At 39.5% G+C, this 142,606-nt stretch overlaps 10 protein-coding genes across 16 annotated transcripts; all 10 read right to left on the reverse strand.

The window, feature by feature from the left end:
- Window positions 1–10,867: 10,867 nt before the first annotated feature.
- Window positions 10,868–13,361, reverse strand: LOC120437802. Its single transcript, XM_039608356.1, has 6 exons — window positions 12,842–13,361; window positions 12,343–12,678; window positions 12,080–12,121; window positions 11,881–11,982; window positions 11,686–11,723; window positions 10,868–11,585 (listed from the first exon to the last, which is right to left on the reverse strand). Exons 1-6 carry the CDS (start codon window positions 12,888–12,890, stop codon window positions 11,478–11,480), a joined length of 675 nt encoding a protein of 224 aa, XP_039464290.1. The 5' UTR covers window positions 12,891–13,361; the 3' UTR covers window positions 10,868–11,477.
- A 13,754-nt stretch (window positions 13,362–27,115) lies between these two features.
- Window positions 27,116–33,470, reverse strand: LOC120438918. 2 transcript variants are annotated; one of them, XM_039609522.1, is made up of 6 exons: window positions 33,363–33,470; window positions 28,880–28,986; window positions 28,358–28,699; window positions 27,988–28,098; window positions 27,858–27,892; window positions 27,116–27,655 (listed from the first exon to the last, which is right to left on the reverse strand). In XM_039609522.1, the coding sequence occupies exons 2-6, from the start codon at window positions 28,920–28,922 to the stop codon at window positions 27,554–27,556; spliced, it is 633 nt and encodes a 210-aa protein (XP_039465456.1). In that variant the 5' UTR covers window positions 28,923–28,986; window positions 33,363–33,470; the 3' UTR covers window positions 27,116–27,553. The 2 variants fall into 2 exon arrangements, with proteins under 2 accessions (XP_039465456.1, XP_039465455.1); XM_039609521.1 differs by lacking the exon at window positions 33,363–33,470 and having other exon boundaries at window positions 28,880–29,005.
- Window positions 33,471–37,466: 3,996 nt separating this feature from the next.
- Window positions 37,467–38,982, reverse strand: LOC120438916. The gene is made up of 6 exons (XM_039609519.1): window positions 38,878–38,982; window positions 38,373–38,714; window positions 38,156–38,197; window positions 37,951–38,058; window positions 37,803–37,837; window positions 37,467–37,663 (listed from the first exon to the last, which is right to left on the reverse strand). Exons 1-6 carry the CDS (start codon window positions 38,924–38,926, stop codon window positions 37,544–37,546), a joined length of 696 nt encoding a protein of 231 aa, XP_039465453.1. The 5' UTR covers window positions 38,927–38,982; the 3' UTR covers window positions 37,467–37,543.
- Window positions 38,983–53,354: 14,372 nt separating this feature from the next.
- LOC120438917 lies at window positions 53,355–55,388 on the reverse strand. Its single transcript, XM_039609520.1, has 6 exons — window positions 55,294–55,388; window positions 54,795–55,136; window positions 54,577–54,618; window positions 54,378–54,479; window positions 54,184–54,221; window positions 53,355–54,083 (listed from the first exon to the last, which is right to left on the reverse strand). Exons 1-6 carry the CDS (start codon window positions 55,340–55,342, stop codon window positions 53,967–53,969), a joined length of 690 nt encoding a protein of 229 aa, XP_039465454.1. The 5' UTR covers window positions 55,343–55,388; the 3' UTR covers window positions 53,355–53,966.
- A 12,400-nt stretch (window positions 55,389–67,788) lies between these two features.
- On the reverse strand, window positions 67,789–69,628 carry LOC120435425. 2 transcript variants are annotated; one of them, XM_039605045.1, is made up of 6 exons: window positions 69,547–69,628; window positions 69,048–69,383; window positions 68,831–68,872; window positions 68,626–68,733; window positions 68,488–68,522; window positions 67,789–68,210 (listed from the first exon to the last, which is right to left on the reverse strand). In XM_039605045.1, exons 1-6 carry the CDS (start codon window positions 69,593–69,595, stop codon window positions 68,109–68,111), a joined length of 672 nt encoding a protein of 223 aa, XP_039460979.1. In that variant the 5' UTR covers window positions 69,596–69,628; the 3' UTR covers window positions 67,789–68,108. The 2 variants fall into 2 exon arrangements, with proteins under 2 accessions (XP_039460979.1, XP_039460974.1); XM_039605040.1 differs by lacking the exon at window positions 67,789–68,210 and having other exon boundaries at window positions 68,274–68,522.
- A 5,114-nt stretch (window positions 69,629–74,742) lies between these two features.
- LOC116316455 lies at window positions 74,743–85,302 on the reverse strand. 5 transcript variants are annotated; one of them, XM_039607971.1, is made up of 7 exons: window positions 76,138–76,284; window positions 75,931–75,981; window positions 75,643–75,684; window positions 75,427–75,468; window positions 75,228–75,329; window positions 75,036–75,073; window positions 74,743–74,934 (listed from the first exon to the last, which is right to left on the reverse strand). In XM_039607971.1, the coding sequence occupies exons 1-7, from the start codon at window positions 76,175–76,177 to the stop codon at window positions 74,818–74,820; spliced, it is 432 nt and encodes a 143-aa protein (XP_039463905.1). In that variant the 5' UTR covers window positions 76,178–76,284; the 3' UTR covers window positions 74,743–74,817. The 5 variants fall into 5 exon arrangements, with proteins under 5 accessions (XP_039463905.1, XP_039463906.1, XP_039463907.1 ...); XM_039607972.1 differs by lacking the exon at window positions 76,138–76,284 and adding an exon at window positions 84,653–85,302 and having other exon boundaries at window positions 75,643–75,981; XM_039607973.1 differs by lacking the exon at window positions 76,138–76,284 and adding an exon at window positions 77,764–78,018 and having other exon boundaries at window positions 75,643–75,981.
- A 2,987-nt stretch (window positions 85,303–88,289) lies between these two features.
- LOC116316474 lies at window positions 88,290–107,292 on the reverse strand. The gene is made up of 6 exons (XM_031735028.2): window positions 107,162–107,292; window positions 106,676–107,020; window positions 106,555–106,593; window positions 88,968–89,078; window positions 88,809–88,882; window positions 88,290–88,428 (listed from the first exon to the last, which is right to left on the reverse strand). Exons 1-6 carry the CDS (start codon window positions 107,205–107,207, stop codon window positions 88,309–88,311), a joined length of 735 nt encoding a protein of 244 aa, XP_031590888.1. The 5' UTR covers window positions 107,208–107,292; the 3' UTR covers window positions 88,290–88,308.
- An 8,985-nt stretch (window positions 107,293–116,277) lies between these two features.
- LOC120438902 lies at window positions 116,278–118,154 on the reverse strand. Its single transcript, XM_039609481.1, has 6 exons — window positions 118,099–118,154; window positions 117,564–117,908; window positions 117,437–117,472; window positions 117,207–117,314; window positions 117,103–117,125; window positions 116,278–116,467 (listed from the first exon to the last, which is right to left on the reverse strand). The coding sequence occupies exons 1-6, from the start codon at window positions 118,142–118,144 to the stop codon at window positions 116,345–116,347; spliced, it is 681 nt and encodes a 226-aa protein (XP_039465415.1). The 5' UTR covers window positions 118,145–118,154; the 3' UTR covers window positions 116,278–116,344.
- Window positions 118,155–122,520: 4,366 nt separating this feature from the next.
- Window positions 122,521–124,523, reverse strand: LOC120433311. Its single transcript, XM_039599411.1, has 6 exons — window positions 124,478–124,523; window positions 123,948–124,292; window positions 123,794–123,832; window positions 123,591–123,701; window positions 123,449–123,480; window positions 122,521–122,643 (listed from the first exon to the last, which is right to left on the reverse strand). Exons 1-6 carry the CDS (start codon window positions 124,521–124,523, stop codon window positions 122,521–122,523), a joined length of 696 nt encoding a protein of 231 aa, XP_039455345.1.
- Window positions 124,524–126,552: 2,029 nt separating this feature from the next.
- Window positions 126,553–128,221, reverse strand: LOC116316482. Its single transcript, XM_031735036.2, has 6 exons — window positions 128,170–128,221; window positions 127,700–128,044; window positions 127,540–127,578; window positions 127,310–127,417; window positions 127,169–127,191; window positions 126,553–126,790 (listed from the first exon to the last, which is right to left on the reverse strand). The coding sequence occupies exons 1-6, from the start codon at window positions 128,216–128,218 to the stop codon at window positions 126,668–126,670; spliced, it is 687 nt and encodes a 228-aa protein (XP_031590896.2). The 5' UTR covers window positions 128,219–128,221; the 3' UTR covers window positions 126,553–126,667.
- Window positions 128,222–142,606: the final 14,385 nt, after the last annotated feature.

Here is a 142,606-nt window from a genome sequence, read left to right on the forward strand (position 1 = left end):
AGTTCCTGAATAGCACTGGAGAACTTCTACATTTGAGAATAATTCATGACAAAAAGTTACTGAAGCTTAAGGAGAGTAAAGTTGTTATATAGATGAAACACTATAATGAATGACTGTTGGAAAGCAATGACCACTAATGAACATTTCAGAATTGTGCTGTTATTTTGCAGCATGTTTACAGCAGGAATCAATGTTATGTACAAATGAATATCAAAGCAATATGCAACAAGGGTGATATTGTCACGGTCCTGGGTCGGTGACCCAGAGTTTTTGTTTTTTGTACTTTAACTTTTGATTTTATTATGAATCATGACTGTTGGTGTTTTGGTTTCCCAGTGTTTATTCTGTACTCCCTCTGTTTTGTATCATCCCTGCCTGTGTGTCCCCTCTAGTGTAGTCAGGTCTCTGTGTTTAACCCTTGTCTCTGTGTCTTTGCGTGTGTGTGTTTCCTGTTTTACTTTGAAGGTCCATGTCTGATATCAGTGTGTTACGTCATGTCTGATTACTACCAGCTGTGCCCTCCTTCTGTGTCTCACTCCCTCGTTATCACTCTGTGTATTTAAGCCTTGTGTCTGACTCTGTTAGTTGCTGGTTCATCTGCGTTATCCCCCTCCGTCATCCTGAGTGGTTTCCCTGCATCTGTCTACGTCTCCCTGCATCTCCGTTTGTGTCTCTAGGTTTCAGGTTTGTTTTTTGCGTAGTTTTCCCAGTTTAGGTTTTCTCAGTTCTGTTTTTCGCCACCCTCGCCTTTTTGTATTTTCAACCTCCATAAATAAAGCTCCCTCACATCAGAAGTGCCTGCATCTTGGGTCCTTTAATAATTTCACACGGCTCGCCCTGCGAGCCTAGACAGATATATGAGACCTTACGTTGTATTTTAAATGTCTGGTGAAAGAGTTTCAGATGTATTTATATTAACTGGACTCTATTTTATGTGTTTATTTATATGTTGTGTTTGTTCAAGACATTTAGCATCACGTTTGTTTGGCGACAAAGATTTTAAATGAGCAAGAAAATATTGAGAATTAATAAAACAGCACATACAAATGTACAATTACAGTAGCATTGTTTCTTCACTGCAGAGTTTGAATTGCTGCATCATATCATTAATATGATACAGCATCATTTCCAGTTACATAGTGAGTCCGTCTGGTGGCAGCATAGATCATATGTGACTCGATCGCTCTTCTTTTTGCATTTGGTCGAAATGTCGCTGCAGCATATTTTGGGCCGTCAGAGCCATGAATCTGATTTGAATATTCATAGCCAATGTTCAGTTTTTTATGATTGGTGATGGGTTCAGTTGACTTATTTTAGTTATTGTATTATCAATTTATTGATCTTGAGGCTAATTTTCGGTAAACAAAAATGGAAGCTGCCAGAACTCTTGCTAAGTCACCACCAACAAGGACAAGCTGAGAAAACTTAGCTGATTTTTATCTGCATAGATAGCAAGGTTTCAACCAGAGGAAATGTTTCATATGAATGTGTAGTCAGCAGTAATAAAAAACTGAAGGTCTTTTGCAGGAAGAGGAAGTATAATCTTGTGTTGTTTTGTCTTTTGATCAAGACATATAATAGCATAAGATAATACTGTAACGTTCTCAAGAACCAGACGTTTTGGTCTCAGTTTGTCCGTTTATTCGGTGACATAGGCAAACGGGCCGTTAACTCCGGGGAGAGTGCTCTCATACAACACCTCACTTCAGCCCCGCACAGTCACACACAACAACAAGGACCCCCCTCCCCTTCCTGCACACATTAACTCCCTTTTTCCTGCAGCACAACCAAACATGTATCTTAAAGAAATAACAACAGTGTGCAGAGATAACCAACATGTCACTGTAAAATAACATTTAACCATCGTTACAATACATACAGTATCCAGTCACAGTTATATCCATGTGCCACATGAATGTAGTCTTTATTTTTCAAGAACATTTGTAGTCACCAAGTATCGACTGTTTCTGTTCAGGTTGTGTGCAGATTTTTCCAGATTTACATTTCATTAACAATCACGTTACATGTTTGTTTGGCTAAATAGACTTTGATGGACGAAGTAAGTACTTAGAATTAACAGGAAAACACATACGAAAATTCAGTCAGCATTGGTTCACCAGAGCAAAGTTAATTTTGTTTTCTTAACAAGAGTTTTTCATTTCCCCAATAAGTCATGATAACATCATCAGTCAGTTCAAGTCGCCTGATGATTCTATCTGGTGGAAGCATAGATCACATTCGGCTCGATCTCTCTTCTTTTTGGTTTTGGTCGAACTGTCACTGCAGCATAGTTCACCTCATCAGATCCATGATTCTGTGAAAAGCACATTCAGAGTCAGTGTTCATTTATTGTAATTAGTATATAAATGTTAATTATAATTATAGACAAATATAAGCAATAACAATGAAGTGTTAATCTTACATTTCTAAAGGAAAGAAGACAATTAGTCAACAGCTAATTGCAACATACAAACCAAAAATCTTATTTCTCCCTTTATGCGATAAGTAATTTGCACTGTAATGCTGTACAGGCACATTTTGTTTAAGCGCTGCCAATCAGAGCATAAAAGTACATTTTTAGATTTACTCACCGTGCTGTGGTCCGGATTCTGTTCTTCTTTATTTGCTGATCCACAAAAAAGAACTTAGTGTTATTCTGTTTCATAAACCAATTATACATTTGTGAAGAGTAAAGATTATAAGAGCGATTTTGTAGCTGTAAAAAGTACCCGTCTGAAGTTTCATGTTTTGAACAGCCAGACCAGTGATGACCATTAAGAGGAAAACAGACAGAACACCCAGGGTGACACTCGTCAGCTTTGCTACTTCGTGAGCCTCTAATACAAAAATAAAGGTAAAAAGCGACACGGCTGAAATTTATTTTACATTCATGTGTTTCTAATCATCTGCACAATAAAAGAAATGTTAACTTACGTTGAGAGATGCAGTCCATGTCATCCTGAGGCTCATCGGTGCCTATTCAAAAATAAAGCCTTGATTTTTTTAGTCCTCATTTCTATATTTATCTTAATCTATAACCACCATAGTCTATGTATACAGAGTGTTGACAATAATTACATTGCATATGTAATATAAACTAAAAGAGCAATAACCGAAGAATGAGGAGGCAAAGACTTTACAATAATCTTACCTCCAACCATTAATTGCATGACGCTTAAATTTAGGCGTCCTTCTGAGACAAATCCACAGAAATACAGCCCAGAGTCAGACACATCCACTTGTTTGATTTTGAGGAAGAGAGCAGAGGTGTTTTTTGTCATTTCAAATTTTCCAGGTTGAAATCCAGCATTGTAATTAACACTTGTAGCAGCCATAACAGCGATAGAGTTGACTGTGGTTCCGTTGACCAGTCTGAACCAGAAAGTCGTAACGTCCTTTTTGGAAGTATTGGTGCACTGCAGAGTGACATTTTCACCTGCCTGCACCTCTGAGGTCTGAAACTCAGAACCTGAGACAGCAATCCAGCCTGAAACAGTGGAAACAACGAGATGTTTAATTGCTCCAAAGGAACATGAGGCTAAACCTGTAAAGTTACTAATAAGCAAATGTTTTTAAATTATTACAGGTTAAAAATGTAATAAAAGATTAACTAATGATGTCAAAGAGTAATAGAGCAAACTTACAGAAAAAAGAAAGAGCTAAAGCTGTTATCACGTTCATCATCGTGCACATGACTGCTGCCCTGCAATGTCCGCAGATGGTGTGTTCACCAGGAAGGGTGCTCTCAGTGTGATAAATGTGATAGAGGTGGGAGTTTTGTGTTGCTTTCAAAGCTAAATGCGTTTAGGTCATAGAGTCATGATGCACATGTTTAGTCTTAAAGGGTTTTTTGCAAGGTTATTTTTTGTCTTTACTTTAAAGAATAAGAAGAAGAGTGATGTTTCATTTTTTTCTCAGCTTTAAAAACATGCATTATTAAAAAGCTGGTTGTTGTTAAAATGCTGATATTGTCAGGGTTGGCTGTTTGGCAGGCAGACCCAAAAGAAGGGAGTTTTATTCTGTAAAGTTATAAACCATGGCTAAACACAAAACTCTAAAACTAGAAACTAAGAACTGGAAACAAAAAGCTAGAAACAAGGAGTAGCGATGGAAACAAGGGGAACAAGGAAACACACTGGAACAGGAATGACACGACAATAAGCAGAGGAAAACAGGGAACACAGCTGGAAATAATCAGACTAAGAAGACAGCAGGAAGCAAAACTGAACACAGGATGAGAGCCTGTCAAAATAAAACAGGAAACACGCAAACCAAGACACACAGGCTTGACACTTGGGGAAGAAACAGGCACGGGTGATAGACATGACGGGTTGGGGAGAACACAGATGACACCAAAACAACCAGAGCACAAATGGGAACAGATTAAATGAAGAAGAAACTAAGAACTGGAAAAACAAATGATTAAACTAGGAAAAACAAGCAACCTAAACAAAATATCAAATGAGACCTAAGAAACATTTACTATCTGTCATGGGAACCATGAAAGACAGTAAAAGTCAAAGAGTCCTTGAGTCGACACTTTTATGACAACAAAAGACATACTGTTATATGACAAAGTTGGATTTTAACTTCCATTTGATTTACAACTTCATGGGCCATAGTACTTGTTTTTTTATTTTTTTAAAGAATACATCAAATAATAATCAATTAATGCAACCTACAAAGGACAGAAGGTCACTGAAAAAAATGTTCTCCATCATGGACAACCAATCACACCCACTCCACTGTGGTCTGAAACTTACAACCCAAGACAGAAAATCCAGCCTGAAGCAGTAGAAACAACAAGATGTTAGTTTGCAGCCTGCTGCTTCACTCATCCCCACTCCTTTTGTGCCTGGCAGCGGCCTGCCACGCAGTCACTGGAGGTGGAGGTGGGTGAGTGTCTACACCTGCTGGAGGTGGAGGAGGAGCTGCTCCAGCCGGAGGTAGATGAAGAACTTGACCAGCCGGTGGTGGATGAGGCGTGCGAGGGGCTGCTCCAGCTGAGAGTGGTGGAGGAGCTGTGCGAGGAGATGGAGGTCCACGTGCCACAGAGGGCTGCTTGGCCTGAGCCTGAGGTCAATTCGTCCGGAGGACCTGCGCAGTCCGAGATTGGGGAGATGCAGCATGACACCGGCCGAGCCATCTGGGAGCCCCAGAGCACTTCCACGGCTGCTGCGCTGCCGTTGCCACTGGATACGCGGGTGGTCCCACACCCACAACACTGGATGGATGCGCCTTCGGCCACCAAGAACGACACCTCCCCATTGCTGGGCCAGAAGCTGGGGGCGCCAACGGTCCGGACCAATTCCCTCTCTCGCTTGCAGGGGGAGGGAGTAGGTTCACCTGGATGTTTTTGTCGGCCGCAGTCGGGTGATGGGGGTATGTGGCGGGGCGTGGTCTGCAATGCTGCTGGCAGCTGGAAAGCTGCAGCCGTGTTGTAACAGCAACAGTGAGTGTAAATAAAATGTGTGAGATTCTGAAAAGCATGAACATGTGGACGGGGCTGTCATAGTTTTGTTACACACATCAAAGCTTCTCAAATCACTAGAGCTTGAACACCAACACATAAAGTGTTAACAAAAACCCAGATGAGCCCAGAAACCCCAGGTGGCCCCAACAAAAACAAAGACCAAATCGCAGTGCATGCCATCAGCACGCCAAGCCTGAAACATACAGGAAGACCAGTGCCCAAGCCCCCTGCTGAGAACCAACAATTCCCAACCATGGAAAAGAAAGCTCCTTTATGCCCACTGTATCCAAACAATGGGTATAAAGGAGCTGTTATAATTTTGCTTTTTGGCCAATCCCTGTGATAAGACTGTTCATGCAGTATTGATGTCTTTGCAAAGGCTTCAACAATCGTTCAATAAATATCTGAAAATCAGTTCGGTTTTGGTGCTAAGTTCATTTTTTTCACATCACATGCCTTACCCAGTCTGACACATACTTGCAGTAATCCTCTCTAAATGTGATGATTAACCTTTACAAGCTCATTAAGTATGAGGAACAATTTAAAAGACTCAAAGAGGCCAAACTTAGTTTTCCAATCCAATCCAATTTTATTTATAAAGCACTTTAAAATACCCAGCACAGGACCAAAGTGCTGTACAGGAAATAAGTTAAAAACAATAGAATAACAGAAAACACCAAAAATAAATAAATAAAACACATAATACATAAAAATTAAAACAGCCCTATATTAAAAAAGAAAACAAGATAAAACAGCATAGAATCAACTAAAAACAACTAAAATAAAAATAAAAAATAAAAACCAACATCTCACGTGCTGTCAAAGGCAGAGTAAAGAGGTGGGTTTTCAGGGGTGACTTAAAAACAGGTAGTGAAGTGGCCTGTCTAATCTCTAACGGAAGATCGTTCCACAGTTTTGGAGCTGCTACAGCAAAAGCACGATCTCCTCTAAGTTTACGCCCAGTCCTGGGTACATTCAGGAGCAGCTGATCAGCTGACCTGAGGGAGCGGGTAGGTGTATAAGGCTGTAGCAGCTCAGAGAGATAAGATGGGGCTAGGCCATGGAGAGTTTAAAAAAAAAATACAAGAATTTTAAAATGAATCCTAAAAGAAATGGGCAGCCGGTCAAGTGAAACTAATATAGGGAAAATGTGCTCAAACCTTCGAGTGCCAGTTAAAAGACGAGCTGCGGCATTTTGCACCCTCTGTAGATAAGTAATATATGATGCGCTGACCCCTATATAAAGTGCATTACAGTAATCCAGCCGAGTGCTAACAAAGGCGTGGATCACTGTCTCAAAGTGCTCCTGTGAAAGAATTGGCTTTATTTTTGCCAGCTGCCTGAGCTGAAAGAAGCTTGATTTTACCACTGCCTTAATCTGATTTTCAAACTTAAGATCACAGTCCACTTTGACCCCCAGGTTTGTGACAGTTGGCTTAACATACTGGGCCAAGGAATCTAAATACACATTGGGGGTCTCAGTGGGGATACCAAAAACCATCACCTCGGTCTTTTTATCATTGAATTTTAAAAAGTTAAGAGACATCCAAGCCTTAATGTCATCGAGACACCGAAGTAATGGCTGTGTGGAGTATGTGCCTTTTTTCTTTAGAGGGACATAGATCTGACAGTCATCTGCATAAAAGTGGAATGCAATGCTGTGGTTTCTCAGTACAGAACCAAGAGGAAGCAGATATAAAAAGAAGAGGTGGGGGCCTAGAACGGAGCCCAGTGGGACACCACACAAGAGAGGAGCGGAGGACGACACATGGTCACAGAGTCTGACACAGAAAGTTCGCCCCGCCAAGTAGGACCTGAACCACTGCAGTGCCGTGCCCCTAATGCCCTCCAAGTGCTCCAAACGAGAGAGTAAAATGGCATGATCCACTATATCAAATGCAGCTGTCAAAAAGCACAAGAACAACACAGTCCCCAGCATCAGTAGCTAAAAATATGTCATTAAAAACTTTTTAAAGGGCTGATTCAGTGCTATGAAAGGGTTTAAAACCAGATTGGTAAACCTCTAAAACATTTTGCTTTTCCAGGAAGGCCATTAATTGGCTGTAAACTTTTCAAGAATTTTGGAAAGAAAAGGTAGTTTGGAGATAGGCCTGTAATTTGCAAGAACTGTAGGATCAAGAGGTTTTTAAATCAGGGGTTTGATGTCAGGTGTAGTCCCTAAAGATTTTAAACATGCTGTAGTCAAACTATGGTTTACCAGCTCAAGACCCAAAGGTCCAACTATAGGTAAAACCTCTTTTAAGAGTCGAGGAGGGACAGCATCATTTGGAGACCCTGCAGGCTTAAAATGACCAACAGTCTCCTTTGAAAAGGACAGGGTCACAGGCTCAAACCTGTCAAAGACAGCAGAGCAGGAAGCAGAGACTGAGAGGTCATGAGCACAAGGAGAGATTTGAGCCCTTGTGGAGGAGACCTTCTCAATAAAAAAGTTTAAAAAAAATTTCACAGGCTTCAGACGAGGGCTTGATATAGTCAGTATGTGGTGCACTAAGAACAGAGTTAATAGTTTTAAATAAAACACGCGGGTTGTGACAGTTTGACAGAATAATGTCTGATAAGTGTTTTCTTTTGGCATCTTTTACAGTTTTCTGATATTTACGCCAACAGTTCTTTAGCATCTGGAATGACACTTGTAGTTTGTCCTTTTTCCACTTGCGCTCAGCACGACTACAGTCGCGTCTGACAACTCGGGTCGTGTCGTTCAGCCAGGGCTCAGATTTAGTTTTAGACAGGTGGAATAAAACCATGAGCTTAGTTCCTCAGTCTGGCTGCATAAAAAATCCGGGATCTTACAGATCTGGTTAAAAAATGTTGAAAACTGCTCAGCAGTGGAGGAGTTAAAAACATGACAGCGCTGAGCAGCAGCGCGAGGTTTAACTGAGGTACAAGCAAGAGGAACTTCAAATATCACAGGACTGTGGTCAGAAAGCACAGCATCACAAATCTCTATTTTAAAAACAGAAAAACCATGAGATAAAACAAGATCAAGTGTGTGTCCATGTTCATGTGTGGGACCAGTCACACATTGCACAAGATTAAAAGACTCAGTAAGGTTTAAAAAGCCCTTTGCCATGGGTATATCAGGACAACACACATGAATATTAAAATCCCCAACAGTAAGAACACGATCATATTTTGGCATGAATTCAGCCAAGAAGTTGGCAAAGTCACTCACAAAGTTCTTATTGTATTTTGGAGGCCGATAAACCACTGCACACAACACTGTGTGGGAGCAGCCCAGCTCAAACACAGACAGTTCAAAGCAGGTGAATGACGGGGTTGACAGCTGCTTTCATTTAAAATGACTTTTAAAAATAGTAGACACTCCTCCTCCTCGACCCAACAAACAGCAGCAATCGCCAGGTAGAAGATCTGAGAAGATGCTGCACTCACCGGCGCTCAGCCACAACTCGCACACACAGAGAAAATCCAGTCCTCGGAATGTGAAGAAATCCTTCAGGATAAAAGTTTTGTTCGCTAGGACACTGGGGCGTGCAGCCCGGATCACAGCTGACCCTTCTCACCCTGGACACAGTCTGTTTGACCTGCTCCCCTCAGGCAGGAGGCTCCGGTCCATTCGCACCAGAACCTCTCGCCATAGGAACAGTTTCTTCCACTCTGCTATTGGACTCATGAACAATAACCATATGACTGTTCGCACCACAAACACATGACCCTACACGGTGTTCACTGCATCATTCCATTTTTGCACTGATCACCACCTGCATTCATGTATATATCTATCTACTTAGCACTTTTAATTTTTATTTTTATGTTTATTTAAGCGTTGTCTGACAGTATGTTTTGCACTAAGTACACAGCAATTTCCTAATGCTGTAAACCTGCTCAACATTTGGCAATAAAACCCTTTCTGATTCTGATTCTGACCTAGCATTTACCAGGCCAATCCTGGCAGTAAGCGGCGGATCCCCATCGCTAGCCGTCCTAGAAGCCCAACACAGAGGCCGCAGGTTCCGCAGATTCACACCACGCCGGCGGGAACGAGGAGAGCAGCGTCTTCGGGGCTGGAACATCCCATCCAGGCCGATGATGGGTACCAGCCAGGCACCAACAGGTTCCAACAATCGCCGAGAGAAACAGAAGGTTGGCACTGCTCCGTGTTTTCTGGATAAGGGCTTAAGAGACCACCTTAAGAAGCTTTTAGCTTCACCAGGCAGCCAGCCCGGCGACCCCAGCAACGGCACTTTTGCCGGAGTGGTGGAGCTGGAACATGGCACAGATGAGCTGGGATCTCTGATAGTAGCGGGGGAAATATTTTATGTCCAGCTTGGTTCCACTTTCCCCAATCTTTGGCAGAAGGTCGGAGATCCAGTAGAGTTTGGCGATCATACGCCAAGAAAGAGTTGGTATTTATTACAATAGTCAATAAAATCAATACAAACAAACATAACACTGGCAGTGACAGACGGCAAGCCACACACAGCGGCGCCATCTTGATACTTCTTGTTTTGACGCTTTCTGTCAAATGAAACCAGCCTGGCCTTTCTTCTCTAAACACTTCGCTAACAAGGCATTTTAATTCAGAGTAGAGCCTCTAACTGCATCAGTTTTTTTCCCTCTAAAAGCATGTCACCCTTTTCAAATGCATTAAAGCAGTTGACCTAAACAGCTGAAAGAGAGATGTGAAACTTTTGTGTGAAAGCAGTTCAGCTATTTTTGGGTGTGGTTTTATTGCAACGCTAAAGACCTTTGATAAACAATGTTGCTACAAACTTTCTGTTTGTTCAAATGTCAGGAAAGAAAACTTCCCCCTGTCTCATACAAGATACTAGAAACAGTGAAACAATGAAAAATGTCATTGTATTCAAACTAAAATCACTTTTGTGTTTTATATAAAACTTGATGGAATTAATTTCAGAGAAACATACTGTTAATGGAAAATTGTACTGAGTAGTCAGTATAAGCTTTTAATGATATAAGTTTACTTGTGATAGAATACTGCATGATGACCTTTTACTTGCTTAGAACTGATTGTTCTTTATAAAACGTGTTCTGATATTTCTATCTGAATCTTCCCACAGCGATAGTAAGAAGTCGAACAAGCAGACAAGCAGTTCTGACCTCCCACACACACACACACACACACACACACACACACACACACACAATCACATACGCACATGCTCACGTCACTGAACAAATGTATTCATTTTTCTTGTGTATAAATAAAGACAAGTGCAAGAACAGAGCGCACACTTCACAGGGCCCCCACTCTGATGTGAGCGCTCTGTGACCGCCCTTGCAAGTAAAAACTGCAGCGTGTGTGTCTTCACTCTTAGACTCTCAGCTGAAGAAGTGTCATTTAGAATAAATCTCTTGACACATACCTTATACCATAGCTCCAATGATTTTATTATTTTTGTTTTTTGCGTTACTCATATAAGACCAGCAAGAGGAAAGTTTTGTAAATAACGTCTCTCTTAATCTTTGAATCAATGAAGTCATTTCATATTTGTTGTTAGTGCTGAAATCTTCCTTTGGTGCAGACTTTATCCGTTACCTGCAACATTTGTCTTCAAAGGGTGCATGGCTGCAGTTTTAATCACTTTCATTAAATAATTGTAATTATTCTTCTAAAAATCTGCAATCTTGGACATTATGTAATCAAAACAAGTAGATCAGGTTTCACAGCTTCTTTTAAAACTTTACTATCACGTTACTATCTGCTGACAGCTTATACAACATGAATTTTACTTCTCTCTCAACTGCAGGCTCTCTGTCTCCTGTTGGTTCGAGGTTGAGGTAGACACAACAAAAAATCTAGAATCACATACTGAAAACAGTGTCTGATCATGTCTGCTAAAGGACAGTGCACAGCAGCTTCCTGCATACAGTGGCAGGCAGTCTATGTAGCAAACAAAACAAATAGGGGCTGATGGGATGCAGATGCAGGCGAAAGTATAGAGGAAATAGAAATAAAAACAGGAAGCAGCACTAGCACCAGTCAAACAGGGAAATGAGTTTATCTGTTGGTAGTATAAATAACATGAGTTTCTGGTTGCTTTTGTGTTGCACGTCTTTTTACTGCTGATTGCAGTGCTGGATCCTTCAGGGTGCCAAGGTCCAGATTCTGTAATTAAAAGTACAGATATAAAATAACTGAACTGGCTTAAAGGTGCAAGCATCAGAATATTTAAACATTACAGCATACTGTATAAAAAAGCGCCCACCTCAAATTGTTCTGGATTCGTATTTTCATGTTCTTTAGCTGATAATTCAAAGACATGATCATCAATTAAGTGAACAATACAGTGACATTAAAAGCTAAGACTTTGCTCTTATTGTTTTCGTGGCAACATCTGTATTTTTTCATATGGTTGACGTGTCACCAAATATGAGAAACACAGAGTTCAAGTAAAAAGTACCTGTTTTCCCATGTTGAACAGCCAGACCAGTGATGAGCATTAAGAGGAAACCAGACAGAACACCCAGGGTGACACTCATCAGCTTTGCTACTTCGTGAGCCTCTAATACAAAAATAAAGGTAAAAAGCGACACGGCTGAAATTTATTGTACATTCAAATGTTTCTAATCATCTGCACAATAAAAGAAATGTTAACTTACGTTGGGAGATGCAGTCCATGTCATCCTGAGGCTCATCGATGCCTATTCAAAAATAAAGCCTTGATTTTATTAGTCCTCATTTCTATAACCTTAATCTATAACCACCATAGTCTATGTATACAGAGTGTTGACAATAAGCGGCTCAAACGCTCAAAAGTTTGGTTATACTTTACGAGTGTTGACAATAATTACATTGCATTTGTAATATAAACAGAAAGCAATAACCGAAGAATGAGGAGGCAAAGACTTTACAATAATCTTACCTCCAACCTTTAATTGCATGACGCTTAAATTTAGACGTCCCTCTGAGAGAAATCCACAGAAATACAGCCCAGAGTCAGACACATCCACTTGTTTGATTTTGAGGAAGACATCAGAGGTGTTTTTTGTCATTTCAAATTTTCCAGTTTGCAATTCAGCATTGGACTTAACACTTGTAGCAGCCATAACAGCGATAGAGTTGACTGTGGTTCCGTTGACCAGTCTGAACCAGAAAGTCGTAACGTCATTTTTGGAAGTCTTGGTGCACTGCAGAGTGACATTTTCACCTGCCTGCACCTCTGAGGTCTGAAACTCAGAACCTGAGACAGCAATCCAGCCTGAAACAATGGAAACAATGAGATGTTTAATTGCTTCAAAAGAACATGATGCTAAACATGTTAGTGTAAAGTTACTAATCAGCAATTCTGTTTAAATTATTATAGGTTAAAAATGCAATAATAGATTAGCTAATGATGTCAAAGAGTAATAGAGTAAACTTACAGAAACAAGAAAGAGCTAAAGCTGTTTTCACGTTCATCATCGTGCACATGACTGCTGCCCTGCAATGTCCGCAGATGGTGTGTTCACCAGGAAGGGTGCTCTCGGTGTGATAAATGTGGTAGAGGTGGGAGTTTTGTGTTGCTTTCAAAGCTAAGTAAAGTAAAGTAAAATTTTATTTATATAGCACCTTTCAAGATAAAAATCACAAAGTGCTTTACAGAGGCAGAAAACAGACATTAAAATCCAAAACAAAACAAAATTAACCAAAAGCGAGTTTAAACAGAAAGGATTTTAACTGCTTTTTAAAAGACATGACTGAGTCCACAGATCTCAAACTCAAAGGGAGCGAGTTCCAGAGTCTGGGAGCCACTGATACAAACGCTCTGTCACCTTTTGTTTTTAACCTTGTATACGGGACAACCAGCAACCCCTGGTCACAGGACCTCAGGGACCTGCTGGGGTGATAAGAAAGAAGAAGATCACTTAAGTAAGTTGGAGCTACACTGTGCAGGGCCCTATAAGTCATGATTATGATCTTAAATTGGACCCTGAACTTGACAGGGAGCCAATGCAGCTGAATCAGGAGGGAGTGGAATGGGAGTGTTTGTGATGCTTTGTCAGAAGCCTAGCAGCAGCATTCTGAACGCCCTGCAGCCGTTCAGGAGGCATTACTTAAGCAAGTAAACAAGGAATTACAATAGTCTAAGCGGGATGAAACAAAAGCATGAATAATCATTTCCAATTCGGAACGTGACACAATGGGACTCAGCTTAGCGATATTTCTTAAATGGTAAAAACAAGAGCGAACCAAAGATTTAACATGTGTGTCCAGCGTCAGAGCTGGATCAAATGTAACACCAAGGTTCCTAATGGATGATTTAATATAAGAAGCAAGAGGGCCTAGATTTTTAACCACGTGGGGAACAAATTTCTCAGGAGCAAAGACAATGATTTCCGTTTTATCAGCATTTAGTTGAAGGTAGTTACCAGCCAGCCAATCTCTAACGGAATCTAAGCAGGACTGCAAGATTTGGAGCTTAGAAACATCAGGTGGCCTAAAAGAGATATATAGTTGAATATCATCTGCATAACAATGATATGAAATATCAGAGAAAGAGCTAAGAAGTTGCAGAAGAGGGAGTAAATACAACAAAAACAATAACGGTCCCAAGACAGAGCCCTGAGGCACCCCATAGGCGAGAGAGCTGACAGCGGATCTGAACTTAGAGGTAGCCACAAAGAAAGATCGATTAGACAAATAGGATTTAAACCATTCCAATGCGGTACCCGATACACCCACCCAGTGGTTTAATCTATCTAACAAAATAAGATGATCAACGGTGTCAAAAGCAGAGGTCAGATCCAGCAACATCAAAACAGTGCACTCTCCAGCATCATAATTCATCAAAATATCATTAGACACTCTAAGAAGTGCAGTTTCGGTAGAGTGAGCCTTACGAAAGCCAGATTGAAATTTATCAAGAACGTTGTGTTCATCTAGAAAATCCGTGAGTTGCTTGGCCACAACCTTTTCTAAAATCTTGGCAATAAAAGGCAGTTTTGAGATGGGTCTGTAACTGGAAAGCAAAGAAGGATCAAGTTTAGGTTTTTTTAAAAGTGGGTGAATGACAGCACTTTTACAGTAAACAGGGACTTGACCAGAGAGTAGAGATGCATTAACAATTTTAAGAACACTAGGACCAATAGACTCAGAAACATTTTTAAGTAAAGACCCAGATAAAATATCAAGGGGGCAAGAGGATGATCTCATTGAAGTGACCAGCTTCAACAACTCAGGTAAAGACACTGGTGAAAATCTTTCAAATATGACAGGCTTAAATAAAATCGGAACAGGCAAATGGTACATGGAGGGAGAGATGTTGCTCCTTACATTGCTAACCTTTTCAACAAAGAAGGAAAGAAAATTTTCACAGTCTTCATTCGAAGAAATAGGGACAGCAGCAGAAACCGGAGCAACAATATCCCTAACTGTGTCAAATAGAACCTTAGGGTTACCTCTGCTCCTAGAGACTAGGTTTGAAAAATAAGCAGCCCTTGCATCACGAATTGAAGAGTTAAAAGAAACTAAAAGGTCTTTTAAATGAAAGAGATGAACCTGTAAACGAGTCTTTCTCCACAAACGCTCAGCTTTACGACAGACACGCTTTAAGCTGCGAATGCTGTCATTTATCCAGGGCGAGGGTTTTGTAACGGGGGCTAGTCTAGTTTTAATAGGACAAATATTATCGATAATAGAAAGACAGTAATTATTAAAAAGATTTGTTAATAAATCAACATCATTAGAAGCAGGCAGAACCAAATTAAAAACGTCAGAAAATTTAGCAGCAGTAGAAGAATCTAAGACGCGCGAGCTAAGAGCACGACGCTCAGGAGGAGGCGGCAAATAAAAAGACAAATTAAATATAATACAATGATGGTCCGAAATAAAAATATCCTCAGAACTAATACAGTCCATGGTTAAGCCAATAGTAAAAACAAGGTCCAGAGTGTGCCCTTTGGTGTGAGTGGGGCCAGATACATGCTGTGTGAAATGAAAAGAGTCCATGATGCTAAGAAAACCTCTGGCAAAGAGGTCAGAGTCATCATCAATGTAGGAGTTTTCTTTGCGTTCAGCTGACACCATCACTCACTTTTAGTAAACTGACTTAAAGTAAAATGACCTGGGTAAACTTTCTTTTTATTTTTTAACAGCCCTCTGTATCTTTAGTATCATTATTACATCCATACAATATTGATTGTAAATAAGGTTAGCACGTTGTTAAAGCAGGCCATAGAAAAGGCATCATACTCTATGACCTAAATGCGTTTAGGTCATAGAGTCATGATACACGTGTTTAGTCTTAAAGTGTTATTTCAAGGTTATTTTTTTGTCTTTATTTTAAAGAAGAAGAAGGAGGATGTTTCAGTTTATGCTGGCAGTTTGTTACAATGCTGATAGTGTCAGGGTTGGCTGATTAGCAGGACTCAGAACACAATGGGTTAAAAAATGGGAGGTAGTTTTATTGCTGTAAAGTTAGAAACCATAGCTAAACACAAAACATTGGAACTGGAAACAAAAAGCTAGAAACCACAAGCTACGAACAAGGAGTAGCGATGGAAACAAGGGGAACTAGGAAACACACAGTAACATAAACGGCACGACAATAAGCAGAGGAAAACAGGGAACACAGCTGCAAATAATCAAGCCAACAGGATAGTAGGAAGCAAAACTGAACATAGGATGAGAGCCTGTCAAAATAAAACAGGAAACACACGGAGACGCAGACCAAGACACGCAAGCTATGTCGTAATTCATAGAACTCATCTTTTGGAGGACGCGGCTTTCAGTGTCTACGCGGGCCGAATCCTTCGAAGACCGAGAAGATCGGAAGTGTTAGGCGGTGAAATGGGACGGTCCAGCCTTCAGGTTTCTGAAGCTGTCTCAGTGGAGTTTAATAAAATCAACCGTTTACACAGTTTACACAGTTTACACAGCTACATTCTTAAAATATCTTAAAAGTTTATTTTGTGACCCAGAAAGAGTAATATTACAACTATGCAGCTGCGGCCATTGTTGACAACTTGAACTGGCAGGGCCGTGCTATGAATTCTGGGATAGTTTGGACCATGAATGATACACCCGACCCATCCTTCAAATCTGGGGGAACGAAGGACACATTTATCAGCCGCATTTGGAAGAGTTTACAAATTTTGACAACCTTCGTCACCTGGCTGTGACGTAATCGGCCTTTAAATGCGGCCTCCAAAGGATGTGGCCTATGAATTGGGAAACACGTACAGATTTGACACTTGGGGAAGAAACAGGCATGGGTGATAGACATGACAGGCTGGGGAGAACACAGACGACACCAAAACAACCAGAGCACAAAAGGGAACAGATTAAATGAACAAGACACTAAGAACTAGAAAAACTAATGATTAAAGTAGGAAGAACAAGAAAACTAAACAATACCAAATGAGAACTGGGAAACATAGAAACTCTGGGTCACAGACTGGGAAACATGACAGATAGTCACAGTCAAAGAGTCCTTGACTTAAGTCAACACTTTTATGACAACAAAAGACATGCTGTTATATGATGGAGTTGGGTTTTAACTTCTATTTGATTTACAAATGAAAAAAAAAATGTAATTAAAAAAAAGAATACATGATCAAATAATGCCACCTACAAAGGACAGAAGGTCACTGAAAAAACTGTTCTCCATCATGGACAGCCCATCATACCCACTCCACTGTGGTCTGAAACTTACAACCTAAGACAGAAAATCCAGCCTGAAACAGTGGAAACAACAAGATGTTTACTCGTTTCAAATGAATATGATGTAAAAATCTGTTAGTTTGTTATAAAGTTACTTTACAGCCACCACCTACATGCTTAACAGCTGGTACATAGTTTGAAAGACTCACCAGTCCTCCAAACATACCTGAGTTTTTGTCTTATCTGCCCATAAGACCTTTCTCCTGAGAGCATTTGTTCTTTATTCTTCTGATAACTTGTTAGCCACTAAAAAATATTTTAAAAACTTGTCAAAATGAACATGCTTTCCTCTCCAACAACGCAACTCCAACATCCCACCCCCACCAACCATCTCCCTTTAAAGAGAGCCAAGTCTACCACAGTGAAACCTAAAAACCAAACACTTAGGGACAGAGAAACAGAGTGTGGTGGTCCACATCAAGGCTACACAAATCAATAGAGCTTGAACACCAACAACAAAAACCCACATGAGCCCCAAGTGTTCAGTTTCTGTAATTAATCGTTATTAATCGCAATTACTTGATCAATAACCTGGTTGCAATTACATTTTAACTTTAGATTTGAGCTTGTAACTGACAGTTATGCAATATAATGAAGTAAATGCAGAATAAAAACAGAGAATGTATACTTAAATTCAAAGAGAATTTGAATAGTTTTCTTCAATCTTTTAGCACAGGTTCTCAACTGTGAAAGACAATTTTTTTAAAAACCTGTATACTAATAGGTAAATATACACTGATATATAATAGTTATATATTAGTGCTGTCAAACAATTAAAATGTTTATTCAGATTCATCACAGGGTTACTGTGAATTAATTTTGATTAATCTTACATTCGACTGTGCAATGATCACTGTGCAATAGCTGCTGTTCCAACAGACAACACCACAGAAGATGGCTGATGCCACCACAGAGTCAAAAAAGGTCTTCAGGAGCACCCGCTGCACTCCAAAAGTTTCCTGAACAGGTAGAGTCTGCTCTGACCCTTCCATTAATGAGCATCAGCATCAGAGTCCACTATCCCACTGTCAGTTCCCCGGACGCTCACTGGTGTCGGTGTGGAGGGTGTGCACCTGTGGAAATCCACCATCAGCATCAGCATGATGGTAAGAATTTCCAGCCATGGAAAAGAAAGTTCCTTTATTCCCACTGTATCCACACAATGGATATAAAGGAGCTGTTAAATTTTGCTTTTTGGCCAATCCTTGTGATAAGACTGTCCATTCAGTACTGATGTCTTTGCAAAGGCTTCAACAATCTTTCAATAAATATCTGAAAAACAGTTTTGGTTTTGGTTCTAGGTTTGTTTTTTTCACATCACATGCCTTATCCAGTCTGACATGTACTTGCAGCAATGCTCTCTAAATGTGATGATTAACCTTTACAAGCTCATTGAGTATGAAGAACAATTTAAAAGTAAAACTCTGATCTGACTCAAAGAGACTGTTTGGGAAGAGCAACATCCTGCTTGAGTACTCAGATTATGTACTTGGTATGCTCAGAAAGTCAAGTATGACACTTACTATTTTCAGTTGTAGCTATCTTTATTACAAAAGGAAATGGTAGAAGTATTTTTAGTGGTGAAACTGGTTTCAGTAGAAGGTGTAGCTGTATACAGTCTTAATGTGAGAACTGCATGATAAAAATGGACGTTATAAAAGTCCATGTGCAGTTCAAAACATGTGCAGTGATAACCACACTTAGTTTTTGGTGCTTTGTGTCAAATTAAACCAGCCTGGCCTTTCTTTTCTAAACTCTGTTGCTAACAAGGCATTTTGATTCAGAGTAGAGCCTCTTACTGGATCAGAGTTTATCCTCTAAACGCATGTCACGTTTTTCTAACCGATTTGGATGTTTTCTTTAAACTTGATTGACACTCTTGATCTGAGGCAAATGTATTAAAGCAGTTGACCTAAACAGCTGAAAATGAGATGTGTAAAACTTTTGTGTGAAAGAAGTTCAGCTATTTTTCTGTGTGGTTTTATTGTAACGCTAAAGGCCTTTCAGTGGCTTTCAATTTATTGATACACAGCGTTGCTACACACTTTCTGTTTGTTCAAATGTCAGGAAAGAAAACGTCCGCTTTTCTCATACAAGTTACTAGAAACTGTGAAACAATTACTAATGCCAGTGTATTCAAACTAAAATCAATTTTTGTGTTTTATATAAAACTTGATGGAATGAATTTCGGAGAATCATACCTTATACCATACCTCCAATGATTTAATTATTTTTGTTTTTTGCATTGCTCATATAAGATCAGCAAGTAGAGAGTTTTGTAAATAACGTCTCTCTTATTCTTTGAGTCAATAAAGTCATTTCATATTTGTTGTTAGTGTTGAAATCTTCCTGTAGTGCAGACTTTATTTGTTACCTGCAACATGTGTCTTCAAAGGGTGCATGGCTGAAGTTTCAATCACTTTCATTAAACAATTATTTAATTATTCTAATAGGTCTGCAAAGTCTGACATTATGTAATCAAAACAAGTAGATCAGGTTTCACAGCTTCTATTTAAACTTTGCTGTAAAAGTTACTATCTGCTGGCAGCTTAAACAACATGAATTTTACTTCTCTTTCAACTGCAGGCTCTCTGTCTCCTGCTGGTTCGAGGTTGAGGTAAACACAACAAAAAAATCTAGAATCACATACTGAAAAAAGTTTCTGATCATGTCTGTTAAAGGACAGTGCACAGCAGCTTCCTGCATACAGTGGCAGTCAGTCTATGTAGCAAACAAAACAAACAGGGGCTGATGGGATGCAGATGCAGCCGAAAGTATAGAGGAAATAGAAATAAAAACAGGACTGTGGTATAAGTGTCACACTGTGCTAAATAATTCGTAGAAGAAGTGCTGAGATAAAGTTTAAAAACTAGCTGAGGACCTGCTTGCTATATTAACTCTCTCTTGTCAGGTGAGGAACATAGGTACTGCAGAAAATGGACAAGAAACAGAAACATAAGCAGAAATTAGTATTAGCTACAACAAAACATGGCAATGAATTTTAAAATAAAAAAGGGAATGATGAGACACGGACATTATGCACAGTCATAAAAGGATTCTAGACTCCCATCCTGAAAAAAAGTGAAGATTATTCTTTCTTCACGGAGGCAGAGTCTAAATTCCATAAAAGAATGTACACATCAAACTGGACTAATACTACAAGCATCAAAATATTTAAACATTAAAACCAGTATAAAATGGACCCCAACTGTTGTTTCAGATACTTGTCTTCTTCTTCTTTAGTTGCTAATCTAAAGAGAAAGTATAACTGATCAGTTAACAAAGTCATGTGGTGACATTAAAAGCTAAAACTTTGGTCTGTTTTTGCAGCAACATTCATATTTTTTCCATTTGTAGGTTCTAGATCTAAAAAATGTCTGTCTGAATGTTCTTTGTTTAAACAACCAAACCAGCACAGATCGTTAAGAGGAAAATAGTCAGACCACCCAGCTTAACACTCATCAGCTTTGAGTGAGTAAATAAAAATTGTGAGATCCCTTAAACTTCTGGGTAAGAAGGAATTTCAAGATGCCTAACCTGAAAGTTTAAGATATCCATCCATCCATTCTTTTCTGTTTCGCAAGGGAGCTGGAGCCTATCCCAGCTAACATAGGGCGAGAGGCAATGTATACTCTGAACAGGTTGTCACAGGACTAACACATGTAGACAGATAAACAACACTAACATACATTCACCAATTAACCTAACCCCACTAACTGTCTTTGGTCTGTGAGAGGAAGCCCGAGGACCCAGAGAAAACCCACGCAAACACGGAGAGAACATGCTACCCTCCCAGGTGGTGGCATCGAACTCAGGACCTTTTTGCTGTGAGGCAATAACTAAACCACTGTACAGCCAAGTTTGAGATAATTATCAAAATTTATGAAATGATTGCCTGAAATTTAACCTAAGGATGGAAAAAATACTGTTCAAAGTGCTAATATTGGAAAAAATAAATACATGAAAAGTTATCATTGAATTAATTCAGTTCAGTTAAATTCAATTACATTTTTTCATTGTTTGTTTATAGGACTAATTACAGTATTTATATCACTAAACTGTATACATGAAACCTGCAAGTTAGACTATGGAGCTGTCGACTGAGTGGTGGAGTCTTTTTCGATTATCAAGTGGGCGCCCTCCTTCCTTGATGTTTCCCTGATAAGCCCACCACGTCTCTGGAAGGTTTAGCGGTCAATCCCAGTGTCCCAGGCTCACCCCCAAAACACCATCTACCCAGTTGAAGCCTGGCTGAAGTCCGGCAAGTGTTTATGTTCCTTACTAGGGCTGGGACAACGCATCGATGTAATCAATTACGTCGACGAGTAAAATACATCGATGTAAAAAAATGTCGATGCGTCGTCACTTTCAAAACAGACATGGCGGCAGCGAGTAGCGGCAACATGAGTGAGGCAGCCGCAGTCGACTTAAATTACTCCACCCGAACACGCAGTTCTACAGTATGGGGATATTTTAACAGAAAAGGAAGTGATTCAGTCATTTGCTTTGTAAGGTGGAAATGGCCTATCATAAAAGCACGACGACTATGCACTAGCACCTCAAACGACGGCATCCAGGAGCAGCTTCTGAAAAGGACAAACCACCGTAAGTTTTCAACTTTTTTACTAACGCTGGTTTTTACCCTTTAATTCATCCAGACACCCCCCCCCACGTAGACATACACTCACTCATAGACACAGAGATAAACACCCAACCTCCGTAAATGCAAAACTCATTTAAGCTGCTTAGCAGTAACATATAGCAGCTGCTGTTTAGTTGGTTTTTATTTGTGGCCCATGCTGGCAAAATGAGTCGGAATGCGCGCAGGCTGATTATGAGAATCGGCAAAAGACGAAAATGTGAGACAGCGAATTGGCCGCAGGAAAAATGTTAACAAGGATAATGCACCACCTGCTAAACGTAGCCGTCGTGCACACTATTACAACATTGTTAATGTGCTTGCAAAAGCAAAATGACAACGAACTCTTGATTTGTCAAGTTTAATGTCTTTCATCCTATTTGAACACTGTTTTTATACATAATGCTTCTCTAGCTTGATCTTATAGGTCAAAGTTATGCCATCTAATGACTAGAAAGCATTGCACCAGTAAAAGTGACATCAGCTATGGCTGTTTAAACGTTATTTTTTGTAAATATTTTTCCATAAGAGCCAGAGCAATAGAAAGGTCCAACGGGTTAGTGCTGCTTAGTCCTGTACTATTTTGATTTGCTTTTTTGTAATGTAATAACACGATGGCTGCATATCATAGAATGTTCAACATTGGTGATTATCATTAATCTCTTACTGTTATGCTATGAAGGCACATGGCATAACAGTAAGGCACATACATGGTTTATATTTTTATATATATATAACAACCAGATCCTTATCAAATTATTTTGATATTATGCTTTCCATATAATTATTTTGTAATTATTCGAATTTATCTGTGTGCTGTGTGTGATTTATGATTTCAGGAACAAACAGAAAAGTCTGGAGGACTACTGTCAGAGAAGAAATACACCATGCACCCCCCAGGAGGTGGCTGTACTTACCGAGAGCATCTTATCTATGATTTTAAAAGACATGAGACCACTTGCTGTGGTTGACGGTGAGGGATTCAAAGAAATACTGACCACTTTCCAACCAGGTTACACTCTGCTGTCTAGGTGTCATTTTAAAAGCATGATGGAGAGAAAGTATGAAACTTCAGTGGAGAAACTAAGGAATGTACTAAAAAAGGCCACATCCAAAATCTCCCTTACCACTGATGCTTGGACAAGTCTGGTCACAGAGTCCTACTTAGGGGTAACTTGTCATTTCATTAATGACAATTGGGACCTTCTCTCCTTCACTTTAGCAACACTGAAGAGCGCCACACTGCAGAAAACCTTGCCTCCTGGGTGGAGAAGGTGGCAGAAAAATTCCACATTTCCTTGCATAATGTCCTTGCCATTGTACATGATAATGCAAGTAACATAGTTGCAGCTCTCCACATCCTGAAAGAGAAGTTTGGAGTGGTGTCCTATCGGTGTGCCGGGCATACACTGCAACTGGTTGTAAACCATGCACTGAAAGACCCCAAGATTAATAAGGCACTATCAGCTGCACGGGGCCTTGTAAAGCACATCAGGAAAAGTGAGCCAGCTAGCACCAAACCTAAGCAGAAGCAAAAACAGATGGGTACAGCTGAGCATAAACTAATCCAGGATGTCGCTGTCAGATGGAACAGTTCATACTACATGATTGAATGTCTGTTGGAACAGAGATGGCCAGTGGTTGCGACGCTTTCGGCTCCAGAAGTCACACAGCGTGGGAAACAGCACCTAGATCTGAAAAGTGATCACTGGATTCTTCTGGATGAATTGAAGGAGGTGCTCAAGCCTTATGAGCAAGCCACTAATGTTCTTAGTGGACAGTCCTATGTCACAGTCTCTGTTCTCCCCCCCCCTGCTGAAAGTTCTCCTGAAATCCACCCAAAACAAATCATTTGATTCTGCTGCAGTGAACTCTTTCCAGAACAGTGCAGAAGAGGAAATCTTGTATAGGTGGCAGCCAGAGGTATCTGCATTTCAAGCAGATGGGAAAAATGTGTCACTCATTGCTGCTGCCCTCGATCCATGTTTTCATAAACTGAAATTCCTTTCTCCAGAAGATGCTCTGAAACTGCAAGTAAGAGTACAGAGGGAGGCACTTGATCTCAAAAGGGAGCAGAAATCACAGCTACAGCAGGAAAATGTGGGACAGGAAGCCTCAGCAAGTCCCCCAACAAAGAAGAGATCTGTGTTGGACACTTTGTTGGGTACAGATTCTGAGGAGGAAGATTGTAATGAAAACACTGACCAGGGTGGGGATGGAGAAAATGGGCGGTGAGGAAAGAAGTACTGTTGTATTTTGGGGAAGCCCCTATTCCAAGGGATAATGACCCCCTTACATGGTGGAAGAATAATGCAACAAGATTCCCCACACTGGCTACTTTAGCCAAATCATATCTGGCTGTACCTGCCACATCAACACCATCTAAAAGGCTTTTTTCAGTTGCTGGAAACATTGTCACCAAAAAAAGGGCAAGCCTGACTGCTGAGCATATAGAAATGCTAACATTCCTCCACTCCAATGCATAACTACTTCATGTGATGAACGTGATTGAACACACACACAGAAATAGGAGAGAAGGCAGCAAAATGGATATTTTGTTAACGAAGAGCACTTTTTTTGCAGAGAGCAAAGTAAATGTTACGTTTTATTTCTTCAAAGACGCCATTGCTGCTGTTTATATTTTATTAATTATTTGTTATGATTTCCTTTATTCATATTTGTTTTGCACAACATTAAATTTTTTGTTAAAAACAGAAGATTGTACTACAATTTTATTGTGGATTTCGTTTTTGTTAAATCAGCTCATTGTGAAACCTGGCCCCACCCTATCATGTGATTTCCTGAGGTCAGATGGCCCAGGATGTGAGTGGGCGTCAAGGCGTCTGGGAAGGGATCTCAAAACTGGATTTTAGATGGCAGACAGTTGGTGTCGTAAGCCACCGCCTCTGTTCAAAGATGGTCGCTCACAATGGACATAAATGGCTTCCTTTACTCCTCTTTCAAACCATCTGTCCTCTCTGTCCAAAATGTGAACACTGGCATCCTCGAAAGAGTGACCTTTATCCTTTAGATGCAGATGGACCGCCCAGTCTTGTCCCATGGAGGTGGCTCGTCTATGTTGTGCCATGCGCTTGTGAAGTGGCTGTTTGGTCTCTCCAATGTAGAGGTCTGGGCATTCCTCGCTACACTGTACAGCATACACCACATTGTTAAGTTTGTGTTTAGGGGTTTTGTCTTTGGGATGAACCAGTTTCTGTCTGAGTGTGTTGCTGGGTCTGAAATGCACTGGGATGTCGTGCTTGGAGAAAACTCTCCTGATTTTCTCTGATACACCGGCTACACAGGGGATGACAATGTTGTTGCGTCTGTCTTTCTTATCCTTGCACCACTTGTGGGGAACACCCCCGCATCACTGTGATTATGGCCACTTAGACAACCAAAGAAAGTGTTGAAAGTGCTGTATGTGTGAATAGTTTGTGTTTTCATTTAAGTTCATTTCAGACAACACACCTGTTAACATGTAATGTGTACCTTACTCAGTGTTGATACCTTCATTATAACTTAATAGATAACTTGTCAATGATTAGATCAGAGCTACATTTCTCAAATCTTAAACTGTTGAGTTGAACCTCTTAGCCGTCACTCACTCTAGCCTTAAATTTCTAATTTCTAAGCTGACAGCAGAGGGACTGGATATGATCCCTAGCAACAGTCACAGCCATAGAGGTTTTTATTTTGGGGGCAGAGTAAATCATTTGCTATTCAGAAGGTTGGTGACTCCTCCAGTCTTAATGCTGTCGGGTGCACATGTTTGTTCTTAGATGCAAAAATTAAAATATTGAATGTAGTGTGAGTGTGGCTTGTTATAAAATGTGTTTAGAGTAGAAAAGTGCTTTTATGTTTTCAGGTATTTTGAGGCTGAGTTTCCCTTTTTGTAAGCTCAAAATAAATAAAAGAAAACTCTCAGAGTGTTGATGTATTTGGTTGATGTTTAAGTTTTGCAGTAGTTAGTATGTTTTTTTAATCATTTCAAAAGTTTAAACATGTCTTTCTTGAAAAAGCTAAAGGCAACATTGATAAAATTATCAGAGTAATTCTCACGTCAACCAATACCTTTCAAATCTGAGCAAAACATTCCCAAGTTTATTTGCAACATATCCTGCTGTGAATTCTTTATCTTGTGACAAGTGCATGGTGCATTCAGTCTGTCTAAGGATTTAAGAGTTGAACATGCATGCATTTCTCCTGTTGTTTAGAGATATTTACACCAGAAGTCTCAATAGGAATAAAGAGAAACCAAAAAATGGAATAGATGGGAGTTAGACCTAAAAAGTCCTGCTTGTGAATTCATACTGCAGTGTGCTGCTCTCTGCTAATAGAAGTTAGTGGAATACACCCAGATGTCTCATTCTTTCTCTTTCTCGACATGACATCAATTATTTGACAGTATATAACAATATTTATTTAATTACCTTTTGAATCTCAAGGTTTAAATAATTTGATCGTCTATATTGTTTTCAGAGTCTACAGTAAAAATAGTGAGAGATTGGGTAGTTTTTTTTTTTATATACATGTGCATGTGTCCACTGCACATGTGTGCACAAAACTGAATCCTTGCTCCTCACCAGCTGTCGAAAGTGTTGAAATATCAGCACCAAGCATGCTGATTCTCTATAGTAGTTTGTTCACTTAGTGCTTGAGTCTGATAACATTAGATCCTCTCCAAAGAAAGTTTCACTAAAGTTCAGCAAATCCTCAACAACTCACCTCAGTGTCACTGTTATCAGACAGAAGTGAGCTTCACTGACTCATCGACCTGTTTTACAAATAAATAGACGTGCACACCCGTCATATAGACAGCTAAGGTAAACAGTGGTCTGACAGGCTGTCTTCACTACTGATGAACACTGGCCAGAGTGTTTCACGTGACTCTGGGGTAAAAACGCAAAATATTGCAAAATATTACATTGACACAGAACTGTTTTTTATTCCTGATTTATTGCCAAGTGTAGATATTATTCAAGTAAAAATATAGTGTGGGCAAGAATGTTTTTTCTTGTACTGTCAAGGCGCACAAAGACAAATTAGGATCTCCAGTGGAAAATGAAAAGCAAAAGTAACAACTCCACCCACAGTGGTCTCACAAACAGCAGGGGGAAAACGTCATTCGTTCCACTCTGAGCAGCAATTCACTTCCCTCCTGAACCTATGTGGTGGCAGCATACACATCAGTTATGGTCCTCTTTGTGGTTTTTGATAAAAAGTCACTGTAGAGTTATTAATATATATATTATGTTTAAGGTATGTTAGTTATGTTTAACTAAGTTCTATGTTTAAAATATAAATAAAAGACAGTATGCAATAACTTGCAAATATCATAAAACTGCATTTTATTTGCAACAGAACAAAGAAACATAGCATGTTTAAACTTTTTAAGTAAAAAAAAAAAGGTAATTTAGGTATAAACAAACTAAGTGTATGAGTCAAACTATAAAAGAAAGCATAAAATCTTTCCAGTCATGAAGACAGATATATATCTAACTCAAACACAGCACTGTCTGCTACCACATCGGTTCACATGTATTTGTATTAATTGGTATCTTTGATTCAGACTTTTACCATATGGTTGCACATGTAGTATGCACAATATACAACTCAAAGTTTGATCCAGGTTCCACAACGAAATACTCCATGTTGTTCAGAAATATAGGTGATATTTACTGTTTCATTAGAGATTCTGTAACAAAAAAGATGCAACTTAACAGGTGTCAGGATTTTCATCTCAGTTGTGTTTAAACCATGCACCAAAAAAGGGCCACTATGAAAGTTGAGGCTATCTGGTAGCAGCATAGATCACGTTTGACCCCATTTGGTTTCTTTTTGCTTTCGGCTGAAACGTTACTGTAGCATAGTTCAAGTCATCATTGTCTCGACTCTGTGAAAAGAACATTCATAATGAATATTAATTCCTTATAAAGTAATTATTTGCTTAGTAGATCATATTTGCAATACAACATACAGACAATGCAAATATATTTACAATAATACATATAGCAACACATCAAATGTTAGTGGTATATGGGCTAGTTTTGTTTGGGCCTTGTCAAACTACAAAAGTACATTTTAAATTTAGTCACCTCACTTTGGTCCAGATTTTGTTGTTCTTTAAAAGCTAGGAGGCAAAACAACACAGTTACTCTGTCTGTTCAGTAGAGCGCATTATGAAGATTAAATACAAGAAAAGCTGTTGTAGGTTTTAAAAAGTACCTTGCTGAAGTTTCCTGTTTTGAACAACCAGCCCAATGATGACCATTAGGAGGAAAATAGACAGAACACCCAAGGTGATGCTCGTCAGCTTAGCTACAACGTCAGACTCTTCTATAAGAAAAATGCAGAAAAAACACATTTTAGGAACATCTTTTGTTTACATTTTCTGTCCATGTCATCTGCAGGCTCATCGGTGTCTTTTTAAAACAAGACACTGAATTAGGTTTTTTATTGATTCAATAATAATAAAACTATAGAACATCCACATTGTTGTATATGCAATGCAAAAAGCGTAGTGTAATTAGAGAAAAAATATTCAAACAATGGGAACCAAATCAAAACAAAGACTACAATAATACAATAATCTTACCACCAACGTTTAAACGCGTCACACTGAAAAGCAGATGTCCATTTGAGTGATATCCACAGAAATACAGCCCAGAGTCAGATTGATCCACTTGCTTGATTTTGAGGAAAACAGTGGAGATGTTGGTTGTCATTTCAAATTTTCCATTTTGAAATCCATCACTGTATTTAACCTCACGTTTAGAAGTTAACAAACGAGAGATACAGCTGACTGTGGTACTGTTGACCAATCTGAACCAGAAAGTCAAAGAGTCCCATTTGGAGTTGTTAGTGCACTGCAAAATGACATCTTCACCTGGGTGGACCTTTGTGGTCTGAAAATCAGAAGCTGAAATGGAAATCCCCCCTGAAACAATGGAAAAAAACAAACAAACAAATGTTCTTTAGAGACTTACTGTAAGATAAGATGATGGGGAATTAGATTTCTCTAAATAGTAAAGTTAGTAATAAACAAATGTAGTTGATGATGGGTTAAACAAACAATAATAGGTTAATAATGAAGTTAAGAGTAATAAACTATACTTACAGAAGCCACAGAGACTTAAAGCTGTTATAAAGATAAAGTTCATCGTTGTGTGTCTGACGCTCAACTCCGCAGTTGGTGTGTTCACTAGAAAGGTTGCTCTCAGTTTCCTACTGTGAATGCGAAAGAGGTGGAGTGTCACCTGTTGCTTAAAACATTTCAAACTGGCTCTCTCAAGACCCTGTTTATTCTTGTTCAGCCATTTTGAAGATAGTACCATCGACCCACACATTACTGTTAACAAGTTACAGCAAATTTAATTTAATCTTCATTTAATTTCACTTAATTTCCCAAGATGAATATCTATTTAATTTACCACTTTCTAAACAGCACAAAACAAGAATATATTAAATGTAAGCACAAAGATCAGTTATTGCACCCTCATTTAATTAGACTTGCTAAAACTGATAATGCTGACTAGTGTTGGAGCTCTAGTGCTTCCTGCTGGAAGAGCAGGAAAACATGAGGGAAAGAAATGGATTTAACTTTAATTAAGACTGATAGAGAAACGTAGAAACAAAAGGCAATGGCGAAACTAAACTATAACCTAAACTAGGGAAGCTTGGATTAACTATGAAAACAGTGACATGAAACATAAACATGAACATGAATCTGAACCCAAATAATGACTTGAAGTACGTGATGCTAGAAAAACAGACGACCTGACACTTAACAGAGTAAGATAGAGGACTTAAATACACAAGGGTAATGAGGGAAGTGGAAACACCTGGGGAAAAACAGCTGACACAAATGACCCTGACTCCACTGGGAAAGCAAAACTAAACACACTGAACAGGGAAACACAAGACTTTCTAAATAAAATAGGAAAGATAATGGAACGTAGATATGACAACACAAGCTCGACAAGCTCGACACCTCAGTCAACCACTGCATTTCTGTACTGAAAAATCAAGTGGTGTGAGAACTGCGGAAGGAGTATTTTTCATTTTTTAATTTCATTTATTTATAAAGCACATTTAAAAACAACAAAGAGTAGACCAAAGTGCTGTACAAGGTAATAATTAAACAATGACATTAACATCATCAAACAAGTATGAAAATTCAAATTAAAAAATTGGTAACTCTCATGCAGTATAGAAAGCCAAAGAGAAAAAATATGTGTTAAGATGGGATTTAAAAAGAGTGACAGTTGGGGCCTTTCTAATGTGGAGAGGTAGATCGTTCCACATTTTCAGCGCCACAACCGCAAATGCCCAATCCCTTCTATGAACCATTCTAGACTTGTGTAAGGTAAGGAGCGAATGATCACTTGATTGAAGGGCTCTAGAGAGTGTATAAAGCTGCAAAAGGTCAGACAAATAGTCTGGTGCTTGGCCATCTAGCACTTTATAAGTCAAAAGTAAAATTTTAAATTTAATTCTAAAACGCACTGGAAGCCAGTGAAGAAAGGCAAGTACCGGGGTAATATGTTGGTGTCTCTTCACACGGGTCAATAGGCGGGCTGCGGCATTTTGTACGAGTTGGAGCCGTGCCAGACTGGCTGACACCAACATATAGTGAATTACAGTACTCCAGTTGAGAAAGGATGAATGCATGGATTGCTCGTTCCAGGTTTTTAAAGGATAAAAACCGATCTCACCTTGGATAGGAGCCTTAGTTTAAAAAAGGACCACTGAACAACTGAATTAATTTGTTTCTTAAATGTAAGTTTGTTATCCAAGAAAACCCCCAGGTTTTCTATGTGTGTTTTAACAACAGATGCTAAGTTACATAAATCTAAATCTGGGGCATTAAAGTTACAGCTTGGTCCAAAAATAATTACTTCAGTTTTGTCTTCATTAAAGGTAAGGAAATTTGAGACCATCTAGGTTTTAACTTCATCAAGGCATTTGAATAATGATTCCATGGGAGTGGAGGTGTTTCTATTAAGCCGAAGATAAATCTGGGTGTCGTCAGCATAAGAGTGAAAGCAGATGTTATGATCCCTAAAAATTAGGCCTAGGGGTAGCATATAGATTGAAAAGAGAAGAGGGCCTAATACGGAACCCTGTGGGACACCACAAGTAAATGGAGCTCTGGAGGAAGTAAAATCATCAAGGCAAAAGTCCTCTCGGAGAGGTAGGACCTAAACCATTCCAAAGGGATACCTTTGATACCACATTGCTCCAATTGCGAGATCAGAATACTATGGTCAACAGTATCAAAGGCTGCAGTTAAGTCGCAGGAGCACAGCTGAGTCACCTGAATCGGTAATTAATAAAATGTCATTAAGAATTTTTAGGAGGGCAGTTTCTGTGCTGTGGTAGGTTTTGAAGCCTGACTGGAATTTCTCAAAAATATTATGACTATTTTGAAAGGATTGTAGCTGCTCAAATACAATCCTTTCCAAAACTTTTGACAGAAAGGGAAGCTTGGAAATAGATTTGAAATTAGCAAGAACAGAGGAGTCAAGGTTAGATTTTTTAAGTACTGGCTGTACTACGGCTTCTTTGAAACCAGTTGGTACCACTCCAGAGCTAAGACTACTGTTAAAAACAGTTAAAATGTCGGAGCTGACTACCTTAATAATCTTCATAAAAAAAAATGTGTTGGGATTCCACCTGTGGGGCAGGATGATGTATTTATACTATTGCAAAGATCTTTCACTTGGTTAAAACATGCAGGCTCAAACTGGTCAAAAGCAGTAGAGCAGATATATGTTAGTCAGACATTGTACGGAGACAGGGTAGGCATGGGTCGAAGCATTTCTATCCAATTAATAAAAAACTGCAAGAATCTATCACAAGTTTCAGCAGAGCTATATATATGATTTATTTATTTAATTTAGAAGAGAGTTTGGGGATTATTAAAGTTGTTCTCAATAATGTTTGCAAGAAACTTAGATTTTTAAGCTTTTACAAAGTCCTGATATTTATATAGAATCTCTCTTAGCAGCAGCAAAGAAACTTGTAGCTTGTCTTTTTTCCATTTTCGTTAAGCCTTCCTGCACTGTCGTCTAGCTTATCGGGTCGTCTCGTTTATTCACGGGTCAGATTGAGTTGTCGGTCACACTAGTTTAAATGGGACGATCCCATCAAGTAAAGCCGTGCATTTACTAGTAAAGTTCGATTCGATCTGCTCAGTGCCATCACCAAGGGAAGAACCCGACCATTTTTTAAAGGCAATGGAGAACTGTTCTATAGCCGATGGTTTAAAAACGCGATAACGGCGTGTTGGGATTGTTGATTTAAAATGACAGTGAGATAAAAGTATATTAAACACTAATGGACAATGGTCAGAGAAAATCGCATCACATATTTCCAAATTAGAAACTGGTAATCCAGAAGACAACACAAGGTCCAATGTGTGGCCCTGTACATTTGTTGGATCCAATACATGCTGGGTTAGGCTGTAAGATTCTATCACATTTAAAAAGTCTTTAGCCAGTAGGTTGAAGAAGCAGCATACATGGATATTAAAATCCCCTACGATTAATATTTGATCATAACTTGGGATGATTCCTGCTAAGAAAGTAGAAAAATCACGGATAAAATCTTCATTATATTTTGGGGGTCTGTATATTACTCCAAGGAGAGATGGGCATGGGTTCCCCAGTTGAAAAGGTAGGATCTCAAAGCTTGAATAGAAGTCAGTTGATAGTTGTTTATATGTAAGCTTCTTCTTAAAAACAGCTGAACGCCCCCACGTTTACCCCTCCGTTTGCCCGTAAATAATCACAGTCGGAAGGTAAGAGTTCAGTAAAACAATTAAGCTCACCGGCTCTCAGCCAAGTTTCCGTTAGGAGCATAAGGTCCAAGTCCTGGTTAGTAAAAAAGTCCTTTAAAATAAAGGTTTTGTTAGCTAACGAGTGAATGTTAGCAAGGCTTATCCTTAATGAGGTTGAGGACTTAGCATTGGAAATAGGGACCCGTTGGAGCATCAGCAGGTTCTGAAAGTTTGGCGGTCATAGACATGCAGAGAGTTAGCAAGTTTTAGGACAATTAAAACAAACAGTACTGCTAGTAGGGACAGAGTTAGACAGCTGGCCACGAACACTGGTGCCATCTTTGTGCACATTTGTATAACCAGCTTCTGTCTTCAAGTAACTGGGCCTCGTGCTGCACTGGGACGTGATGTCCTCAGCATATTGGAGACTACCCGAGTAACAGTCTTTGCAGCTGGTGGCAGCTCTCCCGCATATGCTGGCAGAGCTAGCATATGTCTCCATGTGTGCAGAACAGGCTTCTATTAATCATCCGGGGTGCAAGGACGAACAAGGGATATTGGAGGGAGAGGCCTCTATATGCGTACCTCTCTGTATCCCTGGCTTTTGTCCAGCTTCTATCCTGAATGCTATCTGGTTAACCCAGCAGCCATTCCAAAACCAGTTTGGCACCCACTGCCACTGATAGAAGTTCCATTTGAACATATAGTATGGCCATTACTGGGCCAATTTCCCCAAGTGCACTGGAATATTTACTTATTTCGGCTTTAATGTCCACACAATTTCTAGAAACAGTAACTCTTTACAAAATATTTCTCACACAAGTTTCAGTTCCTCTCCTCCTCCTCTCTCCTGAGTTGGAATCCCGACAGAAACTTTGACTGGCCAGGTCATATCTTGTGGATTAAAGAAATGATTCTTTATTCTGATTAGTATTATACAAATTACTGGGCATTAAATCTATTTTGTTGAGCATGCACGCCCCCAGACTACGATTCATAAGTTCATTCATAACACTGAATACAAATCGGATCAATTGCTAGGCACTCTATTGTCTGCAGTGTCGGAAGTACACTTGCAAGTATTTTCTCCCTCTGAGCTGCTGTTTGGCAGAAAACCACGTAGTGTAATGCATCTACTTTAAGACGTACTGTACAATAGAACCAAGTCCGCCAGAGCTTACCTTCATATTTTTATAAGCTGTAGTGCCATTTTTGGCACTACAGCTTATATTTTTGGAGTATTTCAAATTGCTATACATCAGTACAACCATTATGTTCCAGATTTTATTAATAATCTATGCATTACGTCCATTGTAACCACATGAATTGCAAAAAAAGTGCAATAAACTACAAAAAAAATTGAAAATCTTTTTTTTTTTTTTTTACACGTTTCTAGTTACAGAAATTTAAGAGGTTATTCCTCAAAACTGTAAATGCAAAAAAGTTGCACAAAACAGTTTCCAACCACAGGAAATATATTTTGAATGTCTTCATAGTTTTATTTTTGAGATACACCAACTTTTATATACTGCAGGAAAAACGAAAATAAATAAATATTATCATGCAAATTTGCAAAAAAACAGCATGTGCATCAAAATAAACTATTTCTTACGTTCTAAGCAACCCAGAAACTATACAGAAAGGCATAAATTCAAACATCAATTTCAAAAACACCAGCATATCTCAATGCCCTATAGGAAAAAAGTACATTTTCCGCAAAAATGACGTCTCTTCCAGTTTCAGGCAGGTAATGGCGGACATCAGATGGATCATGCTGACGTTTATTCCAACGTAGGAAGAATTATGAACAGCTGACTGGATCGCCAAAGTGTGTTATGTGGTTGCAAATCTACCGGGATTTAAAAATAGTTGCGCAAAACGTGCCCGCTCTGAACAGCCATAAAGGGTTAAGCAAAACTGGGAGAAAGTTCCCAAAAAATTATATTCATATATTATATTATTTATTCTGAACATGAGACCAAAAAGTCATTAAACTGGCGAGGTTGTTCTGCGCGAATTTGCCCCAGACCCCTAAGCCCACAACCCCTGAACCCCTGAAAATATCAGCCCACGATCATGAATCCACACATCACATTGGGCTATTTGAAGGCCTCTCTGAAAATATCTAATAATTTTATGTGTTTTTTTATTTGAAGGTTGCAACTACGCAGTCTCTCATCTCTGCCCCTGAGTCTGACCCCTCTGTCTCATTCCCTTGCTCTGCTGTTTTTGACCAGTTTGAGCCTGTGACTCTTTCTTCTTTAGAGGATGTGTTTGGCCATCTGAGGTCCTCTGGTTCTCCAAATGACCCTGTCCCGCCATGATTTTTTAAGGAGATTTTGCCTAGCATAGGGCAGGCTGTTCTTACTATTATAAACAGCACTTTAATATCTGGCGTAGTCCCTGCTAATTTTAAACATACAGTGCTACAACCACTGCTTAAGAAACCGGTCCTGGACCACACTGGCTAACTACAGGCCTATCTCCAAGCTGCCCTTTCTGTCTAAAATCCTGGAGAAAATGGTATATTCCCAATTGACTGATTTTTTTTTTTTTTTTTTTATGAGAATGGTAATCCCAGAGGTCTTCCAGTCAGATTTTGAAAACCTCCATAGCACTGAGTCAGCACTCTTAAAGGTATTGATATTTTCCTTTCCTGTTTAGGTTTTGTTAGTTTAGTTACTCTGCCTCGATTAAAGACGTGTTTTCAGTTTAAGTATGTTGTCAGTGTCTGCATTAGGATCCACACTCTCTCTACTCTATGGCAGACGGGACACTGGCAGATTTATCTGCCTCGGAAGCAGAAAGATATTTCTGCTTGTCTATTAAACTGCTTCTGGCATGTCTAGACGATATCAAAACTTTAATGGCCCTAAACTTTTTAAAATGTAATTCATTCAAACAGAGGTGGTCGTGTTTGGTCCTAGCAGACCTTGTGATTCTTTCCCTATTGATTTGGGACCCCTGGCAGAGTATTTTAAACTTGTTGTTACTAACTTGGATTTTAAGATGGACTGTGATTTTAAATTAGACACTCAAATTAGGGCTACTGTCAAGTCCAGTTTATATCATTCAAGGCGTTTAGAATAGATAAGACCTATTTTATCCAGGCCTCATTTTGAAACAGTATCCATGCTTCTGTTTCTTACAGAGTAAGTATACCTGTCAGTGTGTTTTTTGGATGTTTTACAACATAAAAAAGACATAACTTCAAACACTGTAAAGATCCAATACCTGATTTAAAAATTATGTATTATCCAATGTCACTAAGCCGTCCTTACCTTTAAACATAACCTCGCTTCTTCCTCTTCTGCCAAGTATCCTTGGCCGAGTTGCTCTGTGTGTGTATATGTATGAATGTATATGAATGTTAGATAGAAAGCACTTACCTGGAGGAAGTTTATAAAATAAGTGCTTTTTTGAATGTGTGAATGAGGCAAGTTGTATAAAGCACTTGGAGTTCTCAGAGTAGAAAAGTGCTATATAAGAACCAGGCCATTTACCATCTCTGAGGAAATTATCTCACACTTTTTTCTCTCCCTGGGAAACACAGCAGCTGTACCTTTTGCAAGCAGACACACTGTGACAAACTACACACAAACAGTTTGTGTGTTTGTACTGATTTCTTGAGCGCTTCAGTTGACACAGATATACAGTCTGAAACAAGCAGAAGCAACAAACAGTTTAGTTTCAACTAACCAAAAGATGCATGAACAATTCCTGAATAGCACTGGAGAATTTCTACATTTGAGAGTAATTAAAGTAATGACAAAAAGTTACTGAAGCTTAAGGAGAGTAAAGTTGTTATAAAGATGAAACACTTTATAATGAATGATGGTTGGAAAGCAATGACCACTAATGAACACTTCAGAATTGTGCTGTTATTTTGCAGCTTGTTTACAGCAGGAATCAATGTTATGTACAAATGAATATCAAAGCAATATGCAACAAGGGTGATATATGAGACCTTATGATGTATATTAAACATCTGGTGAAAGAGTTTCAAATGTATTCATATTAACTGGACTCTATTTTATTTATATATGTTGTGTTTGTTCAAGACATTTAGCATCATGTTTGTTTGGCGACGAAGATTTTAAATGAGCAAGAAAATATTGAGAATTAATAAAACAGCACATACAAATGTACAATTACAGTAGCATTGTTTCTTCACTGCAGAGTTAGAATTGCTGCATCATATCATTAATATGATACAGCATTATTTCCAGTTACACAGTGAGTCCGTCTGGTGGCAGCATAGATCGTGTCTGTCTCGATCGCTCTTCTTTTTGCTTTTGGTCGAAATGTCGCTGCAGCATATTTTGGGCCGTCAGAGCCATGAATCTGATTTGAATATTCATAGCCAGTGTTCAGTTTTTTATGATTGATAAAACAATAAGTAAAATAAGTCAACTGAACCCATCACCAATTTATTGATCTTGAGGCTAATTTTCGGTAAACAAAAATGAAGCTGCCAGAACTTTTGCTAAGTCACCACCAACAAGGACAAGCTGAGAAAACTTAGCTGATTTTTATCTGCATAGATAGCAAGGTTTCAACCAGAGGAAATGTTTCACATGTGTAGTCAGCAGTAATAAAAAACTGAAGGTCTTTTGCAGGAAGAGGAAGTATAATTTTGTGTTGTTTTGTCTTTTGATCAAGACTTATAAAAGCATAAGATAATACATAAAGTATCCAGTCACATTTATATACATGTTCCACATTAATGTAGTTTTTATGTTTCAAAAACTTTTATACTCAGCAAGTATCAGCTGTTTTCGTTCAGGTTGTGCGCAGATTTTTCCAGATTTCCATTTGATTAAAAATCATGTCACGTGTTTGTTTGGCTAAATACACTTTGACGAAGTAAGTACTGAGAATTAACAGGAAAACACATACGAAAATTCAGTCAGCATTGGTTCGTCACAGCAAAGTTAGTTTTATTTTTTTAACAAGAGTTTTTCATTTCCCCAATAAGTCATGATAACATCATCAGACAGTTCAAGTCGCCTGCTGATTCCATCTGGTGGAAGCATAGATCACATTCGGCTCGATCTCTCTTCTTTTTGGTTTTGGTCGAACTGTCACTGCAGCATAGTTCACCTCATCAGATCCATGATTCTGTGAAAAGCACAATCAGTGTTCATTTATTATAATTATAATTAATACGATATGTAATTGGCACTGTAATGCTGTACAGGCACATTTTGTTTAAGCGCTGCCAATCAAAGCATAAAAGTACATTTTTTGATTGACTCACCGTGCTGTGGTCTGGATTCTGTTCTTCTTTATTTGCTGAGCCACGAAAAAACAACATAGTGTTACTCTAGTTAATAAAAAATTATGTATTTATGAAGATCACGAAACACTAAAGATAATAAGAGCGATTTTGTAGCTGTAAAAAGTACCCGTCTGATGTTTCCTGCGTTTAACAGCCAGACCAGTGATGACCATTAAGAGGAAAACAGACAGAACACCCAGGGTGACACTCGTCAGCTTTGCTACTTCGTGAGCCTCTAATACAAAAATAAAGGTAAAAAGCAACACGGCTGAAATTTATTTTACATTCATGTGTTTCAAATCATCCGCACAATAAAAGAAATGTTAACTTACGTTTAGAGATGCAGTCCATGTCATCTTGAGGCTCATCGGTGTCTATTAAAATATAAAGCCTTGATTTTATTAGTCCTCATTTCTATATTTATCTTAATATATAACCACCATAGTCTTTGTATACAGGCTGTTGACAGTAATTACATTGTATGTTTAATATAAAAAGAAAGAGAAACAACCAAAGAATGAGGAGGCAAAGACTTTACAACAATCTTACCTCCAACCTTTAATTGCATGACGGTTAAATTTAGACGTCCCTCTGAGACAAATCCACAGAAATACAGCCCAGAGTCAGACACATCCACTTGTTTGATTTTGAGTAAGACATCAGAGGTGTTTTTTGTCATTTCAAATTTTCCAGTTTGAAATCCAGCATGGTAGTTAACACTGGAACTTAATGCTGTTATAAAAGCGATAGAGTTGACTGTGGTTCCGTTGACCAGTCTGAACCAGAAAGTCTGAACTTCATATGTGAAAACCTTGGTGCACTGCAGAGTGACATTTTCACCTGCCTGCACCTCTGAGGTCTGAAACTCAGAACCTGAGACAGCAATCCAGCCTGAAACAGTGGAAACAACGAGATGTTTAATTGCTTCAAAGGAACATGATGCTAAACTTGTTAGTGTAAAGTTACTAATCAGCAAATGTGTTTAAATTATTATAAGTTAAAAATGCAATAATAGATTAGCTAATGATGTCAAAGAGTAATAGAGTAAACTTACAGAAACAAGAAAGAGCTAAAGCTGTTATCACGTTCATCATCCTGCACATGACTGCTGCCCTGCAATGTCCGCAGATGGTGTGTTCACCAGGAAGGGTGCTCTCAGTGTGATAAATGTGATAGAGGTGGGAGTTTTGTGTTGCTTTCAAAGCTAAATGTGTTTAGGTCATAGAGTCATGATACACGTGTTTAGTCTTAAAGGGTTATTTCAAGATTATTTTTTGACTTTATTTTAAAGAAGAAGAAGAAGAGTGATGTTTCATTTTTTCTCAGCTTTAAAAACATGCATTATTAAAAAGCTGGTTGTTGCTAAAATGCTGATAGTGTCAGGCAGTGGTTCTTAACCTTGTTGGAGGTACCGAACCCCACCAGTTTCATATGCGCATTCACAGAACCCCTCTTTAGTGAAAAATAAAATATGATTTTTTTTTCAAATTCAAGACATAGATATGTTTTTTACTGGTGCACAAAATGAGCTGTGCATGTCACGGCGGAGACTCTGCCGAACACCTGAGACCGACTCACCGAACCCCTAGGGTTCGATCGAACCCAGGTTAAGAACCACTGGTGTAAGGGTTGGCTGTTTGGCAGGCAAAGGGTAGACCCAAATGAAGGACTCAGAACATAAAGGGATGAACAAAATGAGGGAGTTTTATTGCTGTAAAGTTATAAACCATAGCTAAACACAAAACTCTAAAACTAGAAACTAAGAACTGGAAACAAAAAGCTAGAAATCACAAGCTAGGAACAAGGAGTAGTGATCGAAACAAGGGGAACGAGGAAACACAGCAACAGGAGTGACACGACCATCAGCAGAGGAAAACAGGGAACACACTGGAAATAATCAAACTAACAGGACAGTAGGAAGCAAAACTGAACACTGGATGAGAGCCTGTCAAAATAAAACAGGAACCACGCAGACCAAGACACACAGGCTTGACACTTGGAGAAGAAACAATAATTAGATAATTCTCATAATAAATGCGGGTTTGGTTTCTTTTTATTCCCGTTGACACTTCTGGTGTAAATATCTCTAAACAACAGGAGAAATGCATGCAGGTTCAGCAGTTAAAACCTCAGACAGAGTGAATGCATCATGCAGATGTCACATGATAAAGAATTCACAGCAGGATATGTTGCAAATAAACTTAGGAATGTTTTGCTCAGATTTGAAAGGTATTGGTTGCTGTGAGAATTACTCTGATAATTTCATAAATGTTCCCTTTAGCTTTTTCAAGAAAAAGACGTTTAAACTTTTGAAATGATTAACTCTGAGAGTTTTCTTTTATTTATTGCGAGCTTACAAAAAGGGAAACTGATTCAGCCTCAAAATAACTGAAACATTAAAGCAGTTTTCTACTCTAAACACATTTTACAACAAGCCACACTCACACATTCATTCAATATTTTAATTTTTGCATCTAAGAACAAACATTTGCACCCGACAGCATGAAGACTGGAGGAGTCACCAACCTTCTGAATAGTAAATGATTTACTTTGCCTCTGAAATAAAAACCTCTATGGCTGTGACTGTTGCTCAGGATCATATCCAGTCCCTCTGCTGTCAGCTTAGAAATTAGAAATTTAAGGCTAGAGTGAGTAACGGCTAAGAGGTTCAACTCAACAGTTTGAGATTTGAGAAATGTAGTTAATGTGAGAACAGACAGCACATTGACAAGTTTTGTTATTTAGTTATTTTCAAAGTTATAATGAAGTTATCAACACTGAGTGAGGTACACATTACTTGTTAAGAAGTGTTTTGCCTGAAATGAACTTAAATGAAAACAAGAACTATTGACACATACAGTACATTCAACACTTTCTTTGGTTGTCTAAGTGGCCATATCACAGTCAACCATTACATTCTCACATATATACATAAATTTCATTCTCCTTGTGGTTGTGCTACTTATTTTCCTGGTAGTATTTATACTTTATGTGTGACCAATCAGAAACAGGCTGCCCCTTTACTTAGATACCACTGTTACTGGAGCACAGTTCAGAGCTGCAGAAATGGAAGCTGCCAGAACTCTTGCTAAGTCACCACCAACAAGGACAAGCTGAGAAAACTCAGCTTATTTTTATCTGCATCGATAGCAAGGTTTCAACCAATGGAAATGTTTCATATGAATGTGTAGTCAGCAGTAATAAAAAACAGAAGGTCTTTTGCAGGAAGAGGAAGTATAATTTTGTGTTGTTTTGTCTGTTGATCAAGACATATAATAGCATAAGATAATACATACAGTATCCAGTCACAGTTATATCCATGTTCCACATTAATGTAATCTTTATTTTTCAAGAACATTTGTAGTCAGCAAGTATCGACTGTTTCTGTTCAGGTCGTGTGCAGATTTCCATTTCATTAACAATCACGTTACATGTTTGTTTGGCTAAATAGACTTTGATGGACGAAGTAAGTAATGAGAATTAATAGAAAAACACATACGAAAATTCAGTTAGCATTGGTTCGTCACAGCATAGTTAGTGTTTCATTTCCCCAATAAGTCATGATAACATCATCAGGCAGGTCAAGTCGCCTGATGATTCTATCTGGTGGAAGTATAGATCACATTCGTCTCAATCTGTCTTCTTTTTGGTTTTGGTCGAACTGTCACTGCAGCATAGTTCACCTCATCAGATCCATGATTCTGTGAAAAGCACAATCAGTGTTCATTTATTATAATTAATATATACATATTAATTATAATTATAGACAAATATAAGCAATAACAATGAAGTGTTTATCTTACATTTCTAAAGGAAAGAAGACAATTAGTCAACAGCTAATTGCAACATACAAACCAAAAATCTTATTTCTTCCTTTATACGATATGTAATTTGCACTGTAATGCTGTACAGGCACATTTTGTTTAAATGCTGCCAATCAGAGTGAAAAGTACATTTTTAGATTGACTCACCGTGCTGTGGTCCGGATTCTGTTCTTCTTTATTTGCTGATCCACAAAAAACAACTTAGTGTTATTCTATTTCATAAACCAATTATACATTTGTGAAGAGTAAAGATTATAAGAGCGATTTTGTGGCTGTTAAAAAGTACCCTTTTGAAGTTTCATGTTTTGAACAGCCAGACCAGTGATGACCATTAAGAGGAAAACAGACAGAACACCCAGGGTGACACTCGTCAGCTTTGCTACTTCGTGAGCCTCTAATACAAAAATAAAGGTAAAAAGCGACACAGCTGAAATTTATTTTACATTCAAATGTTTCTAATCATCTGCACAATAAAAGAAATGTTAACTTACGTTTAGAGATGCAGTCCATGTCATCCTGAGGCTCATCGGTGCCTATTCAAAAATAAAGCCTTGATTTTTTTAGTCCTCATTTCTATATTTTTCTTAATATATAACCACCATAATCTTTGTATACAGCGTGTTGACAATAATTTCACTGCATATGTAATATAAACTAAAAGAGCAATAACCGAAGAATGAGGAGACAAAGACTTTACAACAATCTTACCTTCAACCATTAATTGCATGATGGTTACATTGAGATGTCCTTCTGAGAGAAATTCACAGAAATACAGCCCAGAGTCAGACACATCCACTTGTTTGATTTTGAGTAAGACATCAGAGGTGTTTTTTGTCATTTCAAATTTTCCAGTTTTAAATTCACCATTGTAATTAACACTTGTAGCAGCCATAACAGCGATAGAGTTGACTGTGGTTCTGCTGACCAGTCTGAACCAGAAAGTCGTAACATCATTTTTGGAAGTCTTGGTGCACTGCAGAGTGACAGTTTCACCTGCCTGCACCTCTGAGGTCTGAAACTCAGAACCTGAGACAGCAATCCAGCCTGAAACAGTGGAAACAATGAGATGTTTAATTGCTTCAAAAGAACATGATGCTAAACTAGTTAGTGTAAAGTTATTAATAAGCAAATGTGTTTAAATTATTACATGTTAAAAATGCAGTAATAGATTAGCTAATGATGTCAAAGAGTAATAGAGCAAACTTACAGAAACAAGAAAGAGCTAAAGCTGTTATCACGTTCATCATCGTGCACATGACTGCTGCCCTGCAATGTCCGCAGATGGTGTGTTCACCAGGAAGGGTGCTCTCAGTGTGATAAATGTGATAGAGGTGGGAGTTTTGTGTTGCTTTCAAAGCTAAATGCGTTTAGGTCATAGAGTCATGATACACGTGTTTAGTCTTAAAGGGTTTTTTGCAAGGTTATTTTTTGTCTTTACTTTAAAGAAGAAGAAGAAGAGTGATGTTTCATTTTTTCTCAGCTTTAAAAACATGCATTATTAAAAAGCTGGTTGTTGTTAAAATGCTGATAGTGTCAGGGTTGGCTGTTTGGCAGGCAAAGGGTAGACCCAAAAGAAGGGAGTTTTATTGCTGTAAAGTTATAAACCATAGCTAAACACAAAACTCTAAAACTAGGAAACATACTGCAACAGGAATGACACGACAATAAGCAGAGGAAAACAGGAAACACAGCTGGAAATAATCAAACTAACAGGACAGTAGGAAGCAAAACTGAACACAGGATGAGAGCCTGTCAAAGTAAAACAGGAAACACGCAAACCAAGACACACAGGCTTGACACTTGGGGAAGAAACAGGCACGGGTGATAGACATAATGGGCTGGGAAGAACACAGACGACACCAAGACAAACAGAGCACAAAAGGAACAGATTAAATGAAGAAGAAACTAAGAACTAGAAAAACAAATGATTAAACTAGGAAGAACAAGCAACCTAAACAAAATATCAAATGAGACCTAAGAAACATAGAAACACTGACAGACTATCTGTCATGGTTCCCATGACATGGTTCCCATGACAGATAGTAAAAGTCAAAGAGTCCTTGAGTCAACACTTTTATGACAACAAAAGACATGCTGTTATATGACAAAGTTGGGTTTTAACTTTCATTTGATTTACAACTTCATGGGCCATAGTACTTGTGTTTTATTTTTTTAAAGAATACATCAAATAATAATCAAATAATAATCAAATAATGCAACCTACAAAGGACAGAAGGTAACTGAAAAAACTGTTCTCCATCATGGACAACCAATCACACCCACTGCACTGTGGTCTGAAACTTACAACCCAAGACAGAAAATTCAGCCTGAAGCAGTAGAAACAACAAGATGTTAGTTTGCAGCCTGCTGCTGCACCCATCCGCACTCCTTTTGTGCCTGGCAGCGGCTTGTGCCTGGCAGGGGCCTGCCACGCAGTCACTGGAGGTGGAGGTGTGTCAGGGTCTACGCCTGCTGGAGGTGGAGGAGGAGCTGCTCCAGCCGGAAGTAGATGAAGAACTGGACCAGCCAGTGGTGGATGAGGCGTGCGAGGGGCTGCTCCAGCTGAGAGTGGTGAAGGACCTGTGCGAGGAGATGGAGGTCCACCTGCCACAGGGGTAGGGATGGGTATCGAAACCCGGTTCTTGTTGAGAACCGGTTCCCACTGTTTCAATTCCTTGGAATTGTTTGCCATTTTTTCAAATGATTCCCTTATCGATTCCAGTCGCCCCGAATGACGTCACCACCTTGCGGAGCGTCATTTACCTGGCAGGAAACACGGCGCCTAAGCGGCTGAAACGCTCAAAAGTTTGGTTATACTTTACGAGAACGGATGACAACAGGGCAACTTGCAATACTTGCAAAGTAGATATTTCATTTAAAGGAGGAAACACTACGAATATGCAAAAGCATTTGCTCACAAAACACGCGATGACCTTAAATGAATGTCGTGTTTTTAATTCCGCTCTGGACTCGTGAATCTCAACCCAGCAGCAGCGGTAACGTTTGCACGTCCTCTCCCGTTAATGCGGCAGGTAAATAATCAACTAACAGTGCATATTATGTTAGCGCGATCTGCCTTATTACAAAACCTGCCATTACTGTGCGCTGCATTTAGGTGACCATGATGAGAGAGACAGACAGAGTCTGGCTGGCAGTTCTCGCTGCAGTCTACCGTTAGCGTCTCCTTTCAGGCCAGGATAGACGAATGTCACCGAGCAGTGACTAAGTGTGGTCAAAGGCTTGCACCCATTTGCCACAGCAGATGCCCCCAATTTTCGCTAAGTGAATGTGTTTAATTGTAGGCAGGGACATTACTGGATATTCTTGTGTAATTGCTACAGAATAATTTATGTTATACTTTGTTATTGCTACAGAAGAATATTTATTTTATTATTTTACATTTACAATTTTTTTTTCCTGGGGACCCTGTGACACCCCATTGAAGAGCCGTAGGCTGTGGATCTCTTAAGATCTCACTGTTGGGTTTGTAAGGTCATGTTACTCCTAAATTTCTATCTTGTTCAAAGAGAAGATATAAAACAAAGTTCTAAGCTAATCGACCTTAGTGTTCTCCTTTTTTGAAAAGAATCAATAAGAGAATCGATAAAGAATCGAATCGTTAAACAGGATTGAAAATGGAATCGGAATCGTGAAAATCTTATCAATACCCATCCCTACACAGGGGGCTGCTCAGCCTGAGCCTGAGGTCAATTCGCCCGGAGGACCTGCGCAGTCCGAGTTTGGGGAGACGCAGCATGACACTGGCCGAGCCACCTGGGAGCCTCAGTGCACTTCCACGGCTGCTGCGCTGCCGTTGCCACTGGATACGCGGGTGGTCCCAAACCCACAACACCAGCACCGCTGGATGCACGGGCGGCCACCAAGAACGACACCTCCCCATTGCTGGGCCAGAAGCTGGGGGCGCCAACGGTCTGGGCCAATTCCCTCTCTCGCTTGCAAGGGGAGGGAGTAGGTTCACCTGGATGTTTTCCTCGGCTACAGTCGGGTGATCGGGGTATGTGGCGGGGGGTGGTCTGCAATGCAGCTGCAGGTGAGATGCGCGGCTGGAGCTGGAAAGCTGCAGCCGTGTTGTAACAGCAACAGTGAGTGTCAAGAAAGTGTGTCAGATTCTGAAAAGCATGAACATGTGGACGGGTCAGTCATAGTTTTGTTACACACATCAAGGCTTCTCAAATCACTAGAGCTTGAACACCAACACATAAAGTGTTAACAAAAACCCAGACGAGCCCAGAAACCCCAGGTGTCCCCAACGAACAACAAAGACCAAATTGCACTGCATGCCATCAGCATGCCAAGCCTGAAACATACAGGAAGACCAGTGCCCAAGGCCGCTGCTGAGACCCAACAGAGTCCAGACAGCACAAACAGCCAAGAAAAGGAGTCCAGCAGCACAAGAGTCAAGGGCAGTGAACAAACCAAAGGCTCATGAAGAACACCAGCCAGCTTAATGTGACACGATGAGATAGAGATGTTGCTCTTATTATGCTACACTGACACATGGAAAGAACCATGTATTAAAAGGAGGGATTTTACAACAAATACAGCAACAGTGGTTTACAAAGAGATTTTGTAATTACCCTTTCAATAATCTTTTAACTCTTGTATGATTTGTGCAAGTAACAATGCAGGCAGAGGCATTCAAAGGCTCCAGGCAGCACATCCACACCTAGAATAGTCTTTTGATCATCTACACATGGACTTTGACATTGAACTCAGGCGATGTGAACGCAAAAAATAATGCTTGGTGTTTGCTGAGATGTTTTCAAAATAAGCAGCAGATTTCCTTTCTTGCAAATAAGATGCAGGTGCAGAAGCAAAAACCTTGCTCAAAGAAACCCTTTCAAAGTGGCGAATTCCAGTTAAGCTCAGCACCAGTTTTGAAACAGTAGGTTAAGGCACAATGTGCATAAAAAAACCCCACACTCTTACAAACCAGAAAAGTGATAAGAGATCTTCAAAGACGATTCCAGATACTTCTGTGAACCCAGACTGAGGTTAAAGTCAAAGTTGCACCGGTTAAGATTCATACCACCAATTACAAGAGGATTCCAGAACCACAAAACCTACTCAGAGTTTTAAAGATTTGCACACTGATGCTGAGGAAGACAACAAGGGTGATCAACGTGCTTTGCCCTTTCAATCTACAGCTGCGTTGGAACTAAAGTAAGAGTGATGGGTGAAAAAGTGCCCCAACAAGACCTTATCAAGCTCCAACTAAGTGACACACGGGGGGAAACTCTGTCACCAGGTATCAGCAGTTGAACCCAGACAATACCTGTTTAAACAACAAGGATGATGTGACTTGAGAGGTTTTTCAGTTGAGTTCAGTTTTCTGTGATTTTTGATCATTTTCACATATGATCAACATCCACAAAAACACAAATGCTGGAAAGGCTTGTATGAATCACTCAAGGCGCTTTCTTCCTGAGAGTTTCAGCTTCTTCAAATAAATTTGTGCCTACACTATTTGAATCTCACAACTACTTCACTAATAAATTCTTAGTGCATTTTCTGTATGGCAGTTAGACCTACTTATAATGGTCAACCCTAATAATAATAACAATTACTGCTGTGAGTTCATTTGTCATATCAACCATGCAAATTTTGACCCATCATCTTAAATTCCAGTACTCTGTGGTCATTTCATTCCCACAAGTGATTTTGCAAGGCCTCCAATATTCAGAGATAAATGTGACTGATTGTTTCATCTCCCCCTGTGGCACCACTGATGTGGGCTCAGTAATTTTAAATACCTTTGGAATATTCGAAACCAGTAACGTAGTGTCATTGATGATGAGCTGTTATATCAGTCTGATTACCTTACTACTTCACTATCAGACCGGTGACTGCATAGAATAGAATAGAAATAGAAATATTCTTTGTTGTCCTTCATTGGGGGAAATTGAGTTCCAGCAGCAAAGTGACAGCCAAATAGATCATGCAGATTCATAAAAAAGTAAAGATTGTAAAAATAAAACATAAGAGATTGTACAGTAAGGGCAAATTAACAACATAAAAAAAATACTATACAGTTATTAAAAATGGCATACTCTTTTTAAATGAAATGTTCAACTTAGTAAGATAATTTTTAAATGTACAAAATGACAGCAGGGATGTAAACAACTTGTGGTGTTTGCTGGGAGCAGTGATAATCATAAAGTCTAAGTCTGTCACTGAAGGAGCTCTCCAGGTCTCCAATAGATTCATGCATGTAGTGCAGACATTGTCCAAAAGTGATGCAATTTTTGCCAGAGTTCTTCTGTCTCCTACCACCAGCACTGAGTCAATGGGCATCCAAGGACAGAGCTGGTGTTCCAACAGACACCATAGAAGATGGCTGATGCCACCACAGAGTCAAAAAAGGTCTTCAAACTCCAAAAGAGCTTAGTTTCCTCAGCAGGTACAGTCTGCTCTGACCATTCCTGCAATGAGCATCAGTCCACTATCCCACTGTCAGTTCCCTGGATGTTCATTGGTGTTGATGTGGTGGGTCTGCACCTGTGGAAATCCACCACCAGAATCAGCATGATGGTGAGAATTCCCAACCATGGAAAAGAAAGCTCCTTTATGCCCACTGTATCCACACAATGGGTATAAAGGAGCTGTTATAATTTTGCTTTTTGGCCAATCCTTGTGATAAGACTGTCCATGCAGTACTGTTGTCTTTGCAAAGGCTTCAACAATCATTCAATAAATATCTGATAATCGGTTTGGTTTTGGTTCTTAGTCAATTTTTTTCACATCACATGCCTTGCCCAGTCTGACACATACTTGCAGTAATGTGATGATTAGCCTTTACAAGCTCATTGAGTGTTTAAAAGACTCAAAGAGGCCAAACTTAGTTTTCCAATCCAATCCAATTTTATTTATAAAGCACTTTAAAATACCCAGCACAGGACCAAAGTGCTGTACAGGAAATAAACAACAGAATAACAGAAAACAGCAAAAATAAATAAATAAAACACATAATACATAAAAATTAAAACAGCCCTATATTAAAAAAGAAAACAAGATAAAACAGCATAGAATCAACTAAAAACAACTAAAATAAAAATTAAAAATAAAAACCAACATCTCACGTGCTGTCAAAGGCAGAGTAAAGAGGTGGGTTTTCAGGAGTGACTTAAAAACAGGTAGTGAAGTGGCCTGTCTAATCTCTAACGGAAGATCGTTCCACAGTTTTGGAGCTGCTACAGCAAAAGCACGATCTCCTCTAAGTTTACGCCCAGTCCTGGGTACATTCAGGAGCAGCTGATCACCTGACCTGAGGAAGTGGGTAGGTGTATAAGGCTGTAGCAGCTGAGAGAGATAAGATGGGGCTAGGCCATGGAGAGCTTTAAAAACAAATGCAAGAATTTTAAAATGAATCCTAAAAGAAATGGGCAGCCGGTGAAGTGAAGCTAAAATAGGGAAAATGTGCTCAAACTTTCGAGTGCCAGTTAAAAGACGAGCTGAGGCATTTTGCACCCTCTGTAGATGAGTAATATATGATGCGCTGACCCCTATATAAAGTGCATTACAGTAATCCTGCCGAGTGCTAACAAAGGCGTGGATCACTGTCTCAAAGTGCTGCTGTGAAAGAACTGGCTTTATTTTTGCCAGCTGCCTGAGCTGAAAGAAGCTTGATTTTACCACTGCCTTAATCTGATTTTCAAACTTAAGATCACAGTCCACTTTGACCCCCAGGTTTGTGACAGTTGGCTTAACATACTGGGCCAAGGAATCTACATACACATTGGAGGTCTCAGTGGGGCTACCAAAAACCATCACCTCGGTCTTTTTATCATTGAATTTTAAAAAGTTAAGAGACATCCAAGCCTTAATGTCATCGAGACACTGAAGTAATGGCTGTGTGGAGTATATGCCATTTTTCTTTAGAGGGACATAGATCTGACAGACATCAGCATAAAAGTGGAATGCAATGCTGTGCTTTCTCAGTACAGAACCAAGAGGAAGCAGATATAAAGAGAAGAGGTGGGGGGCCTAGAACGGAGCCCAGTGGGACACCACACAAGAGAGGAGCGGAGGACGACATGGTCACAGAGTCTGACACAGAAAGTTCGCCCCGCCAAGTAGGACCTGAACCACTGCAGTGCCATGCCCCTAATGCCCTCCAAGTGTTCCAAACGAGAGAATAAAATGGCATGATCCACTATATCAAACGCAGCTGTCAAATCTGAAAGCACAAAAACAACACAGTCCCCAGCATCAGTAGCTAAAAATATGTCATTAAAAACTTTTAAAAGGGCTGATTCAGTGCTATGAAAGGGTTTAAAACCAGATTGGAAAACCTTTTGCTTTTCCAGGAAGGCCATTAATTGGCTGTAAACTTTTCAAGAATTTTGGAAAGAAAAGGTAGTTTGGAGATAGTCCTGTAATTTGCAAGAACTGTAGGATCAAGAGTAGGTTTTTTAATCAGGGGTTTGACTACTGCATGTTTAAAATCTTTAGGGACTACACGTGACATCAAACTATGGTTTACCAGCTCAAGACCCAAAGGTCCAACTGTAGGTAACACCTCTTTTAAGAGTCGAGGAGGGACAGCATCATTTGGAGACCCTGCAGGCTTAAAACGACCAACAGTCTCCTTTGAAAAGGACAGAGTCACAGGCTCAAACCTGTCAAAGACAGCAGAGCAGGAAGCAAAGACTGAGAGGTCATGAGCACAAGGAGAGATTTGAGCCCTTGTGGAGGAGACCTTCTCAATAAAAAAGTTTAAAAAAATTTTCACAGGCTTCAGACGAGGGCTTGATATAGTCAGTATGTGGTGCACTAAGAACAGAGTTAATAGTTTTAAATAAAACACGCAGGTTGTGACAGTTTGACAGAATAATGTCTGATAAGTGTTTTCTTTTGGCATCTTTTACAGTTTTTTGATATTTACGCCAACAGTCCTTCAGCATCTGGAATGACACTTGTAGTTTGTCCTTTTTCCACTTGTGCTCAGCTCAACGGCAGTCGCGTCTGATAGCTCGGGTCGTGTCGTTCAGCCAGGGCTCAGATTTAGTTTTAGACAGGTGGAATAAAACCATGAGCTTAGTTCCTCAGTCTGGCTGCATAAAAAATCCGGGATCTTACAGATCTGGTTAAAAACTGTTGAAAACTGCTCAGCAGTGGAGGAGTTAAAAACATGACAGCGCTGAGCAGCAGCGCGAGGTTTAACTGAGGTACAAGCAAGAGGAACTTGCCAGAAAACACCTGTGTCAGAAAACACAGCATCACAAATCTCTATTTTAAAAACAGAAAAACCATGAGATAAAACAAGATCAAGTGTGTGTCCACGTTCATGTGTGGGACCGGTCACACATTGCACCAGATTAAAAGACTTTAAAAGTAAGGTTTAAAAAGCCCTTTGCCATGGGTATATCAGGACAACACACATGAATATTAAAATCCCCAACAATAAGAACACGATCATATTTTGGCATGAATTCAGCCAAGAAGTTGGCAAAGTCACTCACAAAGTTCTTATTGTATTTTGGAGGCCGATAAACCACTGCACACAACACTGTGTGGGAGCAGCCCAGCTCAAACACAGACATTCAAAGCAGGTGAATGACGGGGTTGACAGCTGCTTACATTTAAAATGACTTTTAAAAATAGTAGCTACTCCTCCTCCTCGACCCAACATATGCGGGGAATTAAAACAGCAGCAATCGCCAGGTAGAAGATCTGAGAAGATGCTGCACTCACTGGCGCTCAGCCACAACTCACACACACAGAGAAAATCCAGTCCTCGGAATGTGAAGAAATCCTTCAGGATAAAAGTTTTGTTCGCTAGGACACTGGGGCGTGCAGCCCGGATCACAGCTGACCCTTCTCACCCTGGACACAGTCTGTTTGACCTGCTCCCCTCAGGCAGGAGGCTCCGGTCCATTCACACCAGAACCTCTCGCCATAGGAACAGTTTCTTCCACTCTGCTACTGGACTCATGAACAATAACCATATGACTGTTCCCACCACAAACACATGACCCTACACGGTGTTCACTGCATCATTCCATTTTTGCACTGATCACCACCTGCATTCATGTATATATCTATCTACTTAGCACTTTTAATTTTTATTTTTATGTTTATTTAAGCGTTGTCTGACAGTATGTTTTGCACTAAGTACACAGCAATTTCCTAATGCTGTAAACCTGCTCAACATTTGGCAATAAAACCCTTTCTGATTCTGATTCTGATTCTGACCTAGCATTTACCAGGCCAATCCTGGAAGTAAGCGGCGGATCCCCATCGCTAGCCGTCCTAGAAGCCCCACACAGAGGCCGCAGGTTCCGCAGATTCACACCACGGCGGCGGGAACGAGGAGAGCAGCGTTTTCGGGGCTGGAACATCCCATCCAGCCTGATGACAGGTACCAGCCAGGCACCAACAGGTTCCAACGATTGCCGAGAGAAACAGAAGTTTGGCACTGCGCCGTGTTTTCTGGATAAGGGCTTAAGAGACCACCTTAAGAAGCTTTTAGCTTCACCAGGCAGCCAGCCCGGCAACCCCAGCGACGGCACTTTGCCGGAGTGATGGAGCTGGAACATGGCACAGATGAGCTGGGATCTCCGATAGTAGCGGGGGAAATATTTTATGTCCAGCTTGGTTCCATTTTCCCCAATCTTTGGCAGAAGGTCGGAGATCCAGTAGAGTTTGGCGATCATACGCCAAGAGAGAGTTGGCATTTATTACAATAGTCAATAAAATCAATACAAACAAACATAACACTGGCAGTGACAGACGGCAAGCCACACACAGCGGCGCCATCTTGATACTTGTTGTTTTGATGCTTTCTGTCAAATGAAACCAGCCTGGCCTTTCTTCTCTAAACACTGTCGCTAACAAGGCATTTTAATTCAGAGTAGAGCCTCTTACTGCTTCAGTTTTTTTTTCTCTAAAAGCATGTCACCCTTTTCAAATGCATTAAAGCAGTTGACCTAAACAGCTGAAAGAGAGATGTGAAACTTTTGTGTGAAAGCAGTTCAGCTATTTTTGGGTGTGGTTTTATTGCAACGCTAAAGGCCTTTGATACACAGTGTTGCTACAAACTTTCTGTTTGTTCAAATGTCAGGAAAGAAAACTTCCCCCTTTCTCATACAACATACTAGAAACAGTGAAACAATTACAAATGTCAGTGTATTCAAACTAAAATCACTTTTGTGTTTTATATAAAACTTGATGGAATTAATTTCAGAGAAACATACTGTTAATAGAAAATTGTACTGAGTAGTCAGTATAAGCTTTTAATGATATAAGTTTACTTGTGATAGAATACTGCATGATGACCTTTTCCTTGCTTAGAACTGATTGTTCTTTATAAAACGTGTTCTGATATTTCTATCTGAATCTTCCCACAGCGATAGTAAGAAGTCGCACAAGCAGACAAGCAGTTCTGACCTCGCACACACACACACACACACACACACACACACACACACACACACACACACACAATCACATACGCACATGCTCACGTCACTGAACAAATGTGTTCATTTTTCTTGTGTATAAATAAAGACAAGTGCAAGAAGAGAGCGCACTTCACAGGGCCCCCACTCTGATGTGAGCGCTCTGTGACCACCCTTGCAAGTAAAAACTGCAGCGTGTGTGTCTTCACTCTTAGACTCTCAGCTGAAGAAGCGTCATTTAGAATAAATCTCTTGACACATACCTTATACCATAGCTCCAATGATTTTATTATTTTTGTTTTTTGCGTTACTCATATAAGACCAGCAAGAGGAAAGTTTTGTAAATAACGTCTCTCTTAATCTTTGAATCAATGAAGTCATTTCATATTTGTTGTTTGTGCTGAAATCTTCCTTTGGTGCAGACTTTATCCATTACCTGCAACATTTGTCTTCAAAGGGTGCATGGCTGCAGTTTTAATCACTTTCATTAAATAATTGTAATTATTCTTCTAACAGTCTGCAATCTTGGACATTATGTAATCAAAACAAGTAGATTAGGTTTCACAGCTTCTTTTAAAACTTTACTATCACGTTACTATCTGCTGACAGCTTAAACAACATGAATTTTACTTCTCTCTCAACTGCAGGCTCTCTGTTTCCTGCTGGTTTGAGGTTGAGGTAGACACAACAAAAAATCTAGAATCACATACTGAAAAAAAGTGTCCGATCATATCTGTTGAAGGACAGTGTACAGCAGCTTCCTGCATACAGTGGAAGGCAGTCTATGTAGCAAACAAAACAAATAGGGGCTGATGGGATGCAGATGCAGCCGAAAGTAGACAGGAAATAGAAATAAAAACAGGAAGCAGCACTAGCACCAGTCAAACAGGGAAATGAGTCTATCTGTTGGTAGTATAAATAACATGAGTTTCTGGTTGCTTTTGTACTGCAGGCCTCCCGCGTCTTTTTACTGCTGATTGCAGTGCTGGATCCTTCAGGGTGCCAGGGTCCAGATTCTGTAATTAAAAGTACAGATATAAAATAACTGAACTGGCTTAAAGGTGCAAGCATCAGAATATTTAAACATTACAGCATACTGTATAAAAAGGCTCCCACCTCAAATTGTTCTGGGTTCGTATTTTCTTGTTCTTTAGCTGATAATTCAAAGACATGATCATCAGTTAAGTAAACGATACAGTGACATTAAAAGCTAAGACTTTGCTCTTTTTTTTTTGTGGCAACATTTGTATTTTTTCATATAGTTGACGTTTCACCAAATATGAGAAACATAGAGTTGAAGTAAAAAGTACCTGTTTTCCCGTGTTGAACAGCCAGACCAGTGATGAGCATTAAGAGGAAAACAGACAGAACACCCAGGGTGACACTCGTCAGCTCTGCTACTTCGTGAGCCTCTAATACAAAAATAAAGGTAAAAAGTGACACAGCTGAAATTTATTCTACATTCAAATGTTTCTAATCATCTGCACAATAAAAGAAATGTTAACTTACGTTGGGAGACGCAGTCCATGTCATCCTGAGGCTCATCAGTGTCTATTCAAAAATAAAGCCTTGATTTTATTAGTCCTCATTTCTATATTTTTCTTAATATATAACCACCCATAGTCTTTGTATACAGAGTGTTGACAATAATTACACTGTATATGTAATATAAACAGAAAGAGCAATAACCAAAGAATGAGGAGGCAAAGACTTTACAATAATCTTACCTCCAACCTTTAATTGCATGACGCTTAAATTTAGACGTCCTTCTGAGAGAAATCCACAGAAATACAGCCCAGAGTCAGACACATCCACTTGTTTGATTTTGAGAAAGAGAGCAGAGGTGTTTTTTGTCATTTCAAATTTTCCAGGTTGAAATCCAGCATTGTGCTTAACACTTGTAGCAGCCATAACAGCGATAGAGTTGACTGTGGTTCCGCTGACCAGTCTGAACCAGAAAGTCGTAACGTCCATTTTGGAAGTATTGGTGCACTGCAGAGTGACATTTTCACCTGCCTGCACCTCTGAGGTCTGAAACTCAGAACCTGAGACAGCAATCCAGCCTGAAACTGTGGAAACAATGAGATGTTTAATTGCTTCAAAACAACATGGTGCTAAACTAGTTAGTGTAAAGTTACTAATAAGCAATTCTGTTTAAATTATTATAGGTTAAAAATGCAATAATAGATTAACTAATGATGTCAAAGAGTAATAGAGCAAACTTACAGAAACAAGAAAGAGCTAAAGCTGTTATCACGTTCATCATTGTGCACATGACTGCTGCCCTGCAATGTCCGCAGATGGTGTGTTCACCAGGAAGGGTGCTCTCAGTGTGATAAATGTGATAGAGGTGGGAGTTTTGTGTTGCTTTCAAAGCTAAATCCGTTTACGTCATAGAGTCATGATGCACGCGCTTAGTCTTAAAGTGTTATTTCAAGGTTATTTTTTTGTCTTTATTTTAAAGAAGAAGAAGAAGAAGGATGTTTCAGTTTATGCTGGCAGTTGTTACAATGCTGATAGTGTCAGGGTTGGCTGATTAGCAGGACTCAGAACACAACGGGTTGAAAAATAGAGGGAGTTTTATTGCTGTAAAGTTAGAAACCATAGCTAAACACAAAAATCTGGAACTGGAAACAAAAACCTAAAAACCACAAGCTACGAATAAGGAGTAGCGATGGAAACAAGGGGAACAAGGAAACACACAGCAGCGTAAACAGCACGACAATAAGCAGCGGAAAACAGGGAACACAGCTGGACATAATCAAGCCAACAGGATAGCAGGAAGCAAAACTGAACATAGGATGAGAGCCTGTCAAGATAAAACAGGAAACACACAGAGACGCAGACCAAGACACACAAGCTATGTCGTAATTCATAGAACTCATCTTTTGGAGGACGCAGCTTTCAGTGTCTACGCAGGCCGAATCCTTCGAAGACCGAGAAGATCGGAAGTGTGAGGCTGTGAAATGTGACGGTCCAGCCTTCAGGTTTCTGAAGCTGTCTCAGTGGAGTTTAATGAAAATCAACCGTTTACACAGTTTACACAGTTTACACAGCTACATTCTTAAAATATCTTAAAAGCTTATTTTGTGACCCAGAAAGAATAATATTACAACTATGTAGCTGCGACCATTGTTGACAACTTGAACTGGCTGGGCCGTGCTATGAATTCTGGGATAGTTTGGACCACGAATGATACACCCGTCCCATCCTTCAAATCTGGGGAAACGAAGGACACATTTATCAGCCGCATTTGGAGGAGTTTACAAATTTTGACAACCTGCGTCACCTGGCTGTGACGTAATCGGCCTTTAAATGCGGCCTCCAAAGGATGTGGCCTATGAATTGGGAAACACGTACAGATTTGACACCTGGGGAAGAAACAGGCATGGGTGATAGACATGACAGGCTGGGGAGAACACAGACGACACCAAAACAACCAGAGCACAAAAGGGAACAGATTAAATGAACAAGACACTAAGAACTAGAAAAACAAATTATTAAAGTAGGAAGAACAAGAAAACTAAACAATACCAAATGAGAACTGAGAAACATAGAAACACTGGGTCACAGACTGGGAAACATGACAGATAGTCACAGTCAAAGAGTCCTTGACTTAAGATAAGTCAACACTTTTATGACAACAAAAGACATGCTGTTATATGATGGAGTTGGGTTTTAACTTCTATTTGATTTACAAATGGAAAAAAAAACATGTAATTAAAAAAAAGAATACATGATCAAATAATGCCACCTACAAAGGACAGAAGGTCACTGAAAAAACTGTTCTCCATCATGGACAGCCCATCATACCCACTCCACTGTGGTCTGAAACTTAGAACCTAAGACAGAAAATCCAGCCTGAAACAGTGGAAACAACAAGATGTTTACTCGTTTCAAATGAATATCATATAAAAATCTGTTAGTTTGTTGTAAAATGACTTACAGCCACCACCTACATGCTTAACAGCTGGTACAGAGTTTGAAAGACTCACCAGTCCTCCAAACATACCTGAGTTTTTGTCTTATCTGTCCATAAGACCTTTTTCCAGAAAGCATTTGTTCTTTATTCTTCTGATAAATTGTTAGCCACTAAAAAATATTTTAAAAACTTGTCAAAATGAACATGGTTTTCTCTCCAACATCACAACTCCAACATCCCACCCCCACCAACCATCTCCCTTTAAAGAGAGCCAAGTCCACCACAGTGAAACTAAAAACCAAACACTTAGGGACAGAGAAACAGAGTGTGGTGGTCCACATCAAGGCTACCCAAATCAACAGAGTTTGAACACCAAAAACAAAAACCCACATGAGCCCCAAGTGTTCAGTTTCACCCTTATTTGTCACATGCAAATTAGCACAGGGTCAAAGTTGCAATAAAGACAAGTCTCTCTGGAGTATAATACAATATAATATATATCTATATATATTAGTCCTGTAAATAGATTTAAAAAAAATTAACTAATTCATCTCACAAATTCTGTAATTAATCGTTATTAATAGCAATTACTTGATCAATAGCCTGGTTGCAATTACATTTTAACTTTATATTTGAGCTTGTAACTGACAGTTCTGCAATATAATGAAGTAAATGCAGAATAAAAACAAAGAATGTATGCTTAAATTCAAAGAGAAATTGAATAGTTTTCTTCAATCTTTTAGCACAGGTTCTCAACTGTGAAATACAAATTTTTAAAAAACCTGTATACTAATAGGTAAGTATACACTGATATATAATATATATATATTAGTGCTGTCAAACAATAAAAATGTTTAATCAGATTCATCACAGGGTTACTGTGGATTAATTTTGATTAATCTTATATTCGACTGTGCAATGATCACTGTGCAATAGCTGCTGTTCCAACAGACAACACCACAGAAGATGGCTGATGCCACCACAGAGTCAAAAGAGGTCTTCAGGAGCACCCGCTGCACTCCAAACGTTTCCTGAACAGGTAGAGTCTGCTCTGACCCTTCCATTAATGAGCATCAGCATCAGTCCACTATCCCACTGTCAGTTCCCCGGACGCTCACTGGTGTCGGTGTGGTGGGCGTGCACCTGTGGAAATCCACCATCAGCATCAGCATGATGGTAAGAATTTCCAGCCATGGAAAAGAAAGCTCCTTTATTCCCACTGTATCCACACAATGGGTATAAAGGAGCTGTTAAATTTTGCTCTTTGGCCAATCCTTGTGATAAGACTGTTCATGCAGTACTGATGTCTTTGCAACGGCTTCAACAATCTTTCAAGAAATATCTGAAAATCAGTTTTGGTTTTGGTTCTAGGTTTGTTTTTTTCACATCACATGCCTTATCCAGTCTGACACGTACTTGCAGCAATGCTCTCTAAATGTGATGATTAACCTTTACAAGCTCATTGAGTATGAGGAACAATTTAAAAGTAAAACTCTGATCTGACTCAAAGAGGCTGTTTAGGAAGAGCAACATCCTGCTTGAGTACTCAGATTGTGTACTTGGTATGCTCAGAAAGTTGAGTATGACACTTACTATTTTCAGTTGTAGCTATCTTTATTACAAAAGGAAATGGTAGAAGTATTTTTAGTGGTGAAACTGGTTTCAATAGAAGGTGTAGCTGTATACAGTCTTAATGTGAGAACTGCATGATAAAAATGGACGTTATAAAAGTTCATGTGCAGTTCAAAACATGTGCAGTGATAACCACACTTAGTTTTTGGTGCTTTGTGTCAAATGAAACCAGCCTGGCCTTTCTTTTCTAAACTCTGTTGCTAAAAAGGCATTTTGATTCAGAGTAGAGCCTCTTACTGGATCAGAGTTTTTTCTCTAAAAGCATGTCACGTTTTTCTAACCGATTTGGATGTTTTGTTTAAACTCGATTGACACTCTTGATCTGAGGCAAATGCGTTAAAGCAGTTGACCTAAACAGCTGAAAATGAGATGTGTGAAACTTTTGTGTGAAAGAAGTTCAGCTATTTTTCTGTGTGGTTTTGTTGTAAAGCTAAAGGCCTTTCAGTGGCTTTCAATTTATTGATACACAGCGTTGCTACACTCTTTCTGTTTGTTCAAATGTCAGGAAAGAAAACGTCCGCTTTTCTCATACAAGTTACTAGAAACTGTGAAACAATTACTAATGTCAGTGTATTCAAACTAAAATCAATTTTTGTGTTTTATATAAAACTTGATGGAATTAATTTCAGAGAAACATACATTATTCCATAGCTTAAATGATTTAATTATTTTTGTTTTTTGCATTGCTCATATAAGATCAGCAAGTAGAGAGTTTTGTAAATAACGTCTCTCTTATTCTTTGAGTCAATAAAGTCATTTCATATTTGTTGTTAGTGTTGAAATCTTCCTGTAGTGCAGACTTTATTTGTTACCTGCAACATGTGTCTTCAAAGGGTGCATGGCTGAAGTTTCAATCACTTTCATTAAACAATTATTTAATTATTCTAATAGGTCTGCAAAGTCTGACATTATGTAATCAAAACAAGTAGATCAGGTTTCACAGCTTCTATTTAAACTTTGCTGTAAAAGTTACTATCTGCTGGCAGCTTAAACAACATGAATTTTACTTCTCTCTCAACTGCAGGCTCTCTGTCTCCTGCTGGTTTGAGGTTGAGGTAAACACAACAAAAAAATATAAAATCACATACTGAAAAAAGTGTCTGATCATGTCTGTTAAAGGACAGTGCACAGCAGCTTCCTGCATAGAGTGGAAGGCAGCCTATGTAGCAAACAAAACAAATAGGGGCTGATGGGATGCAGATGCAGCCGAAAGTAGACAGGAAATAGAAATAAAAACAGGACTGTGCTATAAGTGTCACACTGTGCTAAATAATTAGTAGAAGTGCTGAGATAAAGTTCAAAAACTAGCTGAGGACCTGCTTGCTATATTAACTCTCTCTTGCCAGGTGAGGAACATAGGTGCTGCAGAAAATGGACAAGAAACAGAAACATAAGCAGAAATTAGTATTAGCTACAACAAAACATGGCAATGAATTTTAAAATAAAAAAGGGAATGATGAGACACGGACATTATGCACAGTAATAAAAGGACTATACTGGCAGATGTAGATATCCATTCTATCCATTCTTCTTTAGTTGCTAATCTAAAGAGACAGTATAACTGATCAGTTAACAGAACCATGTGGTGACATTAATAGCTAAAACTTTGGTCTGTTTTTGCAGCAACATTCATATTTTTTCCATTTGTAGGTTGTAGATCTAAAAAGTGTCTGTCTGAATGTTCTTTGTTTAAACAACCAAACCAGCGCAGATCGTTAAGAGGAAAATAGTCAGACCACTCAGCTTAACACTCATCAGCTTTAAGGGATCTCACAATTTTTATTTACTTACTCAAACTTCTGGGCAAGAAGGAATTTCAAGAAACCCAACCTGAAAGTTTAAGATATCCATCCATCCCATCTTTTCCGTTTCGCAAGGGAGCTGGAGCCTATCCCAGGGCGAGAGGCAATGTACACTCTGAACAGGTTGCCAGTCTGTCACAGGACTAACACATACAGATAAACAACACTAACATACATTCACCAATTCACCAACCTCACTTACTGTCTTTGGTCTGTGAGAGGAAGCCTGAGGACCCAGAGAAAACCCATGCAAACAAGGGGAGAACATGCCACCCGCCAGGTGGTGGCATCGAACTCTATTTTGCTGGACTATTTTGCTGTGAGGCTATAACTAAACCACTGTACATCCAAGTTTGAGACAATTATCAAAATTTATGAAATGATTGCCTGAAATTTAACCTACGGATGGAAAAAATACTGTTCAAAGTGCTAATATTGGAAAAAATAAATACATAAAAAGTTATCATTAAATTAATTTAGTTCAGTTAAATTCAATTACATTTTTTTTCATTGTTTATTTAAAGGACTAGGTACATTATTTATATCACTAAACTGTATACATGAAACCTGCAAGTTAGACTCTATGGAGCTGTCGAGTGAGTGGTGAAGTCTTTTTCGATTATCAAGTGGGCGCTCTCGTTCCTTTATGTTTCACTGATAAGCCCACCACGTCTCTGGAAGGTTTAGCGGTCAATCCCAGTGTCCCAGGCTCACCCCCAAAACACCATCTACCCAGTTGAGGCCTGGCTGAAGTCCGGCAAGTGTTTATGTTCCTTACTAGGGCTGGGACAACGCGTCGACGTAATCGATTACATTGACGCGTAAAATACATTGATGTAAAAAAATGTGCGTCGATGCGTTGTCACTTTCAAAACAGACATGGTGGCAGCGAGTAGCGGCAACATGAGTGAGGCAGCCACAGTCAGTCATTTGCCGGCTTTGTAAGGTGGAAATGGCCTATCATAAAAGCACACAGCTATGCACCAGCACCTCAAACGACGGCATCCAGGAACAGCTTCTGAAAAGGACAAACCACCGTAAGTTTTCAACTTTTTTACTAACGCTGGTTTTTACCCTTTAATTCATCCAGACACCCCCCCCCCCACGTAGACATACACTCACTCATAGACACAGAGATAAACACCCAACCTCTGTAAATGCAAAACTCATTTAAGCTGCTTAGCAGTAACATATAGCAGCTGCTGTTTAGTTGGTTTTTATTCGTGGCCCATGCTGGCAAAATGAGTCGGAATGCGCACAGGCTGATTATCATAGAATGTTTAACATTGGTGATTATCATTAATCTCTTAATGTTATGCTATGAAGGCACATAACATAAACATGAACATGAATCTGAACCCAAGTTTCAAGCTTGAAGTACATGATGCTGGAAAAAACAGATGACCTGACACTTAACAGAGTAAGATAGAGGACTTAAATACACAAGGGTAATGAGGGAAGTGGAAACACCTGGGGAAACACAGCTAACACAAATGACCCTGACTCCACTGGGAAAGCAAAACTAAACACACTGAACATGGAAACACAAGACTTTCTAAATAAAATAGGAAACATAATGGAACGTAGATATCACAACTCAAGCTCGGCACCTCAGTAAACCAGTGTATTTCTGTACTGAAAAATCAAGTGGTGTGAGAACTGCGAAAGGAGTATTTTTCATTTTTTAATTTCATTTATTTATAAAACACATTTAAAAACAACAAAGAGTCGACCAAAGTGCTGTACAAGGTAATAATTAAACAACAACATTAACATCATCGAACAAGTATGAAAATTCAAATTAAAAAATTGGTAATTGAAATTGGTAACAGATTTTGTTGTTCTTTAAAAGCTAGGAGGCAAAACAACACAGTTACTCTGTCTGTTCATTAGTGCACATTATGAAGATTAAATACAAGAAAAGCTGTTGTAGGTTTTAAAACGTACCTTGCTGAGGTTTCCAGTTTTGAACAACCAGACCAATGATGACCATTAGGAGGAAAACAGACAGAACACCAGTGGTGACACTCGTCAGCTTAGTTACAATGTCAGACTCTTCTATAAGAAAAATGCAGAAAATTAAAACCTCCAAAACTGTTTTTGGCTTTCAAATCATGTGCACGTGCACAATAAAATACATTTTAGGAACATCTTTTGTTTACATTTGTTGTCCATGTCATCAGGAGGCTCATCAGTGTCTTTTGAAAACAAGACACTGAATTAGATTTTTTATTCTCTCATGTAACTCTCATGCAGTATAGAAAGCCAAAGAGAAAAAATATGTTTTAAGATGGGATTTAAAAAGAGTGACAGTTGGGGCCTTTCTAATGTGGAGAGGTAGATCGTTCCACATTTTCAGCGCCACAACCGCAAATGCCCGATCCCCTCAATGAACCATTCTAGACTTGTGTAAGGTAAGGAGCAATTGATCACTTGATTGAAGGGCTCTAGAGAGTGTATAAAGCTGCAAAAGGTCAGACAAATAGTCTGGTGCTTAGCCATCTAGCACTTTCTAAGTCAAAAGTAAAATTTTAAATTTAATTCTAAAATGCACTGGAAGCCAGTGAAGATAGGCAAGTACCGGGGTAATATGTTGGTGTCTCTTCACACGGGTCAATAGGCGGGCTGGGGCATTTTGTACGAGTTGGAGCCGTGCCAGACTGGCTGACACCAACATATAGTGAATTACAGTAGTCCAGTTGAGAAAGGATGAATGCATGGATTGCTCGTTCCAGGTTTTTAAAGGATAAAAAAGATCTCACCTTGGATAGGAGCCTTAGTTTAAAAATGGACCGCTGAACAACTGAATTAATTTGTTTCTTAAATGTAGGTAAGTTTGTTATCCAAGAAAACCCCCAGGTTTTTTATGTGTGTTTTAACAATGGATGCTAAGTTACATAAATCTAAATCTGGGGCATTAAAGTTACAACTTGGTCCAAAAATAATTACTTCAGTTTTGTCCTCATTAAAGGTAAGGAAATTTGAGACCATCTAGGTTTTAACTTCATCAAGGCATTTGAATAATGATTCCATGGGAGTGGAGGTGTTTTTATTAAGCCGAAGATAAATTTGGGTGTCGTCGGCATAAGAGTGAAAGCATATGTTATGCTTCCTAAAAATTAGGCCTAGGGGTAGCATATAGATTGAAAAGAGAAGAGGGCCTAATATGGACCCTGTGGGACACCACAAGTAAATGGAGCTGTGGAGGAAGTAAAATCATCAAGGCTCACGGAAAAAGTCCTCTTGGAGAGGTAGGACCTAAACCATTCCAAAGGGATACCTTTGATACCACATTGCTCCAATTGCAAGATCAGAATTCTGTGGTCAACGGTATCACAGGCTGCAGTTAAGTCGCAGGAGCACAGCTGCGTCACCTGAATCGGTAATTAATTTATTCAAAGCTTGAATAGAAGTCAGTTGATAGTTGTTTATATGTAAGCTTCTTCTTAAAAACAGCCGCAACTCCACCCCAGACCCCCCTCCCCCGTTTGCCCGTCCTTGGCAAGTTTAAATAATCACAGTCGGAAGGTAAGAGTTCAGTAAAACAATTAAGCTCACCGGCTCTCAGCCAAGGTTCCGTTAGGAGCATAAGGTCCAAGTCCTGGTGAGTAAAAAAGTCCCTTAAAATAAAGGTTTTGTTAGCTAACGAGTGAACGTTAGCAAGGTTAATCCTTAATGAAGTCGAGGACTTAGCATTGGAATTAGGGGCCCGTTGGAGCGTCAGCAGGTTCTGAAAGTTTACTCCTCTCCGATGATGTCGTGGAAGCCGCAAGCATTGGTTTATTGTAGTAATCCTAGCGACAGGAATCAGACAGGGGTAAGCCATGGTCGGAGGGGTCCAGTGTTTGACGTAGTCAGCTCTGTCCGCATCACAGTATTGATCATTACAGGGACATAAGAAAGGAGCCTTCAATCTCACCAGTCAACTGCTTCGTCTTCCCCAGCATCGGCGACGCCTTGATGATTGGGGTAGCTTCGAGGCAAAGCAGAGGCAGGCTGGGACAGAAACGCCAGGCAGAAACGGTGGAGGGAGAAATCTCTGATTTCCATGGTTGTGGTAAGGTTCACTTTTTAAGCAGGGGTATCTTAAATCCAAAAGCGTTTGGTGGTCATAGACATGCAGAGAGTTAGGACGATTAAAACAAACAATACCGCTAGTAGGGACAGAGTTAGACAGCTGGCCGCGAACACTGGCGCCATCTTTGTTCACATCTGTATAACCAGCTTCTGTCTTCAAGTAACTGGGCCTCGTGCTGCACTGGGACCTGATGTCCTCAGCATATTGGAGACTACCTGAGTAACAGTCTTTGCAGCTGGTGGCAGCTCTCCCGCATATGCTAGCAGAGCTAGCATATGTCTCCATGTGTGCAGAACAGGCTTCTATTAATCATCCTGGATGCAAGGATGAACAAGGGATATTGGAGGGAGAGGTCAGTAGGTAGAGTGGTTGCTCCATGATCGGAAGGTCAGGGGTTCGAATCCACTGAACGGCTACCCTGAGGTACCCCTTAGCAAGGTACCGTCCCTACACACTGCTCCCCAGGTGCCCAATGGTTGCCCACTGCTTCACAGAGTGAATGGGTTAAATGCAGACAGGAATTTCCCCCACGGGGATCAATAAAGTATACATTATTATTATTACTGGGCATTACATCTCTTTTGCTGAGCATGCACGCCCCCAGACTATAATTCATAAGTTCATTCATATCACTGAATACAAATTGGATCAATTGCTAGACACTCTATTGTCTGCAGTGTCGGAAGTACACTTGCAAGTATTTTCTCCCTCTGAGCTGCTGTTTGGCAGAAAACCACGTAGTGTAATGCATCTACTTTAAGACCTACCATAGAACCAAGTCCGCCAGAGCTTATCTTTATATTTTTATAAGCTGCAGTGCCATTTGTGGGAGTAATTCAAGTTGCTATATATCAATACAACCATTATGTTGACAAATTTTAATAATATCTATGCATTACGTCCGTTGTAACTACATTGCAGAGTTGCAAAAAAGTGCAATAAACTACAAAAAACTTGAAAATCATTTTTTTCTCCTTTGTTTTTTTTACACATATTTCTAGTTTATTCCACACAGAGGTTTATTCCACAAAACTGTAAATGCAAAAAAGTTGCACAAAATAGTTTCCAACCACAGGAAATATATTTTGAATGTCTTCATAGTTTTATTTTCGAGATACACCAACTTTTATATACTGCAGGAAAAACGAAAAATATTATTATCATGCAAATTTCCAAAAAAGACAGCACGTGCATCAAAATAAACTATTTCCAACAATGTAACTTCTTAGGTTCTAAGCATCCCGAAAACTTTACAGAACGTATATCCGTATCTGCAATAATTACAATTCAGGTTAGATTTTTTTTTTTGTGCGCAACGCAGATTTTCTGTGCACAGAGACCGTACCAGCTTAGAGGGAGCATTGGTGGTTGGCCATCTGAGGTCCTCTGGTTCTCCAAATGATCCTGTCCCGCCATGATTTTTTAAGGAGATTTTGCCTAGTTAGGGCAGGCTGTTCTTACTATTACAAACAGCACTTTAATATCTGGCGTAGTCCCTGCTACTTTTAAGCATACAGTACTACAACCCCTGCTTAAGAAACCCGTCCTGGACCACACTGGCTAACTACAGGCCTATCTCCAAGCTGCCCTTTCTGTCTAAAATCCTGGAGAAAATGGTATATTCCCAATTGACTGATTTTTTTTTTAAATGAGAATGTTAATCCCAGAGGTCTTCCAATCAGATTTTAAAAACCTCCATAGCACTGAGTCAGCACTCTTAAAGGTTTTTAATGATATTTTCCTTTCCTGTTTAGGTTTTGTTAGTTTAGTTACTGTATTTCTGAGCTTTTGTTGATGTTTGCTCTGCCTCGATTAAAGGCATGTTGTTTAAGCATGTTGTCAGTGTCTGCATTAGGGTCCACACTCTCTCCACTCTATGGCAGACGTGACACTGCCAGATTTATCTGCCTCTGAAGCAGAAAGATATTTCTGCTTGTCTATTAAACTGCTTCTGGCATGTCTAGACGATATCAAAACTTTAATGGCCCTAAACTTTTTAAAATGTAATTCATTCAAACAGAGCTGATCGTGTTTGGTCCTACCAGACCTTGTGACCTTCTTTCTCTATTGATTTGGGACCCCTGGCAGAGTATTTTAAAGTTGTTGTTACTAACTTGGGTTGGACTGTGACTTTAAATTGGACACTCAAATTAGAGCTACTGTCAAGTCCAGTTTTTATCATTTAAGGCGTTTGGCAAAGATAAGACCTAATTTATCCAGGCCTCAATTTGAAACATGCTTCTGTTTCATAGAGAGTAAGTATGCACCTCAGTTTGTTTGTTGGATGTTTTACAATATGAAAAAGACATAACATCACATACTATAAAGATCCAATACCTGATGTAAGAATCATGTATTACAGTGGCTTGCAAAAGTATTCGGCCCCCTTGAACTTTTCCACATTTTTTCACATTACAGCCACAAACATGAATCAATTTTATTGGAATTCCAGGTGAAAGACCAATACAAAGTGGTGTACACGTGAGAAGTGGAACAAAAATCATACATGATTCCAAACATTTTTTACAAATAAATAACTGAAATGTGGGGTGTGCGTAATTATTCAGCCCCCTGAGTCAATACTTTGTAGAACCACCTTTTGCTGCAATTACAGCTGCCAGTCTTTTAGGGTATGTCTCTACCAGCTTTGCACATCTAGAGACTGAAATTCTTGCCCATTCTTCTTTGCAAAACAGCTCCAGCTCAGTCAGATTAGATGGACAGCGTTTGCGAACAGCAGTTTTCAGATAAAATCAATGTGCAACGAGGGTGAGATAGAGTTGCTGCACCATATCATTAATATGATAGAGCATCATTTCCAGATACATAGTGAGTCCGTCTGGTGACAGCATAGATCATATCTGACTTGATCTCTCTTCTTTTTGCATTTGGTCGAAATGTCGCTGCAGCATATTTTGGGCCGTCAAAGCCAAGAATCTGATTTGAATATTCATAGCCATTTTTCGATTTTATATGATTGGTAATACAATAAGTAAAATAAGTCAACTGAACCCATCACCAATTAGTTGATCTTGAGGCAATTTTTTGGTAAACAAAAATGGAAGCTGCCAGAACTGCCAGAAGTCACCACCAACAAGGACAAGCTGAGAAAACTCAGCTGATTTTTATCTGCATAGATAGCAAGGTTTCAACCAGAGGAAATGTTTCATATGTGTAGTCAGCAGTAATAAAAAACAGAAGGTCTTTTGCAGGAAGAGGAAGTATAATCTTGTGTTGTTTTGTCTTTTGATCAAGACTTATAAAAGCATAAGATAATACATACAGTATCCAGTCACAGTTATATCCATGTCCCACATGAATGTAGTCTTTATTTTTCAAGAACATTTGTAGTCACCAAGTATCGACTGTTTCCGTTCAGGTCGTGTGCAGATTTCCATTTCATTAACAGTCACGTTACATGTTTGTTTGGCTAAATAGACTTTGATGGACGAAGTAAGTACTTAGAATTAACAGGAAAACACATACGAAAATTCAGTCAGCATTGGTTCATCACAGCAAAGTTAGTTTTTTTTTTCTTAACAAGAGTTTTTCATTTCCCCAATAAGTCATGATAACATCATCAGACAGTTCAAGTCGCCTGCTGATTCTATCTGGTGGAAGCATAGATCACATTCGGCTCTATCTCTCTTCTTTTTGGTTTTGGTCGAACTGTCACTGCAGCATAGTTCACCTCATCAGATCCATGATTCTGTGAAAAGCACATTCAGAGTCAGTGTTCATTTATTGTAATTAGTATATAAATGTTAATTATAATTATAGACAAATATATGCAGTAACAATGAAGTGTTTATCTTACATTTCTAAAGGAAAGAAGACAATTAGTCAACAGCTAATTGCAACATACAAACCAAAAATCTTATTTCTCCCTTTATACGATAAGTAATTGGCACTGTAATGCTGTACAGGCACATTTTGTTTAAGCGCTGCCAATCAAAGCATAAAAGTACATTTTTAGATTGACTCACCGTGCTGTGGTCCAGATTCTGTTCTTCTTTATTTGCTGATCCACAAAAAAGAACTTAGTGTTATTCTATTTCATAAACCAATTATACATTTGTGAAGAGTAAAGATTATAAGAGCGATTTTGTAGCTGTAAAAAGTACCCGTCTGAAGTTTCATGTTTTGAACAGCCAGACCAGTGATGAGCATTAAGAGGAAAACAGACAGAACACCCAGGGTGACACTCGTCAGCGTTGCTACTTCGTGAGCCTCTAATACAAAAATAAAGGTAAAAAGCAACACGGCTGAAATTTATTTTACATTCAAATGTTTCTAATCATCTGCACAATAAAAGAAATGTTAACTTACGTTTAGAGATGCAGTCCATGTCATCCTGAGGCTCATCGGTGCCTATTCAAAAATAAAGCCTTGATTTTATTAGTCCTCATTTCTATATTTTTCTTATTATATAACCACCCATTGTCTTTGTATACAGAGTGTTGACAATAATTACACTGCATATGTGATATAAACAAAAGAGCAATAACCGAAGAATGAGGAGGCAAAGACTTTACAACAATCTTACCGCCAACCTTTAATTGCATGACGCTTGAATTTAGGCGTCCCTCTGAGAGAAATCCACAGAAATACAGCCCAGAGTCAGACACATCCACTTGTTTGATTTTGAGAAAGACATCAGAGGTGTTTTTTGTCATTTCAAATTTTCCAGTTTTAAATCCAGCGTTGTAATTAACACTTGTAGCAGCCATAACAGCGATAGAGTTGACTGTGGTTCTGCTGACCAGTCTGAACCAGAAAGTCGTAACATCATTTTTGGAAAACTTGTTGCACTGCAGAGTGACAGTTTCATCTGCCTGCACCTCTGAGGTCTGAAACTCAGAACCTGAGACAGCAATCCAGCCTGAAACAGTGGAAATAACGAGATGTTTAATTGCTTCAAAGGAACATGGTGCTACATCTGTGAGTGTAAAGTTACTAATAAGCAAATGTGTTTAAATTATTATAGGTTAAAAATGCAATAAAAGATTAGCTAATGATGTAAAAGAGTAATAGAGCAAACTTACAGAAACAAGAAAGAGCTAAAGCTGTTATCACGTTCATCATCGTGCACATGACTGCTGCCCTGCAATGTCCGCAGATGGTGTGTTCACCAGGAAGGGTGCTCTCAGTGTGATAAATGTGATAGAGGTGGGAGTTTTGTGTTGCTTTCAAAGCTAAATGCGTTTAGGTCATAGAGTCATGACACACGTGTTTAGTCTTAAAGGGTTATTTGCAAGGTTATTTTCTGTCTTTATTTTCAAGAAGAAGAAGAAGAGTGATGTTTCATTTTTTCTCAGCTTTAAAAACATGCATTATTAAAAAGCTGGTTGTTGTTAAAATGCTGATAGTGTCAGGGTTGACTGTGTGGCAGGCAAAGGGTAGACCCAAAAGAAGGGAGTTTTATTGCTGTAAAGTTATAAACCATGGCTAAACTCAAATCTCTAAAACTAGAAACTAAGAACTGGAAACAAAAAGCTAGGAACAAGGAGTAGCGATGGAAACAAGGGGAACAAGGAAACACACTGCAACAGGAATGGCAGGACAATAAGCAGAGGAAAACAGGGAACACAGCTGGAAATAATCAAACTAACAGGACAGTAGGAAGCAAAACTGAACACAGGATGAGAGCCTGTCAAAATAAAACAGGAACCACGCAGACCAAGACACACAGGCTTGACACTTGGAGAAGAAACAGGCACGGGTGATAGACATGACAGGCTGGGGAGAACACAGACGACACCAAAACAACCAGAGCACAAAAGGGAACAGATTGAATGAAGAAGAAACTAAGAACTGGAAAAACAAATGATTAAACTAGGAAGAACAAGCAACCTAAACAAAATATCAAATGAGACCTAAGAAACATTTACTATCTGTCATGGGAACCATGACAGATAGTAAAAGTCAAAGAGTCCTTGAGTCAACACTTTTATGACAACAAAAGACATACTGTTATATGACAAAGTTGGGTTTTAACTTCCATTTGATTTACAACTTCATGGGCCATAGCACTTTTTTTTTTGTTTTTTTTTTAAGGAATACATCAAATAATAATCAAATAATGCAACCTACAAAGGACAGAAGGTCACTGAAAAAACTGTTCTCCATCATGGACAACCAATCACACCCACTCCACTGTGGTCTGAAACTTACAACCCAAGACAGAAAATCCACCCTGAAGCAGTAGAAACAACAAGATGTTAGTTTGCAGCCTGCTGCTGCACCCATCTCCACTCCTTTTGTGCCTGGCAGGGGCCTGCCACGCAGTCACTGGAGGTGGAGGTGCGTCAGGGTCTACGCCTGCCGGAGGTGGAGGAGGAGCTGCTCCAGCCGGAGGTAGATGAAGAACTGGACCAGCCGGTGATGGAGGACGCGTGCGAGGGGCTGCTCCAGCTGAGAGTGGTGGATGAGCTGTGAAAGGAGATGGAGGTCCACGTGTCACAGAGGGCTGCTCGGCCTGAGCCTGAGGTCAATTCGTCCGGAGGACCTGTGCAGTCCAAGATTGGGGAGATGCAGCATGACACCGGCCGAGCCACCTGGGAGCCCCAGTGCACTTACACGGCTGCTGCGCCACCGCTGCCACTGGATACGTGGGTGGCCCCAAACCTACGACACCGGCGCCGCTAGATGCGCGGGCGGCCAACAAGAACGACACCTCCCCATTGCTGGGCCAGAAGCTGGGGGCGCCAACGGTCCGGACCAATTCCCTCTCTCGCTTGCAGGGGGAGTGAGTAGGTTCACCTGGATGTTTTCCTCGGCCTCAGTCGGGTGATGGGGGTATGTGGCGGGGCATGGTCTGCAATGCAGCTGCAGGTGAGATGCGCTGGTGGCAGCTGGAAAGCTGCAGCTGTATTGTAACAGCAACAGTGAGTGTCAATAAAATGTGTGAGATTCTGAAAAGCATGAACATGTGGACGGGTCTGTCATAGTTTTGTTACACGAATCAAGGCTACTCAAATCACTAGAGCTTGCACACCAACACATAAAGTGTTAACAAAAACCCAGATGAGCCCAGTACGCCAAGCCTGAAACATACAGGAAGCCCAGTGCCCAAGGCCGCTACTGAGACCCAACAGAGTCCAGACAGCACAAGAGTCAAGGGCAGTGAACAAACCAAAGGCTCATGAAGAACACCAGCCAGCTTAATGTGACACGATGAGATAGAGATGTTGCTCTTATTATGCTACACTGACACATGGAAAGAACCATGTATTAAAAGGAGGGATTTTACAACAAATACAGCAACAGTGGTTTACAAAGAGATTCTGTAATTACCCTTTCAATAATCTTTTAACTCTTGTATGATTTGTGGAAGTAATAATACAAGCAGAGGCATTCAAAGGCTACAGGCAACACATCCACACCTAGAGTAGTCTTTTGATCATCTACACATGGACTTTGACATTGAACTCAGGCCATGTGAAAGTAAAGAAACATGCTTGGTGTTTACTGAGATGTTTTCAAAATAAGCAGCAGATTTCCTTTCTTACAAATAAGATGCAGGTGCAGAAGCAAGAACCTTGCTCAAAGAAACCCTTTCAAAGTGGCGAATTTCAGATAATCTCAGCACCAGTTTTGAAACAGTAGATTAAGGCACAATGTGCATAAAAAACCTCCACATCCTTACAAACCAGAAAAGTGATAAGAGATCTTCAAAGACGATTCCAGATACTTCTGTGAACCCAGACTGAGGTTAAAGTCAAAGTTGCACCGCTCAAGATTCATGCCAGCAATTACAAGAGGATTCCAGAACCACAAAACCTACTCAGAGTTTTAAAGATTTGCACACTGATGCTGAGGAAGACAACAAGTGAGATCAACACGCTTTGCCCTTTCAATCTACAGCTGCGTTGGAACAAAAGTAAGAGTGATGGGTGAAAAAGTGCCCCAACAAGAGATTATCAAGCTCCAACTAAGTGACACACGGGGGAAACTCTGTTACCAGGTATCAGCAGTTGAACACAGACAATACCTGTTTAAACAACAAGGGTGGTGTGACCTGAGAGGTTTTTCAGTTATGTTCAGTTTTCTGTGATTTGTGATCATTTTCACATATGATCAACATCCACATAAACACAAACGCTGGAAAGGCTTGAAGAATCACTCAAGGTGCTTTCTTGTTGAGAGTTTCAGCTTCTTCTCTAGTCCTAAATTTTATTCAAATAAATTTGTGCCTACACTATGTGAATCTCACAACTACTTCACTAATAAATTCTTAGTGCATTTTCTGTATGGCAGTTAGACCTACTTATAATGGTCAACCCTAATAATAATAACAATTACTGCTGTGAGTTCATATGTCATATCAACCACAAAAATTTTGACCCATCATCTTAAATTCCAATACTCTGTGGTCATGTCATTCCCACAAGTGATTTTGCGAGGCCTCCAATATGCTTTGAACCCCCACAGGGTGTATTTACTCCTTCAGAGATAAATGTGACTGATTGTTTCATCTCCCCCTGTCATGTGTTTGCTGGGAGCAGTGATAATTATAAAGTCCAAGTCTGTCAATGAAGGAGCTCTCCAGGTCTCCAACAGATTCATGCATGCAGTGCAGACATTGATGATTCTTTTGCCAGTCTTCTGTCTCCTACCACCAGCACTGAGTCAATGGGCATGACAGAGCTGGCCTTCCTGAGAAGCTTATCCAACCACTTCCTCTCAGCTGTAGATAAGCTGCTGTTTCAACAGATACCATAGAAGATGGCTGATGCCACCACAGAGTCAAAAAAGGTCTTCAGGAGCACCTGCTGCACTCCAAAAGCTTCCTGAGCAGGTAGAGTCTGCTCTGACCATTCCTGTAATGAGCATCAGTCCACTCTCCCACTGTCAGTTCCCCAGATGTTCACTGGTGTCGGTGTGGTGGGTCTGCACCTGTGGAAATCCACCACCAGCATCAGCATGATGGTAAGAATTCCCAACCATGGAAAAGAAAGATCCTTTATGCCCACTGTATCCACACAATGGGTATAAAGGAGATGTTATAATTTTGCTCTTTGGCCAATCCTTGTGATAAGACTGTTCATGCAGTATTGATGTCTTTGCAACGGCTTCAACAATCTTTCAACAAATATCTGAAAATCAGTTTGATTTTGGTTCTTAGTCAATTTTTTTTACATCACATGCCTTGCCCAGTCTGACACATACTTGCAGTAATCGTCTCTAAATATGATGATTAACCTTTACAAGCTCATTGAGTATGAGGAACAATTTAAAAGACTCAAAGAGGTCAAACTTAGTTTTTGCTGCTTTCTGTCAAATGAAACTAGCCTGGCCTTCAGAGTAGAGCCTCTTACTGGATCAGTGTTTTTTTCTCTAAAAGCATGTCACCCTTTTCAAATATATTAAAGCAGTTGACCTAAACAGCTGAAAGAGAGATGTGAAACTTTTGTGTGAAAGCAGTTCAGCTATTTTTGTGTGTGGTTTTATTGCAACGCTAAAGGCCTTTGATAAACAGTGTTGCTACAAACTTTCTGTTTGTTCAAATGTCAGGAAAGAAAACTTCTCTTTTCTCATACAAGATAACAGAAACTGTGAAACAATTACTAATGTCAGTGTATTCAAACTAAAATCATGTTTGTGTTTTATATAAAACTTGATGGAATTAATTTCAGAGAAACATACCTTATACCATAGCTTTGTTTTATACCATTATTTTTGTTTTTGCATTACTCATATAAGACCAGTGTAACCCAGTCATCGATTACATATTGTTATAATTACACAAAATATCTTCTTTATACCTGACTGTTAGGACCTTCAAGCCTGTAGTTATATTCATTATCAGTTAGAGCCCCTTCTCATTGTTCTTCTTCTTTGGTGCAACGCTATAAATACGTTGTCCCCCTTTGGCCTCTCCCATTTTTTTACAATTCCCCTGTGGGAGAGGAGCTGGAGCGAGCAAGTTATTTACTTGGAGGTCTTTCTTTCTTTTACCTTTCTTTGTCAGACACAACGCAGAAACACACCGGCTACACCAGCAAGAAGAGAGTTTTGTAAATAATGTCTCTCTTAGTATTTGAATTAATGAAGTCATTTCATATTTGTTGTTAGTGCTGAAATCTTCCTGTGGTGCAGACTTTATTCATTACCTGCAACATTTGTCTTCAAACCATGGCAACCGTAACGCTGCCTGGAACAACAGAATGTAGCTGTCAAACAAAACCCAAACAGTCCTGACCCGCCACAGTATGAGACAGGAAAATACTGCCGTGTAATCCATTTATTTCAAGTGGAGGAAATAGAAATAAAAACAGGAAGCAGCACGAACACAGTCAAACAGGGAAATGAGTCTATCTGTTGGTAGTATAAATAACATGAGTTTCTGGTTGCTTTTGTGCTGCAGGCCTCCCGCGTCTTTTTACTGCTGATTGCAGTGCTAGATCCTTCAGGGTGCCAGGGTCCAGATTCTGTAATTAAAAGTGCAGAAATAAAATAACTGAACTGGCTTAAAGGTGCAAGCATCAAAATATTTAAACATTACAACATACTGTATAAAAAAAGCGCCCACCTCAAATTGTTCTGGATTCTTATTTTCATGTTCTTTAGCTGATAATTCAAAGACATGATCATCAATTACGTTAACAATACAGTGACATTAAAAGCTAAGACTTTGCTCTTATTGTTTTTCTGACATTTGTATTTTTTCATATAGTTGACATTTCACCAAATATGAGAAATACAGAGTAGAAGTAAAAAGTACCTGTTTTCCCGTGTTGAACAACCAGACCAGTGATGACCATTAAGAGGAAAACAGACAGAACACCCAGGGTGACACTCGTCAGCGTTGCTACCTCGTGAGCCTCTAATGTAAAAATAAAGGTAAAAAGCAACACAGCTGAAATTGATTTTACATTCAAATGTTTCTAATCATCTGCACAATAAAAGAAATGTTAACTTACGTTTACAGATGCAGTCCATGTCATCCTGAGGCTCATCGGTGCCTATTAAAAGACAAAGCCTTGATTTTATTAGTCCTCATTTATATATTTATCTTAATATATAACCACCATAGTCTTTGTATACAGAGTGTTGACAATAATTACATTGCATATGTAATATAAACAGAAAGAGCAATAACCAAAGAACGAGGAGACAAAGAATTTACAACAATTTACCTCCAACCTTTAATTGCATGACCCTTAAATTTAGACGTCCCTCTGAGAGAAATCCACAGAAATACAGCCCAGAGTCAGACACATCCACTTGTTTGATTTTGAGAAAGACATCAGAGGTGTTTTGTGTCATTTCAAATTTTCCAGTTTGAAATTCAGCATTGTAATTAACATTTGTAGACACTGGCTTAACAGCAAGAGAGTTGGCTGTGGTTCCGTTGATCAGTCTGAACCAGAAGGTCAAAACGTCATATGTGAAAGTCTTGGTGCACTGCAGAGTGACAGTCTCACCTGCCTGCACCTCTGAGGTCTGAAACTCAGAACCTGAAACAGTAATCCAGCCTGAAACAGTGGAAACAATGAGATGTTTAATTGCTTCAAAAGAACATGAGGCTAAACCTGTAAAGTTACTAATAAGCAAATGTGTTTAAATTATTATGGGTTAAAATGAAGTGCTAGATTAACTAATGATGTCAAAGAGTAATAGAGCAAACTTACAGAAACAAGAAAGAGCTAAAGCTGTTATCACATTCATCATCGTTCACATGACTGCTGCCCTGCAATGTCCGCAGATGGTGTGTTCGCCAGGAAGGGTGCTCTCAGTGTGATAAATGTGATAGAGGTGGGAGTTTTGTGTTGCTTTCAAAGCTAAATGTGTTTATGTCATAGAGTGATGATACACGTGTTTAGTTTTAAAGGGTTATTTTGAAGTTATTCTATATCAAAATATCAATCATATAGATTTCACCTCTGTCATATTCTCAACATTTATAACTGAGCTACTCGTATATATAAGAGGTCTTTCTTATACTTTGTAAACATTTTAATATTGTAATATTTAATTTAATCCAGTCTGTTATTGTTCTTATTGTCTTGGAGCAATAGTAACCTTCATCATCCTGAGTGTTTATCTTTTTGATTATTAATATTCTTTGTTTCATTCTCATCCTAGTTCTTTGGTTTTGCCCTTGTGCGTCTCCTGTGTTTCACGCCTCTTCTTTAGTTTCCTGTCTAGCGTCTCCTGTGTCTCCCCAGCCAGCCGTGTCCCTGTGTTGCAGTTTGTTACTCTTGTCTCTGTGCTCCATGTTCGCTCTGTCTCCCCTCTTTGTGTCTGTCTCCTGTTTCCTTTCTTTCTTTGATAGTCCTGTGTCCGGTTCAGTGTTGTGAGTTTTGCTTTTCCCCTGTCTCTTTACGTCTGACTAGTCTCAGCTGTGTTTCCACCTGTTCCCCATCCTCTTGTTATCCTACCGGTGTATTTTAGTCGTCAGTCTTCCCCTGCTTGTTGTTGTGTCATTAACCTTCATGAGGTCTCTTGGCTCTGTGTTTTCCTCTGCGCTTCCTAGTTCTCCTCCTCCTCCTGCCTGCCACACAGCCGAATTATGATAGGTAACCACATAATTTTCTTAGGAATTAATAAAGCATTCTGAGTAGCGATGGGTACCGGGTTCTGACATAAACGATAGTAACCAGACCGAAAAGCAGCGCACATTTCGGTGCTTTATTTCGGTGCTTTTTTTTTTTTTTCTTGAGATGTCATACACTTTGGATTCTAGCCAATCATTTTACCTTTACAAGGATAGTAGGCGGGCCCAGGTACGTACGTTCTTTTAGAGCAGAGCTACAGATTAAAAATGCCCAAGACGAAGCGGTCAAAAGTCTTGATGTACTTCACAGCAAAAGATGCAAACTCAGCAGCCTGCAACAAATGCTTTAAGCCCCACGCCCCCGGTACCGCGAGCAAAAAGGAGGAGATCACGTTTAATCGGTTATAACACGGGGTGAGAAATATAAGTCCAGACATGTGTGGTATCCACAGAAACCTCTGAATCTCAGCTAAAATGTCATATAAACCATTTCTACAACCACCAAACTCAACGAAAACAAGCCATGATTAAACGAGCAGTTATGTAAATGCGCATAAGTCTGCTAAACAAACAAGGCGAACCAGAAATTCTCCAGACTTCATGTAACCGGCTAAAGAAAAGCTGGTTATCTTCCAGAACTATCACCAATTCCAAACACCAAGTTTCACCACACTCTGACCAAAATTCACTGAATGAGCCGCAAAAGAAGACCACAAAAACACACAGCGGCGCAAATGCGCTAAGACAGAAATTGGCTTACCGTCCAGATTTCCTCCGTTATTTTCGCCGGTAGCCGGTAGCCATGTGATTATCAGCAGTTACCACGCCTACCTAGCCGCATCAGAGCCGTTTTCCGTCAACAACCTCCATTTTAGACCCACCTATAGACACGTGACTGGACAGACGTCACATGCAGTAAATTTGGGCCCATGTGGGTTTTGGCATTACAACATCTGATTGGTTGACGTAACGTGAACGTGACATCGTTACTGTGACTCTATTGGCTCAAACAATTAAAAAGATTGACACAATCATGCAAATTGACCAAAAGAAACCAAAGTTACAGCCCCTCAGAGTTTAAAGGGCCAGAGGCCAATTAAGCCTCCATGGCAGAAAAGGCCCATTACCATGTAAATGTGTGGTTAATTCTTCAAAAACGCATTTAAAAAAAAAAGCATTTTTAGGCATGTTAATAAAATTAATTAATGACTGCTCTTAAATACCTAAAAAAATCAATTGGCATGGTGTCCAATTGTGTGCAAGAATTGGACATTTTTGTACAACGTCTGGATATTCATGTATTGACAGCGCTGTAATTTTTCACTGTTTCACTTTAAAAACATAAATCTTTGCACAGATGATGTTTATATGTTGTTACGGTTCTTATCATTTTGCAGAAAAAAAGAGACTGCTAAAAATAAAAACATGAGAGGTTTTTGGACGAAGTTTGTGTTTTCCATTCTTTAAGCACCGGTTCGAGCACCGTTTAAGCACCGGCACCGTTTCAAAAGTACCGATTTGGCACCGGTATCGGATAAAACCTAAACGATACCCATCCCTAATTCTGAGTCTGATTATTGTCAGAAAATGCAACCCTACATATAATGATTAACACGCACAGTAGTTAGAAATTTAATCTTATTTTACAGAAGAAGGGTTAGGATTTGTCAGTTTATTTCAGCTTTAAAAATGAGCCTCATTAATATAATGCCACCTACAAAAGACAGAAAATAACCTACTGCAGAAGCAGGGTCAGTGCAAAATGGCCACCTGATTTATGAAACTTGAGCGATGGCAGAGAAAAGGATGGGCATTCCATGAAAAATTAACCTCCCATCTGACATACAGACTTTATTTATTACTTATGCGTTCAAATCAAAATGTCAGAGCTGCAGCAATTTAATTTTTTATAACTTAACTTAAATTTTAATTATATCCCAAATATCTATACACGTATGCAGTCTCATATTATCTGGCCATAGTGTATTTAGTCATTTGGTTTTGGACTTGGCTGTAAAGCTCTGCTGTCTGTAGAGGCCTTGTGATTTCACTTGGTCTCAGGCCACAGCGAGCTCTCTTCCTGTGGTATGATGTCTCTCACTCAGCCCTACCTCCCCCTGGAGTATTTGACTCTCCTTTTGAGTACAAATAACAGTCATTTTCCATTTTGTCTGCCAAAAAAATAAATATGCCCTTGTTTTTTTGTTTTTTTCCCCCAAATAAAGAGAAGGTTTAGCGGTCCATCCCAGTGTCCCAGGCTCACCCCCAAAACACCATCTACCCAGTTGAGGCCTGGCTGAAGCCCAGCAAGTGTTTATGTTCCTTACACAATGGAGACCAAACTAAAGTTCCGTCTTTTAAGCTTGAGCCAATGACTGCCCATTTCAGCATTGTGGAGAGATTCTTTACCACTTACTGATGGTCTGACCTCTTGCTTCCAGCTCTCAGAAAATCCTTGTAACCTGCTGAAATGGCTGCAAATCCTCTGTAGCCTATTTGAATTGGTCCAACTAATTCAAATAGGAGGCAGTATTGTCTCAAAGGTCAGAGCCACAAGGTCAACTCCAGCCATTGTGCCTTTTTCTCCTGTGCCTGCCCAAGGAGCAGAATTATAACATGGGGGATAGTGAGCTCCTGGCAATGAAACTAGCCTGGGAAGAATGGCGTCACTGGCTGAAGGGAGACGAACACCCATGTCTCATTGGACAGACCTGAGATCACTCAGTGGCAAACGTTTTTCCTTTGGTTTCTGGTCCCTGCTGACATTTTTAGCTCTAGCCACATTCTTCATTCCTTCCGTATAAATAAAGTCTGGTAAGCAGTTTAATTGTGTGCACTGAGTCTGCATTTGGGTCCAAGCCTTGTGTGAACCACGGGTTTATGAAAAAATGTATGTGATGTTTTTTCCTGTATAATATAGTCACTTTTAAAAACAGCATTTTCGAAGCAAAAAGACCCCATCCCTTTCCTATTGGTGGAAAAATGTAATATGACAACCAATCAAAAATTATATGAGAACATGTGGCAGTTGGTTGTTTAGGAAGAGGGGAAAGATGTGGGAGTGATGGAGGTGAGAGAGAGATGGTGAGTTTTGAGATGTGAGAGGTTTGTGACATTTAGCATGTTTGGAGTGTGTACTAAGTGTGTTCTTTAATTGTGTGTAGTGCTGTCGATTGTTTTGTTTTGTGTGTCAAAACAATGAGGTGACTGCTGAATGTCACAGTTGCTAGCCGAAAAGCCACCAAAGGCAGATTGTGAAGTGCTATATAAGAATCAGTCAATTCACCATTTATCTACAGCAACCAGCTGGGGGTGAGGAGCAAGGACAGGGCAAAGGAATGATCACTGACACTGTGGAAGTGTCAGTGATTAATAATAACTAACTGCAACATGTTATAATAAACTGTGAGATTATTATACTATCTTATGCCACGTTATACCTAGGGATGGGTATCGTTTAGGTTTTATCCGATTTTGAAACGGTGCCGGTGCTTAAACGGTGTTCGAACCGGTGCTTAAAGAATGAAGAACACACACTTTGTCCAAAAACCTCTTATGTTTAGCTGTTTTTTTTTCTAAAAAGATAACAATGTTAGCCTTTTCTGCAGCTATGGGGCATATATGGTATCACTCTCTGGAAGCAGTGCTTAAACAATGGAAAAAACCACAAACTTTATCCAAAAACCTCTCATGTTTAGCTGTTTCCCACTTTTTGGGGGGTCATTTTAGCTTTTTTGGCCAGGGTGAAGGGAGTATCTGCCATCAAACAAGAAGACAGCCGCATGTAACTACGACGGTGTTTGCTAGTTCACCTTACATGCATTAATTTACTAACGTGGTTAGCCTACTCAATGTAAATTACACACGAACAACATTAAGCTACTCACGCAGAGAGGAACGGCTGCTGCTGCCATCATCACCCGTCATCATTTCTGCTACACTGACAAGGCTAGGGGCCAGGACTCTAATCTTCGGGTTCTTGCGGGATGTTGCTAATTCCGGGTCCGATAACAGGCACCACACCCGCAGTAGATGTGCTCGGTGTGAGCCCTTGCAGCAAGCTATCAAATACAGTGCATTTCTCGGCTTTTAAAAAAACGCTATGCGTCGCCAGGTGTTTCATCAGATTCGAGGTGTTACCTCCTTTGCACAGTATCACCTTAAAGCACTTGTTGCAGGCTGCTGAGTTTGCATCTTTTGCTGTGGAGTACAGCCAGACTTTGACCACTTCGCCTTGGACATTTTTAATCTGTAGCTCTGCTCTAAAAGAACGTACGTACCTGGACCCGCCTACTATCCTTGGAAAGGTAAAATGATTGGCTAGAATTCAAAGTGTATGACATCTCAGGGAAAAAAAAGCACCAAAATAAAGCACCGAAATGTGCGCTGCTTTTCGGTCTGGTTACTACCGTTTATGTCAGAACCGGTGCCATAATGGCACCGGATACCGGTACCCATCCCTAGTTATACCTCTTATTAAAGATTGTGAAATCATTATGTAGTTTTAGGTTGCATTATTAGAAGACTTAGAAGAAGGTGATAACTATTACATTTAATAGACTGATTTGTATTACATTAGACTGCTGATTTATTGTGAATGAATTACGTTGCTTATGATGCATTATACTGCTCAGTTATTAGAAATGCTGTTTGTGTAGAATCATGGCCTTTCTTTTCTGATTACAAAGAGAACAGAACATAATGTAGAGGTTTTCTGCCCCATCTCTTCAGGAGGAGATAAAACAGGAAGCCAAGGCCGTCACTTAGGCTCCGTAAGATAGAAAGAATGTGAATGCTTAGTGTGGAGGGGAGCTGGAGCTATAAGATTGTGAGAAACGGTCAGACACTTCGAGATCTGGCGGACACCCTCCTGTCCACATCTCCCGTCTAGACGTTTCAATGCTCATTGTGTTTGTATGGAATATGGAATAAAGAGATTGTTGACTGAGCATTTATACACCGAGTGTTGTTCTTCCTTCAGCCAAAAGATCAAAGAATTGAGAATTTAACAAAACACATAGTAAGTGAAAAAGGTGGGTGAAGAAGCTCCCAGCAGCCTAGACCTTTTGCAGTATAACTAACCCTCCAGTTTTGTGCACCCCCATCCCTCTTACTTCAGTGTTCCTGGTGAAAATTGACTGGTCACCATTTCTAGTGATGGTAAATTTGATTCTTTTTACTGAATCGAGTTTTAATGAGTCGCTCACCAAAGTGAATCGGGTTTTTTGAGTCATTTGATTCACTGAGTCAGTTGACCAGAGAGTGCAAAAAATGTACATTTTCACTCAAACTTAATTTCTTTTCTCTTTTCATGTATATCCTACTGCTAAGATGAGTGATTCTAAAAGAAAACAACTATTTTATAGAGCAAAAAAGAGTAAAAAAATTTCTAAAGGGAACATTTATTTTGTTTATTTTTATTTTATTAGTATTTTCCTTAAATGTGTCAAATATATATTTTCTCATCTAAATGTCCACTGAGCTGTGAGCCAGGGGGCGTAATGCTTGCCTATAACATTGGTTGCCAACCAAGAAGAAGAAGAAGCTGTGAGCCAGGAGGGAGGGGGTGAGTGAGTGAGTGAGTGATTCGTTCGCTCTATGATTCAGCACAGGAGGGAGGGGGTTAGTGAGTCCTGAGTGATTCGCTTACGTTTACGATTCAGCACAGGAGGGAGGGGGTTAGTGAGTCCTGAGTGATTCGCTGGCTCTATGATTCAGCACAGGAGGGAGGGGGTTAGTGAGTCAGTGAGTGATTCGTTCACTCTACGATTCAGCACAGGAGGGAGGGGGTTAGTGAGTCCTGAGTGATTCGCTGGCTCTATGATTCAGCACATGAGGGAGGGGGTAAGCGAGTCCTGAGTGATTTGCTTACCCTATGATTCAGCACAGGAAAGGAGGGGGTGAGTAGCTCAAATGTGCTGTTAGCATGTTAGCAGAGCGATGCTACTGTGAACCGAGGAGCTATTGTCTTGATGTGAGCTTCTACTCAGGGTTTTTTCTTCCAGTTCAGAGCAGAAATGTTTTTGTTAAGATACTGGATGTTGTGTTTTTCTCAACAATTTTAATTATAAGCTAGATATGTTGCTGCTAACAGCAACAGGGATGAGTCAGTGAGTCAGTTGGGCTTGTGAATCATGATTCATGAGTCAGTAAAGTGATTCTCGAGTATTGAACGATTCGTTCATGATTCGCGCATCACTAACCATTTCCTATGGTGGTCAATTTTGACCGGTAATACCACGGATGTAACAAGGTTCATTAAAACACTCAAAATTCAGTGAAAGAGGTGATCATCACTTTTATGTGTTCAAGTGCATAGTGTGGAGGATATCATAAGGCCTTGAGGCAATCAGATATAAAACACAATATTTATGAGTGTTTTAACACGACACGACAGGAAGGCTAAGGCAGGATTCAGTTTCACCTGATCCACCCATAACTTAAAATTTTATCCAGTAAAATACCACATCAGTTTCAAGATACTTTTGTACACATTCAAGGCGATCCATCATCTCTCGCCTTCATACCTCTCTGACCTGTTTCAGATCACCATTTCCTTCTTTGCTCTGCCCGCCATCTTTGGAACCCCCTTCCTCCGGAGATAAGAAACATCACTTCACTCCCTCTTTTTAAGTCCACACTAAAAACTCACCTGTTCACATTAACCTATTCCATATAAATTTTTCCATCCTGCTAGTTTATTTTATTTTTTATTTTATTTATTTGCTCAATGTTTTATCCTCATTATTTTGTAAATTTTTATGTTTGTTGTTGTTGTTGCTTGTGTACAGCGTCCTTGAGGGTTTTGAAATAAAATGTATTACTATTATTATTTTATTATTAACTCTATAAAAACAGAAAGTTTTCAGAGTCTCTCTCCCGAATTAAAACTGGGAGCTGGTTCCAAGTAAGCCTGCAGTGTGAGAGCGACATGCTCTATATGGTGATATTGCACTACGAGGTCTTTAATATGAGATGGGGCCTGATTATTTAGGACCTTGAAAATGTGTAGAAGGATTTTAAATTAACTTCAGGGTTTAACAGGGAGCCAATGAAGAGAAGCCAGTATGGGAGAAATATGCTGTTGGGTCTGTGTTTCCACATACCCCGCTAGTTTAGAGACTTATTCATCATGAAGAACGCAAGACATAACAGAACAACCAACTCGCTAACGAGGGAAGTTTTGGGTCAGAACCAGCTCTTGGAGCTCACGCTCCTCACCTGACTCCAAACCCAAATCCTTCCAAGAGCAGCTTCTCTCACAGCTATTTATTGACAAACTGTTACAATACACATCACAGCAAAAGCACCTCCCCTCGTAAGACCCCTCTTGGTTACAAAGACAAGGCACTATGTGTGTGTGTATGTGTATGCATGTGCAAGAACGTGTGTGTGTGTGTATGCATGTGAGAATGTGTGTGTGTGTGTGTGTGTGTGACCTCCTGCTCACCAAAAGGGTCATAAAAGCAGGAAGCTTACAAACACAAGAAACAGATCTTTCAGATAATATGTATCTGCAATAAAACCTCCCCCAGCACAGAGTGGCTGGAGAGGTGGTCAGGGACAAAGGAATGTCTTGATCCTATAGATTGAACTAAGACTCTACAAATTTAAGAAACACAATAACAACATTCAACAATTAAACTTACCATATGCTCTCTTTCTAGTGCCTGTCAGAACCCTCACTGCAACATTTTGGATCAACTGAAGGGCTTTTCAGGAAACTTTTAGGTCATCCTGATCCAGCCTTCTCCAGCCTAGTAGTAGTCCATGCATGAACTAGTTTCTCAGCATCACTCTGTGAGGATGTTATGCTGTTGTACATGACAATAAAACATTATGGCAACTTTACACCTCTGATGAAAAAAATGTCTTGACAACACAATCACCGTCTCTAAAGCAGAGTGTTTACGCTTCTTATTTTAACTGCATATGAACATTCACACTGAGAACTGCAGGAAGTAAAAACACTTTATTTATACAGCACATTTAAATAAAACAGGCCTGCTGTATAACGGACAACTGAAATCATTTAAGCCATCGACAAACATTAAAAATATTAAAATACAAATATGAAAAATAAAAGCAATTTAACAATTAAGAAAAAATGAGAGAGATTTGGACATTGGCGTAACAATGCAAATCAGCTGCCATGGGAATGTTAATTTATTTAGAGTAATCTACAGGGTGGGCCATTTATATGGATACACCGTAATAAAATGGGAATGGTTGGTGATATTAAAGTCCTGTTTGTGGCACATTAGTATATGTGAGGGGGCAAACTCCTCAAGATGGGTGGTGACCATGGTGGCCATTGAGAAGTCGGCCATCTTGGATACAACTTTTGTTTTTTCAATAGGAAGAGGGCCATGTGACACATCAAACTTATTGGTAATGTCACGAGAAAAACAATGGTGTGCTTGGTTGTGATACTTAAACCTCAACTGACTGTTTTGATCTTGTCTACATGCATTAAAAAAGTTGATTTAAACAACCAAAAGAAAGATATGAAACTTTAATGTGAAAGCAGTTAATGCTATTTCTGTATGTGGGTTTCATTGTACAGTGTTGTCAACACAGCAGAAAATGGGGTGGGCCGCTACACATGTTCAGATATCAAGGGAGAAAGCTATCCTTTTTGTCATTCATACATACATACATACATACATACATTTACTCGATACTGGATACAATATTAAGTAACATTCATAAGTAGATCAGCAAGTGGAAAGCTTTTTCAAGGAGCACTTCCGTTGAAATCAATAAGGACATCAGATATTTATTATTATTGGTGAAGTCTTACTGTTGCATAGACTTTGTTCATTACCTGCAACATCTGTCTTGTTCCTATAAAACCAAACAATAGGTAGGCCAGGTTTCACTATAGCATTACTGGCTGCAGAGGCCTTGTGATTTCAGCTGCTCTCAGACCACACTGTGCTGTTTCTTCCTGTGAAGTGATCACAGTGTTCACTCAGCCCTCTCTTCCTCCCCCTTCAGACCATTTGACTCTCACTCTAAGTATGACAGTCATCAGGTTCCATTGTTTCTGTTTACCACACATTTAATCATAATAGGTTCCTTTCAGATGAAAATCAGAAGAAGAACAACTGAAGAAAAAAACATAAAAATGTAACTTTTGATAGATACATGGATTTTAGTAAACCATCTTTTGTTTGTTTGATTTTTATAAATAACACCACAGAGCTAATATCTGTTGGCAATTTAAGCAACATGAATTTCAGCCTCCCTCATGTCTTCTGACTCTTGTTGTTTTTGTTTGAGTTGAACAGAGCTATAGCTCTCTCAATGAATAATTTGGAGCCATAAGTTTTTTTTAAAAGTGGCTAATCCAGTCTGTTAAAGGCCAATATATGGCCGCTTCCTTCATACAGTCATATGGGAAGACAGTCTTTGTAACAGGCAAAGCGAAATGGGGCAGACAAAAGAAACATTCAACAAGCAAAACTCACAAAAAAAACCCCCAGGGAAAACAAGAGGCAGAGTATGACTTCATGCTGATTAAGCACACTTATCAGAGCGCTGGGCAATGTGAGTTTATTTTGCATTTTTGAGTTCTTGTCCGTCCCTTGTCCCTCTTATCTGATCCCATGTTCCTCTCCTTGTGTTCCCAGTCTGTTATGTATTTCATGTCTGTGTGTTCCACATCCTATTGTCAAGCTCGTGTTGTCATTTCTACATCTCATTATGTTTCCTGTTTTATTTTCACAGTCTCGTTTTCCATTCTCAGTGTGTTTAGTTTTGTTTCCCTCGTGGCATCATGTTTATTTGTGTCAGCTGTGTTTGCCATGTGTTTCCACTTCCCTCATTACTCTTCTGTGTATTTATGTCTTCTGCCTCCCTTTGGGGTGGCTGTGGCTCAAGTGGTAGAGCAGATCAGCTATTGAGTGGAAGTTTGGTAGTTAAATCCTTGGCTTCCCCAGTTTGCATGCCAAATATCCTTGGGCAAAATCTTAACTAAATACTGCTCTCCGATGTGGCCATCAGAGTATGAATGTTGGTTAGATTGCACTTGATTATAGAAGGACGTGATTGGGTGAATGAGGCATGTTGTATACAGCACTTTGAGTACTCTGGCAGAGTAGAAAAAAGTGCCATATGAGAATCAGTCTATTTACCACTTTGTTCATTTTTGGGTCCTTTGTCCATCTTATCCTATTTCTTTCTAGTCAAAAACTACATTGTCAGGTTCATATTGTTGATTGTCATTTATGCTTAGAAATATTTACTCATATATGCTAAGAGTTTTATAATCAATTGCATAATAATGGAGGTTTGATCTGTAGTAGTCTGTGGAGACTCTGTGTGCCTTCCAGAGCACTCTGGCATGCACACAGAGCTTAAGGTCATGAGAGAGGTTATATCTTCTCTTCTTGATTTATGGTATAGGAGGACACCTACTCTGTATCTGGTTTGGTATAAGAACCCTTTGTTTAGATGGACCGCTAGACTCCTGGCTCCAGCTTTGGGGAGTCTTCACAGGGTCACATCTTGACCCCCCCCCCCACACACACACACACCTACCTACACACACACACACACACTTACCTACACAACTCTTTGTTCACATGTATACCTATGTAAGACGTCACATGTTAATAAACCTATGCATATTCATGTAACCTCAATAAAGAGGAGTGGTACGAGGGAGCAGACGAGAGCCACTGAGGTCAAGCGAAGGAACGGCGCTCGTCCGGTTCTCTCCCTCATGCATGAGTAACACAAAGAACTTTGCCTACTTGTGTCTTGCTTTGCTATGTAGTAGAATTTTCTCGTTCCAGCGGTGGGGTTGTGCTAGACAGACCCATCATACATATAAACTACAAAAACTACAACAGAATAAGTGAAAATTATTTTCTTTACAAATAACTCTCACTAAACTAACACAGCCAGTCACTCAACATGTTTGTACTCTCGGCTCATATTGACTTCATAGTCAATGATTTCTTTGCTTTTTTAAGAACTTATTTTAACATTGCACTCAAAAACAAACAAATCCACTCTAACAAAAAAAAAGTAAGTTCAAGGACCAAATTGCATTAGATTTCTTCATGTCAGGGTAGGGGTGACATGGAAGTGGCCCCCGGGTCACAAGTTTGAGACCCCTGCTTTAAATGAAACATTCAGGATGCCATTGTTTCGTCATATATATCTGTAGAGACCTTGTTTCAGTTGTGTGTGACAAATTAAGCTAGCCTTTGTCTTTTTCTTTTCAGGAGAGAGCTGACATATTAGGACAAAATAACCATAACAAAAACACCATTGTACACACAGAGAACGCACTTTATCTGCCAACATAATAAACAACATGAGTTTCCACTTTTCTCTCTATTGCAGGCCTTCTGCTTCTTGTTTTGGCAAGAAACCACAATGCTGCAGAGTTCAGGTGAAGAGAGCCCTCATCCTGCAAATGAACAGTTTAGAGTCACATACAAAAGCAAAAAAAGAGACTGTTATTGCACCCATCTTATTCATGACAGTCTGGTGCCTTGTAAACAGATCATTTCGGACTTTTAAAAGCCATGACTGACTGCACATCTGAGTGATACTGCTGAACAAGTACAAAATTGCTTTCCTTGAGTGTCATCTACTTAAATCAGAGATATCACAGAAAAATCTGATGAAGCTCTAAAAAGAGTAGAAGAACTCTAACATCAAAAGGCAGAATGAGTCCTACAAATGCTGGCAATACACGGTTAATGTTCCAAAATCATATATATATATACATATATATATAAATTACTCCTTTTTTGTAATATAAAGGCTATCACAGTCATAAATTACCTGTAACACAGCTTTTGAGTAACAAAAAATGTGCTCCATTTTGTTTCTTTCAAGATGCAGCTCTTTCTTTGAGGCTAAAACACAAAGTAAAAAGTTAGAAGTTTGTACATGATTGTTACAGATATATGAGGATGTTTAATAAAACACTTGTTTCTGTACCTGCATGAAGCTGCCTGACTTTAATAGCCAAAGCAGCAGAAGTCATCATGAAGAAAAGAGCCATGCTGATAAACATCACAGTGACAGCTTTTGTATTTCCATTACACTCTTCTGCAGTAAAGATTGAAAAGGTATTTAAATGGTATTAGAAAGTTACCCTAGCACGCCAAACTGTTTAAGTGGATGTTTATCAATTGCAAATACAAGACCAATCAGACCAGGAGTGACATGTTTAGCCGCATGTTCTCCTTAAATTGCTGGCTGTCTGAGTGGCGTCCAAAAAACGATGTGGGCTTCATAGATAATTGGGAAACGTTCCGGAGAAAACCTAGTCCACCCACCACTTTAATCACACTCTAGATCTTGTTTTAACATATGGAATAGAAACTGAACATTTAACAGTGTTTCCTGAAAACCCTCTCCTGTCTGATCATTTCCTGATAACATTTACATTTACAATAATGGATTACACAGCAGCGGAGAGTAGACTTTATCACAGCAGATGTCTTTCTGAAAGTGCTGTAACTAAGTTTAAGAATATAATCCACCCACTGTTCTCATCCTCAATGCCCTGTACCAACACAGAGCAGAGCAGCTACCTGAACGCTACTCCAAACAAGGTCAATTATCTTGTTAATAATTTTACCTCCTCACTACGTACGACTCTGGATACTGTAGCTCCTGTGAAAACTAAGGCCTCAAATCAGAAGTACCTGACTCCGTGGTATAATTCTCAAACACGTAGCCTAAAGCAGATAACTCGTAAGCTGGAGAGGAAATGGTGTGTCACAAATTTAGAAGATGATCATTTAGCCTGGAGAAATAATTTGCTGCTTTATAAGAAAGCCCTCCGCAAAGCCAGAACATCTTACTATTCATCACTGATTGAAGAAAATAAGAACAACCCCAGGTTTCTCTTCAGCACTGTAGCCAGGCTGACAAAAAGTCAGAGCTCTATTGAGCCAACCATCCCTTTAACGTTAACTAGTAATGACTTCATGAACTTATTCACAAATAAAATTTTAATCATTAGAGAAAAAATTACCCATAATCATCTCACAGATGTAATATTATCTACAGCTACTTTTAGTACCATTGATATTCATTTAGACTCTTTTTCTCCAATAATTACTTCCTCCAAACCGTCTTTTAGACCGCATTCCTACAAAACTGCTCAAAGAAGAAGAAGAAAGAAGAAAGAAGTTCATATCAAACTTCATCGAAAGAGTAGTTGTCAAACAGCTAACAGATCATCTGCAGAGGAATGGCTTATTTGAAGAGTTTCCGTCAGGTTTCAGAGCTCATCACAGCACAGAAACAGCTTTAGTGAAGGTTACAAATGATCTTCTTATGGCCTCTGACAGTGGACTCATCTCTGTGCTTGTCCTGCTAGACCTCAGTGCTGCGTTTGATACTGTTGATCATAATATCCTATTAGAGCGATTAGAACATGCTGTAGGTATTACAGGTACTGCGCTGCAGTGGTTTGTATCATATCTATCTAATAGACTCCAATTTGTGCATGTAAATGGAGAGTCCTCTTCACCCACTAAGGTCAGTTATGGTGTTCCACAGGGTTCAGTGCTAGGACCAATTCTGTTTACATTATACATGCTTCCCCTAGGCAGCATCATTAGAAAACGTAGCAAATATTTTCACTGCTATGCAGATGACACCCAACTCTATCTATCCGTGAAGCCAGATAACATGCTCTTTAATTCAGATAAAACTGAGGTTATTTTACTCAGCCCTGAAAATCTTAGAAATATGGTATCTAATCAGGTTCTTACTCTGGATGGCATTACCTATTCCTCCAGTAACACTGTGAGGAACCTTGGAGTGATTTTTGACCAGGACATGTCCTTCAATGCACATATTAAACAAATGTGTAGGACTGCCTTCTCCATTTGCACAACATCTCTAAAATTAGAAATATCCTGTCTCAGAGTGATGCTGAAAAACTAGTTCATACATTTGTTATTTCTAGGCTGGACTACTGTAATTCATTATTATCAGGATGTTCTAAAAACTTCAATTAATCCAAAATGCTGCCAGAAGTGTACTGATGGGGACTACAAAGAGAGAGCAGATTTCTCCTGTATTGGCTTCCCTTCATTGGCTCCCTGGTAAATCCAGAATTGAATTCAAAATCCTGCTCCTCACATAATAACATACTCATAAATATCTTAATGACCTTATGTACCACATCACCCTATTAGAGCATTCTTTCCTTTTTGCTAAAGCATATAGTTAGGGCTGGACCAGGTGACCCTGAATCCTTCCTTAGTTATGCTGCAATAGGCATAGGCTGCTGGGGGATTCCCATGATGCATTGAGTTTTTCCTGTTCAGTCAACTTTCTCACTCACTATGTGTCAATCCGGTCTTTAAGTCAGACGTCATTAGTCGTGCCTGGGCTCAAATTCTGCTGCAGGTCTCTAACTGTGGCATCACTGAGAGTTAAAAACTGTCTAAATCCTTTCATCTGTAATAAAATGATCACCGTTGCTGCTCTAAGTTTAACATCCAGGCATCCACGAAAACGGAGTTTAAGAAATTTAGCAGAGTTAGAAGTTAGCAGGAAGTTAGCTCGCTAGTTTGCATCTACGTGATTGCTAGCGACACAGCTATGTTAGCATAATATAAACAGTGAAGCTGGAGGATGAACGCTAACCTTTTTCCACTCGATAAAAGTTAAGGTGAGGGTTCCCGAAGGTTCGGGACAAATGCAATCGCATGGCAGGATGCTGTAAACAGACTGAACTTCAATCGGAAGAACAACTGAGATAATCTACGAACAATACGAGCTTAGTTATCAATACACTGCTGCATGGGCTGAGCTGTAGTTATATCGTAAGGTTTTAAAAACTGAGCTTTAAAATGATTAGCGATAATAAAAACTGAGAGGGACCGCCAGTGATTACTGACTGCTTTTAGGGGCTTGTTGAGATTAAATAGAACAACAAATAAAGCATTAAAACATGCAAAGAACACAAAAGCCTTATTAAACGTGGAGTCGTTTGGGCCCGGAAGCAGGATTCATTACGTCATCACTTAAAGACCGGATAGACCTCTCTGCATTGAATCATGCTTGTTATTAATCTCTCGCTCTCTTTCACAGCATGTCCTCTGTACTGTCTTCCTTCTCTCATCCCCAACCGGTCGCAGCAGATGGCCGCCCCTCCCTGAGCCTGGTTCTGCAGGAGGTTTCTTCCTGTTAAAAGGGAGTTTTTCCGTTCCCACTGTTGCCAAAGTGCTTGCTCATAGGGGATCATTTGATTGTTGGGATTTTCTCTGTATGTATTATCATAGGGTGTACCTTACAATATAAAGCGCCTTGAGGTGACTGTTGTTGTGATTTGGCTATATAAATAAAATTGATTTGAAAAATTGAATTGAATTGAATAGCTAGGATTATTTATTTCAGTTGCACATAAAAGTTTCATACATTTGGATTTGATAGTTAAAAAAAGATGTAATACACTTGGTCAATCAAAAATTAATAATGAAGTAACCTAAATTGATGTTAAATATTTTTACACAGCAAATGTATTTGAAACAAAATATGTGGGTTTATTTGGTTGATTATTGCTGTGTTTTAACACTAGAATTACTGAGCCTTTTTTCCCTGGTGCAAGTCCCTACTACTAGATTTACTGGCCTGCGCAGATTTGCGTAAATTCCCCCCGACCTTAACACCTCTTGGCACCCCGCTGAGATTTTCACAGGTCGTCAGCTCCATTGTTCTCCTGCTTTTGTTGTGCAAACACACCTCCCCAACCCCTAACCATGAGAGATTCAAGTTTTTCCTTCCCTGCAAGGCTGCTTTCCTTCCTTACCTGCCTGCATGCCTGTCCATAAACATATATACACAGAGTTGTACATATATTTATATATTTATATAGCCACACCTTATATAATATGCATAAAGTCTAGTTATACACACAGACACATCTATATCATATATACACACACACACACACACACACACACACACACACACACACACACACATATATATATATATATATATATATATATATATATATATATATATATATATATATATATATATATATATATGTGTGTGTGTGTATATATATATAGATGTGTCTGTGTGTATAACTATGTATGTGTGTGTAACTAACTATGTATGTATATATATATATATATATATATATATATATATATATATATATATATGTATATATGTATATATATATAAAATGTTTGTATAGTGCACTTTCTATACCGTGCTCTGTCCACTTTTTTGCAATGACAATGCAGATTTTCCACTTGTGGGACAAATAAATGCAGATTTGCTGTGTGTGTGTGTGTGTGTGCGCAACATTGGCATTTGTTTACTCAGATCCAAGGCAGGCCAAACCTCTGTGTTACAACCTACATACAAAAGACAGACATTCACAATATATGGGTACACAAGTCTGTTTTATTTCAAAGTGTTTCAAACTTTACAGGGTTTGCAGACCCAGTGTCCATCATCCCTGCATTTGGCACAGGTGAATTTCTTACATGTTGCACAGGTAAATCTGCTGCGATTCCTGTTGCAGCTCTCTTGCACCTGGCACTGTGTTGTCTTTACAGTCCCTGGCACAGCAGCTGCAGCAGCCTGCCTCTGTGCTAAGATTTCCTTGTGCTGCATGAATCGGCAACGAAGTTGCTGAGCTAGAAGACGCAGAAACAATCTTCTTTTGCCTGTCCACCCTGTACATGCCTTGTACAAAATGTAGGCATTCACTGCCGCCAGGTCCAGCATATTGTAGAAAACCGCTACTGGCCACCTGCGTGTTGCTGATCTTACAGAATACATCCGTGCCATTTGGTCCAACACGTCTACACCACACTGTAAAAGCACTGAAGTGGAGAATACCTCTCGCTTTGCAGTATCTTTTGCAAGTTGAGGAAGTTCACGCCGGACTTTATTCACCGTGCCCAGTAATGTTGTTTTGCGCTGCAGCAGTCTGTGCGACAGTGACAGTGAAGTAAAGAAATTGTCCGTTGTGACATTTCTCCCATCATCCAAAAACGGCTCCATCAGTTTCATGACCACGTTCTCTGCCAGCCTCTCTCCTTCTGACGACTGGGGTCCTTTCCCAAGTAAGGAGATGCACTGCAGACATATTTGGTGTCCAAATCCGTGGCCATCCAGAACTTGATCCCAAATTTGTCTGGCTTGGTTGCAATATACTGGGTGAATGGACAACGAACCTTGGTAGGGAACAGCTGTTCATCTATGGTCATGTGTTCCCCTGGGTGAAACTCTTAGCACAGTTCTCGTTGAAGCGTGTCCAGATGTCGGAGATCGCTGCAAATTTGTCTGTTTTCACCCGTTCTGCCCGCGTGTCCCTGTCATCAAATCGAAGGTGTTGCATAATTGAAATGAATCTATCTCGGGCATTGTCTCTTTGATTAGTGGCACCAGAAAACTTTCTGACCAGCAATCCACAATGGCACCAACAGGACACATGATTGCTCTTACAAACCGGATTGAAATGAATGCCATAAGTTCATGAACTTAAACCATAAAGTCTAGTTATACACACAGACACATCTATATCATATATATATATAGATAGATATGTGTGTGTGTGTGTGTGTATACATACACCAATATTTTTGAATACACGTGTCCATATTTATGTTTCCAGATTGTTTGTATAGTGCACTTTCTATACTGTGCTCTGTCCACTTTTTGCAATGACAATGCAGATTTTCCACTTGTGGGACAAATAAATGCAGATTTGCTGTGTGTGTGTGTGTGTGTGTGTGTGTGTGTGTGTGTTTGTGCAACATTGGCATTTGTTTACTTAGATCCAAGGCAGGCCAAACCTCTGTGTTACAACCTACATACAAAAGACAGACATTCACAATATATGGGTACACAAGTCTGTTTTATTTCAAAGTCTTTCAAACTTTGAAACGAACCTTGGTAGGGAACAGCTGTTCCCTACCAAGCATTTCTTGCAGCTGGCAACAACGGTCGTGCATTCAATATAGTTGTGACTTCTGCAAAAAATGTGGTCAAAATCTCATGAGTAAGTTGAAGCATTTCTATCAGGCATTTCTGAAAGTTGTAACACAGAGGTTTGGCCTGCCTTGGATCTGAGCAACTCTGAGTGAGCAAATGCAAATGTGCCAGGCCTCAAGGACAATGGGTGGTTTGCACAACAAAAGCTGTAGGAGAAACAAGCTGACGACCTGTGAAAATCTCAGCAGGGGTGCTTAACACCTCGGGACTTGCACCAGAAAATAAAAAAGCCAGTAATTCTAGGGGGTATTGGGTTTAGGGAAGTTACGCAAATTTGCGCAGGATAGTAAATCTAATGTTAAAGCATAGAAAACAGATGCTTAGTTTATCTTTAAATGGCAAATATACAACACATTGAGTTACACTGTTACACTCTTTATGATAAAATCATATAATCCAAATTTGATAGTCTAATATAAGATTTTAGATACGCTGACCTGTACAATAACTGTTGATAAAAAAAATATAACTTAATAAGTAACAAAACTAAGAATTTATTTAATATTACTTTCTACTTTTCTACGCAGCTGACGGCTGGTAACTGTGCAGGGGCAGATCTAGCAAAGTTTAGCCAGGGGGGCCGATAGGGGGCACAAAGACATACTTTTCTTTCTTATTCTCATTTAAAATGTCTAGCTTTTAATAAATAATTATCTGAATCTTACAACCAAAGTTTTGGTGCACACGCCTACAGTATGATGCACACACCTACAGTACAGCCAGGGCTAATCTAAAGAAGGGCATCGAAAAAGCCAAACACCACTACAAAAAGAAGGTAGAAGAACACTTCTCCAACTCCAACCCCCGACGCATGTGGCAAGGACTCCAGACCATTACAGACTACAGGACCACCAAACCCTCCCCCGCATCCTCTGATGTCTCCTTCCTCAATGAGCTCAACAACTTTTATGCTTGTTTTGAGCGAGGGAACCCCACAACCACAACCAAAAAAGACATGACGCCAGACCACCAACCTCTGACTCTCTCCCCCACCGATGTAGGAGCGGTGCTGAGCAGGATCAACGTCCACAAGGCTGCAGGTCCTGATGGCATACCCGGGCGTGTTCTCAGAACGTGTTCTGGGGATCTTGCAGGAGTCCTGACAGACATATTCAATCTGTCCTTGGCCCACGCTGTGGTACCGGCCTGCTTCAAATCCACCTCCATCGTCCCGATACCCAAAAACTCCAACCCATCTAGCCTCAATGACTACCGCCCAGTAGCACTCACCCCCATCATCACTAAGTGCTTAGAGCAACTGGTCTTAGCACACTTCAAATCCTGTCTCCCCCCCACCCTGGACCCCCACCAAATCGCATACCGCCAGAACAGGAGCACAGAGGATGCAGTCTCCATCGCACTGCACTCTGTCCTCTCACACCTGGACAACAACAACACCTATGCCAGAATGCTGTTTATAGACTTCAGTTCAGCATTCAATACAGTCCACCCCTCACAACTCATCAGGAAACTGACAGACCTGGGCATCAGTTCCCTCATCTGCAAATGGTCACTGGACTTCCTGACCAGCCGCCCCCAACATGTCCGACTGGATAACCGCTGCTCATCAACAATTACAATGAACACCGGTGTACCACAAGGCTGTGTGATGAGCCCCTTCCTCTACTCCCTCTTCACCCACGACTGCAGACCTGCTGATGGTTCCAACACCATCATTAAGTTTGCAGATGACACCACGGTGATTGGCCTCATCAGCGACAACGATGAGACCGCCTACAGGGAGGAGGTGGATCGTCTGGCTGAGTGGTGCGACAGAAACAACCTGCTGCTTAACACTGAGAAGACTAAGGAGCTCATCGTGGACTACAGGAGGAATGCTGACCCACATCCGCCCATCCACATTAAGGGGACGGCTGTGGAGCATGTGAACAGCTTCAAGTTCCTGGGAGTCCACTTCTCCGAGGATCTCACCTGGACAACCAACTGCTCCAAGCTGGTCAAGAAGGCTCACCAGCGCCTCTTCTTCTTGAGGACTCTGAGGAAGGACTGTTAGAGTGAATTGTTAAATGTTTGTCATTTTTATTCTTACCATTTGTACTTTAACTGTGTGTTGAAAGGAATTCTTTTGTTCTCCCCTCCCCAGATTCTCGAGGTTCTGAGTGGGGGGCTGTAGTGTTTTATCACAGGCAACATCCTTGTGAAGGTCTGTTTGATGTGGTAAAACTTCCTGCCCTTTGTATGGCTTCACTGTGTTATCTAGGGTGACCATAGATTGGGTGTGGGGAGGTTACCCTCTTTATGACCTAGGATGTTGTTCCTGCTGTGTGACCCTTTTGGTCAGCAATTCACACACACACACACACACACACACACACACTTTGCAAAACCACAGGCAAGGTACCCTTTGTGTGTATGTATACATCATATGTTAATGACCCTATGCATATTCAAGTAACCACAATAAAAGGAGTGCTATGGGGAACCTGGCTGAGAGTCTGATGGAGGTCAAGTAGGTGGAACGACACTTGGCTCCAGGCAGGCCTCCCTCATGCATGAGTAACCCAAAGAACTTTGCCTACTTGTGTCTTGCTTGCTGTGTTATTACATTGCCTTTAACGTTCCAGCGAATAGGTTTAAGCACAAGAACCTATCATTAATTGGTCCTTCGAGCCGGATCCCCGGAGTCGACATTCACCGAGGGGAGAGGAGACACGCTGAAAGACCGACGTCAGCCAGGAAGTTCCTGTGGATTAGCTGTCTGTCTTTCCTCCTCGATGAATGACGATCGGCGGGATTCGAGGCTGATATTACACGCTAAGCAACACCGAGTAAGTTTGGAGTACATCTCTATAACTGTACGTCTTCGCCGCTCAGTGGGGCGTTGTCCATGGCCGCTTAGTGGGGCTAAAATTCGCCGTCTTAGTGGGGCGATGTACAAAACCGCTCAGTGAAGTTGTTGTACAGAAGCATTAAGTCGCAGAGTTGCGCAGTTCGAACTTTTTGGTTCGCCCGTTTAGTGGGGCGAGTTCATGGAGTCCAGACTGTGCTGGACAATAGGCCTATTTTGTGTTGTTGTTGTTGTTGTGTTGAGTGTGTCTGTGTTAATGACTGCGGAGCAGGCGTGGTCTGGGACACGGTTGTTGTTGTTATCATGGGTTCCCGAGCAAGTAAGACTGCCTCACAGGGAGATGACACATTCATGCAAGAATTCACTCCCGGCAGCGCGAGCCATTTATATTCTCATAATTGTTATGAGCGTAAACTGGTCGCGGATGAGATTCAAATGTTAGAAGTTTTCAGAAAACACAGCAACCTTGAAGAGCGTGTAGAGAAGGCCAGCTCACATCAGCAGCAGTTAAGATATGCTCTGGTGAATGGCTTCCCCCCACCCCGTGCTGACACAAAAGGTTTAGATGATTTCCCTGATCAACAACGGCCTGTGCTCCAGACCATTACTTTAACCAGTTGTTAAAAGTAACCTGCATTAAGCTTAAGGTTGCTCAAATTCAATACAATGACATATGAGATGAAGTAAAATAGGCAAATATTTTACCTAATTACGTGCATAGAGGCACTTGACCTGTTTGAAAACTGTCATCCTAATATGAGCCATTGTGAGATATAGAGCACACCTGTGAAAACAACTGTTATGCTGAACCCTGCGTGAAACAGCTGAAAACTACATGATGGAGAAGCTGAGTTGAATATGAAAATGTAAGTCTTTATCACTGTGTGCGATAAAGCGTGTAGTCACTGTGTGCGACTATCCAAGTCTTTGCCACTGTGGGCAAAGCACGCAACCACTGTGTGAGGTTGCGTTGCGGTCTCTTCTGAGCTGATGAGCAGGCTACACTTTATCAGATCGGGAGCTGGCTGAGAACTCATCAAAGAGAGAGAAACAGAACTATGATACCTCGAGTATGTAGCGTATCCGTGAGTTCAGCTTCGTCTTTCAGATGCGCAGCAGTTTTCCTGGATCTTGATTCATGTGTGTAGAGTGTTCATAGCATCAGCATCATGTCTTGTTTATTTGCTTTGTTGGGTTGAAAAATAATTAAATAAACCTGTGATCATACTTATGGGTCACCATGGCACATATCATCAGCCATATGATTTATTTATGCAGATGAAAAAAGTGAGTGTGAATGTGCCTGACGTCGCAGTGTGTGTGTGCGCTGTGTAAAAGTAATTGTCTCTAATTGTGAGAGCGGTGATTCTGCAGGTCACCAGCTATTGTAAAAAAAGAAAAGAGACAAAATCTACATTGTAGATGAAAAATCATAGGAAAAAGGTTTTGTGTTTATTAGCCAAGAACAATTACAATCTCATTTTCTGCTTTTAAGAAAGGAGAGTTCTGTGTGTTGGTTAAGCAGTGATGATAATAATGGAAATGTCATAGTTTTGTCACTTTCAGATGAAAAGCAGAGCTGGATTGATTTTCCACATGCAGCAGTCGGAATAAAGTTATAGTTTGACATTATTGGAAATGTTCAGGCCAATTTCTGGCTAACTTATTTACAGCTCCATGTGTCCCTCATCCTCACAAGTGAGCTCTCACTCCTCCCTGAAGACAAGGAATGCAGTCCCAAAGAGCAATAACATGGCAGATAAAGAGACAGCAGCAAAGTCCTGAGCAAAGAGTCCCAGCAAGCAGCAGCAATGTGGACAAACAGCAGTGGAGAAGAAAAGCAAACCCATCATCCTGACTGATTGGATGAATGACACTGTGTTTCCAACAAGCTGCAAAGTCACTGTGCTTGTGAAAAGGACGTTTGAGGAGAACTGAGGAGACTGTTGAGTTTGACATTTGCCACTTTCGAGCAAGATGGCAAAAGAGACAGTGGAACACACGACAAAGCTGAAGAAGAACTGCCGGCTATTGGACTGTTGAAGTGGGAGAGGACAACAGAGTGAGAGTAAGTAAGGACACAGAGGAAAGCTGTTGTTTAATGTGGGAAATCAAAATTTGGGTTAGTAAACCTGGGGAAAAGAGAACTGACTGCTTAAGTGGAAGATTGTGAAGGAATCTGAAACACTGCGAAAAGAAACATATACAAAATCACACACACAAGCAGAACATGCATTAACCCTACTAACACAAACACAAGAGAGCCCATGAAGATTAGACAACATCTTAAGCATGTGAGTCTGTTTATCATTTTGTCCAAGTCACTTCGTGTGATGAGAAGTGATGCAAAGATCAGTGGACTCATAGCACATTGGTTACAAAATGATGATCAAATAATAGCAGAGAAGTGTGTAGGAAAGGCAGCTTTAAGAACATGCCCTGCTGGAGATGCAGCTCCAGACACATTGATTAAACCTGCCTAATAACACAAACATACATGCAATGAAAATCATCAGTGCTAAAATAATGTAAATTTAATAGACACTTGTTATCAAATGCTGAATTTATCCAATGCTGACAATTAACTAACTATGTTGCAGGACAACAGTTTAACTTTTGTGGGAAAAAAAAGATTCTGGTTTGACCAACCAGTGATCAGACAATAAATTTAGTTGTTAATATAGTAAATTGGGAGATGCTTTCTGCCTGACTGATGCAGCACAAGTAATTTACTGTATGAGGGAAATTCTATTTTTGTGATAATATTTTGAACATGCATTTCTGTTGTCCTGTCAACTTAGTGGGTTAATAGCTGATATGCAAATTAGTTGATCGTTCTTAGATTAATGAAAGGTAATGGAATTCTAGTACGAGTGAATGGGATGTGTTGGAGTGTGTTAGAGTGGAGACTCTAAAACACTGAGTTTCCTGTTGTGATGTGCGAGTGAATCCTGCACCCAGATACCAAACTCTGAATACATAACAAACTTCTTTTGTGAAATGCATGACAACATGTCACATGTTTTATGATGACAGGGAAAGAGAAAAGATGAATAAGATGGATCTGTGGCCTAAATGAGTGAAAAGCACAGTCCTGGGGATTAAATTCATAGCTAATGAGACATGAGGCTTATGTTGTGTGTTGTGCGGCTGATGGTTGGTTTGGAGTTTATCTAGCTGATGATTTTTCTTTGTTGTGAAGTTGAGCCTGCCAATTAGTATGATGGTATGATAAACCATGCTAATGGTATGATTTACCCTCCTGAGATGAGGAGCATGTGTCATGACTTAACGAGGCCTTTTTATTTTGATACTTTCACAGTGCACTGAAAGTTTTATTGATAATCTCTGTTTGAGCAGATCTGCACGATTAGAACGGAAGCGCTATACGACACGTCGTCGAGAAAATTGTTGCAAGTGAGTTTCTCCACATTAAAATGGGCTCAGGAGAAAGTCACTTATCTGGGACAATTAGAAAATAAGTCCCTGCCCAAAAAGGATTCAGCGAGATAATCCGATCTAAAAGTTCTTCTTTTCTTTTTTGAAATGACGTCATTTTGCTGAGAAGTGGAAGTGAAAATGCGACAATAATTTCCACTGTCAGCAAAGAAAGAATGAATGAATGAATGAGTGAGAGAAAATAAAACTGACTGACTGGTAAAAGCGGACAGAAGCTGACAGACTGACTGACATCACTGTGCGAAGTTAACCCCCACCTGACAAAGGTGCAGATGAATCTATGTGTGTCTCTCTTTTTTGGAGCAGAAAGAGGACAACAACATTTGAGGTTGCGTGAGCTTTGGCTATACCGATTTAACCTTTTAAATGCCACTTTCTGTGTTTGTGCATCTACCAGGGGTGTTATTCACTACCTTGTGTTGCTCACAGAGGTAACTGTGAGAAAGTGTGTATACACCTGCGCAGCGCTAACTTTTCTACAGCATTACAGTTCTTCGTGTGATTTGATCATGTGATTTATACCAGGACAGCTGGTTGATGTTTTTTACTACAGGATTTTTGGGTTTATGTGTGAAGAAAACTGTGTTTACAGGTTATGAGTTGGTGATGCTGTTACACTGTGTTGTTGGGGAAATGTAAAGGTTACTTTGATGATATGAATAACATGTGAGACATTCCCGGTGTTGAAACTAGTGTCACTTCTTTCCACGGCTATGGATGGCTAACTTTATGGTCTTTTTTGTAGCACCATGTGTGTTGCTAATGTTTGTTTTCCTAAGAGTGCATGTAGAGGATTCAGCAGAGACGGACAAGTAACATGAGAAAGCAACTAAGAGATGCAGTGTTTGTGGAATAGATTAAAATGGGCTCATTAGCTGGCCACTACTGAGCTCCTAGTGTTAAATACATGGAGTGACTTTGCTTAAGGGAAGTCACCGATTACATTAATGTTAACTGAGTACATGGGATGATCCATGTCTGAGGCAAATTATGCCAATAATTGTAGTTTACTGATTTGAGAAAACCTGCACATGATACTTGTCCTGCTGATGCTGAGTGCTTTATTACTCTAAAGATTCAATTGTTTATAAGTGTGGAGGTTGATTTCACTTCCAGATCTTGTTCTCCAGGCCATGATGGTGTGTGTGCAGGCTCCAGGCGGAGCCAGGTTTTGAGCAAACTTACTGTGCAAAACACACTAACATCTTTTACTGCAGGGTTACGGAGCTGCTCCAGAGGAGATGCCCTGATGTTGCCTGGGACATGATCTAGCTAACCTTTTTCTTTCGGACAGGAATCTAGGTTTTGATGAGTTGACTCATGGGAGTGTCCATGCGTCAAGAGGAGGGGTCCAGAATTACAGAGTTACATGAAACTATGTTTTTTATGTTTTCTAAACTATGTTTTTTATGATTTTTGTGTGATTTGTGTGATTAACAGTTCATTTACGGGTATTAAACCTATGCAAAGTGGTGCATCCATGTTCAGATGAGGCTTTGATGGTCCATAGATGAAGCTCACTGAACTAAAGAATGTGGTTCGATGATGATTGACATGCTTTCCAAGTAGGAGTTTTTCCTCCTAGCAAGGAAATACAGGTGCAGCAGTCAGAGTATTGCTGAAAGGAATCTCCTGAGAAATCTTCTGAGGCCCAGTGAGAAGCAACCCATTCCAGGCATAGCTGACAGTCCAGGCAGTGGTTGAGGTCAAAGGTCGAGCTGTTTGGGGCCCATTGGGAGATCAGATTCCACAGCCACAGCAAGAACCACGAAGCTGCGTTGGAATGAGAGCTGTGCCAAGGGGGCTTTCCAGAGGCCAACAGAGGAGATTGTGGACGACAGATGAGCACCTGAAGGATGAGGGGAGCATGCCAAGCTCAACTGACAACGCAGGGGGAGTCCAAGGATGGCATCATGATTCTGTGAAAAGCACAGGAACCAGAAGCTATGGTGGTGATGACAGCAGTTTCCTATGAACATCACCTAATGCTGTGTCACTGTACTGTGCATACGATGACACTCTGAAGACTGCTGGGATCATAACAGCAGTAAGATAACTGGATCCAACACCCTTTCCACAGAGAGAATCCTCCTGCAGAGGATGGACAATGGAGGATATGTATCCCCCACAGGACAAGGAGGCCTGAAGTGAGGTGATGGGGGTTGGTAGAGGCCATAAAACTAGAGTGTTGACGAGGTCTGCAGCTTTGAAGATGAGACCCATGTTGACAAGCAATAAAACCACCTGGTATGTTTGACTGTTTATTCTACATACATTTGGACTCTGGTCCTATGGACAGTGATGGGTACATCTGGAAGAGACAATTATGACGCCCTATAGAGCTTAAACCACTCTACAGCGAGACATGCTATTTACATGTCTTGTGGAGGAGCACCACCAAACTGGAGTGTTTTTGAAGTGTTGCTTTCTTATTTTAACTATTAAAGTAACAATTCATTTGTTTGCTTATGTATAGGATGCATTTTACCATGTATAAGATCACTGTTAACTAAAATGATTTCTGATACATTTGTTAACTATGTACTTTTACAACAATATGCAATGACTGAAATGAATGACGTGACAGAGGCCTGTGTATGAATGACGCCTGCACTGAAAATGTTAAGCAAGAGGTGCACTACTGAGAATGTACTACATAGGAATAATTTGGAGCATAAAAATTACAAAACAGGAGGGAAATGTTAGAGTGAATTGTTAAATGTTTGTCATTTTTATTCTTACCATTTGTACTTTAACTGTGTGTTGAAAGGAATTCTTTTGTTCTCCCCTCCCCAGATTCTCGAGGTTCTGAGTGGGGGGCTGTAGTGTTTTATCACAGGCAACATCCTTGTGAAGGTCTGTTTGATGTGGTAAAACTTCCTGCCCTTTGTATGGCTTCACTGTGTTATCTAGGGTGACCATAGATTGGGTGTGGGGAGGTTACCCTCTTTATGACCTAGGATGTTGTTCCTGCTGTGTGACCCTTTTGGTCAGCAATTCACACACACACACACACACACACACACACACACACACACACACACACACACACACACACACTTTGCAAAACCACAGGCAAGGTACCCTTTGTGTGTATGTATACATCATATGTTAATGACCCTATGCATATTCAAGTAACCACAATAAAAGGAGTGCTATGGGGAACCTGGCTGAGAGTCTGATGGAGGTCAAGTAGGTGGAACGACACTTGGCTCCAGGCAGGCCTCCCTCATGCATGAGTAACCCAAAGAACTTTGCCTACTTGTGTCTTGCTTGCTGTGTTATTACATTGCCTTTAACGTTCCAGCGAATAGGTTTAAGCACAAGAACCTATCAGGACCACCTGTCCTCAGACATCCTGGTGAACTTCTCGATGCACCATCGAGAGCATCCTGACCAACTGTATAACAGTCTGGTACGGGAACTGCTCTGCCTCGGACCGGAAGGCGTTGCAGAGGGTCGTGAAAACTGCCCAGCGCATCGCCGGAGCACCACTTCCTGCCATAAAGGACATCTACAGGAAGCGGTGTCTGAAAAGGGCTGGGAAAATCATCAAAGACCCCAGTCACCCATCACATAGACTCTTCACCCTCCTGCCCTCTGGGAGGCGCTACAGGAGCCTCCGGACTAAGACCACCAGGTACCGGAACAGCTTCTTCCCCACAGCTGTCAGACTCCTGAACTCTGCCTCCTGACATCTGACCCACGTTAAACTCATGGACTGAACATACACACACCCACAACCACTAGCACTTTATCACTATCACTATCACAATTATCCACATATCTCACTTATCTTAACTGCACTACTGTATAGTTCTGTGTAAATATCATTCTGTACATACGATAATTTTTAATCCTACAACTGTTTATAACTTACATAGTTCACATTTCTGTATAACTGTATATCTCAGATTTCTGTATAGTTTTTATTTCATATTTATATCCTGTTCATAGCCTGTACATAGCTTGTACTCACTACAGCCTGTACATACTTATAGTTATAGAATATTCATAACATACTTCACACCGTGTACATTATAACATACCATAATAGATCCATTTCTGTAATATACTTACATATCTATATTATTGCTAATATATATTGTAATATATCTATATCACGGCTAAAGCACTTCTGGATGGATGCAAACTGCATTTCGTTGCCCTGTACCTGTGACATGTGCAATGACAATAAAGTTGAATTCTATTCTATTCTATTCTATTCAAAGTTTTAATCTGATGTAAAATGTATAGAAGTCCATTACTGTATATAGTAACTATTAAGTCTAATATACCCTAGTAAGCTAGTACTTTTTCCTTTGGGAAGGTACCATCTGTGCAGTCTGCAATTCTGTTGAAGAAAGATGTTGAATCTCTTTAATTATTCTTGAAAAATAATTGATTTCTGTGCATTTTTTTTTAACTGCATCAAATTAAAGTTGATTACAATGATTAAGCATCATGAGGTGGGGGGTGGTTCTGTATTTTTTTTTTCTTTTGCTGGGAGTTTGCAACCCTATTACTTAGGTTGCTTAATATTTCCACTAAGTACTCTTTAAAATACCAGAATAGGGAGGATGGAGTAGGTTTAAGTTTATTAGATTGATCAGTGTTGCTGAACTATGAAATATTTTGGGTGCAGTGTATTTTTTGCATACAGGTATAACAGAATAGCTTTAGTGGGGGTTTTTTAAACTTGAGTTTGAACTTATACAAAATGCAGAAAGATGTTAAAAAAACAGTTTTATTGAAAACACACTATATCGGATTCATATCGGTATCGGCCGATATCCAAATTTATGATATCGGTATCGGTATCAGACGTAAAAAAGTGGTATTGTGCCATCTCTACCAATAACACCTGGCGCTAATTACGTATGTCTACCTATGGTCCCATAAACACACCATACTGTAAAACACATTAACCCCTAGGAGCACATATAACGTAACAACACAAAAGTGGCTCCTACATCAGTTTTCTTGTTCCAGTTGTCTTGTTAAATATTCATTAAATATTTTATGTTTTATTTTCAAAGGTGATATATAAATACATTTTACTAGATCCTTTTTTTTTACTCATCCATGTATGTGTTACTGTGAATGTGTTTCTAATTTTTACTTCTTTGAAATTTGAGTAAATAAAGTGCAAAGGCATATTAATCCACTTGTATTACTTTAGGAATGAAAATTATGCTACAAAACAGTTCACAGTTTACTACAGTAAAGTGACAAAAGAAAAACATTTTAGAGAGATAAAATTAACCATACCTTTACTGAGTTTCACTTCAACATTGGGTTCACCATTTCCTGTAGGCATGGTATAACTTTATACATAACAATGTGATGATAAATCATGTGCAAGAAATAAGCCTTTACCCCACAAGCTTACCTTGAATTCTTAACTGTACTGCATCCGAAATAACTGTGTGTTTATTTGTGTAAAATCCACAGAAATACAGCCCAACATCAGATAAATTCACTTGCTTGATTTGAAGAAAGACAAAGGTGATGTTGGAACTCATAATAAATTTTCCATTTTGAAATCCATCACAGAACGATGCTGAGCCATGAGATCCAAACATAGAAGAGACACAAGTGGGCTTAGTTTGGTTGACCACTTTAAACCAGTCTGCCTGTGTCTGATGGTTGGAGGTGTTGGTGCACTGCAGTGTCACTTCTTCACCGGGCTGGACCTCCACAGTCTGAAACCCAGAACCTAAGACAGAGATCCAGCCTGAAACAAACACCACAGACAAATTAGTATTGGTACAACAGAATTAAATTAACTGTAATCATTTTCACAGGGTTCCAAAAATATTTAAATTCTGGTAGGATCCATATCTCGGACTGAGAATCGATAGATGCCAGTACTTACAGTGAATACAGAAAAACAACGCTGTTATCACGGTGAAGCTCCCCATTGTATGCTTAATCCAGTTGCTACTCGGACATTTAGTAAACCTCACAGCTATTACAAAGGCTTTTAGAGGGCGAGGTGTTTCTAGTTTTTCATCCTGTCAGTGACCTGCTAACACATTGCAGTACCTTGTCTTAAAAATCATCAAGCCACTTCCTCTTGGTGGTGACGTGCTATTGGATCACAGTGTTGTCATATCACTTCCTTTGCTACATACAGTGGTGTTTTTTCTAATCTGTGTAGCGCATTTAGTTACAAACCTTTACATAACAATTTAGTAACAATGTTTATTTACTCCTTGGCCTCCTTTATTAATAATGATACCTGTAATAAATTTAGTCTGGTTGTACCTTTGGAGATCACACTCAGTTAACTTAAGACCCAGCTCTGCACGCTTGACAACCCTGTAACCAGCCAGGCCCCTGTGATTGGTGCAGGTGAAGGAAGCTAAGGCACTGTTAGGTATTCTCCACCAGGTTATGTGTGGGCCTGGACCTTCTCTCTGTATGTTGCTGAATTGTTGTTGATTATCATCTCTGACATGGATATGTTATCTGCTAACTTATATATGAAATTTGTGCTACGAATGGGATTGTAGTCATGTGTGAAAACTGAACTAAGACTAAGAGTCGACTGAGACCACAGCCCTGAAGGGTGCCAGTGTTAAGGATGGTATGACTGAAGACAAGCGACTGAAGTAAAATAGCATTATTTCATTCATTTTTTGCTAAAAAAAGAAGAAGAGGGTTTTGTTGCTCTGTACAAAGTATTATAAAGCATCCCTAAAGCTAAGAAGCCCATAAAGCCAGGACAGCTTACTGTTGAATAAAATAAGAATTACTGAAGAAAGTAAGAACTCCAGGTTTCATTTCAGCACTGTGTGAAGACTCAGAGTCAGAGCTCTGTTGAACCAAGTATTCCTTTAACATGAACCTTAAAAGCCAAATACTACTAGCCCTCAAGGTAGCTGTAAATAAATCATTACCTAACGCATCACTTGATCTAGCTTTTATTCTTTCTGTCCTGCCACTCCTGCATCCACATCAGTCATATTTCTGTGAAAGAAAGGATGGACAAAATGCTGGAAAGAAGACCAAGAGTGTCCAGTTCTTTTCCGTCTTCATCTACTGCTGCCGACAGAGTACGGGCAAAAACAGAAGCTGCACGTGTCGAGCTGTCCTTTGTAGCTGAGCAATAACTTACTGACAAGGTGACAGTGAACTTTCTTAAAACTACATATATATATATATATATATATATATATATATATATATATATATATATATATATATATATGTATATGTATACTGTTGTAGTAGCCACTGTTGTAATAGGGCATTAATGAAATTGCATGTGTGGGGGCTCCCAGCCAGAGTCGTATGGCCTTCACGCAGGTAAGGCACATTTCCTGTACCTCCTCTCCCTGTACTAAATTATAATTTTAAATTTGGTGTATTTTGTTTTATTAAGCATTAGTTCTGAGGGCTAAAGATCCCCAAAGTGCTTTTGATTTCTTTGAACAACAAAAATAGTAACCAACAGCCTTTTACCACCCATTTATGTTTTTTAGTGGGGATTTAAATATTAAAAGTGATTATCAGTAGTTTATTTTTGAGTATCCTTTGCTTCATATTTGTCTCAGTCTTAACCCACTATTACATTTGATTTTGATGTTGCTGTTGAGAGAAACCACACCATTGTTTGATATTTCTATGTTTTTTATATACTGTGGCCCACACTGGGATGAAGAGAGGTCTGCTGTTGTGTGTGTCCACTGATTTTACTGCTGCATTTTGTCTTTTGTAAAATAAAGCCATATTTTGCAACCAGTCCCTTTTTGTCATCACAAGGCAGTCTACCATTTGAAATCTGCTACACAAGCAGAAAGATAACATCCTGAAACAGGATGAACAGCTTAAAAGGAAAGCAGATCTGGATGCAAATCTATACATACTCAAATCACAGAAAGCAGCTGCAGCTGCATTAGCTGAGGCTCAAGCTTGGGAAATTTCTGCGCAAGAAAGTGAACATCCAAAACAGCCCCAGCTGGACAACATGCAGCAACCCAACCCAACAGAACATGTGCAAGAGTGTATATGGCAACAATCAGTACTCAATAATGATCTGCAGACTCCACAATTGGGCAGCCACTGCCATCAGGGCAACAGCAAAAGCTTGCAAAGAACCAAGTATCTGTCAGCCCAGTATGACCAACAACCAAGAGTTCACTCCTTTGCCAGTCATCTGTGTTTTGAACCCAAAGAGAGAGTCTTGCAACTGGAGTTATGGTGAACAACCAGCAAATAATGATCGATTTCACCATCATCAGTCCAAGATTTGGGCACCCATACATGTAAGGGGTAGACATGCTGACTCTTCAGATCTAACAGAATATCTGATATGAAAGGGAAATGAGCTCCACTCCAGCATCTGCCCCACTTCCTTCTTCCACTTTATTGTACGATGCCAGTATGTCTTAGCATGTGATTATCCAGATGGGCTCTTAGAGCTGATCATTCACAAATGACACATTGCTATATGGTAGGGGAGTTAGTTTTACAACATGCATTCAGACAACACGAGTGGTAATTTGAGTTGCCTTTCTGCCACTTTGGTACTTTGTAGTTTTTGACAAAGGAACCTACCAGTTAAAAAACAGGCTGTTAAAAAATGTAGAAAAAAAAAACAATTGTGTGCAAATAGTACAAGATGTGTTGTTTGTGGTTTTAAAGGCTAGTCTTTCTGTGGCTTTTTATTTGGCTTATACACAGAGCCACTGCAGTGGAAAAAGACAGGGGGAGGTGCATAAAACTTGCCAAGCTTTGCACATAGAACATGGTCAGGGAAGAAAGCTGCCCATATAAACACTGGCTGTGTCTTTATTTGCCCCTTTTGTCAGTATACAATAGAGGCAACTAAAAAAGTGACAATTTCAACATATCTAGTTAAAGAACACATCTAAAAACATATGAAGGGATATACCCGCACAAAATAATTCTAGCAAAAACACTGTTGCCACAGAATTTATTGTTTTATCATTTACATCAAAAATGAAACAACAGCGTTCTTTTTAGCCTCCTAGGACCTGAACTGACCTGATATTTGGACATATTGGGAACCGATGGAAAACAAAGAATCACCAGATTTTTTTTGCCTATTTTTGTTTCTAAGAAATATGAGAGCCACATATGAAGACATTCATTTTAAATTTGGATAAAACAGAGGCAGTATAATGTCCTCATAAGTGTCTAGACAACCCAAAATGTGATGTCCACACATGTGGACGCCAGGTCCTTGGAGGTTAATGTAGCATTATTCTCGGTGTTGAAATCAATAGTTATTTGATGTTTGTGGTGAGTGAAAAGTCTTTCTCTGGCAGTGACTTTATTCATCAGTCACAGTTTTTTTTCATCAAAGCATACATATTTATATATATATTTTTTCCTTAACTGTCTACAAGTACAAAGGCTGATGCGAACTAGTAAAAAGCAGAAAGTCAAATTTCACTAACTGTAGAGGCCTTGTGAGTTCAGCTGTGCTCAGACCACACTGTGAAGTCTCTTCCTGTGAAGTGATCAGTATCTCACTCATGCCTCCCTCCCCCTGAAGACCACCTGACTCCCCCTATGAGTAACTTTGTGTGCCCTCGTTTTATTGAGATAAAGACAAATTAAGGCAGAAAAATGTTTAGTCCAGGGTTATAAAGACTAAACCACTAAATATGCTGTTGCATCATGAACACAGAGAATCAGCTCTATGCACTGGCAGCATAAACAACATGAGTTTCCACTTGTGTCTCTTTTGCAGGCCTTCTGCTTCTTAGTGTTTGTGGGTGGAGTCTCAACACTGCAGAGTTCAGGTCAACAGAGTCCACATTCTGTAGGTGAAAAATTTACAGTCACATACCAAAACAGCCACAGAGTCAGTACTTTCACTATCCTTGACTGTGACAGTCTTAGTATATGCTAGAGTATTCTAGGCTAGACTCCAAAAAAGACAGAAAGAGAGTCAAATGATTTTGGTTTTAAGTGTACCTCTGAGTGATACACTACCAAATAAGTGTGGGATTCATTCATTACATTCGTTTGAAACCTTCAGATAGAGATAATAGGGATTGGGACTATCAACTTTGTTTTACAATAACTCCAGGTTTCTACTTCAGACTTGTCCACTCATGCTAAATGTGGTGTTTGAGGTACAATATTTTCTTCACAAAATGGACCCAGGGCTACCTGCTTCTTAGTGGTTGGTAGATATCTTCAGAATAGAAGAAATGTAACATAAAAATAAGATAAGAGAGCTTTTCTTCAATTCTTTTCCAGCCCTTATCCTATTCAGGGTTATAGAGCACCTGGAATCTATCCCAGTTATCACTAGACAAGATCTGGCTAGGCTTTCCTTTCATACATAGAAAGAGCCCAACCACTGGATTCAAACACTTCATTATGTGAATTTATGACTATATGATATATACAATTCATGCTGCTGTAACTTTACAACAGAGCGTCCTTTCGTGGTCAACAAGGAGCAATGCAATAAGCTGCACGTGTGAAATAAATGTATCTCCAAAGTGCAACTTTTTCATTTAGTGAAAAAGTTGCACCTAATTTGCAACCTAATTTGAGGTGACCATTGTTTTGATTTGCTGCTATATAACTAAAACTGAACAAAATAAAACATGTAAGAGATTTCAAGCAAAAAGTTTCCAAGCACCATAGTGCTCCAGCAGGGTACAAAGAGCCGTGATAATGATAATTCCAGCCCATTCACACTCAATACGCTCTTTGGATCACCTTCTCTAACATCGTCAATGCTGCTCTGCACTGACCTTAGTAGCTTCCCTGGGATATTTGAAGACTTTGAAGTGATTATGATTATTTCTTACACGGCATCATAATCACAAGTGATCTATTCTTAGCTTTTTTAGTAAATGTAATTTGCATTTTTTTTAAAGCATCACCTTGTTCCTGGGAGTATGCTGTTCTTTGTCCACTGCTGAAAGATAATATAAAAAGTTAAATTTTGAGTGTTAAAACTCATTGTATCACATGTAATAACTCTTAATAAATCACGTGTTGTATGTACCTGAAAAAAGCGGCACAATCTTAACAGCCAAACCAACGACAGCCATCACAAAGAAAACAGCCAGTGTGGCAAAGACCACAGGCACAAGGCTGGACTCTGCAACAGCAAACAGCATTGACTGATAAAATATATTGTTAAAATGCTATAATATATATAATAACTTGTATTTGCAAAAGACTGTTTAATGTGCTTTCATGCAAAAAGCCACATTTACTAATTTAAATACAAATCCATACACTGAAAAATAACAAAACAGGAAATGCCTTAAAAAAATAGATTAGATAGTTTTAATGTAATCAAAATATCAAAACTGATGTGGTTATTTATTAGTCCAAACCTAACAGGTAAAACAAACGTTATTACATATTTAAAACACTTGGGTTTATTTGTTTAAGATAAGATACCTTTATTAGTCCCACAAGGGGAAATTTCATGTTAAGGCTGCCGACCTATTGCACGCAATGGCGGCACCATCTTACCCTCCGACCATACATACATTACACAAAAACATCACACGGGGAAGACAGGTCACAGAGGTATAACAATGGAAAATGCACCACATGAGGAAAGATAAGGAGAAAAAAATAACTCCCCCCAGACTGAGCTCCAACAGGGAGATCAGTTTGAGAACAGAAACACAACACCTCTGCACATAGCACATGAAAAAAACTCTTAATACACCAAAGAAACACATGACAAGCAACAGTTTAGTTCATGATTTATTATTATTAGTAATGGTTATGGTTATGAATATTCATACTGAGTACACTGAATACTATATGTAAAAACTTCCATTAATTTGCATTATTTTTGTTTATGTCTTTAATTAAAAAACAAACAAACTGTAAGTAATGACCAAAATCAAAGTCACTCTCACTGTAAAGCAACCATAAATGTAATTTTACTTTGTATTATGACTATTACAAATATAGCAAATTAAAATTAATGTAAACTGAAATTTAAGAGCACTCTCTTGGGCCTCTTACACTTTCAGCAGACAGCTGATACTCCACAGGGACTTCTGCTGGCTCCCTTTCGAATTGTTACAAATAATTTTAAAGCGCATTAATTTCTCTGTCAAAACACTTGAACCTATAAACTGAAGTTTATTATAGCTGTGTTATTGTGTATTATCTTATGATGTTGATTAATAATATTATTAGCGATGATTAGATGCTTATTTATGTAAAGTTCAAAGAAACACAGGCAGAAACACAGGCAATCCATGTGCATGAAATGAAAGAAAGAAAAAAAAAGTTATTCTGGAAGTCATTTCAAATATAATTAAAAATCTAAACCTAACTTTTAAGAGAAAGGAAAAGATGCTTACTGTCCACTCCATTCACTTGATCATTAAATTCCACTCCATCATTTGTTTCATCCGTATCTGTGAAGAACCAAAGCCATTAAATTATTTTTATGCATAATAATATCCTGTTACTCTTTCAGCTCATTTCATGCTACTGTAAAAATAAAATTGATGAGAAAAACTAAACATTACACAAACACATAGAAACATATAAATAGATCATTAACTCCAATCTTACCTTGAATTCTTAACTCGACTGCATTAGAAATGACTGTATGTCCGTTGATGTAAAATCCACAGAAATACAGCCCAGCATCAGATAAATCCACTCGCTTGATTTGAAGGAAGACAAAAGAGACGTTGGAACTCATATTAAAATTTCTGTTTCTAAATCCATGACAGAACGAAGCTTCGCTGTCAGATCCATACATAGAAGAAACACAGCTGGGCTTAGTTTTATTGACCACTCTGAACCAGTCTGTCTGCGTTGGATAGGCGGAAATGTTGGAACACTGCAGTGTGACCTCTTGCTGGACCTCCACAGTCTGAAACTCAGAACCTGAGACAGAGATCCAGCCTGAAATCAAAGAGCACAAAATTTATTTCTGTTTCTACAGTGTTGAAGTTATTGTGACTGGTCAATTAGTTGTGTTTAATGACAATCGTTTAACAATTTACAAAGTAACAAGAAGCCAATACTTACCGAGGCAGCCAAACAAAGTTGTTATCAAGACAAAGCTCTTCATCATGCGTTTAATCCTGTCACTGCTTTGATAGTTTCTAACACAGCTCTTATAAAAGGGTTCAGAGGGGCGGAGTGTTTCTTTTCTTCTTCATCCCACCAATGACCTGCAAACATTTTCACTTTTGTCCCTCGTTCAACAGGTTCTTTTTAGGGTCTTCCAGCTGTGTGGTGCATGTGAAACCTGATATCTAGTTGTAGTTACCTGTGACACTAAACAGGAAAGCAGACAGATGATTTTTATTACTCTATTTACAATACTGGAGAACTTCTAACATAGGGTAGTAGCTGGATTTTGTCACAGCACTTGATTGTAAATAACTGGTGCAAATTGATGTTTACAAGCTCATTATCTTGTGCAGAGAAACACAGTTGTGAGCTACCCCTGTGTCTGTATTGTCCTTATACAATTATTGGTTTGCCATACACCTTTAAATTTTTCTAACCTGCCACTCATCTTGCATTTGTAACAGTAAGGTGGTCTTTACTGATATTTCAATGGGCCCAGAGAATCTCAGATTATGCAGAACAAAACTGCAATCTTGGAAAGATTAAACTTTTTTGAGAAAACTTTGAAAAACCTCAGAAATGTATTTGTTTCTTTGAACTTCTTCTTTTTTGAACATCTACATCATTTTGTGATTAAACAAGAGTTTCAGACAGCTGACAAGGTTCTTGCCTTATTGGTATTATCTGATACACCTTATCTACAACTCTGCTAGACTTGCCTATAGAAAGTCCTCAGACAGCAGGCTGAAACCAACCATGTTAACAGCAATCCTCACAAGAAACACACAAAACATGCTGAAATTTTATCGCTCCTGCAGAGCCAATACTGAGTCAACTTCAATACCTTGACTCAGCTGTAATTCAGACTGAAACAGTTAAGCATAACCAGTTATCCACAAATTAATTTATTTCCTGAATTCCAAATTGAACTTACCAGCATCCATACCAGCATGATTTTGAGAGGTTAAAGTTCCTCCTTGTTTTGCTCCCAATGCTCAGTTCCATTGACAATTGATGTCAGTGTTGTAGGGACATGCACAGTGCTCTTGAGCATGCTCAAAAAGTAGACCACCCAGTTGCTTATTTTTCTCACAAACAAATAACCAACATGTCAAATAATCTACTACTGACAGCAAGACAAGACTCAGTTTCATGATGTCAGAGAAAAAAAACTCAGTAAATGATTCTTAAAATCAGGAACGTGTTCATGCTTTAGCAAAATCTGTTCTTGCTGTTTAATTTTTAACAAAAGACATCATGTTTGTGTGAATTTTAAAAAGCTTGTGCAGTGTAATGGTCTGTGATGCGATTGAGAATGCCAGATGAGACTGATGGAAGGAAATGTTATTCTTTGCTCATACCTCAAGGCACTGACTTATTGTATTGTTAAACAATTAAGATGTCGACACACAGCAGCTGGTTTAAATAGATCATAATTCTGTTGCTTTTATGCTGTTCAAGAAACTCCAACTTTAGATTTTCAATGCAGTTCTGCTCAGATCACACTGTGCTGTCTCTTCCTTACTACCTGACTCCTTCCTCAGCAGACATTTAGACTCTCCCTTTCACATTTTCACTGTCATCAGTGTCATTTCTGACTTCTCTATATTTACATTTCAATACCTGTTTTTCTTCTCAGACAAAAGGTAGACAAAGAGAAATAAAGCAATGGAGGAAAAGTTTGAAAAAAGTTTTTATTTTCCAAGGACTCAAAAGAATATATATCAGCATGTCTATTCCTCTCCTCCCAGAACAGACAATGAGACATTCCTCATAAGAAAAGTTCATAATCAGCATCAGATCATCAACTTTCCCATCATCAACACACTTAAAAGAAAAGATGCACAATAAAAAAGACAGAGGCACAAAAGTAAAGATACAAAGACAACTTCAATGCAAATTTTGTTATTTTTATTTTTTGCCACATCATCCACAACACATACACAAAACTACATCAGTGGGTTAGTATCATAAAGCATGAGCTCCACCTCTTTGTCTACCGTGTTGCAGCATACACAACATGAGACTCCAGCTCTCTGTGTGTCGCAGGCCTGCGACTTCTTTTGAGTTTTGTCTGGAAACTCATAGCTGCGTAGTTCAGGTCATCTGAGCTCTTATTCTGAAATTCAAAATATTTAGTTACAGCTCAGTTAAATAAAATCTGAAATAGTGGATTTGTGGGTTATATGACGAAGGATTTCATATAAAGTGACATTTTAAGAGTTTTAAAGTAAAATATGAAAACAAGATGAATAATGACACTTGGATTCCAAATAATGGGTTTAAATACTGTTTTAATTTGAAGGCTTTATGTACAGCGCTTTTCTACTCTACTGAGCATTTTAAACAATTTGTATCATCCACACTAGCACTTTTCTCTATGCCTTTCTATGTAACACTCCATTGAACACACTAGAGTGCAACTTGGGATACTTGGCATGCAGACGCGAGCAGCCGGGCATCAAACTACCAACCTTCTTGCTAGTAGATGGCCTTCTCCTAAACTACGGCCACCATAAATTATACTTTTTCAAATTCAGCTATTATTTTTATGTTATCACTGAGTCTTTTCCCTGCGTGCATGTTTTGATTATTCACGTACTTTTCAGCTGTGAATGAAATGATAGGACAACATTGCTTGCTTGCCTGAAAAACATGTTCAGGCTGATATAATTCACAGAATAATTACAAGGTTAAATGAATCTTTTCAGTCATGACATACAATTTACACAGTGTGAGTAAAAACACATTTACCTTGATGTTTCCTGGTTGGGGATCTGGAGTTAAATTGAAAATATAAAAGTGTGTTTAGTTTATTTTTAGCAACCATAGAAATTGTCTTTGAAAAGAAACTTTACCTGTTTGAGGTGTTCTGATTTTTAAAACCAGAATGATGACCAGTATAATGAGTAAACCAGTCAGACCACCTGGGATGATGTTCATCAGGTGTATCATTCTATCAGACTCTGCAAAAAGAGTTACACTGAAACATTTCAGGCTGTGCACTTCAGGTATAATACTGACAATAGTTAAATAACTACGATCACAATAAAAATCTAATTTTTTAGAGACAGGAAAATAATCTTACTTTCAGTCTTAAAATCTTCATCATTCGTTTCACCACCTGTAAAGAAACATGGGTATTATAATAGTTTTTGACTTCCAGTTCTTATTGAAAGTCTCATCAGGCTGTTCTGCCACTAAAGAAAGCTTACCTTCAAATCTTAACTCTACTGCATTGGAAATAATAATATGCACATCCACGTAAAATCCACAGAAATACAGCCCAACATCAGATAAACTCACTTCTGTGATTTTAAGAAAGACAGAAGTGACATTGGAACTCATATTAAATTTTCCATTTTGAAATCCGTTACAGAAAGAGGCTTGGCCATGAGATCCAAACATGGAGGAGATACAGCTAGTTTTAGTCGCGTTGACCACTCTGAACCACTCTGTATGTGTTTGACTTCTGGAAATGTTGGAGCACTGCAGTGTGACGTCTTCACCAGGCTGGACTGTCACAGTGTGAACCTCAGAGCCAGAGATAAAGGTCCATCCTGAATCAAACAACAAAGACAAAATGAGATTCAACTCGAAATGTACGGTACAACAGACCCAATAACAGGGTGACAACTTTTTATTCAGTTTAATTACATCACTGCTTTCTAACAATCAAATTTAAATTTTGTTGGGCTCCTCGTTCCATTACTTATTTTAAGGTGATAGTAGTAATGTGCCAGTACTTACTGAGGCTGCAGAAAAACAAAGCTGTTATCAAGACGAAGCTCCTCATCGTGTGTTTAATCCTGTCTCTGCTCGGACAGTTAGTGAACCACGCAGCTCTTATAAAGGGGTTTAGAGGGGCGGGGTGATTTTTTTTTTTTCATTTTGTCAGTGACCTGCCAAAGCAATGCAATGCATTTGTAGATATTTTAGCTTTATTCACTGTGAGATAACACAAAGGTTACATTTTTATTTAAGATTTCTGGGCTATGAGACTCACAGACTTATAATTCCATGTTACATCCACTTCAGAATATAGTAAACAGAGTCAAACAATGAGTCACTTATCAATGAGCCTCCTCAAAAACTCAAAATATTCTATTTTACTCCCTAAAAGTCTGGTGTGATACATAAAAGAAAGGAAAGGGGGGATTTACAGAGGTCTGCCCCCTTTTTTTTGGCAGTTATCCAAGGATACCATTTAGATTTGTTCATAGAGATGAGATAAGGAAATAACTTTATATCCTAAAGTTGTAAAATTGTTTAAAGTCTTACTGTTTTCTTGTTGATTCTTGTGCTCATTCTTGACATAACACCATCTAACATTTTTAGATTTCTGTATGAAATTCAGCCTCTTTTTCAGACTTTTTAAACTGCTTTTCTGATTACATGTAAAGCTGGTGTGGAAACTTGAGTTATAGTTACATTTACTTGTTTATGTAAAAATAAACAGCAAAAGATACGTTTTTGGGCTTTCTATTTAATGGTTATAAATGTTATATATAGGAAGGTCTTTATTCTGTTGAAAGTGGCACATTGCTCTTTCTAAACTTCATTATTTTATGTACACTTTCATGGTCTATAAATGTTTAACTGAGATGAAAATCAAAGAGTGAGTTTAAAGATATGTGTGGTCAGACCCATGATTACTAAAAATTAACTGCATGTACATGTCACCATTGTGTTGTCACCAATGGTGACCACTAGTTTCTGGACTCAGTAAATGATTTTGGTCACAGTCATGTTGTTTTAATTCTAGCTGGATGTTACTGTATTTAAAAGAGAGGTTGGAGTTCTAAGTTCATCAGCTAATATTCTGAAGCTTGGTAAGCATGCTGCATGAAGACATGTTGGAATGTAGACATGTAAATATGCTGACTGACAATTAAAAGAACATCAATTTTGAGTTAAAGCCCTAAAATAATTCAAATAATTGAGTTACTAACAAAAAAATCACTCACTGCTCTTACAAAGGACAATAACCAGCCTACTCCTACTCCCTGGCAGTTCCAAGCCCAGACTGGTAGGATTGTGTCAGAATGCTTTACCAAATCATATTTGCAGCTCATCAAGAATGAAATTTCAGTATTAGATATTTGGGTCTAAGTTAACAACAACAACCACCTCTAGTGCTGTTGCCCAACAGGATGCAAGTGGAAACTGTGCTACAGTTGCCCAAAGACAAAAGAAGAAGAAAGGGGGATGCCCTGCTAGGAGGCAGCAGGAGAGAAGAGAAGGCAGGAGTGTGGAGGTGAGAGTAAGGAGTTTAACGCCTGATCCCTGTTTCAATCCAGGGGGTCAATGTTGACATGGTGGAGGACTATAAATACCTCGGAGTATACATTGACAATAAACTGGACTGGGCTAAAAACACAGGAAAGGCCAGAGCCGACTCTATTTTCTGAGGCAGCTGAGGTCCTTCAACATCTGCTGGACAATGCTAAGGATTTTCTACGAGTCTGTTGTGGCCAGTGCAATCCTCTACGGTGTTGCATGCTGGGGCAGCAGGTTGAAGGTTGCTGATGCTAACAGACTCAATAAACTGATGTGCAAGGCCAGCAATGTTGTGGGGATGGAGCTGGACTCTCTTAGGGTGGTGATGGAGAGGCGAATGTTATCCAGGATAAAGACAATGTTGGATAATTCCTCCTGTCCACTCCATGATGTGCTGGCTAGCCACAGTAGCACGTTCAGTGAGAGACTGAGATTCTTGTGTCATTCAGTGAAATCATTCCTGCCTGTGGCCATCTCCCTGTACAACTCATCCACCTAACGCACTGTATACTGCTATAGCTACACCTTTTTTGCACATGCTGTTCTTTCTTATTCAGATATTTAAGTGACTTACAGTCAAGCCCATAATTATTCATTCCCCTGGCAAATTTTGACTTAAAGTTACTTTTATTCAACCAGCAAGTTATTTTTTGACTGGAAATGACACAGGCATCTCCCAAAAGATAATAAGATGATGTACAAGAGGCATCATTGTGGAAAAAAAATATTTCTCAGCTTTTTAGTGCTATTTCTTACTTGTTGTGTCGTGTGTTTTTGTTACTGTTTGTACTGGAGCACTGTAACCAATATAATTTCCCCTAGGGATCAATAAAGTATTCTGATTCGGATTTAAATGTAGGGCCTATGACTGGTAAATGGAGAGAACTTACGGTTAGGTAATTTGCCAAGGTAATTTGGCACGAAGACTAGGGGGAGCCAGCAATTGAACTACCAACCTACCAATCAGTAGATGATCTGCTCTGCCTCCTGAGCTACAGCCACCTGTCAGTATACTGCCTGTGCATGAGACCAGGTGTGAAGCAAGGCCAGGAACACTGGAGGTGGGTTTAATCTGTTCTACCATTGTGTAGATATAAAGAGAAATGGAGTAATGGTAATCTTTAAGAAAGAATATGTGACTAGTGTTGTGGAGAATGTCAGACAGGATCATGAGTTTGAAAAGGGTTGATGTTGAATCTTGTCAGTGTGTCCTACAGGTTAGATGCCAATTCTTGTGATTATTTAAATGAAATTGAATTGAATTGAATAACATAGCTATCTATGCTTTAATCACATGCAAACTGGACAACTGCTGCTTCTGTATATATGTTGTCTTGGGTAAGGCATTATCAGGATTGGAGCTGATGTTGCTCCACCATCTCCTGACTGGTAGACAAAAACATTGTTGGCAATGTTACACTGGCTGCCTTATGAAGTTATTTTCAAAAACTCCTACTTGTGAATAATAATTCAAAAGTCACCGGTCATCAGCTTCTTAAGTTTGCCTCATAGCTGTGTCTTACTGTGAACAGCAGAAGTTGAATATGTTAATTTATTGTCTTTATTGATTTTATAGCTTGTTGTGTTTTTATTGCTGTGTCTTATTCTATGGATTGTACAATACAATAATAACGTCCATCTATAGCTTAACTAACAGAGCTCACTGCTAAATGGAGTCATTGGTTCCACACAATAAAGGGCGGTATGATGGGGATGCCACACCCCCACACAGGCACCTCCCACAGTAGACCAGATAGTGTAGTTAGGGTCACGACATGTGTTCGGAGAACCTGAGTTGTTATTTCAGTTCTGTCACCTCAAGCTAGTCTGGCACTAATAATAACTGTGACAAGGAGTACTGCTGCTTACGCACGTTTTATGTTATGAAGTTGTTTTTAATTTCTAAAACCCTATCAGTTAATCCATTTGAAAACAGTGAAACCAGGTTCTGCTCGTGGTTAAAGTCACACCTTTGTTCATTCTTCTGTTGCAGGCAAAAAAAAAAAGGAGAACGAAAGCAACGCATTTCTGTGAAAACAGCAAAGCATTTGTTGCGTGTGGTTTTAAAGGCTAGTGTCTGTGTGGTTTTCAGTTCATCTGATACACAGTGCTGTCACCGCAGTGGAAAATAACAGGGGGAGATGCATGAGATTTGTTACACCCCAGAATGTACACAAGAACATGGTCAAGCAAGAAAGCTGCCCATATACACACTGACTGTGTCAGGGTGTAATAGAGGAAAATGAAAACTTAATTAAAATTGACAAAGTTAAAATAAATTTAGATGGCGTCAATTTAGTACAACTTATGTAGTAGTAATGTTGTATTAAATTTGTGGTTTCATTGTTTCTATCAGCAAAGAGAAAACTGTTGCAAGATTGTCTGTGTTTCTTATTCATTTGTAGTCTTGAAATCAGCAAATTCTTACTGTTCCAGAGATTTTATTCATGACTCATACACTGTTTTTCATCAAAGCTTGCAGGATCAAAAAATATATTTTCAATTACATTTCATTATAAAACATATTACTGTCTTGGAATATTTTTCTAAAGTCTGTGAAAATACAAAGCCTGATGTTATCTAGTTAAAAGCAAGTAGCTCAAGTTTCAATGCCTCTTCTTTGCTGTGAACTATTACTGACTGTAGAGGCCTTGTGAGTTCAGCTGTGCTCAGACCACACTGTGAACTTCCTGTGGAGTGATCAGTATCTCGCTCATGCCTCCTTCCCCTGAAGACCACTTGACTCTTCCTATTAGTAACTTTATATGCCCTCGTTTTATTGAGATAAAGACAAATTAAGGCAGAAAAAACAGACATAAAAATGTTTATTCCAGGGTTATAAAGACTAAACCACTAAACATGTTTTCCCATCATGAACACAGAGAACCAGCTCTATGCACTGGCAGCATAAACAACATGAGTTTCCACTTGTGTCTCTATTGCAGGCCTTCTGCTTCTTGGTGTTTGTGGGTGGAGTCTCAACACTGCAGAGTTCAGGTCAACAGAGTCCACATTCTGTAGGTGAAAAATTGACAGTCACAGACCAAAACAACCACAGAGTCAGTACTTTCAGTATTTTTGACCATGTCAGTCTGATAGCATATGAGAGATATTTGGACTTGGCTTCAAAAAGAGTAGGGTGAAAACCAGTTGATGTTAGATTTCAGATGCTTGTGATTTAGAGAGCATCTGAAATCTATCACAGGTGTCAGTGGTCTACAGGCTAGGTAGAACCTGACCAGGCTTTCATATGTAGAAGTGGCCCAGCCAGGCAGGAGAATCAAACCTCACATTTGAGCTGCAAAAGTTTAACCATGATACATGAGGTTACTCAGTGTGACTGTATTACAGTCTAATGAAGACAATGCAGAAACCACATTAGTCTGTGCCCAGATCAAAGTCAAATTAATTTCATTAATTCAGCATTTTCTGTGATAAATAGATTAATCACTGCGATACCAGCAGTGTAAAACGAACTATATACATTACATCGTCATGTAATCACTCGATTGATGCAGAAATTCAATGAATATCATTTGGACCTACTTTGTTTCTGAGTTTCTGTGACGTTAGCAAGAAACTGGGCAACAGGCTGCATGTGTAACATGAAAATATGTTGCAATGAACGATGTCCGAAAAAGATTTAGTGTCAATGTGGCAATTGTAACCTTTAACAGAAACTCTGCTTTTACATTTTTCCTCAATAAGGGGAGAGATTTTCTTTCTTGCTTGAAGGCCGAGGTTTTTCTTAGATTATTCACACATTTAATCCTAGTGTTAAATCATAAACCTTTTAAAATTGCAATAAAGAATGATTTACCTCACTGCTTTGCTCTGGTTGCTGTTGTGGAGCTAAATGCCAAATATAAAAGTGTGATTAGTTTATTACCAACACAGTACTTTTATTAGGACTTGTTGATCAGCTTACAAGAGAAGGTGAAACAAATTATAGCCACATTTACCTGTTTGAGGTTTCCTGATATTTAAAATCAGAATAATGACCACCATAGTGAGTAAACCAGTCAGACCAGCCAGGATGATGCTCAATGGTTGGGTCATTCTGTTGGACTCTTCTAAAAAGTGTGGTTAAGATATATTTTTTACAAGATACTGAAAGTACTGCATAGTGAAAATTTAAGTCTTTCAACTCATCAAGGAATCTCACCTTCAGTCTTAAAATCTTCTCCTTCACTGGTTTCACCACCTGTGACCATGATTGTTGTATTATTTTACAATTTGCTGTTTGTATTTATTGTGTTTCCACATGAAATGATGAGAAACACTAAAGTTGCAGAGAAAGGTTTTTAACCAAAACTCACCTTGAATTCTCAACTCTACCCTAGTGGAAATAATTATATGATAGTCCAAGAAAAATCCACAGAAATACAGCCCAGCATCAGACAGATCCACTGGCTTTATTTGAAGAAAGACGGCGACGTTGTTGGAAGTCATATTGAATTTTCCATTTTGAAATCCATCACAGAATAAAGCTTGTCCATTAGATCCATACATAGAGGCAATGCAGCTCAACGTAGCTCTGTTGACCACTCTGAACCACTCTGTATGCGTTGAACTTCTGGAAATGTTGGAGCACTGCAGTGTGACTTCTTCACCAGACTGGACCTCCACAGTCTGAAATTCAGAACCAGAGACAGAGATCCAGCCTGAAACAAACAGCAAAGACAAAATGAGATTCAACTCAAAGTGTACGGTACAACAGACGCTGTAACAGGGCAAAAACGTTTCATTTCATTTATTTACTTAACTATTTTCTAACAATCAAATTATAAATCGATTGGGTCCTTATGCCATTACTTGGAGCTGAGAGTAGTAAATTGCCAGTACTTACTGAATCTACAGAAAAACAAAGCTGTTATCAAGACGAAGCTCGTCATTGTGTGTTAAATCCTGTCACTGCTTGGACTGTTAGTAAACCACACACCTCTTAAAAAGGGGTTTAGAGGGGCGGGGTGTTTTTTGGGGGGGTTTTTTTGTTTAATCTTTCCAATGACCTGCCAATGTAATACAGTATATTTGCATATATTTTAGCTCTTGTCAAATTCAAACATAAAGGTTATTTATTTATTTCGAACATAGCTTAACAATGAGTCACAGATTCAGAAAAAGACCAACTGATCAGAAACCCTTGGAGTTTTAATCTCTGGTGTGGTACATACAAGAAAACCAAAAAGAGCTAGAAGAAGGGGGTCTGGGTTTGTTTTTTCATTTTACCGAATAGAACTCGTAGCTCAGACTTGTTAATAAGACTACCTCTTGTGCTGTTGGCTAACAGGGTACAGTTGGCTGAAGACAGAAGAAGAAAGAGGGAAGGCATGCTAGGAGGCAGCAAGAAAAAAGGAACTTTAAATATAGGGATTTAGACTGGTAAAGGAGAGAGCTGGGTGATATGATGGAGAGAAGGAAGGTAGGTAGTCTGTCAAGGAGACCAGGTGGAAGGTAAGCAATGCCAGGAGCACTGGAGCTGAGTTCAAACTGCTCTACCATGGCCTAGATAGGAAGAGATATTGAGTAATGGTAATCTTTAAGGAAGAAGAATATGTTAATAGTGTTGTGGATGTGACAAAAGTGTCAGACAGGTATATGAGTTTGAAGCTGGAAGTTGAAGGGGTGTTGTCAGTGTGTATGGGCCAAAAGATGGATGTCAATAGGAAGAGAGAGAGGAATTATGGAATTACATGGACAGGTGAACAGAATGGGGGGTGATGAGGAGGTGTTGGGTAGGTATAGTGTTAAGAAAAGAAATGCAGACTGCCAGATAGCAGTGGATAAAAAAGGTTGTGGTGATGACATACTCAAAGAGGGAGGAACATAAGATGATGCATACGTTTGGAACAATGTGCACACATGTAGACTGGTAAAGAGAGAAGTTGCAAAGGAAAAGGCAAATGATGATTTGTATGTGAGGCTGTACACTAAGGAAACCGTAAAGGACTTGTAAAGGCTCAAAATGGGCTTTTTGTATGGGTTCCACTTGGGTTCCTCACATTAAACCAATATGGACAATCCAAAGTGGGCACATATAGTAGGTCCTTGCTGGGTCAAAGATGGGAAATACTTAACTTGCTTGGAAATGGAAAAGACAAGTTCACGGACTCACTTGGGTCAGTTGGAGCCCATTTAGTTTCCAGATTTTCCCAACATAACACCAATATGAGTTTATAAAATTGGGGCCATTATAGAACCCGTGTACAATCCCACTTAAAACCCACTTTTTAGCTGATGTGGTACCCAAATGGTACCCACAAAATTTGAAAGATGGGGCCCGTATGGGTTTATGTGTACTTTGCCCAGTTGGGGCTCATTTAGTGACCAGATTTTCCAAAACATAACACTTATATGGACATTTAACATGGGGCCATTACAGATCCGTGGTCAATCCTGTATGGGTCCCTTTTTCAGCCCATTTCCAAACCATATGGGCACCACAATCTCTACTTTGAGCCATCAAATCACCTGGTAGCAACTATCACAGCCACATCAGGCTGCTTTTATGGCGTTAAATTTGGTGCAATTTGCAGAAAAAGACATACATTAAACCTTTAAATAATATTTTATTATGATTTAATTAATAAAATGTAAAAATACAGCAGCCTGTTTAAATCACAACCTTGCCATCTTTATGCTTCCTCAAGAGCTCTGAGTTCAAAAATCTCATGTACTGTATTTCACCTCAGTTCCTGTCAGACAACACTGTGTATTGCTTGCAATCAAAGAAATGTGTACTGCTCTCCTCCCAGAGCAGATCATGAGACATTCCTCAAAAGAAAATTTCACAATCAGCGCCAGACCATTGTCTGACTTCTACTTTATCAACACATTTGAAGCGTAGACTTTTTCCTTTCAAACAAATGTGCACAATAAAAAAGACAGAAACACAAAAGTAAAGATACAAAGACTTCAGTGCAAATTTTATTATTTTTATTTTTTGCCAGCCAGTTTTTGCCATGTCATCCACAAAACATACACAAAACTACATCAGCAGGTTATTATCATAAAGCATGAGCTCCACTTATTCAGTCTATCTGGCAGCAGCATACACAACATGTGTCTCCAGCTCTGTCTGTGCCACAGACCCGCAGCTTCTTTTTACCTTCGTCAGGATATTCATCATTGTGTACTTCAGATTTTCTGAGCTCACATTCTGAAAATCGAATAGTTACACAGCTGAGTTTGCGACACGAAATGTTTATTCACTTGTGGGTTGTACCAAAAATTATTTTGCGTTAAATGGGATTTTTAGATTTTAATTCCATAATACCTGATCTATAGCAGCTGGGCAGCACAGTATTAAACAAAATTAAATTAAGAATCCAAGTTAAATATTAAGTTAAAATATTACCATATCCAGTGAACAAAAAGAAATGGCAGAAGTCTTACTAATATAACTGTTACGGTACTAAACTATTTCCCTGCTGTGTGTAATAAAGTTTTGCCTGATTCAGATCATATTTGGGATATTTGTTTTCAACTCATAACATGAAGCTTATAAATTCTAATATAAGAAGAAAAAAATGTTTACCTTGTTGCTCTCTGGTTTAGGTTCTGCAGATAAGGAGCAAATATAAACATGTGTTTCACTCTTTAATGCCACCATACTTTGCTTTGAATTTCAAGTCAACTTTCAACTTTCAGGAGGCACAACAATTACAGCAAATTTTACCTGTTTGAAGTTTCCAGATTTTTAGAACCAGAAAAATGACCACCACAGTGAGCAAACCAGTCACACCACTCAGGATGATGCTCATCACGTGTGTACTACCAGACTCTTCTGTAAAAGAGATTATAATAAAACATCACTCTAATTCAATCTGTTTGATTTACATTCAATATTAATAATAATAATGATCACAATGAAAAAACTAAATGTTAAGAGACAAAAAATAATTTTACTTTCAGCCTTAAAATCCTCTTCTTCATTGGTTTCACCGCCTGTAAAGAAACATGGTTATTATAATATTTTGTGATTTCCTTTTTGTCTCTGAGCTGATTTTGGATTACATATGAACATAAAAACTGAACTAAAAGAGAAAATTTCTATCCACAAGCTTACCTTGAATTCTTAACTCGACTGCATTGGAAATGACCGTATGCTTATTCACATAAAATCCACAGAAATACAGCCCGACATCAGATAAATCCACTTCTGTGATTTTAAGAAACACAGAGGTGTTGTTGGAACTCATATTGAATTTTCCATTTCGAAATCCATCACAGAATGAAGCTTTGCCCTGAGATCCATACATAGCAGCAATACAGCTGGGCTTAGTTCTGTTGATAACTTTGAACCAGTCTGTCTGTGTTGGATGACTCGAAATGTTGGAGCACTTCAACGTGACTTCTTCATCAAGCTGGACCTCCACAGTCTGAAACTCAGAACCTGAAACAGAGATCCAGCCTGGAATGAAAGAACATAATGTTTATTTCTGATGCTACACTGTTACAGGACAACAACATCCATTATATCTGTTTAATGACTTTACTCATTCCATTATTTGAGAGTACTGAGGTGCCAGTACTTACTGAGGCTGGAGAGAAACAAAGCTGTGCTCAAGGCGAAGCTCCTCATCATGTGTTTTTTCCTGTCACTGCATGGATATGTTGTAATACATAGCTCATATAAAGGGGTCCAGAGGGGCGGAGTGTATTTTTCTTTTTTATCTTGCCCGAGATCTGCCTGTACAATGTAATGCTTTTGCATACATATGTGTTTATAAATCCATTAACAAAGTTTATCCAGTAACAAAGTTTCCAAATGTTGTCATTCCAAATGTTACCAATTAACTTGTAATATTTTCACAGTGTAGTAGGAATTCATAAAAAATAACTTCTCAGAAACTCCCACAGTCCTCTTCTGGGCCCTAAAATTGTTTGCATTTAAAACAAAAGAAGAATGGGGTACTTTGGCATCATAGTGGGGCAGTTTTGCTGTTCCAATGCTTTTTAGCTTCAATGAAAATGCGTTGCAACAGACATTTATGAGAGAAACATATCAGAAGTTCTTATTTAAAGTGTGAGCTAAGTATTTATTTACTCAGTCAGACGCAAAACCATGTGCTTTGTTTGTGGAGAACAGATTGCTGTATTTAAAGTGGACATGAAACACCACATGCATTAATGCTATTTTAAACCACAGAGCCCTGCTCTCAAAACCTGTCATATATGTAACACTGTCTGTGCAGCTGGATTTAAGAAATAAGTGCTTAAAGTTTTTAAAACATGTTTAGTTGGTTGGTTGCAGTCACATTATTTATGATAGCTAACTAACAATAGAACCAATAACTCGACGACCTTCAAACTAAGTTTTACATTAAGGATATACTGTCCACTTTCACTCTCTGTCTTATTAGCAGGTTCTTCATTGTTTGGCTAGCTGCACTGAAACAAAAAACCCAGCTGTTAGCTGTAATGTTCGGGTTTTAAAAACAATTTATTAAATAATGTCTTATCAGGTACTCCAAGCCATTCTGCCCTTTGCTCTTGCTCTGGCTAGAGCTCTTTTCTAATCATCCACTTTCTCCATCCCTCCTGGACTAGGGCTGGGTATCGTCACTGATTTCTACTACTGATTCAATTCTGATTCACAAGTTCTCTATTCAATTCAATTCCATTCCATTTTGACTCAGGGAGTCAGAAATATTATAATTATGATAATTCATATTGGATATGTACTGTCAAAAGAACCCTCTAAACCTTGTAAATTAAAAAAAAAAAATTCCAAATTATTTGACTATTTCTCTGCAATCACAAACTCAGTGTAAACTATTTAGGTATAAAAACAAAGCTGACATTCGTGAGACTTCATCAGATGTCTTTGTGTCACAGTAACTAAAATATGAAGGAAATTTTCCTGGCCTGGCTTTTTATAGCAGATAATGGTCTTAAAAATATTCTGCAGTGGATCAAAACACAGAAGAAAACCATGAATCAACATATTAACATTACCCGATGCTGAAGTGAAGCAAAGTTACAGAGGTTTTATTAGAGACACAGCTAAGTGTTTTGCAATTTGGCATACAGTTGTTGTCCAAAACACACTAAATTTCACCCACTGCAAATAAAAAAACGAAAAAGATAGCAATGGTAGTTAAAGTTAAACGCTTTAAGATTTTGTCAAAACATGCAGATTTTGATTAACTAGTGATAAAATATTGGCTAATTCATATTTTCATTGTCTAATTGTAACATCTACCCATACCTGTAGTGGATTTTTGAGCCTGATGTTTATATAACTCTAAATTTTTATGTAATCAATTAATTATCACAAATAGAGGAAGATTTTAAGACCTTTCCTTATTGAATATCTTTTGCACACACACACATGTTCTGAATGTATTCTGTGACCATGGCAGATACGTAACTTGCCTCTCTAAATATTCAAGACTTATGGTCCCTCTTATGGCTTATGGTTAAAACACATTCAGACTGCTGTCAAGCTGTCTGTATCGCTGTTTGATGTCTTTGTAAAGAAAAATAAAACTCATAAAGAGATCTTGGTTTTGTGAAGTGCATTGAAGATGTCCACAACAAACTCTCAAGCACCTGTGTGGTGATACATCTTGAGGGAAGCTCAGTTTACTTCCACAACCATCTTCACTAACCAATCACACTAACCACACACTTTTTTTTTCTGGGGACATCAAGGCTTTTATGGTAATGGTTCTCATGCAGAATGCTGATGGCCAAACTTTCTGCACCTTCCTCATAGAGACTCTTGTTCAGGTTCTGTAGCACACTAGGCCTTCTATACTCTCCTTGAGTATAAAAGTGTCAAAGTGCTTTATACTACATGTATCTATTTACACAAGCACTTTTTTCTACACTTAAGTGCTACAAGTGCTTTCCATCCAACATTCATGGTCCAATAAAACAAATCAATGTGGGGTTCAGTAAATTGCCCAAGGATACTTTGGCATGCAGACTGGAACAACAAGTGATTGAATCACAAGCCTTCTCAAGAGCTGATGACCTGCATTACCTCCTGAGCTACAATTACCTTGTTTTTACATGCTATGATTAGTGTATTACTGGTGGGTTTTTAAGGGCACACCTATATTGTTTGTGGCTAAGCAGCTTACAGCAGTTTTAGATAAATATAGTATTTTTGACAAATTTCAATCTGGCTTTCGTAAAGTTCATTCCACTGAAACAGCCCTTCTTAGAGTTTCTAATGACATTTTGTTACAAAGCGATGCAGGTAAATGTTCTGTTCTCTTAATGTTGGATCTTACGTCGGCCTTTGATACTGTTGACCACTATATTTTGCTTAACAGGCTGAAATACTGGGTCGGTGTCTCTGGGACTGCATTGAAATGGTTCTCCTCGTATCTCTCTGAACAATATTCTACTGTGGCAGTTTCTAAGTATAGATCATCTTCTCCGTCCCTGTCTTTTGGTGTGCCACAAGGCTCTGTGCTAGGGCCATTACTGTTTCTAGTTTATTTACTTCCTCTCCAGCACATTTTGAGCCCTTTTGAGGATATCTGTTACCATTGTTATGCAGACGATATCCAACTCTATATATCTTTTAAACCGGAAGAGGCTTCTAAGCTGCAGCTTTTAAATGTGTGCTTGGAAACCATTAAAGGCTGGATGGCTGAAAACTTCCTCCAACTAAATGAAAATAAAACCAAGTCCTCTTATGTGCCCCAGATAGACATATACCCAGTATAATAAATGCTCTTGGCCCTCTTTCAACGTTTGTAAAACCATCTGTCAGGAACTTAGGGATTATCCTTGATCCTGCTTTTACGTTAGATAGTCATGTTAAATCTCTTGTTCGGTCTTGCTTTTATCATTTAAGAAATATTTCTAAATTGAGCTCTATAATATCCTATACCGAACTGGAGATTGTTATTCATGCTTTTATCTCTTCACGACTGGACTATTGCAATTCCCTGTTTACTTGTCTAAACAAAGGTTCTTTGGAGCGCCTGCAGATCGTTCAGAATGCTGCAGCAAGACTTTTGACGAAAGCTTCAAAATATTCACATATAACACCGTTGCTTATGCAGTTACATTGGCTTCCCGTCGAATTTAGAGTCCATTTTAAGATTTTGGTTTTAACTTTTAAGGCTCTTCAACAACAAGCACCACCATATATTACTGAGCTTTTACAGCCCTATGCCCCTAGTAGGTCTCTGAGGTCGAGTAGTCAGGGCCTACTTGTCACTCCGTATACGAGACTGAAAACTAGGGGTGATAGAGCTTTTGCTACTGTGGCCGCCACACTCTGGAATTCCCTTCCTCAGGACTTACGATCCGCTGATTCATTGATTACTTTTAAAAACAGCTGAAAACACATCTTTTAAAATTGCTTTTGCTAACTTTGTTTGTATTTTGTCTTTTTAATCTGTTATATCTTGTAAAGCACTTTGTGATTTCTATCTAGAAATGTGCTATATAAATAAAATTTTACTTACTTACTTATTTACTATAGCCTTACTCTCTCTCTCTCTCTCTCTCTCTCTCTCTCTCTCTCTATCTATCTATCTATCTATCATAACTACATTTTTCTGACCAGTAGGAAGGAAGAGTGTCAACACGTTTCACTTCCTGCCTACCTGAATATGGAAACGTGTCTCATTCTGTGGATTGTACAATACATGCAGCTGAGTGGAGTGAGCTGCAAGCATTTCAGTGGCTCCACAGAATAGAGGGCGGTGCCTAAGATGAAAATGCCACACCTTCACACAGGCACCTCCCACAGTAGACTATTTAGGACAGTTAAAGTCATAACATGCATTCAGAGAACATGAGTGCTTAACTGAGTTGCATTTTTGTCACCTCAAGTTAGTTACCACTAACGAGGCATTTTGACAAAGGGAAGTGCTGCTCACCGATGTGTACTCTTAGAGCCCTTTACCTTTCAGTAAATGCATGTGAAAACAGTGAAACCAGCTTCTACTCATGGTTAAAGTCACTTAGATCAACTATATTCATTGTTCTGATGCACGCAAAGAAAGAATGAAGTAAAGTAAGTAAGTGTGAAAACAACACAGCATTTGTTGCGTGTGGTTTTAAAGGCTAGCGTTTCTGTGGCTTTCAATTCGGCTGATACACAGTGCTGTCACCGCAGTGGAAAATAACAGGGGGAGGTGCATGAGACCTGTTGCGCGCCAGAATGTGCTCAAGAACATGGTCAGGCAAGAAAGCTGTTGATATACACACTGACTGTGTCAGGATGTAATAGAGGAAAATGAAAAAAAATCCTTAAACCTGGTGAAGTTAAAATAAATTTAGATGACGTAACTTTAGTACATCTAATGTAGTATTAAATCTGTGATTTCATCGTTTCCATCAGCAAAGAGATAACTGCTGCAGGATTTTTGATTTTCTTTGTTTCTTAATCATTGTTGACTTGAAATCAGCAAATTCTTACTGTTCCAGTGATTTTATTCATGACTCCTACACTGTTTTTCCTTGCAGCAAGCAAGTAGCTCAAGTTTCACTGCCTCTTCTTAAACTTTGCTGTGAACTATTACTGACTGTAGAGGCCTTGTGAGTTCAGCTGTGCTCAGACCACACTGTGAAGTCTCTTCCTGTGAAGTGATCAGTATCTCACTCATGCCTGCCTCCCCCCAAAGACGACCTGACTCTCCCTATGAGTAACTTTATATGCCCTCGTTTTATTGAGATAAAGACAAATTAAGGCATAAAAATGTTTAGTCCAGGGTTATAAAGACTAAACCACTAAACACGTTTTCCCATCATGAACACAGAGAATCAGCTCTATGCACTGGCAGCATAAACAACATGAGTTTCCACTTGTGTCTCTATTGCAGGCCTTCTGCTTCTTGGTGTTTGTGGGTGGAGTCTCAACGCTGCAGAGTTCAGGTCAACAGAGTCCACATTGTGTAGGTGAAAAATTTACAGTCACATACCAAAACAGCCACAGAGTCAGTACTTTCAGTATCCTTGACTGTGACAGTCTGATAGCATATGAGAGATCATTCTGGGCTTGGCTTCAAAAAAAGTAGGGTGAGAACCAGTTGATGTTAGATTTCAGAGGCTCGTGATTTAGAGAGTATCTGAAATTTATGACAGCTGTCTGTGGTCAAGAGGCTAGGTAGAACCTGACCACACTTTCATATGTAGGAGTGTTCCAGCCAAGGCAGGGGAATCAAACCTCACTGCTGTGAGGCAATAGTGGCAACTGCACCACTAGATTTACTTTAGCACTCTGGCATGATACTTATTTTAATATACTAGCTGCACATTTGAGCTGGAAAAGTTTAACCATGATATGTGAGGTTACTCAGTGTGACTGTATCACAGTCTAATGAAGAAAATGCTGAAACCATATTGGTCTGTGTCATTTGTAAGTGTGACATTTGTTCTTTACATTAATTTGAAACCACAGTCAGTGATAACAGGTGCCATGATGCCAGCTAGGATGTCTTCTACAGTCTCTGTGTACGCTTACACTAAATGTTATTTTTGATACATAATTTTCTCTACACACAATTGATAGGTACGGTATTGTAGTGGTACCATAGGTACGGCCCAAAAAGGTAGAACACACGGCAGGGAATGAGGGAGATTACAAAGCAGCACAGAGGGAGACGCAGGCATAAATACACAGAAGGGTAATGAGGACGCCACAGGTGAAGTAAAACTAAATTTGCTGAACATGGAACATGAGACTGTCAAAATAAAACTGACTGTGACAACTGGACATGAAACACGATAAACTGGGGAGACAGGATGGAACACAAGGCGAGGAACATGGGGACAGAAAAGGGAAACAAGACACAAGGACACACACAAATACACCAAACACACAGAGAGGGACACAGAGGACAAATACACAAGGGGAACCTAAGTGTTCAAGAAACTAACATGGAATAAACTCAGGATTAACTACATAAACCTTAAATAATAAGCCATAATACAAAATGTCACAAAATGCTGGGTCAAAATGACCCAGAATCAAGACAGGTAGTTATGAGATGATGATAAGAAAGCTTTGCTGTTGTAAAAAAACAAAAAAAGAACAAAACCCCCCAAAAGAAAAAGTATGTCATGTCGCAAAATCATTATTTCAGTTCATCCATGCAGCACTTATTTAAGGAGTCTCTTTCAACCTGTCCAGACTTTCACATGTAGAAATGGTCTAGCCAGGCAGTGGGCCATCAAAAACCCTGGTAGCAACTATCAGTGTCACCACACTAGGCTGCTTTTTTGGCAGATAAAGTTAAAAGATAAAAATATACCACCCAAGAAACCACAGTTCTCAAACTAAGTGGGAGAAATTTCACAAGTCTGGGGGCCAGTGTGGGAAAAACTTTGTGTCCTTCAGTTTTGTCTAGTCTTGTATGATGTACAATAAGTATGTTAGCTGGTGCTTGTCCATGGAGAGCTCTAAAAGTCGGAACCAGAATCTTGAAACATGTTCTGGATTCAATACGGGGGCAGTGCAGCTGAATTAGCAATGGTGTGGCATCAGACTACTTTAGTTTGTGTGTCAGAGGAAGATAATAGCAGTGCAGTGTATAGGCTTGCTGTTTGTAAGCATCTGCACAGACAGCATGCTAGCCAAGAACCCAGAGCAGCACTAGAATAGAATAGAATAGAATAGAATAGAATAGCCTTTATTGTCATTGTACAGGGTACAACAAAATTGGAGTGCCACTCCCTTGGTGAAAAATGCAATAATAAATATAAATGTAAAATATAAAAGGTACAATAAAACAAACGTAAGTACGATATTTACAGGATAGCAGCATTAATATAATGACAGTATGACAGTATGAATAGCAGCATAATATAATGACAGTGACAGTATCGTGTAGCTAAGCAGTTTCAATTGTTTTTGTGCTTATTTACTACGGTGATAGCTCTGGGAAAGAAGCTATCCCTGAATCTGTTTGTCCTGGTTTTATGTGACCTGTATCGTCGGCCTGACGGTAATAGTTCAAATAGCTGATTGCTGGGGTGAGAATGGTCCTTGATGATATTGCCAGCTCTGCTGAGGTACTGAGAGTTTGCAATGACCTCCAGGCTGGGCAGAGAGCAGCCAGTGATCTTCTGGGCTGTGTTGATGACCCTCTGCAGTGCTTTCCTGTCTGCAGCTGAGCACCCTGCATACCATGTTGTTATACCGTACGTTAGGATGCTCTCTATGGTGGCTCTGTAGAATGTCACCAGCAGCCTCTCCTCCAGGTTGTTCCTCCTGAGCACTCTCAGAAAGTGGAGACGCTGCTGGGCCTTTTTTACCACCGCAGTGGTATTTGCAGTCCAGGAGAGATCATCAGAGATCTGCACGCCCAGAAACCTCTCCACACGGTTCCCGTGAATGTAAAGTGGGGCCAGGTCTGCTCTGCCCTTCCTGAAGTCCAAGATGAGTTCTTTAGTTTTCGTGGTGTTCAGTTGGAGGTTGTTAACTGAACACCACTCAGTCAGTCTGTTGACCTCATCTCTGTAGTCCGACTCATCCCCCCTTGAGATGAGTCCAACCACAGTGGTGTCGTCCGCAAACTTTATGATGGTGTTTGAGAGATGGGTAGGGGAGCAGTCGGATGTGTAGAGTGTAAACAGGAGGGGACTCAGAACACATCCTTGTGGAGACCCGGTGCTGAGTGTGATGGTGCTGGACAGGTGGGGGCCGAGTCTGACAGACTGAGGTCTGTTTGTCAGGAAGTCCTTGATCCAGAGGCAGATGGGGGTGGAGAGTCCCAGGTGAGACAGTTTCTGGACCAGGATCTCCAGGATGATATGATTGAATGCTGAGCTGAAGTCCAGGAAGAGCATTCTCACATAGCTTCCTCTGTGCTCCAGGTGACTCAGCGCAGTGTGGAGCGCTATGGTGATAGCGTCCTCGGTGGACTAAAGCCAAGTGAATGCCAACCTCAGCCCAGCACCTTGTCAAATGAGCAAAGCCAGCAACAGGTGAACTTCATCAGGCAACAAACTATTGAGCAGTAGAGATGTAGAGAGCATTAAACTGCTAATAGGCCCTTCTTTAAGTGCAGGAGCAAACCAGTTATCACAAAAATAGCATTGCAGCTGTAGATGCACAGGTAGCATTATCTTAGAGGGTGCAGAAGGCAACATTTAACAGTTGGCTGACACATTTTGATAAATATAGACGAAGAAGCAGAACTAGATAGAAAGCTGCAGCCTCTGTTTCTACCTGTTCATGTTTCTAAAGATGAATCACTGTAGCGATCGCTTTACAATACATCGCTCCCCATAAAGAAATTTCAGTCAGTGTCAGACTCGGAGTTCTTGTTCATCAACAACCTTGAAGCCTAGTCTTTCCTCTCAAACAGCATCACAAGCAAATGCTGGACAAATAAAAAAAAAAAAAAAAACAGAGACATGAAATAGGTACAAACACAGCCTGAGTGCAAATGTTATTTATTTATTTATTTTTTATAAACAAGTTTCACAGTATAAACAAAACAGATTATCAATATGAAGCATGACTTCCACTTCTAGAGTCTGTCTGGTGGCAACATGCACAGCACGCATCTGCCTCTTGTCACGGAGGGTATGCCGGTGTGATGAAGCAGTGGACCCAAGTGCAGACAGGAAAGGAGATGGAACTAAGTTTCAAACAAAAGGCGAGCTGTTTATTTAGGCTGTAAACATGAATACAAAAATAAAGTTATATGAGCAGTGGCAAAAACTAAACTGAGACCTAAACTGGAAAAAAAACTAACTATGATAAGTGTGACTAAACTGTGAGAACTATGAATCAACTATAATAAATATGAATCTACTGTAATAAGACGTGGAGGGAGGTAACACAGATGACCTGACGAAGAATGAAAGAAAATACACATACACACGGGAGGGGATCAAAGGAAGTGGAAACACATGGAGAAACAGCTGGCACAAATGAACATAATGACACCACAGGGGAAGTAAAACAAAACACATAAAACATGGAAACAAGACTTTCAAAATAAACAGTAAACAGATGCAGACATGAGACGAACTTGATAACATGAAGCCCACAGACATGAAAGATGACAGGTAAGATACACGAACCAACAAGGGAGACTTAAACACAGGAGGGTGATGACACAAAGGGATCTAAAAACAAAGAACTATAACTGAGCAACCTAGGAGCTTATGACTAAATGAACTTAATGAAAGTATCTCGGGGTCTTGTTCGCGAGTGATGGGAGAAGGGAGCCGGAGATCGACAGACGGATTGGTGCTGCGGCTGCAGTGATGCGGACGCTGCACCGGTCCGTCGTGGTGAAGAGGGAGCTGAGTGTAAGAGCGAAGCTCTCAATTTACCGGTCGATCTACGTCCCGACCCTCACCTATGGCCACGAGCTGTGGGTAGTGACCGAAAGAACGAGATCGCGGATACAAGCGGCAGAAATGAGCTTCCTCCGAAGGGTGGCTGGCCTCTCCCTTAGAGATAGGGTGAGAAGTTCGGCCATCCGGGAGGGGCTCAGAGAGAGAGCCGCTGCTCCTCCACATCGAAAGGAGCCAGTTGAGGTGGTTCGGGCATCTGACAAGGATGCCCCTGGGCGCCTCCTGGGTGAGGTGTTCGGGCATGTCCCACCGGGAGGAGGCCCAGGGCAGACCCAGGACGCGCTGGAGAGATTATATCTCGGCTGGCCTGGGAACGCCTTTGGTGTTCCCCGGATGAGCTGGAGGAGGTGGCTGGGGAGAGGGAGGTCTGGGCTTCTCTGCTTAGGCTGCTGCCCCATGACCCGACTTCGGATAAAGCGGATGAGGATGGATGGATGGATGGATGGAAACTAAATGAAAAACCAAAATACCAGGAAACTCAAAACACTGGGTTACAGGACCCAGGACCATGACACCTCTGCCACAGCTGCACCCTCATTGCTTTCTGTTTACGCGCCTCCTTAAACTTCCACCGCTCCCTCATCGAGGAGGAAGTGGCGCTCCCACCACTGGTGCACCACACCGCCAACTAGGTTGGCCTTGGAGGATATTACTGTTGCTCTGGAGTGCATTAGAAAACCTTTTTCTCTCTTTTTTCTTTCGCCGTGCCAGAGGAAATGAAAACTGAGCCTTTGGTTTCCACCTTTGAGAATTTCAAGACTGTCAACATGAAAAAAATGTGTGTTCTGGAGCCAAAAGAAAATAAAAGATCAGATTTCTGTATTCCTAAAACAACTGAAAAAGAATACCCTCCAGAACTCCTGAGATAAAATATCTATTGTCTGTTTAGTTCCTGTACAGATGACTAATTGTTTTGTCCCCCCCCCCCCCCAGAACTGGTTTGTGTTCGCCCCTTGTGTGTTATTTCCTGTTTTACTTTGATAGTCTCCTGTTTCGTGTATATCATGTTCAATTTTGCTTCCCTTCTCTCTTTTGCCTGGATTAGTGTCAGCTGTGTTTCCACCTGTGGCCTGTTCCCTTGTTATCCCTTGTGTGTATATATTATTTGCCTCTCCCTCTGTTCTCTTTATTTCTGTCTGTTGTCCTTCCAGCCATTCAGCCTACATTATATCTGGTTACTGTTCCATTTGGTATTTTGCCTCTTGTTTTTGTCGCTTTTTTAACCAACAATACAGCTGTGTGTTTGGAGTTTAGCGTTGCCAAGTCCTGTATCTTGGGTTTGCAACACGTTGAGTCCTAATCCTGCTTGCCACACAGGGCTTCATGACACTCATCTGGGGTTAATAACATTTTGTATGATTCTAATAATCTGGTATGGCATAAACTTTCAAATCATTAAGTTGATATATTCTAAGTTAACACATCAAAAGAGATTACCTTGGTGCTTTCTGGTTAGGATTCTGCAAATAAATGGCAAATACAAACATGTGATTAGTTCATTAGTACTATCATATGTTGCTTTAATTTATCATTCAGTATAAAAGAGGAGGTAAAACAATTAAAGCAAAGTTTACCTGCTTTAAGTTTCCAGATTTTTAGAACCAGAATAATGATCACTATAGTCAGTAAACCAGTCAGACAACCCAGAATGATGTTCATCAGGTGTGCGCTATCAGGCTCATCTGTAAAAGCAATTATAATAAAACATCACTCCAATTCAGTCTGGTTAAATTGCACACAATAATAATAACTAGCTAACAATGGAAAACAAAAATTTTAAGAGACAGAAAAGTAATTTTACTTTCAGTCTTAAAATCCTCTCCTTCATTGGTTTCACCGCCTGTAAAGAACCATGGCTATTATAATATTTTGTGATTTCCTTTTTGTGTCTGAGCTGTTTTTGGATTACTTATGAACATGAAACTAACCTGGAGGACAAAAGTCCTCCCTACAAGCTTACCTTGAATTCTTAGCTCGACTGCATTGGAAATGACCGTATGCTTATTCACATAAAATCCACAGAAATACAGCCCGACATCAGATAAATCCACTTGTGTGATTTTAAGAAAGACAGAGGTGTTGTTGGAACTCATATTGAATTTTCCATTTCGAAATCCATCACAGAATGAAGCTTTGCCCTGAGATCCATACATAGCAGCAATACAGCTGGGCTTAGTCCTGTTGATAACTTTGAACCAGTCTGTCTGTGTTGGATGACTCGAAATGTTGGAGCACTTCAACGTGACTTCTTCATCAAGCTGGACCTTCACAGTCTGAAACTCAGAACCTGAAACTGAGATCCAGCCTGTAATGAAAGAACATGATGTTTATTTCTGAGCCTACAGTGTTACAGTTATTGTACCAGGGCAACAGCACTATATGCTATATGTGTTTAATTACATTGACTTTGTGTAAAGACCAATTTTTAAATTTTGTAAGGTTACTCTTTCCATTATTTGAGAGTACTGAGGTGCCAGTACTTACTGAGGCTGCAGAGAAACAAAGCTGTCCCCAAGATGAAGCTTCTCATCATGTGATTAATCCTGTCACTGCATTGATAGTTTGTTTCACATGGCTCTTATAATGGGGTTAAAGGGGCGGACTGTGTTTTTTCTTTTCTTTTTCATCTTAGCATTGACCTACCTATACAATGCAAATGCAGAGCTCTGATATCTGCAACACAGATAATGGCATGTTTTGATTGGCTGGGGCTGAAACGGGACAAAGATTAGGTTTACAAATGTTCATCAAGTATTGATAACATTTTGGTGTTTTTATTCCAAAATAAATAAATATTTAAGGCTTAAATTCTTTCTTTGTTAAGAAGCATGCAGACTGCTGTCATGCTGCCTGTATAATTGTTTGACATATTTGCAACGTTGCATACATTTCATAAAGTTGTGTATGTATTTCACATTTCCACAATAAGCTCTCAAGAACCCTTTTGGTTATGCAGCACAGGGAAGATTAGTTTACTTCAGCAACCATCTTCGCTAACTAGTCACACTAACCATTGACTTTATTTCTGGGAACATCGAGGCTTCTGTGGCGATGGTTATCGTACAGAAAGCTGACAGTTAAACTTTCAGTACCTTCCTGATAGTCTGTTTCTTACAACATTGCAACAACTAGCAGCTTAGATTCTAAAGCAGTGACACTCTAGTCAGTTGGAGCACAGGGAGATATTCTGGTTCCCCGAGGGTTGTTTTGAGCTTACATGAACTTCAAAATTATGAAAGGAATACATTGATGAATGGTGCAGCATGGTGGCGTGGTGATTAGCACTGTTGCTTCATAGCAAAAAGGTCATGAGTTTGATTCCACCACCTGGCCAAGGCCTTTCTGTGTGGAGTTTACATGTTCTCCCCGTGTTTGCGTGGGTCCTCTCTGGGTACTATGACTTCCTTCTAAAGACATGCAGTTAGTAGGGTTAGGTTACATTGATATTTCTAAAATTGCCCATAGCTGTGAATGTGAGTGTGAATGGCCACCCTCACCTAGACACATACACTGAATGCCCTTGCAACAGTATTCATCCACTCTTTAAAGACACATGATGCACCACACACCCGCCCCTCTCATTCTCTCTGCAGGCGACATAATATTGGAATGTTTTTAACCACATGTAACCACACATAATGTTAACGTGGCATAATGCGCATTCAGAAAAATGATCGAGAAAAAGGAACATAAAGAAAAACAAATGAAGCAAAACAATAAAAAAGAAGTATCAGTCAAACAAAAACATCAGTAAATTTGAAAACAGTAAAACTAGCCTCTACTCGTGGTCAAAGTTACTCAGATCAGCTTTATTTATTTATCCTTCTGATGCAGGCAAGAAAAAGGCTTGCCTGTCAGCTGATAGAAAGTGCTGTCACCACAGTGGAAAATAACAGGAGGAGGAGCATGAGTCAGTTCCCTGCAATACCTGGTTACCAAATTTTTCATACATAGATTTTCATATATACAAAATTCTGTAAAAATAGCAAGGCTGATGTTATCTAGCCAAAATGTAGTAGTTCAAGTTTCATTGCTTGTTCTTAAACTTTACTGTGAACCTCCTCCTGAACCTTCTGACTGTGCTCAGACCACACTGTGCACTCTCTTCCTGTAAAGCGACGAGTATTTTGCTCACACCTCCCTCCCCCAAAGACCTTTTGACTCCCCCTATGAGTAACTTTGTATGCTTTTGTTTCATTAAAACAAAAACAAATTAAGGCAGAAAAACGGACACAAAAATGTAGACCCTGACTTAACTACATACATGTTTTACCATCATGCACATAGAGGATCAACTCTATTGCAGGCCTTCTGCTTCTTGGTGTTTTTCGGTGGAGCCTCATCGCAGAGTTGAGGTCAACAAGCCCACATTCTATAGGGGATAAATGTACAATCGCACACACACACGTGCATGTCTGATCTCATCTGCTCTCAGAAGCTAAGCGGGGTTGGGGCTGCTTAGTGAATACCAGGTACTGTGAGAGACTTTCCTTCATAATGAAGCATATATTTATCACGTTACCCTGGATTCCAACTTAGCTATGTTGCAATAGGCCTAGACTTCTGGGGAGGCTTCCCATGATGCATGAGTGTTTTTTGTTCACTCTCTATATGCTTATAGACCACTCTGGATTTAGTCATTAGTTTTTTTTACTCTGTAGCTCTCTTCCACAGCATGTTTTTG

The sequence above is a fragment of the Oreochromis aureus genome, linkage group 3 (assembly GCF_013358895.1).
Source record: "Oreochromis aureus strain Israel breed Guangdong linkage group 3, ZZ_aureus, whole genome shotgun sequence".
In the NCBI taxonomy this organism is placed as follows: domain Eukaryota; kingdom Metazoa; phylum Chordata; class Actinopteri; order Cichliformes; family Cichlidae; genus Oreochromis; species Oreochromis aureus.

Coding starts and splice junctions, on each gene's coding strand:
- LOC116316455 (XM_039607970.1), bottom strand. CDS start 76,177: ATGATGAATGTGATAACAGCTTTAGCTCTTTCTTGTTTCT. Junction 75,469..75,642: donor CATGCAATTAAAGGTTGGAG/GTAAATTGTTGT, acceptor GTCTTTTAATAG/GCACCGATGAGCCTCAGGAT. Junction 74,935..75,035: donor AGAATCCAGAACAATTTGAG/GTGGGCGCTTTT, acceptor TTTTAATTACAG/AATCTGGACCCTGGCACCCT.
- LOC120438917 (XM_039609520.1), bottom strand. CDS start 55,342: ATGTGCACAATGATGAACGTGATAACAGCTTTAGCTCTTTCTTGTTTC. Junction 54,222..54,377: donor TGTTCAACACGGGAAAACAG/GTACTTTTTACT, acceptor TTGAATTATCAG/CTAAAGAACAAGAAAATACG. Junction 54,084..54,183: donor CGAACCCAGAACAATTTGAG/GTGGGAGCCTTT, acceptor TTTTAATTACAG/AATCTGGACCCTGGCACCCT.
- LOC120433311 (XM_039599411.1), bottom strand. CDS start 124,523: ATGACGAGCTTCGTCTTGATAACAGCTTTGTTTTTCTGTAGATTCA. Junction 123,833..123,947: donor GGTAGAGTTGAGAATTCAAG/GTGAGTTTTGGT, acceptor TCATGGTCACAG/GTGGTGAAACCAGTGAAGGA. Junction 123,481..123,590: donor TATCAGGAAACCTCAAACAG/GTAAATGTGGCT, acceptor TTTGGCATTTAG/CTCCACAACAGCAACCAGAG.
- LOC120438918 (XM_039609522.1), bottom strand. CDS start 28,922: ATGAACTTTATCTTTATAACAGCTTTAAGTCTCTGTGGCTTCT. Junction 28,700..28,879: donor TTTAAGTCTCTGTGGCTTCT/GTAAGTATAGTT, acceptor CCATTGTTTCAG/GGGGGATTTCCATTTCAGCT. Junction 27,893..27,987: donor AAACAGGAAACTTCAGCAAG/GTACTTTTTAAA, acceptor TTTGCCTCCTAG/CTTTTAAAGAACAACAAAAT.
- LOC116316482 (XM_031735036.2), bottom strand. CDS start 128,218: ATGATGAGGAGCTTCGCCTTGAGCACAGCTTTGTTTCTCTCCAGCCTC. Junction 128,045..128,169: donor TTTGTTTCTCTCCAGCCTCA/GTAAGTACTGGC, acceptor CTTTCATTCCAG/GCTGGATCTCTGTTTCAGGT. Junction 126,791..127,168: donor CTAAACCAGAGAGCAACAAG/GTAAACATTTTT, acceptor TTCGATTTTCAG/AATGTGAGCTCAGAAAATCT.
- LOC116316474 (XM_031735028.2), bottom strand. CDS start 107,207: ATGGGGAGCTTCACCGTGATAACAGCGTTGTTTTTCTGTATTCACT. Junction 89,079..106,554: donor TGAAGTGAAACTCAGTAAAG/GTATGGTTAATT, acceptor TCTTTACTGCAG/AAGAGTGTAATGGAAATACA. Junction 88,429..88,808: donor ACTCAAAAGCTGTGTTACAG/GTAATTTATGAC, acceptor GTTCATTTGCAG/GATGAGGGCTCTCTTCACCT.
- LOC120438916 (XM_039609519.1), bottom strand. CDS start 38,926: ATGTGCAGGATGATGAACGTGATAACAGCTTTAGCTCTTTCTTGTTTC. Junction 37,838..37,950: donor ACGCAGGAAACATCAGACGG/GTACTTTTTACA, acceptor TTCGTGGCTCAG/CAAATAAAGAAGAACAGAAT. Junction 37,664..37,802: donor AGAATCCAGACCACAGCACG/GTGAGTCAATCA, acceptor TGCTTTTCACAG/AATCATGGATCTGATGAGGT.
- LOC120435425 (XM_039605040.1), bottom strand. CDS start 69,595: ATGTGCACGATGATGAACGTGATAACAGCTTTAGCTCTTTCTTGTTTC. Junction 69,384..69,546: donor TTTAGCTCTTTCTTGTTTCT/GTAAGTTTGCTC, acceptor CCACTGTTTCAG/GCTGGATTGCTGTCTCAGGT. Junction 68,873..69,047: donor CATGCAATTAAAGGTTGGCG/GTAAGATTGTTG, acceptor ATTTTTGAATAG/GCACCGATGAGCCTCAGGAT.
- LOC120438902 (XM_039609481.1), bottom strand. CDS start 118,144: ATGAGGAGCTTCGTCTTGATAACAGCTTTGTTTTTCTGCAGCCTCA. Junction 117,473..117,563: donor AGTAGAGTTAAGATTTGAAG/GTAAGCTTTCTT, acceptor GTTTCTTTACAG/GTGGTGAAACGAATGATGAA. Junction 117,315..117,436: donor TGAAGATTTTAAGACTGAAA/GTAAGATTATTT, acceptor CTCTTTTTGCAG/AGTCTGATAGAATGATACAC.
- LOC120437802 (XM_039608356.1), bottom strand. CDS start 12,890: ATGTGCACGATGATGAACGTGAAAACAGCTTTAGCTCTTTCTTGTTTC. Junction 12,679..12,841: donor TTTAGCTCTTTCTTGTTTCT/GTAAGTTTACTC, acceptor CCATTGTTTCAG/GCTGGATTGCTGTCTCAGGT. Junction 11,724..11,880: donor TGTTCAACATGGGAAAACAG/GTACTTTTTACT, acceptor TTGAATTATCAG/CTAAAGAACATGAAAATACG.